This window comes from Megascapheus bottae, chromosome 4 (genome assembly GCF_031878675.1).
Source record: "Megascapheus bottae isolate mThoBot1 chromosome 4, mThoBot2.hap1, whole genome shotgun sequence".
Lineage (NCBI taxonomy): Eukaryota > Metazoa > Chordata > Mammalia > Rodentia > Geomyidae > Megascapheus > Megascapheus bottae.
The window spans coordinates 80,496,795-80,640,612 of record NC_143512.1 but is presented as its reverse complement, the minus strand read 5'-3'; the positions used below and the strand labels follow the sequence as shown (position 1 = coordinate 80,640,612).

General features: G+C 44.5%; 3 protein-coding genes and 2 pseudogenes across 4 annotated transcripts; 2 read left to right on the top strand and 3 right to left on the bottom strand.

Moving 5' to 3' along the window:
- Positions 1–5,639: 5,639 nt before the first annotated feature.
- Positions 5,640–5,939, top strand: LOC150064681 (thioredoxin pseudogene; annotated as a pseudogene).
- A 47,419-nt stretch (positions 5,940–53,358) lies between these two features.
- Positions 53,359–54,545, bottom strand: LOC150064680 (acyl-CoA:lysophosphatidylglycerol acyltransferase 1 pseudogene; annotated as a pseudogene).
- Positions 54,546–83,021: 28,476 nt separating this feature from the next.
- Atpsckmt (ATP synthase c subunit lysine N-methyltransferase) lies at positions 83,022–104,127 on the bottom strand. The gene is made up of 7 exons (XM_090331060.1): positions 104,112–104,127; positions 103,808–103,999; positions 103,573–103,659; positions 97,537–97,832; positions 95,350–95,487; positions 93,725–93,775; positions 83,022–85,827 (listed from the first exon to the last, which is right to left on the bottom strand). Exons 1-7 carry the CDS (start codon positions 104,125–104,127, stop codon positions 85,651–85,653), a joined length of 957 nt encoding a protein of 318 aa, XP_090187186.1. The 3' UTR covers positions 83,022–85,650.
- A 355-nt stretch (positions 104,128–104,482) lies between these two features.
- Cct5 (chaperonin containing TCP1 subunit 5) lies at positions 104,483–118,497 on the top strand. The gene is made up of 11 exons (XM_090332135.1): positions 104,483–104,654; positions 106,943–107,003; positions 107,460–107,624; positions 109,070–109,268; positions 111,382–111,574; positions 111,873–112,022; positions 113,882–114,001; positions 114,459–114,644; positions 115,232–115,369; positions 116,724–116,904; positions 118,176–118,497. The coding sequence occupies exons 1-11, from the start codon at positions 104,550–104,552 to the stop codon at positions 118,301–118,303; spliced, it is 1,626 nt and encodes a 541-aa protein (XP_090188261.1). The 5' UTR covers positions 104,483–104,549; the 3' UTR covers positions 118,304–118,497.
- Positions 118,498–122,036: 3,539 nt separating this feature from the next.
- Cmbl (carboxymethylenebutenolidase homolog) lies at positions 122,037–136,979 on the bottom strand. 2 transcript variants are annotated; one of them, XM_090332134.1, is made up of 7 exons: positions 136,912–136,979; positions 136,725–136,788; positions 133,093–133,326; positions 131,068–131,175; positions 130,270–130,412; positions 126,175–126,266; positions 122,037–123,574 (listed from the first exon to the last, which is right to left on the bottom strand). In XM_090332134.1, exons 3-7 carry the CDS (start codon positions 133,305–133,307, stop codon positions 123,395–123,397), a joined length of 738 nt encoding a protein of 245 aa, XP_090188260.1. In that variant the 5' UTR covers positions 133,308–133,326; positions 136,725–136,788; positions 136,912–136,979; the 3' UTR covers positions 122,037–123,394. The 2 variants fall into 2 exon arrangements, with proteins under 2 accessions (XP_090188260.1, XP_090188259.1); XM_090332133.1 differs by lacking the exons at positions 136,725–136,788; positions 136,912–136,979 and having other exon boundaries at positions 133,093–133,619.
- Between the last annotated feature and the right edge of the window lie 6,839 nt (positions 136,980–143,818).

The following is a 143,818-nucleotide window of genomic DNA, read 5'->3' as shown; positions in this document are numbered from 1 at the left end:
ATTTGAAGGTAAGCATTATCATCCACTACATCATGGAGTAGTTTCTTAATTATCTCAGTCTTACCTTTCTCAAATTTTAAAAATATTTTACCTTCCACCAGGCATGGTGGCCCACACCTGTAATTCTAGCTACTCAGGAGGCTAAGATCTAAGGATCAGGGTTCAAAGCCAGCCCAGGTACTAAAGTCCATGAGACTCTTATCTCCAATGAACCACTAGAAAACCAGAAGTGGCACTGTGGCTCTAGGGGTAGGGCAGTAGCCTTGAGCTGACGAGCTCAGGGACAGCGCCCAGGCCCAAAGTTCAAGGCCCAGGACTGAAAAAAAAATACATTTCTAACATTGTTTTGTGCTTGGATTTGATTCTGGTTAAAAAGTTAGTTTAGGGCTTGGAGTTTGGCCTAGTGGTAGAGTGCTTGCCTAGCATACATGAAGACCCAGGTTTGATTCCTTGGTACTACATACATAGAAAAGTGCCAGAAGTGGTGCTGTGGCTCAAGTGGTAGAGCTCTAGACTTGAGAAAAGTCCAAAGACAGTGCTCAGGCCCTGAGCTCAAGCCCAGGACTGGCAAAAAAAAAAATGTTAGTTTATTTGATTTTGTTTATTTTCTGGAGTTTGGCAAGAGATGGGGACTCAATACTTAAGTTCATGTATTCACTCAGAAAACATTGCTTAAGCACCACTCTCTGTGGCTGGGATGTGGTTTCCATGTGTTGGACCCTTCTTCCCTGTGTGGCACTGTGAGAGGTGGTGGTGCCTTTAAAAGGCAGAGCTTGGGAACAAGTGGTTAGGACACATGGAATATGCTCTTGAAAGAGATGAAGACTGTTCTTAGAGGGCATATGGGAATTCCCAAGAAAATATGCGGAACTGGACACCAGTAGCTCACACCTGTAATCCTAGCTAAAGTGGAGGCTGAGATCTGGGGATCATAGTTTGAAGCCAGCCCAGATGGGAAAGTCCATAGACTATTATCTCCAATTAACCATCAAAGAGCCAGAAGTGCACCTCTGACTCAAGTGGTGGATTATCAACCCGCAGTGAGCACAAAAACTCAAGGATAGCATCCAACCCCTGAGTTCAAGCACCAAACCACTAAAACAAAATAAAAGCTTACTAGGAAAGAATGAATCTGACGCGAAATCTCTCTGACCTCCTGTCTGGTCACATGATCATTCACACAAGCACCTGATCTTTTTCAAGATCACAAGGTCAACCTCCAAAACTGTGAATTAAATAACATCTTTCCCCTGGCTCCTGGCTGCTGGAATCTTAGCTAATCAGGAGGCTGAGATCTGAGGATTGCAATTCCATGAGACTCTTACCTCCAGTTAACCATTCAAAAATCGAGTTGCTAACCTTGAGCACAAAGAAGCACAGGGACAGGGTCCAGGCCATGAGTTCAAGCCCTACAGCTGACAAAAATAACATAAGAATAAAAATCAGGTACCCTCACAAGGTATTTAGTTATAGAAATGGAACAAGCAAATATAAGCACCTAGATGATGTTAGATAAGGATTCCCCTGGTTACATTTTTAGACAGGGTTTTCCTTATGTAGCCCAGGCTGGCCTCCATCTCATGATCCTCCAGCCTGGGCTTCTGAGTGCTGGAACTACAGGTATGTACCACCATACTTGATTGTCTCTTTGTTTTGTTGTTCTTGTTGTTGTTTTGTTTTTAACCATGTAGCTTTTCAAGAGTTGACAATTTAGTTATTTGCTCCAGACACCACGGGGCCCCGTGGTTCACAGGAGCTGTTAGTGCCTCTCGTTTGGTTTGAGAGGAAGGTAACTGACTCTCCACTGGCTACGTTGCTTCCCCAGCAAGCCAGGTCTTACTCAGTCCAGAGCCTGCTCTGCTCCCACCATAGACAGAAATCCCATTTGGTAAAAGTAGTAAGTACAATGTGCTGATGTCAGACCACAAGTCCTGTTCTTGCCCCTACCTCAGTAAGAACAGGAAGAATTGACGATGAGATCTCCTGGGCTCTTCTCCAGGAAGACAGACAACATCCAATGAGCACTGTGTGACCCTTTCCAGTTAGCTCTGATTTATCACACAAACCCCGGTCTCTACTTTCCCATGGTTTCATGAAACTCTCTATGGTCCTCTGGATCTACAAACCAATGAACAGGTATTACAGCTAGCCACAGGAATCTTCTGCTCATCTGTGGTGATCAGAACAGCCCAGAAGAGCTTTCTCCATTTAATATGCCATTTACATGCAGGAAGTGACTGCAGAGAGGAGCCGGCCCTTCGCGGGAGCTTAACTCTTGCTCAGAAGAACTGAGTTCTGTAGAAATCAAAGAAAGGTGACATTGTGTGTTCCAATCCACAACAAACCTGATAAACTAAAAGTTATCATCAGTTGTCAGGGATTTTAGTCCTCGGTCCCTCCCGGCCCGCAGGAGAAATGGAGAGAACACACCCTGACCAGGAAGAGCCGAGAAAGGAGAGGGCTGACTGACCGCCCTCCCTCACCGTAGGACAATCAGACGCGTCAGGGAGGCCCATCAAGGTAGGAATTCATTTATTGAGGGAGTCCATTCAGCTAATAGAGGGTGCAGGAGCCTATCAGCACAAAGGCGGGCAGGGCGGGGGAGGTCCACGTGTTTACTCTCACTACTCACTCTCACTACTCACTACTCACTCTCAACAGAGAGTGATAAAGCAATAACACATTTGTACCCATTGGTAATCAAGTCTCAGCAGAAAGTGATTCACAATACTGATGATATAGCTCAAAGTTAGGCATGGCATTCATACATGACAGCTCATTTCTTTGTGTGGTTATCTTACTCAGTGATGCAGATTCATGGGCCAGCCTGACCCTGCACTCGGCTCCCAACAATCAGTCATTGCAATTCTTGGAGCAGGAGGTTGTTGTTTTCCTTACTGCATGCATTTCTGTCACTTAAATAAATGGTACATCAGACCAGTGTGCAGATTTTCTTCATCAAGGTAAGAATTGTAGCCTGAAATAGCCTTGGTAAAGAATGCTGCCTAAGCAGAGTGCCACTGCAGTGGCATTTGGCAAATGGATACGAACTGGGCTTGCCCTCAGAACACCAGAGCCCAAAGTCCTTATCCACAGCCACGTGCAGTCTCCCCTCTGTGTCCCTGCAAACACCCCTGTTTCTGCATTATTTATCATAGCAAAGATATGGAACCAAACCAGATGCCTCTCAGTAGATGACTAGATCAAGAAGATGTGGTACTTAGAAACAATAGAATTCTATGCTACCATCAGAAAGAATGACATCACCCTATTTGTAAGGAAATGGAAAGACTTGGAAAAAAATCATATTAGTGAAATAAGCCAGACCCAAAGAAACAGACTCAACAGTTTCCCTCATTTGTAATAATTAGTACACATTTAGGACTCTCCTAGCATAGGATTACAATAACTCAAAGCCTAGGTACATAAGGTCGTATAGGATGAGGCTAAATGAAAGGATCTCTAGGATATGGAAACAAGAGCTTTATCTTGTGCGATTGTTGTTCTTAATGTACTATGTTTTTTCTCTTCTCTTTTGTTGCCCTTTGGTTAATTTCATATTGTTACTGTATCTGACTTTGTTAGCTGGTGTATTGTATATATGTTTATTTTTTTTTGAAATGGGAAAGGGATGGGGGGAAAACAAGGTGATTGGGAGGGGGTGGAGGGAAATGGGGACCAAGACCTGAGAAGGGGTATCAATGTGTGAGAAGTAATGCACTACTACGTGACAAATGTAACTGTAACCCCTCTATACATTATTCCAACAAAACAAAAAAATCACTCTTTCTACAGAGGCCACGAAGTGGGAAAGGCAGATGAGAAGGTCCACAGCAGTGCAATTTAAGCCAAGAAAATTACTGTGTCAATTTTTATAGAAAATAGAAAAGGCATTGGGCAAATCACCAAAGCTGAGGATTTTCAATGTGCAATAGGTTTTCCTATTTTTCCTCCTTGCAGTAAGTATGCCAAGAGGAAAATGCTCCTGAGAGCAATGGCTCCTCGCAAGTGAACACCTGTACCCTGTGGGTGGGAATGTAAATGGTGCAGCTGCTACAGAAAGCAGTTGGCAGTTGATCAAAAACTTAAGCATAAAATTACCATATGACCCAGCAATTGCATGCTTAGGTATATGTCCAAAAGAACTGAGAATTGTCAAACTGCGTGTATTTGTGTTTTCATACCAGTACTATTAACAATATCCAAAAGACGGGAGCAGCCAATATGTCCATCAAAGAGAAACAGACAAACTGTGGTATATCCATATGTGGAGTACCATTCAGCCATAAAAAAAGAATGGAGAAGTCAGACCCTGAGTTCAAGCCCCATGACCAACAACAAAAAGAATGAATATGCTAAGTGAACGAAGCCCAATGCAAGCCCAGGCAGGAAAAAACGGTAACTATCTTCTCGAGATTAACCACCAGAAAACCTGAAGTGGCACTGTAGCTCACCATAGTAGAGCACTAGCCTTGAGTGAAAGAGCCCATAGACAGCAGCCAGGCCAGGACTTCAAGCCCTGAACTGGCACAAATCAAAGAGAAAAAGAGGGGGGAGAAGAAGGGAGAGAGAAAGAGAGAGACAGAGACAGAGACAGAGACAGACAGACAGACAGAGACAGAGAGACAGAGAGAGATAAGACCTGTAGTCTGCTCACACTTCACAGCATCTCCTCATTGTGCATGCACTGCCACTGCAGTCTGATTTCTGCAAAATCACATCCTTTTGGAGGGAGGGTGGAGGGTTTAGTGCTAGAACTTAAACTCTAGGCTTTGTGCTTGCTAGGTAGGTGCTCTATCACTTGAACCACACCTCTGGCTCTTTGGCTCTGGTCTGGGGGGATTCTTTAGTCTGAGACCAGGACTTAAACTCAGCACCTAATGCTTTCATTCTACTAAGTGATGCATGCTTCCAACCGCTTGGCTCTGGTTATTTTTCAGTGAGGTCTCACAGTGTCACCAGAGCTGACCTGGACTGCGACCCTGTTTATGCATCCTACATCTGACTAGCTAATGGATATTGGAAATTGGTGCAGCTCAGGCTGAACAGGAAAGAACCTGCAGGGGGTGGGAGATGAGCAGTTATTACATCCACCAGAGGACATCGGCCTCACATCTAATGAAGAGCAGGCAGCAAGCATTGTTTCCTGTGGTAAACTCTGGAAAGGAGAAGGAAGTGGAGCATGGCACTCTGCTGAGGGAAGGTAGTGCCAGCCCAGCTCTACCTGCTTGGCTACCATTCCCATGCATTTGAAATTGCACAGGACTAAGGGTGGTTTGCTGCTTTGAGATGGGAAGCAAAGATCTTGGTGACTCCTTGGGCTAGGCATTGGTGGCTCATGCCTGTAATCCTGGTTATTCAGGAGGCTGAAATCTGAGGTTCTTGGTTCAAAGCCAACCAAGCAAGAAAATCTGTGAGATTCTTCTCTCCAAGGAACTACCCCCAAAACAAGAAATAGCACTATGTCTCAAAGTGGTGGAGCACTAGCCTTAAGGAAAAGAGCTCAGGGACAACACCCAAGCCCTAACTTCAAGCCCCATGACCTACAAAAAAAGGAAAGAAAGAAGAACTTGGTCCCACACCTTGGGTTCGCTTCCATTCCTCCTTACAGTCTTCCCAACTAATGCACCACAGCCAAAATGGTGAAGCAGATCGAGAGCAAGGATGCCTTCCAGGAAGCCCTGGACGCTGCAGGAGATAAGCCTGTCGTGGCTGACTTCTCAGCCATGTGGTGTGGGCCTTGCCAAATGATCAAGCCTTTCTTTCACGCCCTCTCTGAAAAGTATCCCAATGCGATGCTCCTCGAAGCCGATGTGGGCACAGACAGTGAAGTCAAATGCATGCCAACCTTCCAGGTTTTTAAAAAGGGTGAGAAGGTGGGAGAATTTCCTGGAGCTACTAAGGAAAAGCTCAAAGCCACCATTAATGGATTAGTGTAATCACATTTTCTGAAAAACATTACCAGTCAGCTGTTTGAAAACTTGCAATTTTTTTTAATTTACAAAAGTATGAAGTATAGAGACTATATATCCAACTGCTATCTGATTATAAATGACAATAAAATATTAATTCTACACTTTAAAAAAAAGAATGAATGAAAGAGAGACAGAGACAGAGAAAGACCTGTGTCAGAAAGGAAGGAAGGAAGGAACGAAGGAACGAAGGAACGAAGGAACGAAGGAAGGAAGGAAAGAAGGGAGGGAGGGAGGGAGGGAGGGAGAGAGGGAGGGAGGGAGGGAGGGAGGGAGGGAGGCAGGGAGGGAGAGAGGGAGGGAAAGGAAAAGAATTCAGCTCATAACGACTGGTCCCACTGTGCTTCCCTTCATGGTGGGACCTGGTGGAGTTTTATCACCTCATGGCAGTTGGGAAGAGATGCTGCCAGGTGAGTTTCCATTTTCCTCTTCCTGCAGGCTTCCGGCTAGCCAACCCTCGCTGCAGACAACCACCAAAACACTGCATCCAGCAACAGGCCAGAAGCCCAGAGGGCTTCTAGAGCCAGCCCCTGCAGACCTAGCCAACCTCTGCACTCAGCAAGGGCAGGCCATGGGACATGTCCCCCTACACCTGCACCCTGATCCTGCTGAGGGCAGGGAAGGGGGACACCAGGATGTGATCCTCAGGACACTCCAGTAGCTAGCAAATCTGCTCTTCCATGCTTGACAAGCCAGCCGAGTCTGCACACCAGCAAGTCCTCAGAACAAAAGGTAAACTAACAGCCACGTCAACAACGAGCTCCCTGCACAAACAGGCCTGGTGTCAACAGGTCTGTGCAAAACAGGCCAAGCCAAGAGACCCCTGGCCACCCAAGAAGACAGACAGGTTACCTGTCTCTTACGCCACCTAATATTTTCAGGTTTCTTTTCCTAGGGTGTTGCACACAAGTGAGTACTGACCACATCCCAGGGACTTCAAGTAAGGGGAACTTTTCCTCCCACAGTTCTGAGCACAGGCATCAGCAGGGCTGTGTTCCCAGGGGAGCAGAAATGGTCAGGTCCCCTCTCAGCTTGGCACGGTTGCCTCATGCCTTGGGGTTCCTTAACGAGTGTCCGCAGCACTCCAATCTCCACCTCCATGATTGCCTCGCCTCACCTCCAATTCCATCACCGGCCACTGGGTCAAAGCCCACCCCGCACCAGGAAGATAACCTCATCTTCAAGGTCACCTTCAGGGGCCTCACGTGGCCATGAAGTCTGGAGTAGGGAAAAAAAAAAGACGGGGTCAGGGTGAATAATGATTCCTTTTTCTGTAACCTCAATGCAATAAGCCCTCCCCCCTACCAAGGACCCCTCCCCCCCACATGTTCCCTCCCGGCCTGTGCACAATCTTTGCCTCCAGTCACCAGCTGCCTTCCCTCCAAATCCCTCAGCCCCTGCCTTCCTCAGCTAAGTGTTAAGTTTGCAATGAGAATATTAAATCTGATTTTCACCTGCATCATTACATTCTCATGATGTTGAACTACTGGGATTTCTAATTTGAAAGAAAGTATTGGATACAACAAAGCATGCAGGATAGGCCCCGCATGTACCCCACAGGGCCACCGGATGGCTCTGGAGATGCTAGAGAGCCACACCGGGCAGGCACTTCCCTTGAGGCCACTAGCTGACTTGCTAGATGACCTGAATGGAGAGGCAGTGATGGGCAAGAGTTTTAATCAAATTTCACTTTAAAAAAAAAAAGAAAGAAAGAAAAGCTCCAAGGGAAAGAGAGCCTTTTCCTGGAATCGTAGCTACTCGGGAGGCTGAGATCTGAGGATCATGGCTCAAAGCCAGACAAGAAAGGAACTTTTGTGGGACTCATCCCCAATTAACCACCACAAATCTAGAGCTAGAGTGGTCGCTCACACGATAGATAGAACACTCGCTTTGAGTGGCAAAGCTAAGAGACAAATTCCCAGGTCCTGAGTTTAGGCCTCCAGACTGACACAAAAGAAGAAGAGGTTATCCTAAGTTACCAACATGGGCTCCATCCATTGCAGACTTTCCTGGGCTAAGAGCAGGAGAGATGGTAAGACTGAAGGGAGCTCAGAAATGTGTACAACACTGAGAGACTTCATGCAGGCTCTTGCTGATTGTGAAAATGAAGAAAATCAGGAGTGACTTCTGGAACGTCGGAGCAAGCCCTTCCTGAAACCCAGCAAGCGAGGCCCTCAGTCCTTCACCTGAAAGAAACTCTTATCTTAGCACCAGATAATAAATGTCTGCTGTCTTAGCTGCCAAGGTTTGTAGTGAACTGTTATAAAAGAAAATGAATACCCAGAATGACACAATTTTCTCTCCATGTGTTCTTTCTTGAGAAAATTGCCTGAGGATGTACTCTTATCAAAAAAGAAAAAGAAAAAAATGTGTCATTCAAGAGGAGTGCGTGGGGAGTGGAGTGCTCGGAAAGGGTGTTAACCCCGGGGACAGTGCAGAGGTAAGGGCCCCGATGAGGCTCTGGGACACACCCAGAGAGCAGCAGGCAGGCCAGGCCAGGCCAGGCCAGGCAAGGGTGCACCCATTGGAGCTAGGAGGAAGGGGAGTGAAAGTGGCTGTGTGGGCAGACACACCAGTGATCCATCCATCTCCTGGTCAGTTTGGAATGGGCCAGAGGGTCCTCTGAAAAGGAGATGCCTTATTCAGCAGTCCTCAAATAGGCAGGAAGAGCCTTCCAGGAAGCAGACTTGTCTGCCTACAAGAGCTGACAGGGCTAAAGGCTCCTCCATTGTAAATCTCAGGGGGAGGGAGACTTGACATGGGACCTTAGGGGACGGGTTTGTTCATAACCATTCTGATCTTCCCTTTGAACCCAGGTAATAGACATCTGTGGGGAGGGAAAGGAATAAGAAAAGTGAAGGAGAAAGTGCTTTTCTGGTTCATCTTGAGGAATTGAATGTTTAAACACATTATTTAGTTACCCACTGAAAGTAGAACTATCCCTTCTTGAACACTTGTTTGTTAAAGATGTCATTTCAAATATGATGTAAAAATCAAAGTTAATAAATCCTTTAATAAAAAATGGAACTAAACAAGGGATGTGGCTGTGAGGAGGGGAGGGAGGAAGACCCTCATCTGCTTCAGCATGGAGCCAAGAGATGGACTTTAGCGTTGATAAATCAAGAGTGCTGACCCGCAGGCCCTGAACTAGATCCGTCAAAAGCAGCTTCTTGAACAAATGAGATAGTCTGAGGAAAATCAGGGAACGATGAAATATTTGATGTTATATTCCCTCTGTACTGCTTGCTGTTGTAATCCCAGCTCTGAAGTCCTTTCAATAATGATGTTTTCGTAAAAGAGGAGAGGAGAGGGAAGAGAGGGGAGAGATAGAGGAGAGGGGAGAGGAGAAAGGAAAGAGGAAGGAGGAAGAAGGGGGAGAGGAAGGGGAAGGGGGAGAAAAGGAATAGAGGGGAGGGGGGAACTAGGGGTGGGGATGGATTTACATTGCAGAATCCAAGGATGATTCCACAGGGGCCTGCAGCTGATCTCTAAATTCGGCAGTACCATCCTCGGCCACTGTGGGGCGCACTGCCACAGAGATCCAGGTGACCTGAGCCCACTCCAGAGAAGCAACAGAGGACCAGTGAGTCAGGAGGATGAGGCCTGGTGGACAGGAAGGACTGGGTGCCTACTCTGGAGACTTCATCATGTGGACGTAGACTCCATATGGACCAATGAGTCCAGGAACAAAGTCTGGGGAATAACACTCATGCGTCCCCTCTCCTCTCTGCAAAGTCTAAGAGGGGAAACATGAATTAAAGACCCTCTGGTCAAGCAATGGAGACTCTAAGGACAGGGGAAGAGCCAGTGAAGTTGGCCCAGCCATGTGAGAGCTGGAACATCTCAGAAAAAGGTCATAGTGAGGAAAGGAGCAAGGAGGGCCAGCTGTGGAGCAGGTGTGGAGGTCAGGAGGGTCCGCTGTGGAGCGGGTGTGGAGGTCAGGAGGGTCTGCTGTGGAGCGGGTGTGGAGGTCAGGAGGGTCTGCTGTGGAGCAGGTGTGGAGGTCAGGAGGGTCTGCTGTGGAGCAGGTGTGGAGGTCAGGAGGGTCTGCTGTGGAGCAGGTGTGGAGGTCAGGAGGGTCTGCTGTGGAGCAGGTGTGGAGGTCAGGAGGGTCTGCTGTGGAGCAGGTGTGGAGGTCAGGAGGGTGTGCTGTGGAGCAGGTGTGGAGGTCAGGAGGGTGTGCTGTGGAGCGGGTGTGGAGGTCAGGTGTTTCTGCTGTGGAGCCGGTGTGGAGGTCAGGAGGGTCTGCTGTGGAGCGGGTGTGGAGGTCAGGTGTTTCTGCTGTGGAGCGGGTGTGGAGGTCAGGAGGGTCCGCTGTGGAGCAGATGTGGAGGTCAGGAGGGTCTGCTGTGGAGCAGGTGTGGAGGTCAGGAGGGTCTGCTGTGGAGCAGGTGTGGAGGTCAGGAGGGTCTGCTGTGGAGCAGGTGTGGAGGTCAGGAGGGTGTGCTGTGGAGCAGGTGTGGAGGTCAGGAGGGTCTGCTGTGGAGCAGGTGTGGAGGTCAGGTGTTTCTGCTGTGGAGCAGGTGTGGAGGTCAGGAGGGTCTACTGCAGATCGGGTGTGGAGGTCAGGAGGGTCCGCTGTGGAGCAGGTGTGGAGGTCAGGAGGGCCAGCTGTGGAGCAGGTATGGAGATCAGAAGGGTCTGCTGTGGAGCGGGTGTGGAGGTCAGGAGGGTCTACTGTAGATCAGGTGTGGAGGTCAGAAGAGTCTGCTATGGAGCAGGTGTGGAGGTCAGGAGGGTCTACTGCAGATCGGGTGTGGAGGTCAGGAGGGTCTGCTGTGGAGCAGGTGTGGAGGTCAGGAGGGTCTACTGCAGATCGGGTGTGGAGGTCAGAAGAGTCTGCTATGGAGCAGGTGTGGAGGTCAGGAGGGTCTACTGTGGAGCAGGTATGGAGGTCAGGAGGGTCCGCTGTGGAGCAGGTGTGGAGGTCAGGAGGGTCTGCTGTGGAGCAGGTATGGAGGTCAGGAGGGTCCGCTGTGGAGCAGGTGTGGAGGTCAGGAGGGTCCGCTGTGGAGCAGGTGTGGAGGTCAGGAGGGTCCGCGGGGGGGTGGAGCAGGTATGGAGATCAGAAGGGTCTGCTGTGGAGCAGGTGTGGAGGTCAGGGGTGTCCACTGTGGAGCAGGTGCGGAGGTCAGGGGGGTCCGCTGTGGAGCAGGTGTGGAGGTCAGGAGTGTCTACTGTAGATCGGGTGTGGAGGTCAGGAGGGTCTGCTGTGGAGCGGGTGTGGAGGTCAGGTGTTTCTGCTGTGGAGCAGGTGTGGAGGTCAGGAGGGTCTACTGTAGATCGGGTGTGGAGGTCAGGAGGGTCTGCTGTGGAGCGGGTGTGGAGGTCAGGTGTTTCTGCTGTGGAGCGGGTGTGGAGGTCAGGAGGGTCCGCTGTGGAGCAGGTGTGGAGGTCAGGAGGGTCTGCTGTGGAGCAGGTGTGGAGGTCAGGAGGGTCTACTGTGGAGCAGGTATGGAGGTCAGGAGGGTCCGCTGTGGAGCAGGTGTGGAGGTCAGGAGGGTGTGCTGTGGAGCAGGTGTGGAGGTCAGGAGGGTCTGCTGTGGAGCAGGTGTGGAGGTCAGGTGTTTCTGCTGTGGAGCAGGTGTGGAGGTCAGGTGTTTCTGCTGTGGAGCCGGTGTGGAGGTCAGGAGGGTCTGCTGTGGAGCGGGTGTGGAGGTCAGGTGTTTCTGCTGTGGAGCGGGTGTGGAGGTCAGGAGGGTCCGCTGTGGAGCAGATGTGGAGGTCAGGAGGGTCTGCTGTGGAGCAGGTGTGGAGGTCAGGAGGGTCTGCTGTGGAGCAGGTGTGGAGGTCAGGAGGGTCTGCTGTGGAGCAGGTGTGGAGGTCAGGAGGGTGTGCTGTGGAGCAGGTGTGGAGGTCAGGAGGGTCTGCTGTGGAGCAGGTGTGGAGGTCAGGTGTTTCTGCTGTGGAGCAGGTGTGGAGGTCAGGAGGGTCTACTGCAGATCGGGTGTGGAGGTCAGGAGGGTCCGCTGTGGAGCAGGTGTGGAGGTCAGGAGGGCCAGCTGTGGAGCAGGTATGGAGATCAGAAGGGTCTGCTGTGGAGCGGGTGTGGAGGTCAGGAGGGTCTACTGTAGATCAGGTGTGGAGGTCAGAAGAGTCTGCTATGGAGCAGGTGTGGAGGTCAGGAGGGTCTACTGCAGATCGGGTGTGGAGGTCAGGAGGGTCTGCTGTGGAGCAGGTGTGGAGGTCAGGAGGGTCTACTGCAGATCGGGTGTGGAGGTCAGAAGAGTCTGCTATGGAGCAGGTGTGGAGGTCAGGAGGGTCTACTGTGGAGCAGGTATGGAGGTCAGGAGGGTCCGCTGTGGAGCAGGTGTGGAGGTCAGGAGGGTCTGCTGTGGAGCAGGTATGGAGGTCAGGAGGGTCCGCTGTGGAGCAGGTGTGGAGGTCAGGAGGGTCCGCTGTGGAGCAGGTGTGGAGGTCAGGAGGGTCCGCGGGGGGGTGGAGCAGGTATGGAGATCAGAAGGGTCTGCTGTGGAGCAGGTGTGGAGGTCAGGGGTGTCCACTGTGGAGCAGGTGCGGAGGTCAGGGGGGTCCGCTGTGGAGCAGGTGTGGAGGTCAGGAGTGTCTACTGTAGATCGGGTGTGGAGGTCAGGAGGGTCTGCTGTGGAGCGGGTGTGGAGGTCAGGTGTTTCTGCTGTGGAGCAGGTGTGGAGGTCAGGAGGGTCTACTGTAGATCGGGTGTGGAGGTCAGGAGGGTCTGCTGTGGAGCGGGTGTGGAGGTCAGGTGTTTCTGCTGTGGAGCGGGTGTGGAGGTCAGGAGGGTCCGCTGTGGAGCAGGTGTGGAGGTCAGGAGGGTCTGCTGTGGAGCAGGTGTGGAGGTCAGGAGGGTCTACTGTGGAGCAGGTATGGAGGTCAGGAGGGTCCGCTGTGGAGCAGGTGTGGAGGTCAGGAGGGTCTACTGTGGAGCAGGTATGGAGGTCAGGAGGGTCTGCTGTGGAGCAGGTATGGAGATCAGAAGGGTCTGCTATGGAGCAGGTGTGGAGGTCAGGGGGGTCTGCTGTGGAGCAGGTGTGGAGGTCAGGAGGGTCTACTGCAGATCGGGTGTGGAGGTCAGGAGGGTCTACTGTGGAGCAGGTATGGAGGTCAGGAGGGTCCGCTGTGGAGCAGGTGTGGAGGTCAGGAGGGTCTACTGTGGAGCAGGTATGGAGGTCAGGAGGGTCTGCTGTGGAGCAGGTGTGGAGGTCAGAAGGGTCTGCTGTGGAGCCGGTGTGGAGGTCAGGGGTGTCCACTGTGGAGCAGGTGCGGAGGTCAGGGGGGTCCGCTGTGGAGCAGGTGTGGAGGTCAGGAGTGTCTACTGTAGATCGGGTGTGGAGGTCAGGAGGGTCTGCTGTGGAGCGGGTGTGGAGGTCAGGTGTTTCTGCTGTGGAGCGGGTGTGGAGGTCAGGAGGGTCTACTGCAGATCGGGTGTGGAGGTCAGGAGGGTCTACTGTGGAGCAGGTGTGGAGGTCAGGAGGGTCTGCTGTGGAGCAGGTGTGGAGGTCAGGAGGGTCTGCTGTGGAGCAGGTGTGGAGGTCAGGTGTTTCTGCTGTGGAGCAGGTGTGGAGGTCAGGTGTTTCTGCTGTGGAGCAGGTGTGGAGGTCAGGAGGGTCTGCTGTGGAGCGGGTGTGGAGGTCAGGAGGGTCTGCTGTGGCGCAGGTGTGGAGGTCAGGTGTTTCTGCTGTGAAGCAGGTGTGGAGGTCAGGTGTTTCTGCTGTGAATCAGGTGTGGAGGTCAGGTGTTTCTGCTGCGAAGAAGGTGTGGAGGTCAGGTGTTTCTGCTGTGAAGCAGGTGTGGAGGTCAGGTGTTTCTGCTGTGAAGCAGGTGTGGAGGTCAGGTGTTTCTGCTGTGAAGCAGGATCTCCTTGGTCAACACTCGTGCTGGTTGTTTGGCGTGGGTTCTCACTGCACAGCCCTCTGCCCCCCACTCACCAGGCCCAGGGGAGCGAGCTGAAGTAGGTTGCTGTGGGCCCCAGCAGGATGTTGTCCTCATAGTGTTCAGAGCCCCATAGGGCCTGGGACAGGAAGCCCCTGCAAGCCTAATCTCTGCCAGTCCTGCTGCCATTCCCACAGCCTCCCTGTTCTGAGTGTGCTGTCTAGGCTCTAGTAGGTTAGGCTCCCCCAGAATTCCCTGTGCCACAGGAGCCATTTCCTCCTGCACCAGCATTCCTGGGCACTTGCTGTAGGCTTACAGCCTGGCAGGGACAGATGGAAAGGGAGGGCGGGATCTTAGTTGACCACTCAGGTCACTGAATCCAGAGGAGGAATTGGTCCTGGTGGTATTTGGGTGTCCTCTTTCAGTCACCCCAGGAGCTGGCGGCAGGGAGCAGGTCTGCCTCCCAAATCTCTATGCCATCTGTAAAGAATGGGGAAGTTACCCCAGACCGGGAAAAGCACCCAGGTCCATCCCAGCTGTCTGAGAACCTTGCTAGAGCCTCCTCCAGCTGTAACCCACTGTTTAAACCCTCCACAGATACATGCAAACATGGTTGAACACACTGAATGCTGGCTATGATCCCAAATGCGCCAAGAAAGGCTGGGGAAAGGAGCTGGCTTTGCCATGATGCAGTGCAGTCTCCTGGGGCTGGGTGACACAGCCTGCCCGGTGGCCCCCTTTCTGTAATGCATACATGAGCATGTACGTGGGAAACTCAACCTGCAGAGTGCTTACCTAGCATGCATAAAGACTAGAGTTCGATTCCACAAACATAGAAAAAGCTGGAAGTGGTGCTGTGGCTCAATTGGTAGAACACTAGCCTTGAGAAAGCCCAAGGGCAGTGCTCAGGCCCTGAGTTTAAGGCCCAGGAGTGGCAAAAAAAAAAAAGTTCAGTGCCAGTGCCTAGGCTCAGGGTTCAAATCCCAGGACAAGCAGAGAAAAAAAAAAGTTGTGTGTGGGTGTATGTACTTGCCCTCAGGCCGGAACCTGGACATGGGGTTTGAGTACTGCCCCTGAGCTCTTTTTGCTGAAAATTGGTGTTCTATCACTTGAGCTACACTTCTAGTTGTAGTTTATTTGATGACTATTTGGAGATGAGAGTCTCATAGACTTTCCTACCCAGGCTGGCTTCGAATTTTTACCCTTAGACCTGAGCCTACTGAGTAGCTAACATTACAGATATGAGCCACCAATGCCTGGCCAAAAAGAAAAATATCAATGCTTGCAAACTCTAGGGCCCAGAAATTCTGATCAGGCACACTAGCACCCACATCCTTGTTCCCCGCCGGGAGGACTTGAAAGCTGGTTTTATCTAACCACTCTACCTCTTAAACCACAGCCATACTTGTAACTTTTTGCTTGTGGATTGCAGATAGAAGTCTCAAACACTTTCCTGCACAAGCTGGCTTTGATCTGTGATCTTCACCTAGCTATCTTCAGACATCTTTGCTGATACATCTTGTGTTCTTAGCAGATTACTGTCTGAGGGCCTAGTAGGACTGTGGACCTAACACCTACACACACCTACACACACACACACACACACACACACACACACACACACACACATGCACACACATGCACACACACTGTCTCTGCATGTGAGCTCTACACATGGGTTCATCAGGGCTTCCTCACAACTTGACCATCAAATTCCAAGAAAGCACAGCTGTCATACATGGCAGAGTTACACCTAGCTTTGGAAGCCATAGAGGGGTACTTGGGACACTTGGTCACAGTTGACCAGCCAGAGTTCAAGGCTCCATCCCCCCTTAGAAGAACTTCTGAGATGGATGATATTGGAGAAGCTTCTACTATTACTGCTGAGCTCTCTTCATTACCCATCTCCTCTCTTCCATCTTCCTCCGTCTCTCAGACACCTCACACCCCACCTTCCTTAATTATACAAAACAATTCATCGCTCCTTTTCTCTCTCCTCGATATGCCCTAGAAACCGCCCCCCCGCTTCGTTTTTCTACATCCTCAGCACTATTAAGAGCACAGGTGCTCGCATCTAGGAATTACCATGAAATACCGAGCCAAAAGAGGATCTTCTCAAAGATGAATTAGGTGCCACTGAAGGCACGCGGGAATTGTTTCACCATGATTTATTGAAGCTACAGTCGCAAAGCTGTATTCATACTTTACCCGGAGTTGGGGGGCAAAAAAATATTTAGTGAGTGAATGGGTAAATAAATGAATGAATCAAATACAGACCATCAGCTGAGACATGGAAATAACCTCATTACTTTGAACTGAGTGTTTTAATGTTATTCATTAAAATAGATTCTATCTGTGTTTGTGATATATGTACCCTTAAAATTCATGGGGAAAATGAGCATTTTAATTACAAAATGCCGGGATCATTAATAATTTAAAGATCATTATTTGGCATCTCTTTTCTAAGTCACTGAGACTCCTCAGCCTTTATGGACATATCTGAATAAGCAAGGGCACAAAGGCAGGTCCAAGAGCAAAGAGGAGAGGAAGGAATGAGTCCAGGGCCAGCCTACAGAAGCATGAGTCCCTAGACCGGGTGGGGAGGGGAAGGGCAGTGGACCGAAGGCTCTCTGTGTGCTCAGTCTCTGCTGAGGGGCCATGCGCCCACTCCCTCCTGCCCTGTCAAGGCAGGCTTCCCCCCCACACCCCTACCCACACCCACCCTGGCAAGGCAGGCTTCTCCCCTCCCCACCCCTACCCACACCCACCCTGGCAAGGCAGGCCTCTCCCCCAACCCCACAACGCTGGAAACAATCTTGCATTCTCTCCCACTCATCCCTTCCACCAGCTAATCTCACCGCAGGCTTTGCCTCCTCCACAAGGAAGGCTTTTCTCCTTAATTTCCATCTATGAAATCAAACTCATGTATAGGAAGCCCTCAAATGTCATCTCCGCCCAGAACCAAAGGCTCCTGCACCCCCCGCTCCCCCATTCCATGTCCACCGTGAGCCCAGGCTCTCTGCGTCGCCTCCGTGGCTTCTCAGCATGTTCTCTGCATCTAGCAGGCCCACCATGCAGGGCTGGGTTGTATGCAGTTGCATGGCTCACTCAGTCCCTAGCTCAGGTCTGGCACGGAGTCATCTTCACGTCAGAGACCAAGGGCCAAGAGCTCAAGCCTTGCTTAGACCCCAGACCAGGGTCACCTGATGTTCAGAGGTCGCCTGGGGCACTAGGCCGGAGCCACACTGAAGAGACTATATGGACTTCTCATTTTTCGGCTCCCTTTCAAAGGTTCTGGTGCCAAGTTAGTTAGGGTGATGTGCAGATCACACTGCTTTAAAGAATAGAATGTGTGCTGGAATAAGGGGCCACAAATACCTTCACTCACCTTACAAAGACTCACCCTGAAGGCAAGTTGCTTACAATGTTACCAAACACCAGGAGGATAGTTATACTTTACTAGCACAGAAAATACAAGTTTTCCACCATGGCTTGATTCCACATGTAAAAAAATAAATAAATAGGGCCGGAAGTTTGGCCTAATGGTAGAGTGCTTGCCTAGCATGTACAAAGACCAGGGTTTGATTCCTTGGTGCCACATACATAGAAAAAAAGCTAGAAGTGGTGCTGTGGCTCAAGTGGTAGAGCTCTATCCTTGAGAAAGTCCAAGGACAGTGCTCAGGCCCTGAGCTCAAGCCCCACAGCTGGCCAAAAAAATAAGTAAATAAATAAATAAATAGCAAGTAACTATTCCACCATCATTACAAATATTTTTTAAGTAGACATACTCCATCTGTCCCCTCAGAGTCAAAGTAACATTAGTACACCAAAGGAGACTGATTTGCAGTTTCTGAAAAGAGACCAGGAAATGTTTACATTATTACATGACTTTCCTGCCCCTGAACAAGATACATTCTTTATTAAAAGACTCTCCTTACACTTAAAACTGAATTTTCTAATCCATTTACAAGATTGCCAAACGAATATTTCCAGAGGATTTTGAATTCCGTATGTTCAGAATTGCACGGCTGGTAGATGGGATTTTCAAAAATGAATTTCATGGCTTGGTAAACAGGACCATATGGACTTTCAGATATTTGTGAGATGCCCTCTGCTAAGACAGTATCAAAAACCATGTCAGAATAAGCTGCACTTTGAATCCAGACTTGAGATCACTAAGTCACAACACAGCAAACAAGATTTTTATTATGGTATCTTTGATTGTACTACTATTATTAAAATTTCTTAATAGTGAAACCACAAAGGAAATGGCATCGAAAATTTTTCTATGTTATTAGTAAAGGAATGGAAATACATTATTCTTAAATGTTGCATGCTTTAATCTTTATTTTACTCTGTGTGTGTGTGTGTGGTGTGTGTGTGTGTGTGTGTGTGTGTGTGTGTGCATGCGCACTGTTACTGAAGTTTTATCGAAAGAGCCTAGGAGCTGCCCCTGACCTTCTGCACTCAAGGGTTTTGCTCTACCACTTGAGCCACAGCAATTCGTTTTGTTTTGTTTTGTTTGAAAATGCCAAAAAAACAAAAAAACAAAAAAACCAGAGGGGATACAGTTATATAAGTCAAGCAAAGAGTTCATTTCCTCTTGGGCAATGTCAACCCTTCCTTCACTTGTGGCTTTTTGCTGGCTCATTGAGGAAAGAGTCTCGCAGGCCCTTCTGCCTGGGCTGGCTTCCAGACCCTTAATTCTCAGATCTCAATAACTAGGATTACAGTCGTGAGCCAACAGCACCTGGGTCTTTATCTCATGTTTAAATTCTATTTTCATACATGTGTTTTGTTAGTACCTTCCAGCCAGAGGCCACCAGAGGAGAGTCAAGGCAAGGCCATCTGCTCAACAGCGGTTGAGCAACTACAGCAGAGGAAGTCGGGTTCTCCGGCTGCCGTGGCCATCCTCTCCTGCCGCCTCTGCCTAAGGACTACAAAAAAAAAAAAAAAAAAGAAAGAAAAGCTGGAGGTGCCACCTCTTCTAGGAAGCCATCCCAAATCCATCTCTGCGTGAGCCACCCTTGCTGTGGCATCTTCTGCCCTGCTTTTGCCACCTTGTGTTTCAGAGCTCTGCAAGATCCCATGCTGGCTTCGCAGGCTCAGAACTCAAACCCACCACCCACTCTCCAAACTGAAGGCGAGGGTCAGGAGAAGCATCACCAGCGGTCCACTCCAAGGGAGGACAACCCCTCTCCCTCTGCCCTGCAGAGCCTCAGGCTCCACCCACAGCCCTGTGAAATGAAATGTATCTTCGGTGCCAGCCTTTTTCGTGTCTGTTGCTTGCCTATTTCCATCTGCCTTTGTCGCTTCAGCTTCCGTGACAAGGACTGACTCCTACACGCGCACACATACTCACACACAACACATGCTTGCACACACACATTGGAGACTTGCTTTGAGTGTTTTGATTCCGCTTTCAAAGAGTAAACTGGCCATTTTGTTTTAAACCAAAACTCATTGTAATCGGGGGTCATCTCTTAGGGAAATCAAAGCAAGTCTCTAGCCTGAAAGATGGCGTGGCACCGTGTTTCAGTCCACAGCAAACCCAGGAGAGACCCCAGGGTGCCAAGCCCATGCCCGCAGCTGAGTTGGGAAAGACAGAAGGCCATGGGTCCCCACTGCCACAAAGCTGCAGCATGGTTGTGAGCATCGTGGTGCTGGCTGTAAAGAACCTGCAGACTCACTTTAAATCGGAGACCAAGGCATAGTAGTCAGGGGAGTCTGACTGGGCCTTCGCAGGACATCAGATCCGAATGCTCGGACCTGTGACTGAGACCTCACTTGGAAACAAGGTCTTTACCTGCTCAAGCTTAGATGAAGTCATCTGCGTGGATAAGGACTGTGTCCGTCTCAGAAGAGGAAATTGAGACAGGCACAGATGTCCCCAGGAGAAAGATGATAAAGCCAGATATGGGATGATGAAGACAGAGCCAGGAAAGATACAGGTAGAAGCCAGGGAAAGCCCCAGGGAGCACAGCCTCCAGCAGAAGAGACGAGAGATACAAGGATGGAATCTGTCCAGGCTCAGGGGGAATGCAGCCCTGCAATATCTCGACTTCAGACTACCAACATCCAGGACTGGTGACCGTAGAATTCTGCTGTTTTAGGCACCTACTATGTGGTGAGAGCCAAGCAAGCTCATACCCCCTGCCTGAAAGGACAAGAACAACATGCACCTCTCTAAGCACAGTGTTGGTTTGCTTGGCTCAATACTTCTAGACATCAAGGAGACTTTTCTAAGCGTAAGGGGAGATGGATGACGATGTCAATGAACTAAGGAAGAAAAAACTAGGCCAGAAAATTCTCAGCAGTGTCACCCAGATAATGTCACGAAGAGTGTCCAGCAGCTCTAGAGCTGGACTAGGCAGTTGAGGATAGAGTCTCCAAGAAGGACATTCGAGCTGAGACGAACAGGGATAATGGCTGCTCAAGAGGCCCTACCTTGGGCATTTTAGGGGCCAGCCTCAGGAGAAGGCAAGCCCTCCACAGAGCAGAAGGGACAAGCTTACACTCCACTGAGGCGAGCTACAATGGTGTACACCAGTATGCATGAAAGAGCCCAGGGCTGGGGACGTGGCTCAAGTGGTAGAGATCCTGTCTAGCAAGCATAAACCATGAGACCCTGAGTTCAAACTCCTGTCCTACCAAATAAGTGGGTACTAGAAAGGGGTGGAGTGAGGTCAAGGGGAAAGGAGTAGACAAATGAAGAGAAGAAGGGGAGAATGCAGTCAAGAATTCAATGTGTTGTGGTTCATGCCTGTAATTCTAGCTACTCAGGAGGTGGAGACCTGAGCATCGAGGTTCAAATCCAGCCCGGGTACAAAAGAAGCTGAGACTCTTATCTCTAACTAACCTCTAGAAAACAGGAAGTGGGGCTTGACTCAAGGCTGAAGAGCTCAGGGACAGTGCCCAGGCTGAGTTCAAGCCCCATGACCCACAAAAAAGAAAAAGAAAAAGAATTCAATGCATACCTATAAAATTAAGAAGATTAAGAAACAGGATTGGGAGGGGAAGGACGGGGTACATTAATCGAGATATATTGTGCTTATAAACTGCTTTGCTAAATGACAACTCCTTTGTACAATTACATAAAGCTAATTTTAAAATAAAATAAATAAATCCTGCAGGCAAGGCTATGTCTCAACATGATCCGTACAACTTTTCTGTGGATGGCCTAAAAGGACAGAAAGTTATTCCCTCTGTGATTGGGAGAGGTGTCAGCAGGATCTATCCCTTGTGAGGCTCTGGGGGACAATTCCATGCCCCTTGTCTGGCCTCCAGAGCTACAGGCAGCTGCCATGCTCTTTGGCTCACACACAATCTCACACCTTTCTAAGTGGCATCTTCTCTCCCTTCGTCTGTGTCCAGATTTCCTTCTGAGAGGAACCCCATCCTGTGATGAAAGACCAGCCTGTGTACCACCGAATCCCCTTGGTCACATCTCCACACACTGTCACACTTGCAGCTTCCTGAGTTTAAGACTTCAACATCGCTTTCTGAGAGACATCTCCGCAGGGCTCTGCCTGCTCTGGGGAATGGGGGCAACGACACAGCCCCCAAGTGCCTGAAATATAGTGCTGATGGGCCCAGAATGTCCACTACATAAAGACAGCTCGTGTGGGTGCAGGAGGGTGTCACGGGGCCTCGTGGGGCAGGAAGCAGAGAGCAGTAGAAACCCACTGCCTCCATGCATCCCGGAGAGATGACAATGGCTAAGAAATGTCTTTGCTCAAGCAGACACGGATACAATAGCACTTTGACACAATGCCACAGTCCCAGGAAGGAGATGTTGAGCCATCTGACATCACTTAGCAGCAGCAGGCAGAATGTGCCCTGAAGAGACTACAGGGCTACAGCAAATGGAGCTGGCCCCTCCATGATCACTCCGTGCCTTGTGCAGAGGGCCTGGCACATGCCCTGCTGCAATCAGGTGTGCCCAGCATAGGGGGAACCTGGTGTGGGGTCCGGCCTCAGGGATAGCCCAGGTTTGGAGCCTCAGAGAGTAGGCCAGGAGGAAGACAGAAGCCCAGACCTGGAGCCTCAGGAAGGCAAGAGAGCCAGATAGTGCTGGACTCCCAGAGGAAAACCAGCACTGTGGAGTCAAAATTTCCGGGTCCTGCTGCTTCTGGGGCTCCTCCTTCATAAATGTTTAGAAAGTGAAACACAATCGCACTTGCCTGGCTGAAGAGCGGACCACTGCCAACCCCCCCTCCTTTTTCCAGAAGTAGCTGAAATTGGAGCAGTCTTTCAGATGTGTTTCCTACCTTCACTTACATATAAATATCCATAGGAAGTATATAATGCCATCGAGCGTATTTGTGACATAAGCTGCTTGACAGATCATTCTTTAACTTGCTCATTTTCATGCAAAGTATTCCTGAGAGTCTATCAATGGCAGAATATTGATTCTGCAGGTACCATTAGCTGTTGAGTAATATTCCAGTGTGTGAATACATTGCATGCAAGTGTTTGACTATTAGTGGGTAGTTATTTTCAGTTTTCTGCTACAACAATCAAAAGGTCAACGTGTATTTCTTCTTATACATGAGGTTCTTTTTCTTTTTTTGCTTATCCATTCACTTACTAAGGACATCGTGAAAGTTGTGATGAAAAATGCTGCTCTGAACATCTATATGCAGGTTCTTATCTGCATAGAGTTCTTCAGCAGTTTGTTTGGGGGTTTGTTTCATTGATGTTGTTTGTTCCAGTACCTCTAGACAAATACTCTACCACTTGAACTATCCCTCCATCTGTTTTGGCTTTTTGTTTTGGTTTTGTTTTTCCCAGATGAGCCTTGGATGGAGATTCTCCTACTCCTCCTTCCTGAGGAGCTGGGATTACAGGTGTGCGTTATTATCACACTTAGCCCCTGAACAGGGATTTTCAACTTATTTAGGTAAAAATAAAGAGCACCGTGGCTGGGTTATACGGTGAGAGAATGTTGAATTGTACAGAAACTTTGAGCCTGTCCGCCGTTCCACATTCCTAACAGCCCACCCCTCCCCAGATCACGCTCTGTGCTTCGCACACGGGAACACCTGTACAGAGCCTCTCACTACGTTTTTCACACACCAAGCTCTTCTCCCCTTTTCTTTTCCTCCATCCTCTGTTCCCTCTCCTGCTGCCCAACAACTCCAAGCAAGATACGCAAGGTCAGAGACTCGCTGATCTGAGAAGGGAGTACCTTCTGTCTTGCATGTACAGAGACTTTTCATAAAGAAGCTATAGTAAGGGGCTTATCCTCCTGGTGACTTGTCTGTGTTCTAGGCAGGAAGACGGTGAAAGAGCCAGAATCTACCTGCTCTCAGGCGCTACCTCAACCGATGAGAAACGCTGCCAGGAGGACCTGCCTTTCACAGAGCTCACTTCATTTCATGACCAAGGATTCTGGGAGGGCACGCACTTAGTATGCTGTCAACCCAAACAAATGTTGAGCTGTTATTTAGTAAAGAAGGAAGAGGATAACTAGACCCTTGGCCTGACTGGCACACATCTAATTCAGGTAACTGATAGTTTCTTGCTGTAATACGTAGGGTCCTTTTTTGTTGTTTTTTGTTGTTTTTTGTTTGTTTCTTTGCAATGCTTGGTAGCAGAAGTATCTTTACAAGTTCAATTTACATTCTGCACTCCTGCTAAACTAGTTTATGCGAGCTAATCCTCTGCTAAGTGACTCTTTAGCTTTTTCAAATTGAACAATTAGTCTGAGTACTTCAGGGAACAAAATGTCTGAAAATAATGACAATTATTCTTCCATTCCAATTTTATTTCTCTCCAATTATATTTTCCTTACCAATTTTTTTTTCTCTTCTAGGATTTTGACAGTAACATATAATGTAGGAAAACTGAGCTGGCTATAATTTTATTGCAGTGTTAACTACATGGTTCCTGTAGTTTTTCTGGTTTCTACTCTATCATTCCAGGAAGGCCCCTTCTATTCAGTTTTCTAGGTGCTTCTTTCAAGAATAAACGTGTATCCAAGGAAAAAACAGAGGAACATCTACTGTGAAAATGGCCTGGTTTTCTCTGTCTAATCTTCTAAGGATATAGGTCATATTCTATCAGCTATTTTGGCTCCAGACATATACCCTATCAGTAAGGTATGGGATTTGATTTATCAATATTTTCTTTTACATCCAGAAGCCTATTAAGCCTTTTGTCCTCTCTCGTGTCTCCTTGTCAGGTTTTTGCACACTTAGTAAAATGTACTGGCTAGCTTTTCCTCTTTTCCAGAAGTCAGAACAGCTCTGCCAATTGTTCCCTCTGGGTTATGCTCCCCATGAATATTTTCTAGAACTCCTCCATGAAACCCTAAGGACTCGTTACTTCTTAGGTAACGATCTGTGATCTCTTCCGTTCATCTGATGATTACATCTGAATTTAGGGACCTATATGGATGAATCTTGATCATTTATGTTTTCCACAACAGCTACCATCAGTGTATTATAATAAAGATCTTTCATTCTGTCACCAGTTGATGGTCAGTTATATTTACAGATCCTTTTGTTGTTTCCTTATGGCATTTGTTTGTGCCTTGTTTCTCTTTTATTAATTATACCTGCCAAAAAATAAACTATCTATTTTATTAATGATTTTATACAATTTTCTTCAGGTTTGGTTAATTAACTTTTCTAAATTTGGGGGGGTATTTTATTCATTTTTGTGTTTATCTTTATTATTTCCTTCATCATACTTACCCTGGATTTGTGTTCATCTTTTTACTAGTTTGCTAGGCTGAAAGCTGAGCTAATTTCTTAAAAATTCTTCCTGTTTTCTAATAACTGTGTTCCATCTCTAAGTATCCCTCAGAGTACTTCTTTGGCCTTATCCCATAAACATTTTATATGTTGGACTTTTACAGTCATTTGGTTTTAAGTACTGTAGCTTCCATTTTGATTTTTCTCTTTGAGACATAAATTACTGAGAAGGGATGGTAAACCTGGCCTTGAATATGGAAGGCACTTTTGTTGGTTACTGTTTTTAATGGCCTTGGCCCATTAGAATGGACAGGCAACCTCAGCCTTGAGAATCACAGGACTTCTGTGTGGTCTCCTGAACGCTGAATTTTTCATGAATTTCCCTCTGTAATGAAAATGAATGAGTACACTCAGATACCGAGTTAAGTTCTTCGAGTCCTTTATAGTCTTCAACTCCTAAGTCAGCTTTTGAGACGCATGTTCATTTCCTGTAGCGGCTATTACAGAAAACCACTTACTTGGTAGCTTAAAACAATTTTTAAAAGTTCAATAAAACTCTGTTTAACCTCCAAAAAAACTCATCTTCTCACAATTCTGGAGGCTAGAAATTCAAAATCAAGGCATCGGCAAGGTCATACCCCTGCTACAGATTCTGGGAAAATCCACTCCACATCTCCTCTAGTTTTGGTGGCTACCTTCTGTGGCATTCTGTGGTTCTGGGTCACATTACTAAAATCTCCACCCCCATTTCTATGTGGCCTCAGCTCTTCCCTGCCCTGCTATTACCAGGATGCTGCTCGTGGGATGGGAATCCAACAGGATCACCCCCCATGGCCTCATCTCAATTCTTAATCCAATGGCATTTGCAATGACTTTTATTCAAAATAAGAGAATATGAGGTTCCAGAAAGTGTGATGTGGAGCTGTCTCTAAGGCCATCAAGCATCCTGCTACATGAAGGTGTAAAACCGCTCTGGGATGGCAACAGCCCCTTGTAATTCAGGGAAACAGCTACAGGTACTTCTCTGAGGTGCTACCAGATCCACAGGGGTCAGCTCTCTTCTACTGTCTACTGTCTAAGTGCGTTTTCCTTCATTCATGTGATCTTTCTCTCTCTCCTGCTCTCTCTCTCTCCCTTCATGCCCTTCTTAATCCTTTGCCTCTTGAGTTATAATTTATCTAAGTGCATAAATGTTGCTACATTCTTTTTGTTTATTTTTTAAATTTTTCTCTTTCTTTCATTTCTGGGCCTGATGTTTTCTGTTTTCTTTTCTTTTCTTTTTTTTTTTTGATTATGTTATGCCAGTGGTGGGACTTGAACTGGAGGTTGTCCTTAAGCTTTTTTGTATGCAACATTAGTGTTCTATCACTTTTGCCACAGCTCTCCTTCCAGTTTTTGATGGTTAACTGGAGGCAAGAGTTTCACAGTCTTTCCTGCCCAGACTGGCTTTCAGCTATGATCCTCAGATCTCAGCCTCCTGAGCAGCTGGGATGACATGCAACTGGTTTCTTATTTCATTTCACGTTGTCATGGCAGTATAATTGGGATTATTTCTACCACTGCATGTTTTCCCTCTTGACCCTGCTGCTGGGTGTTTCTATTCCTCTCTGTCTTTCACTGATTTCTCCACACAGCTAAGGCTGAGGCCTAAGGTGTCTTCAGTCTCAATCACTGTTTCCAGGAGAGGTTGAGCTTATGTGAAGAATGAAGTCACTCTCCCCAAAGTGCATGTTAGCATGCCTTCTGATAGACACAAGATCTGAAGAGAAGACAGCACCTGTCACCTGGCCCCATGTGCCAAAGCCACCATTATCCCCACAACCTCAAAGCAACCCCTTCACTCCACAGGTTTCACACGCAAACACACTAAAAATGCATCTTGTGGGTCTGGCAGCATGGCCTAGTGGTAGAGTGCTTGCCTGGCATGCACAGAGCCCTAGGTTTGATTCCTCAGTAACACATAACACACACACACACACACACACACACACACACACACACACACACACAAAGTGGAAGTGGCACTGTGGCTCATGTGGTAGCATAATGGCCTTGAGAAAGCCCAAGGACAATTCCCAGGCCAAGTTCAAGCCCCAGGACTGGCCAAAAAAATACATCTTGTCACTCTGTTTCTTTGTCAAAAAATGGGCCAGGAGTTTGGCCTAGTGGTAGAGTGCTTGCCTAGCATGCACCAAGACGCAGGTTCGATTCCTCAGTATCACATAGAAAAAAGCTGGAAGTGGTACTGAGGCTCAAGTGGTAGAGCTCTAGCCTTGAGAAAGTCCAAGAACAGTGCTCAGGCCCTGAAGTCAGGACCAGGACTGGTAAAAATAAATAAATAAATAAAATTTTTTAAAACAGAAGAAGGAGGAGGAAGAAGAGGAAGAACGAAGGAAGAGGAGGAGGAAGGAGGAGGAGGAGGAGGTGGCAGCAGAATCAGATAATAGTAAGGCTTTAAAGTATTCCATAGATGTAGCTTTTAGCTACAAGCTAGGGTAAAAGCTACAAAAGGTGTTGAGCTCCATAAACAGTAAATGACAGCCAAATGGAGCCTTGTCATCTGAAATTGTCATCACTGGCTTTTCTGAACCAAGCTGTGGCAGGGAAGTGGTGAAAGGGGCAGAATTATATAAGGGGACCAGTGTGCTCTGAGAAGGCCGGACCCTGGAGTGGGAAAAAGCAGCCCAGCCTGCATTTTTGGCCACCCGGAGCAAGTTTTCTTGGCTGGCTGCAAGTGCAGCTGCTGAGTTAGTAAAATCCAAGAAAAGAAGGTGCTAGTGAATAAAGAAGACAGAAATGAAAGAAGAGAGCACAGCCAAGAGAGTCTCCAGATAAGGCTGAGGCATTAGGGAGAAAAGGAATTTATAACTCAGAGAATACACTTAGCTGGGCTTTTCTCACATTTCCACTATCGCAGTGGAAATTATCTGGGTTGGAATAAAAGAATGCTCTGTCCTGGGCGTTATTCATGTTTCTCTTAAAGGCACAAATTCAAGCATAGGCAATTTCTGTGGGAACGGAACTATTTATTTACTGGAGTCTTGCTTATATGGCCAGTGCATGAGGCAAGCAGAAATCCTTCTGCAGAAATGGACCAGCTTCTTGTGGGGGTATGGATGCAGAGTGGTGAGCCTTGCCTGACCCAGCGCCAGTGCTGTGATAAAATGTGGCAAGGCCAAGGGCAGAGGCAGGAGGGAAGCCATAAACCAGATGAAAGACTTCCTGGATCTGCACTCTTCTGGAACTTACTCCTTGCCAGGGGTTTAAATCACTGTGAATGCCGGGCTTGAAGGCTCACGCCTGTCATCCTAGCTACTCAGGAGGCTGAGAGCTAAGGATCCGGTTCAAAGCCAGCCCAGCACAAAAGGACCTGAGACTCTTATCTCCAATTAACCACTAGAAAACCACCAGTGGCACTGTGGTTCCAGGGGTAGGGCGGTAGCCTTGAGCTGAAGAGCTCAAGGACAGTGCCCAGGCCCAGAGTTCAAGCCCCACGACCACCAACAACAACAATAAATCATTGTATTCCCCAGTCCCCACAATTCTGGATGGGTGACCCTGGCATCCACAGTCGCAGAGGTGCACCTCATAAGGTGGGTGATGAGACTTCCTGGCACAAGGGTGGTGAAGAAGCACCCACAGATGTCTCCTCCCCAGGGGTGTGCCACCCCTCACTGTGGGGCTTCTGAGTTCTCTGGTGCGGGAGGGGTTGGACAAATGGAGGTGAAAAGAGGAGAGGACCCTAGAGGGAAAAGAGGGGGAGGCTCTGGTCCCCACCTGTCACCCGGGTGACCATGCCCTCCTGGATGTGGGGCCGAGGCTTCTCACTGCTCATTGGACCCCAGCCATGCTTCTCCAGGATCAGCAGAGCTGGACAAGAGCCCCCTGCTGGGGTTCCTCAAGGGGCAACAAGCTTCAGAGGATGTGACTCCCTGACTGCTCGGCACCTGAGTGTGTGCCCAGTCCTCCTGGCACTCCCCCACCATCCGTCACTGCCACAGAGAAGCCAAATCTCCATGGCCCGCTACTTCTACTGTGCTCCTCCCCCTCCTCCTCCTCCTCCCCCTCCTCCTCCTCCTCCCTAGCCATCGGCCAGGAAATCAGGTCTCGGTGTGGTCCCCAGCTGCTCTGGGTCCCCTTGGTGCTTTCTCCACAGCCCTGGCAGCTGGGGAAGGCCATCATCCCTCACCCCGCTAGGCCTCACCCCAGGACTCTGTATTGATTTAGTTTCGCTCTGCTTTATGCTGGCACTGTGGCTTGAACTCTATGCTCAGGCCCTTGTCCCTTAGCATTTTTTTGGCTCAAGGCTGGCGCTCTACACCTTGAGCCACAGCGCCTCTTTAGCTTTCTGCTGGTTAATGGGAAATAAGAGTCTTGTGGCCTTTCCTGCCCCAGCTGGCTTCAACTCACCATCGTCAGACCTCAGCTTCCTGAGTAGCTAGGAGTAAGGCATGAGCCATGAGCACGTGGCTCGTGTGGGGAATTTGTAACCTACACTTGGCCAGCCAGGCATCCTCATTCATCCTAGCAGACCCTGGGCCCTCTTCCAAGGAGATGCTATGCTGTCTTTGTCCTTTAGGTTTCTTGTTTGTTTGCTTGCTTGTTTGTTTTGGTTACTTGTGGAACCTGAAGTCAGTCTGAGCACTATAGCTGAGCTTCTTTGTCAACACTGGCACTAAGAGTCTCCGGTCCTTTTGTGCCCAGGCTGGCTTTGAACCTTGATCCTCAGATCTCAGCCTCCTGAGTAGCTAGGATGACAGGCGTGAGCCACCACTCACGGCTGTCTTTACTGTTTATCTGAACATAGGAACTCAGCTCTGCCACCTCAGTCCTCCACTGTGGCCCCCAGGATCCAGCCTGGCACTCTGGACTACCAGCAAGTCCTCACTGCGGCCTATCTTAGTTGGTTTTCTGTTACAATAATGAACTACCACAGGCTGAGTAACCCAGAAAGGAAAGAAGTCCAGGGTGGGAGTGGTGGTACATGCTTGCACTCCCAGTGACTTGGGGAGGGGATGTAGGAGGATCCCAGTCTGAGACTAGCCCAGACTAAAGATGCTATATGGGGGGCAACCAAAATAAAGTGTACTCGGGGCATGGTTCAATTGGTAGAGTATTCCTTGAGTTCAGCTCCCTGTACTATCAACAAAAAGGAGAAAGACCAACAGGAGGTGGGGGGAAGAAGGAGGAGGAGGAGGAGGAGGAGGAGGAGGAGGAGGAGGAGGAGGAGGAGAAGAAGAAGAGAAGGAGTCCATACATTTGAGGAGCCCATATTTATTAAGTCCTCATAAATAAGAAAGGAAGGAATTGAACCCCCTAAAACTAGTTTCACCTAAAAGGAAGAAAAGGAGGCAAAAGGCATAAAAAGGAAAGGAAATATACTTTGGCTCCCAGTTCTAAAGACTGAACTCTAAGAACATGACACTGCCATCCTCTGGTTGCAACATAAATGGCAGAAGGCATTGTGGGAGAAACCAAATTTACTCTTAGAACAACCTTCTCCTATACTAACGGCTCCATCTCTGTGCAGATCAAAACATCTCATACTATATGGTGGACAAAGACCAGGGTTTGACTTCTTTTTTTTTTTTGCCAGTCCTAGGCTTGGGCTCAGGGCCTGAGCACTGTCCTTGGACTTTCTCAAGGCTAGAGCTCTATCACTTGAGCCTCAGCACCACTTCCAACTTTTTTCTATGTATGTGGTACTGAGGAATCAAACCCGGGTCTTCGTGCATGCTAGGCAAGCACTCTACCACTAGGCCAAACTCCCGGCCCCAGGGTTTGACTTCTAATATGCCACAGAGTAACTTTTTTGAAAAACTAATAATAAATTCCTGGAATAATTTTTTAAAGCATACAAAGCAGGCTCCTAGATACTTTATCATTAGCTTTGGCAGCTGTAAAATCACCTTACCAAAAGGTTGTCAATGGCTCTAATCATTCTCCGAGATAACTTATCAATATCTACCACAGTGCAGGAAGTAACAAACATCTCTGGAAAGTTTGACCTAAAGCAAGGGTCAACACGTGACTGTTAATGACAGGCCACATCCTTCACAGCATGTGTAAGTGGCATCCCTGGGCTGTTTGGGTGGTGCAGCAACAGAATGGAGTTGTTGAGGCAATTATTCACTAACTGATCTCTCTCTCTCTCTCTCTCTCTCTCTCTCTCTCTCTCTCTCTCTCTCTCTCTCTCTCTCACACACACACACACACACACACACACACACACACACACACACACACACACGGGACACACAACCTGCTTGTGGATAGCAGGTATAAGGACGCGCATGCACACTGCCAGGAGCAAAAGTCATGCACCAGACAGCAGAACTGCGCACAGGAAGCCCCTTGTCCCGGTGCCATCCACAGCTCTTCCCTGAAGCTTCCCTGGGAGACTTCCCCCTAGCCAGATTGCCACTCTGTCCTCAGCTAATTGCTAATGTGGACAGGACCCACCCAACCCAGGATTGGCCCTGGGAAGGGCCATATAACCTCTTTCAGATGGGGAAAAGGAAAGGAAATCAATGGACACAAACGTGAAAGCTAGAAGAAGGCAAGATGCACATTAGAAGGGAAAGGAGAGGAAGAGAAATAAGAAAATTAAACATAAATGACCAGGCAGGAGCAGGTGGCTCATACTTGTAATCCTAACTATTCAGGAGGCTGAGATCTGAGGATCACAGTTCAAAGCCAGCCCAGGCAGGAAATTCTGTGAGACTCTTATCTCCAATTAACCACCAGAAAACCAGAAGCGATGCTGTGGCTCAAAGTGGTAGAGTGCTAGCATGGAACAGGATAACTCAGCTACAGTGCCCAGGCTCTGAGTTGAAGCTCAACGGAAAAAAATAAAATAATAATAATAAACTGATGGAGCTGGGTATTTATGTCTCACAAGTATAAACCCAGCTGCTCAGAAGGCTGAGATCTGAGGATCAGAGTTCAGAGTCTGACAGGGAAGATAGCTTCATGAAAATCTTATCTTCAATTAACTAGCAACAGCTACAACTAGAAGTGTGGCTCATGTAATAGAGTGGAGGCACTGCATTCAAGACCCAGTGCTGGCACATGCATCAATGCACGAATAAACTCACAGGCATACACAAGAATTCACAGTATATCTTAATTGGGGTGGGGGGTGGGGAGTTGTGCCTGTCTTATGCTAGGGCTTGAACACAAGGATTAGGCTCTGTCCCTGAGCTTTTTTGCTCAAGCCTAGAGCTTCACCACTTGAGCCACAGCTCCACTTCCAGCTTTTTGCTGGTTCACTAGAGATAAGAACCATATGGACTTCCCTGCATGTGCTGATATCCAACTACAATCCTCAGATCCTCCTGAGTAGCTAAGAGTATAGATGTGAGCCACCAGTGCCCTGCTCTGTCTTCAATTCAAGAAGAGTTAAGTTGGTTCTGTGTCATCTACATGTGTTAGACAGGAGAGAAGGAACTCTGCCCTGCCCTTTGCCAGGAAATAAATACATTGAGATCTAGAAAGTTTATATGTGGCTCAGACATTTTCTTTCCCCACAGTATTCCGTGAACACAGCCAAATAACCAACAGAGACATTAATATAGGTTTAAACAAGTGTATCTCCTAAGCAGATCCTTAAATTCCTTTAATTTTACATTAGGATATAAAATTGCTCATTTTAATGGGTGACTAAATGCATAGTCCTTCAAAAACCCCATTGATGAAAACACGGTCTAGGCAGAGGGAAATATACTGTTATTTCTGCACTGGCTGTATTTCCATTTCTTAATAACAATAATGAACTTGAAGCATCGTATTTGCATACAGATAGGTCTAGATTCCCGTTCGGCTGCAGCTATACAGTTAAGCATGTCACTGATGTGCACTTCCCAGCCTCAAAACACAATTTAAAGATCACTTTATGGAGTGTCGAATTACAGCAATGTGTTTTAGCATTAGGGCTGTGGCTTTTCTAAAAATGGTTGGCAACATGACCAAGTTCTATGGCCCATAAAAGCCTATCGCAAAGTTCTGAGCTGCTATAGCTCATTGGCTGTGTCTGTTCTTTCCATTGCTTCATGATATTGCCCCCAGGGCATTGCCACCCACTCCATTTCCCACTGCTCCTTCCTTCCTTGCTGATCCAGTCCCAAATCACTGCGGTGGGCCTGGCACAGAGCTGGTCACCGTGCAGGCCTAATTGTGCACAAATGCCAGCCACCCTCAACTTGGTGTGCCTGGTTTCAGCTGGAAACATAACACAGTGCAAGGTGGACATAAGAGAGTCACCATGAACACTGAAGAAGCTGCAGTTCACCATTTGAACTCCTCAGTTCTTGAACATAGGTTCACAAGCCAACAACACAATGAAAAGATGAGCTAGAGGTGACATCCTCCCCAGCTATCCAATCACAGCAGTGCATGGAGAATAGAGATGTACAAGGTCCTTGGAGACAGAGCCTGGGAAAGCAGGTGTGTGGACAAACTCTTAACACAGAGGACTGGCAAGGCCAGATGACCATCCTTTAATACCAAGCCTACCTGTTCATCTGACAGGCAGAAGGCACAAGGAGCATCAAGAGGTCTTACAGAGCTAGGTGCCAGTGACTCATGCCTTTACGCCTAGCTACTCAGGAGACTGAGATCTGAGGATCACAATTCAAAGCCAGCTGGGGCAGGAAAGTTCATGAGATTCTTATGTCCAACTAACCAGATTTTAAAAAGCCATCCAATTGTTACTGTCATTAAGCAACTCACTTTTTTGAAGCTATTTTGCTTTAGAGTAGCAGCATGCAGAACGATGGACATCGTGGAGTAAGGGAGAGAACAAAAGCAAGGAGATTAACTTGCTCAGATACAAACCCTAGATTCTGCCTGAAGGCAAGAGCAGGGAGGATGGAGTTTAGAGCCTGCCTCTGAGGTACAAGTGAGAGGTTGATATACCAGGAGCTTGGTATCTATATGGATATAAAGAGCAAAACATTGGAAATGGCCACAAGGCTTCTCCCTTAAGTATATGCACAAAAGTTAAAGCCATTTTCTAAATTCACAAACGTTACACACACACACACACACACACACACACAACTTAGGGGCCAGGATAACTCAGATTTTGAGCATGAGTCTCCCCCATCCATGTGGGTGTCACCCTCGTCTGCAGGGGGAGCATCTGTCTGGGTCTCAGAGAAGGAGGAAGTGGGGTCACATAACTCAGGAGCACTTGCTGAAGATGCCAATGCTGAGACCTAAGGGTAGAGGCTGAGTTGAGATCTTATGAAGGAATACTAGGAGGCAAATCCAAACCTCACTGAAATGGTCGTGAGCTGTAGAGTTCAACAGAGCTGGCCCTTCCCAGAAACAGATAAGGTCAAGGTCACAGGGGAAGAGACAAAGCTCAATGGCCTGTCACACATGGTCATGACTTTATCACATTGGGTGGGACTCAATAAATTCAACTGGAAAAACACCAGCAAGATGGGCTACTGAAGGACAAATGGAGTGTGAGTCTGGAGTCAGAGGAAAACTGGGGGAGGGGACAATCATATCTGTCTCCATGGTAACATGTCAAAAATATATGTTGTATGCAACAGGTATCACCAGGGAAGGGCCAATGTGGTCACCAGAAAAGCCACTATGATGCTATTTACTTTGGTGAATTCTTTGGCTGACCACTCGGAGGAGTGGAGAGATAGCTGAGGAACTGCATCACCGATGCAGAGCTCTAATGAGAGACCCAGATTTAACCAATCAACAATGAGAACTACAATACCAGCTGGCCCTGGCTCAGCACAGCCATGGCATTCGCCCTGTATGAATAAAGTGGGTGGAGAATAGATGCGCTGGTATCCCACCTAGGAAGTGGGACTCTAGCCCCCGACCTGTGAGCTCTCCTCATGGGAAGAGCCCATGGACTCCATTCTTCCTTCTCACCCAGGCAGGAACGTGCTAGCTCCTGTCCTGTTGTTCCACATCTGCATGACATGTCCCAGCACTTCCTTCTCAAGAATCCCCAGAGCCTGGAACAAAGCCCAGAGGACTTCACAAAGCTACCTGCTCAGCTCAGCTCAACGGTACCCACAGTGCCTCACTGGAGCAGATGGTTGCTATGTTCGTCTCCACCCAGTAGCCCTCAGCCCTCGTTTCTGTGAGAGCATCATGATGGTGTGCCCTGATTATACACTCCTGTGTGCCAGACAAAGTGGACTGTCTCAGTATCTGTCAGCGCATCTGATTCTCCTCTCCCAGTCCCAGGAAGGTTTAGGGTATCACAAAGCCCATGTGACAGGGGAGCAGTCAGAAGAGTAAAGAACTGGCTCTAGGCCACCCAGGGGAAGTGGAGTTAAAGCCACACATAACCACCACCTGAAAGCATGCATGTGTGGATCACACTGGGCTGTGTTTGCTTGATCGGTGCATGAAGCCTCTGTACCTACTTCATGGCAAGTGTGCATGATGGAACTGGGAAAATGAAGGGATCAGGATGGGGGGGGAGAATGACGGCTATGTCAAGAGGCACGCTACACAAAAATGACATGCTGAATTAAAGCCCTCTGTACAAATATTTAAATATGATTTTTAAATATAGATTCAAATAAAAGATGTCGTATCTCTTTTCTCCAAGTAACCACCAGAAAACTAGAAGTGGTGCTGCAGTTCAAAGTGGCAGAGCACTAGTCTTGAGCAAAAGAGCCCAGGGACAATGCCTAGGCCCCAAGTTCAAGTCCCATGACCACCAACAACAATAAAAAACAAGAGATGTCTTATTATTTAGAAAAGCAGATATTTGGACTAAGAATGTCACTCAGTGCTTGCCTTGTTCTGGCTTCCATTCCCAGCAAACCACACACACACACACACACACACACACACACACACACACACACACACACATACACACTTGTTTGAACAAACAGTAAGCTAGATTCTCAAGACTCTTTCTTAGATTTAAAAGCCCCATTTAATTTATTCCACACACATCTCCTAGGAGGTGGAGAATTGCATTTCTTGTCAAGCGCGCTGACTGCTCCTCCCTCAAGCCCCCAAGTTAGTCAGATTGATGAGGTTTTCCTACCCAGTGGCCCTCAGCTGTCAAGCAGCACAGAGTAAGAGCCTAATGTCCCAAATACTGAGTGTGCCTCTTGGGTGGGAAAACTGGCTCTGCTGGGAAACTTCTGGGTAACCTTGGGCCAGTCCATTAACCTCTCATCCACATCCCTTTAACTATCAAATGGGAGTGATGGTCACAGCCCATCTATCTTTCGGGGTGACAGACACAGATAACCTGAGGGAGGGACTGGCACAAATTAGACACTAAGAATTACCATGTGATCCCACACTGTGTCTGAAAAACACTGTTGGGATATTTTATTTGAATTTTTAAGTGGGATATAAGGCTGTCTTTGCTCAATTCCATTCAAGAAACTCCTGGGAAATGGTAAATACAAATGATAATGAAATCTCATGCTTACTCTGAACGGATGGCCCGTCTTATTTGTTTTCTCCTCTGTGGCTCCACAGGAAGAGGCAGCCATCACACGCCTGAGCCACACCAGCAGACACTAAATGCATGGCTAAAAAAGAAGAAAGCTCAAGACATTAAATCCTGACTCCTTCAAACAATCCTACCACTCTCGCAACAGTGTGCCGACATCATGAAATACTTTAAAATCAATGGAAACACATTTGGCAGCAGACGGCAATTATTCATACATTATCTGCAAACAATAAAGTAAAATATACCTTCCATTCAATTCCCAGGCCCATCTATACTACAGGTGAGCATTTATTTTTGGCTGACTTTCTCCTTTTCCCTCTTTTGGCTCTAGTGGTTACTTTGCGAGGGTCAGAGAGAGTTCAGTTGAATAGAGAAAGTACTAACCACTGAATGGCTCTGTCAGGCTCCTGTATTTAAGGAGACAGAATCGCATATTACAAGAAAATGATTGTTCAGCTACCTTTTCATTAACAATTTGTCTGAAAGGAGACAGACTTAACTGCCTCTATTGAAGTTGGGAAGCTACAAATTGAATGTGTTCCATAAGGGTTATGTCATACTTCAGACATATGGTGCACTACAAACACCAAGATAGCTCGCTTAGAAATAGTGGTGGAATCACTATGTTGTTTGGTGGCTGTTTAATTGAACAGCTATAAATACTACTTAAAAAAAGGAATGAAGGAGGAAACTGTCATTATCAGCACAATCTCCGATGAAATATTGTGATCATATTCTTCTACATATATTTTTGGTACCTGGCACATTAAAGAAAAAATTTCTTTGCAGGTCCCAGACTGAAGGTTGTTATGGAAACATTAGCTATAAAATGCATGAGTTTCCATGTTGGAGTTCAGAGAAGGCAGTCAAAAATTAGGATAGGGAAAAATCCTGAATAACCTCGGGGCTCATGTACACAGGTTTTAACAATGCCCCCCCCCCAAAAAAAACTAAATAGTCCACTGGGCTTGCTTCTGCATCTGTCTATGCAGCACATGTAGTTTTTCCACATTTCCATATAATGTTCTAAACTAAACGTTCTGCGTTGTTAACACACCAAGTGACAACATTGACTTTAGCACTTTTAGAAAGCGCTGTGTAATTGTGGCTGTCACAGCTTCTAAGACCAAATCTGGTCTTTTGCCTAAAAGGTTCTGGAACCCGAATCATAGCTCAAGGAGTCTAGGTTTATTCTATTGTCTCTGAGACATGTATTCATAAGGAATGCTGTTCTTCCACAGTCGTAAAATATTTCCAGTTAATGCTCATTGGATATAAAGTTCCTGTGCTCGATGCCAAAGCACGCATTCTGTTGTCTTACTGAAAGAGGCCCCCACTGCAAGTTCAGAGGGAAGAAGAATCTAATTCCATGCAGAACAAAGGATACCCCTGGGGCCTGACTAGCAAAGTTGGCCCCAACTGTCAGCTATGGGAGAAAAACAGGCATCTCTGGAGAAGAAGGAAGCAAAGATCATTTCTAACAAATTACAAAAAAAAAATAGTATTTTGACATGACATGTTGTTAAAACTATAAAGAAACATTAGAGCAGTTGTTCTCAGCACTTTTAAATGCCCTATTTATAACAAATATTTTGTTGTATGTCTTGAAATACAGCTTGTGTGAAATATAATGGTAGCGTCTATCAAAAAATACAGAAAATAAGTGTTGGCAGGACTGTGGACAGATTGAAACCATTTGCCACTGTTGGTAGGAATGAGAACTAATGCAGCCACCATAGAAAAAAGTATGATAGTCTGCAGAAAATGTCAATGTCAATGTATTCCAATAATCAAGTTTGTGGATTTATATCCAAAGAACTTAGAGCAAAATTTCAAATGGATAATTACATACTGTTAATAGAAGCACAGATTACAATAGCCAAGAGAGAGTCCCAAATGTTCATTGAGAAATAAATGGGTAAATATATATATAAATGGAATATATATAAATGAGGACTATAATTTGAAACCAGCTCAGGTGAGAAAGTCTGAAAGTGGAACTATTGCTCAAAGTGGTAGAATACTAGGCTCTGAGTTCAAGCCCCATAAATATGTGTGTGAGTGCATGTGTGTATATTATACATATGTATGTAGTATACATACGTATATTGTGCATATATATATATATATAATATATAATCTAGACTTTAAAAATGGAAACCTAGGGCCTGGAGTTTGGCCTAGTGGTAGAGTTCTTGCCTAGCATGCACAAAGACCCAGGTTCGATTCCTCGGTACCACATACATAGAAAAAGCCAGAAGTGGTGCTGTGACTCAAGTGGCAGAGTGCTAGCTTTGAGGAAAAAGCTCAAGGACAGTGCTCAGGCCCTGAGTTTAAGCCTCAGGACTGGCACCAAAAAAATGGAAACCCATACTTCAAAGTATACTACAGAACTATAGTAACAAAACATGTTGAAACTAGCAGGAAAACAACTCCAAAGACCAACAAAACAAATAAAAGACCCAGAAATACATTCACACACCTTCAGCTACCTTTTTGAAAAATAGCAAAAAAAAAACCCACCAGGTGCTGGTGTTTCACACCTGTAAACCTAGCTACTCAGGAGGCTGAGATCTGAGGGTCACAGTTCAAAGCCATCACAGGCACAAAAGTCTGTGAGACTCTTATCTCCAATGAACCACCAGAAACCTACAAGTGGTGCTGTGGCTCAAGGGGTAGAGCACTAGGATTGAGCTGAAGAGATCAGGGACAGCATCCAGGCCCAGAGTTCAAGTTCAATGACAACAAAAGAAAGAAAAAAGAATCCACAACCCCAATTAATAAATGGGCTAATGACTTAAAGAGAGACTTCTCAGACGAAGTAAGAATAACAAATAGACATAGGAAGAAATGCTCAGCATCTGTGGGCATAAAGGAAATGCAAATCAAAACAAATCTAACCAAAGGAGGATACTCTTAGGGGAGGAACCCAGAAGTGCAATGCCTGGGATCATATAAAATAATCTTTATCAAAATGAATTTCAGGACGTGGGAAAAAACCCACGATTCCACTTCACCCCAGACAGAAGGACCACTATCAAGAAAACCTACAGTAAGTGCTGGCAAGGATGTAACCAACACAGTTAGTGGGAATGTACACTTGATCCATCATTCTGGAAAATAGAATGGAAGTTTCTCAACAAATTAAACATAAAGCTACTCTATGACTTAGCAATTACACTCCTGGGCATTTATCCAATAGAATACAATTTTTTTTTAGAAAGACTAAGTCAAAGCCCAACAAAATACACACCAGGAAAAGGGCACATGCAAGAGTGTGGGCCCAAGTGAGAGGAAGTGAAGAATGAAGGGATGAAGGGGGGGAGCATGCAGTCGATAATCTATTGTGTATGTCACAAAATTAAGGAAAGTAAAAGAAGGGGCAGGTGGAGGGGGTGAGATTGCTGACGGAGGACACTGTATTCATAAACTGCTTCGTTAAATAGCACCTCCTTTGTACAGCTATTCAATTTTTAAAAGTTAAGGAATATGAGTAGCAGCAAATACTGGCCAGGATGCAAGGTAGAAGACACCCTAATATGCTGTTGGTGGGGAATGTAAACACTATGGAAGGCAGTATGGATATTTATCAAGTAACTAAAAAGAGAACTGTGATGGAGAAGTATCACTTTTGAGCATTTATCTGAAATTACAAGTCATACTAGTGTGAATTGTAGTACTATTCACAATAGCCAAGTTATGGAAAGAGTCTGTAACTGTTCCCTAGAGCTATGTCTTACAACGGACCAAAGGATCAAAAAATATGAAGTGAGCACTCACAATAGAGACTTACTCATCTAGCAGTAATGACGAAAGCTGACGAACTGATGTGCTATGTAACTTTTAAGAAAGCTTTGCTTGGTGACCCCTCAAAGTAATTCTGAGCCTATAGCCATTTGTCCTGGCCACTCCTGGCCTGTGCACCTGGTGAAAGGGAATGTCCATGTATTGTCACTTTGCGATTGTCATCAGCTGCTGTTCTGCCTGACTCTGCTGATGTCTGGGAGCAGATCAGAACTGTCACAGCGGCAGCAGCTGGCGCAGCCATCCGGATGTCCACAGTGTGTACTTAGAGTGCTCTGAGACGAGGGGCCTGATGAGAACATAAAGCTGACCACATCCCCTGTACGTAAAGAAAAGGGTGCTGCGCCTCCTTGCAGGGCTAAGGCCACAGAAGAAGAATGCTTTAGAAATCTTTATGCCCGGCAGCTCTCCCTGTACCACGCACTACATATTCATTTATTTGTAGCTGATGTGTACTGGTAGGAATGCTAAAGATTTCTTACAAATAAGATAGTCAGTGCCTGCATTCACTCAGTTTCAATGGAGTGTGCTGACTACTGTCACAAAGGCAAATAGGACATCTTCAAGATCGTACAGCCGGGGATGATGGAAAGAGTTGGCAATTGACAGTGCAAATATCCAACACACAAAATGCGGGAGAGCATGAGATGAGAGGGCAAAGGGTTTCTGTGCCTGAGTGACAAAGAACATGAAAGACTGGAAGCAAGTTTTGTGTGGAGACAGAGCCAAGCCAAGGAATTATTGTTTGATATGCAATTTTCTACTTAGCAGAGCAGGTACACAGAATTCAATTTGGGAGTGATCTGAATTCTATTCCGCTTCCACCATAGCATTCAGATGGAGGCAGGGATGGGGGAATTTATCTTCCTGCAAATTCACTCCCTCCGGGTTCACTGGCTCACCAGCAGGTTTCAGCGCTAGCTAGGTGGGAGGCAGCCCAGACGACGACGAGGAATTACAACCACAAATGGCCCCGTGGGAGCCCCTCGCTGGACCTGCCAGCTTCTGCCTGCTCCTACACACTTCTGTAATAGCAGATCCTAAGCCGCTGCCAGAGGGGGAAAAATCACCTGCCTGCAGAAGGGAGATGCTCCTCCTGCTCCCCAGGAAGCTGGCCTTGCTCTCCTCTGGAGCAGTGAATCTTTCCTAGCAACAGCTCCTTGAGCTAAAACATCTCACCTTCCCAGCCATTTTTATCATTTGTACATTGGGGAGAGGGTGTGTTTTGTAGTCAATAGCATATTTTAGGTGGCAGTATTTCTTTTCCTCCCTGCCCTTCATACCGTCATTAAATGGGTAATGTGTTTTACAATTAGTAACATTTTAGGATCAAGGAACTCAATAATGGCCATGATTTAAAATGCATCTTCATAGCAACGCTAAGAGCCAAACTGTGGCTTCCCTTGCACATTCATGCCATCAGGTAACCTCTGTCACTCCTTGGGGAGATTGGCCCTCCCATTTGGTTTGCCAGGCAAGTCTGACCAGGCTAATCCAGGCAGGAGGAAGCTGCCTCTGCCCATCCAAGGAGAGACTCCAAGGCTCAGACACAAATCCCAGCCACACCCCCTCTGACTTCTGCCTCTGCTGCAGCCATTGGGACAGGACTAGCACCTGCAAGGGTGAGTGAGATCCCAGCAGTTCACGGGTAAGCTGGAGAATGCTCAGGAGCTGCCAGATTCCATGCATGTTCAGGACAATGGAGTACATCTTGGAAGCAAGTGGCTGAGAACTCTGGTCTAAAAGGAGAATAGGAAGCTAACACTTGAGAGTCTAAACATGTAGGGTTTCTCTGCTATTTCTTTCAAACTAAAAATATGTATACTGAGGAACCAAAAAGCCTAACTTCAAGTTGTAAAAACATTGCATTACTGTAAATGGCACAACGTACTACTGCAACATAAAATTATAAAAACAAGGCAAGCACATCTATAGCCCAGGACAGAAACCTGTGGGTCTGTGGAAGGAGGAGGAGGCATTGGTTTGGGCTGAAGCCAATGGGAGACCTAGAGCTAAGGCTCTAGGTCTCATGAACTTAAGAGACAAAGGCCACTCACTAGCTAGGAACACTCCAACTGGACTGTGAACAAGAGACAAATGTCTGTGTGTTGATCTCTGAAACTGAGAGGCTTACTTGTTACAGCACACACATGACCTTCACATCCAGCTCTGAGCCTTGGAGCATGCAGTACAAAGTCAGCTCCCAGCTGAACCTTGTCTCTTCTTCATTCCAAAATCCCATCCATTTCTATGAATACATCAGGCCATAGACACCCATTTTTTTCATATTCACATTTCTATATTGCCTTGAAACTGTAATGGATGTCCAATCTTTTCTTTGAATGCAGGTCCTAGGGCTTGAACTCAGGACCTGGACCCTGTCCCTGTCCCTGACCTTTTATGCTCAAGGCTAGCCTTCTACCACTTGAGCCACAACTCCACTTCTGGCTTTTTGGTGGTTAATTGGAGATAAGAGTCTCATGGACTTTACTGACTGAACCATGATCTTCAGATCCCAGCCTAGGATAAGCTAGGATTACAGGCCTGACTCACTGGCTCCCAGCCCAAGTCCAATCTTAATGAAGTCTCTACATTCTCATCTAGAAATGAAACAGGCATGCCACTGCACCACCATCAGACTGTCCATCCAGGCTCCAATTCAGCAATAATAAACACAGGGTTATAACTAAATTTGCTTTGGTTTTGGTTTCTTGCCACCCAGCCAGTGAGCAAGATGGGGTGGGGTGAGGTAGAGTGGGGGTAGGGGAGGTATATGATAAGGATACAGAGATATCAAGAGTACACACACACACACACACACACACACACACAGCCTCACAGTTTTTCATAAAGATGAGCCCAGTGTTACCACCAGCATAGAGTGAGCAGTGCCTGAAAGCAGGAGTTCAGAGCTTGGGCTCACTTGTTCTGTGTGGTGAGGTCAGGCCTCAGTCCCCATCAGGGGCCTACTTGCCACTGTGTGAGCAGCTCTGGCCCTAGCATCGTGTTCTCAGGGAGGCCCCACTCTCCTCCTGCAGGTCTGTACAGTCTTCTCCCATGCACACACAGCCATAGCTAGGACTTATTAGTGCTACGTGCACACCAATATTAACACACCTAGTCATTACGACCGTCACTACCCTTCTCATTGTTTTCCCCATGGAGACAGAAAGGTGAAGGCAGTGCCTGTCCCAGCATCTTAGAAGAGCAGGAACAGAGGGTGCCCCACTTTCCACCTGATTTGGGCACCACAACAAAAGCTTCTTGCAGAAATCTCCAGATTGAAAGACAGAGTTTCTGCCTGACTGGTTAGAAACTTGCCCAACTTCAGGAAGCTCCTCTGTGCTTTATTATCTGGCTCAGAAGAAGAGCGCTGTCCTCCACTGCCCTCCCTCTGAGGAAGGCAAAGCCTGCTTCTCTTTGGCTCCTGCTCACACACCCCTGCCCTAGCAAGAAAGAGCCACCATCTGCTGTCTCTGATTTTCTCCACGTCTTCATCGTCCCCACCACAGTCACCCCAAAGCCCACCCGGTGGAGATGGGTAGGAGACAATGACAAGGCTGTTGGAAGCCTCAAATGACTGTCACGGGTTAAGTGATGCACTGAGCATGGTCACAGCAAGGACAGGGGAGAGCATCCCAGCCGTGCAGGCAGGGAGGTAGGAGGTATGGAGAGCTCTCCAAGGGCCTGCCAGCAAGCCCACCCTTGGGTGCACTCCACAGATAAAAAGTGAAATCTCACATCCCCAATCTGGGCTTCAGAGCCTTTAATTTTTCTAAGGATAGGAAGTAAGACATGCTCATTATGATTATTTTAAATTAAATTATAAAGAGAGCAAAATAAAAAGCCACTAAAATCAATTCATTTTTGTCAAAAAAAAGTAAATCCCTCAAAAAAAGCCTCGAGAGATGCAGTGTAAGTTCTAGAGGTTTCTGTAGCTCAGTGTGTGTGCACATGTGAGTGCATGTGCATAGGTGGGCGCACGTGATTTTCCTAATCAATCTCCTGACCAAGTCTTCGTGGTCTTAACCTTCCAGCAGTAATACTACGTCCAACACACTGGACATGCAAATTAATTATTATATGTATTGAAGGCTCGCTGAGGCTGTTTTGATCATGCTCTCTGCCTTCTGATGTTCTCTCATCGTTTTGTTCTTCTGCCTCCAAACTGAGCAAAACTCTCTGCTGTGGGGCATAGTGGGGCACACCTGTAATCCCAGAAGGCTGAAGCAAGAGGATTGTCAGTTCCGTTCCAGCCTGAGCTACATAGTGAAGCCCTGTCACAAACGCTGTTTAAAGAACAGGCATGGGTACCCTGGCTCCCTGGGAGTCTAAGAATGGGAGTGTTGTGGTTCAAGATCAGCCTCAGCAGATCTTGCCGGAAGCAGGGTCTAGTGGTAGAGTGCTTACAGAGCATAAACAAAGTGCTGGGTTCAATTCCTCGGTACCACATGCACAGAAAAAGCCAGAAGTGGTGTTGTGGCTAAAGTGGCAGAGCACTGGTCTTGAGCAAGCACAAGGATGGTGCTCAGGCCCTGGGTTCAAGTCCCAGGATTGGCAGAAGAAAAAAAAAGAACCTTTCTCAATTAATAACCAGGCACATTGGCATATTCCTGCCATCCCCTGATTCATGGGAATCTGAGACGAGGAGGTTAGATAATGGTGCCAGACTAGCCTTGGCAGAGAGGTCTGAGAGACTCTGACTCTGTGGAAGGAGGCAGAATGCAGTAGTGTGCGCCTGTATGATTATCCCAGTGACAAGAGCCCGCAAGAGGCAGATCATGCCTGGGCAGAAAGCAAGACCCTATCACAAAAACCAACCAGCGAGGAATGACTCTGTACCTCACCAGCCAAGCAAGTGCAAGTCCCTGAGTTCAACTGCCGAGTAGAACAAAAAATAAGTAAATAAAATCAGAACTCTCCCCCTGCTCCCACAGCTCATATACGATGATCAGGTGATTGATTCAGGCCAGCTAAGCCAGGAAGACTCAGTCTGTTTTGCTCGTGAGAGTGCTCACCCACCTTTTGCCTTTCTCAGCGGCAGTCCTGCTATCCACCCGCTCAAGACCGGTGACGAGTGCTTGCCGTGCAGGGGAGCAGGTGAAGCTGGCAAGGGCTCAGTGAGGGCCCCAGAATGCAGGAGGTCCCCCAAAAGTTTCTTCTTCTTCTATCAAAAGTCACAGAGTGGCCAGCACCTGTGGCTCGAAATCCTAGCTACACAAGAGGTCTTCAGATCTGAGGACTGAGATTCAGAGCCAGCCGAATCACACTAAGCCACAAGACTCCTGCTTCCAATTAACCAGCCAAAAAATGCCAGAACAGGAGACATGGCTCAGTGGTAGAAAACCAGCTGTGAGCAATGGGTTAACTCGCCACACGTAGAACCCACTGCCGCCTTGACCCTGGACATCGTAGCCTCTGGATGCCAGCCATTCTACTTGTCCAGCCCAGCACTGGACAGAAGGCCTGTGCTTCCATTACAGAGTGGACAGTGGTGCATCTGCTTCCCTCAGTTTCCCGCCTTCCCTGGCTCAAGTGTGTGATGGGAAATCTGGAGGATTAGGAGGCACCAGGTGAAGCAAGCTGTTCTCATTAGGAGAGCACTCCGCCTGCCTTGCACCCCAGCAAGGTGTGCCACGGCTACCTGGTACCGTTTATTTTCCTGTCACAGAGAGCTTACCTGTATGTATTTGCCTTTTCATTCCATGTAAGCATATAAAAGAAGTTTTAGCCCCCAGCATCTGAGGTGTTTGAGACTTTGGCATAACTCTATTAGCCATCATCTTCCCTGGTTGAATCTTTTCCATCGTGATAAATCTCAAGAAAAAAATAAATAAAAGTAAATGATGGATATATGATATCATTTCTGATTCTAATATTACTGTGAGCCTAATACATGCCTTTTATGTCTTTGTTAACATTTTCATCTACCTTTGTGCAAATAGATGGAAAAAATGTAACATTGTACAAAAAGATAACTATAAAATGAAAGCTCTAGGCAAAAACCATAAGCAGAAATAATCAGCGACCAAAAAAATGCCTCTTGAGTTGAATAAAAGTTGAAGTTCCAGCTAAGTATCCAGCTTGGATACAGCATGGTACTGTAGTTAGCAAATCAACCAAAATGGACATTTTCTTGTCCCACTTTTCAAATTACAGCATGGTCCTGTCAGTAATGAAGAGCGAGTGCTGTAGAAGTGAAAATCACAACGTGAGCGAGCAATGTAATGAACACACCTCCCCGGAACACGTGCGGGCATCAAGTGGGGCCATCTTTGCTAGCATGGAACAAGTAACCACCCCTCAGCTCTTAAAATCCAAGAAACTGGGTCTCAAAGGGAAGTAGAGGGGTTAGACCTAGAAGAATAGATACTGAAGAGAAAACTATAAACCATGGTTGTCAAAATGAAAATGAATCTTGGTAGAGCTGATGCTGTAGCTCAGTTTTAAAGTTTTAATGTGTTTACCTAGCATGCATGAGACCCTGGGTATGACCTTCAGCACGGTACACCTGTGTACACACATACACACACACACACACACACACACACACCAGTGTGTTGTCTGGGAGTCCTGCTTAGTGGCAGAGCATTCACCTAACATGTGCCAGGCCCTGGGTTCCATCCTCAGCATCACCAGAAACACACAAGTCTTAACTGATGAGAATTATGAATAGAAAAATGACAACCGAGGCTCAGAATAATCTGCACGTCTCAAGAAGTGATTAAATATTCAATTCATTAAACTCATTAAATCGGTTACTAACTTAAAGTTGATAAACTTCCGATGCAGATGGAGGGGTCAATGGTGATAGGTGAGGGGGGGGAGAGAGAGAGAGAGAGAGAGAGGGGGAGAGATCAAATGGAATATGTATGTGTGAGACACCATGGTGAAGCCTTTTTAACAATTAATGTGCACTTTAACAAAAAAAAAATGTAGGAAGTGGAAACATCCTATCTGGAATGCAGGCACTAGTAGGAGGAGAGCAGGCAAACATCGGGGTGAAGGAGGGAGGGTGTGGTGAAAACACGCTGTGAAGCTCCAGGAGATGGGGCCAAGAAGGCCTGTGTGGTGAGGGAGGGTGACAGGAAGATAAGTACAGGAAGGATAGCTCAGACAGCAGGAAAACAGAGCTGCACCCTCCGGAAGTCTGGAAATGAACAGATTTGTCCAATAACAGTGCTGTAGAAGTTATTTCTCCACGGGGAACAAGAGTCAGAAGCCAATTCCTACACCCTGCCCTACACAATAATAACTTCCAAGTGGATTATATATCTAATTTTAAAAAGCAATACTTTGAAGTTGTTTGAAGAAAATATAGGCAAATAGTACCTTGGGGTAGGAAAAATTCTACAAAATTGACAAATAATAAAGAAAGTAATTGATTCCTTAAATTTCTGCACAATGTAATATGCCATTAAAAGGTGATAGGAAAAATCATAGACTAGCAATAGCTATGAACATCAAATCAAATGATTAATTCCCAGAATATAAAGAACTCCTACAGATCAATAGGAAACATACAAAAAAGAGCAAAACGTGCTTTTCACAGAAACACTAAAGGCCAAGAAACTCACTCCTATTCAGTAACATTTTAAATGTTTCCATTTAACACCACAGTTAACTAAGTGTCAGTGACTCAAAGAGTCAAAATTCCAGAGGATCACAATTCCAGACCTGGTAGTAAGTTTGCAGAGCAGAGCACAGTTATGCATACCTGCTGACCCAGCTAAAGTACGAAGTACAAACAGGGGATCTCTGTCCAGGCCAGCCATGCAGAAAGCTAAACGCTATCTTTTAAAAAATAACAAAAAAATGAACTCTAGGTTAGTGAAACAAGAGGTTTATCTTTGTGATTGCTGTTCTTAATGTACTATGTGAAGTTATTTCTTTTCTCTTTTTTTCCACTTATGGTTAATCTCATGAGGTTTCTATACCTGAATTTGTATACTGGTATACTGTATATACACTTACTTGTTTATTTGAAATAAGGAAGGAAAGGGGGAAAACAAGGAGGGGAGGGGTGTGGGGAAGGGCGACAAAAACATGAGAAGGAGTATCAAGGTTCAAGAAGTAATGTACCTACTACCTGATGAATATAACTGTAACCCCTCTATACATTATCCCAACAATAAAATACAATAAAAAGTAACCAAAGTGGGCTGGGAATGTGGCTTTGTGGTACAGTGCTTGCCTAGTCATGCATGAAGCTCTGGGTTCAATTCTTCAGTGCCACATAAGACCCAGAAGTAGTGTTGTGGCTCAAGTAGTAGTGTGCTAACCTTGAACACAAAAAAGCTTAGGAACCGTGCGCAGGCCCTGAGTTCAAGCCCCAGGACTGGCAAAAAAAAAAGAGCAAAAAGAAATGGAGATGTAGCTCAAGCGGTAGAACACATGCCTAGCAAATGTGAGGGCAAATTCGAGCCCCAGTATGGTAAAAATATGACTTATTTACCTCATTAGGAGAACAATGTTAAAATAACATTGATGGAGATTATATCTCCCAGTCCATCCGTTTTGCTTCTGAGACTACACTTAGAAAATATGATAAGAATAGACTTCCAGCTTTGTTAGAAACAAGAAAAGGACACAACATAAATTTTCATGAACAGAATAGATTTCTTTACCTGTAGTGTCTTTGCATTCGAATACCTACAACAGATAAAAATGAACAAACTAAAAACCTAAGTGCTATACTAAAAATCTGAAAAGAAGGCTGTTGTAGACTCTGACCAGTTAAAATTTACAAACATAAAACAGCATCCTATAACATCTATGATTATTTACACAGAGTGAACCCATCCAAGCACGTGAGAGGGAGCCCTGCTCATGGGAGGAGGAGATTGCAACATAGCAGAAGAAAGGTGGGCATGCTATGTGCCCACCTGCAGAGGTATGGGGAGTGGTAGAATCCACAGACACATGGTCTAAGGGGTTCCCAGGAGCTACAGGGAGTGGAGACCCATAGTTCATGTTTAGTTCCAGATGTAAAGGCTGGTGACAGCCACACAACGATGTGAATATCTAATGGCATTGACTTTTCTAGTTAAAGATGATTAAAATCCTGGCGCCGGTGGCTCACGCCTGTAATCCTAGCTACTCAGGAGGCCGAGATCTGAAGATCGAAGTTCAAAGCCAGCCCAGGCAGGAAAGTCTGTGAGACTCATCTCCAGTTAACCACCACAAAACCAGAAGTGGTGCTGTGGCTCAAGTGGTAAAGTGCCGAAGAGCCCAGGCCCAGAGTACAAGCCCCACAACCGCCAAAAAAAAAGAAGATGGTTAAAATGGTCAACTTCATGTTGCATGTGTTTTACCACAATTTAAAAGTAATTAATTATTTTAAATACTTTATTATACCATCAATGGATGAGACAAGCAGAGGACAATGTCACGCATGGACACAAAGCAGAAAGTATTGACAGCAGGGTTCCATTACCACCCCCTCTCATGTCAGTGGACAAGCGCCCCAGAGAGGACAAGATGCCAAGAGCCCCAAAGAGATAGACTCAGACTCTCAGAAGAGCCATGATCTGGGCCAGAAGTCCTCACTGGGGGCGCGGTTCTGCCATTCCTCTTACTAATGGCTCCGCTGCCCTCGTTATGTGCTGTGGATGGTTGCGCCCACGAGAAGCAGAGGGTGCCACTGCTCCAGTGGAAAGCTGGGGGTGGCAGCCTGTGGTTGTGGATCCACACCTGGCCCTGGGATGGAACCTAAGGCATTTTGCCCATGCTGAAGACATGGGCATGTCTACAATGTGTCCGTGCCCAAATTTTCACAGGAGCTCTCTATGCATTGTTTCAGGTGGGATCAGAGGCAAAATGCACAGGCCCAAACCCAGTGTAAAACCAAAGTGGTTCCTTGTTTAAAAACAAAACAACAACAAAAAAAAAATTATGAGCAGTGACTGCAGAGCCAGAGGCCCAGGCTGAGCTGAGCCTGGGGCAGGCAGCATGCCCCCAAAGCCAGTCCTGATTTGCAGATGAAGAGGAGGCTATGGGGTTCCATGCAGGCTTCCTGCTGGCATCCAAGAAAGTGCTCACAGCCTTACACACACACAGGGGTGATCCTGCAACTTCAATTCTTCATCAAATAATACCATTAAAATAGCAAGGACATATGAGGGATAAGCGTTGCACATACTGCTCACGCACTCACACATGTGCACGTGCACACACACACACACACACACACACACACACAAACAAACAATAAAACACTTTTCTCCTCCGATTTTCAGAAGAAAAGATTAATTGTATCTCCCCTTCAGATACCCTATTGAGAACACGTAGGGAAAGAAGAAAAGCAGTACGTGTGTTTGGTTTTCAACCTCATCTCTCAGAAAGCCTTTATCTCTTTTAGAAGAACTCCCTGGTATCTGTGGAAAGTGTGGGGTGATATTTGGGAAGAGGGCATTTCCTCCAAGAACTCCCAAAAATCCTTCTCCACATGCTGTTACCTGCCCACGCCAGAATGTGGGTCACTGTTTTAAAGATCCCTTTTTTTTGAGGGGGGGCTATTGGGGCTTGAACTTCTGCTTGGTTTTTTCACTTGAGTGAGCCACAATGTCTCAGCTGGTTAACTGGAGATAAGAGTCTCTCAGATTTGCTTACCTGAGCTGGCTTAGAACCTTAAATCCTCAGATCTCAGGCTCCTGATTAGCTAGAGTTACAGCCATGAGCCATCAGGGCCCAGCCTCCCTCCTTTTATTCCAACATAAGGTTTGGTCCTAAGTTTTTTGCTCTTGCAACAAAGAATCTCCGCACCTCTTGTAGGCATACATTCAAGTTCAGTATCCGTCAACAGGGTCTTCACAGATCCCATCAAGCCCGGTCCACCAAGCCTTGTGCCCTGGTGAAGGGAGAAGGGCTGCAGATACAGATAGATGGAGGGAAAAGCTGATGTGAACGAGCCCAGGAAGAGTGCCATATCAGGACAGAGGCTCGCCGCAGGCCCCTTTCTGTGTCTCTAGGCCCCATTCCCCTATACCTCTGCTTCTTTCTTCTCTCACACCAAAAATCCTCCAGAGAGGCAAAACCACTCTGTCAGCAAGATTAAGCTCTGTTGGTTACAATCTCTGCCACTAAGCAGAGATGAAGGTTGATTCTCCAGACCTTGAGTCCAAATGCCCAGGGAAGGATGCAACTTGGGACCAGAGTACTTTTGTGCCAATCACTCATAACAAGGAGAAGCAGGGTCACAGTGCAAAATGGTTTCTCAAGAGGCAGAAGACATCTTCCAGAAATTTCTGTCAAAAAGGAAAGGGAGCAAACTGACTCAAACACATGCAGATGTGTCTCTCACCCTTCCACCACATGCAATTCTTCCAAGAGTCTTCTCTTCAAGATCCTTTTGTCCCCTCTCCTCTCCTTTTCCTTCTCTCATGCACATGAACACCCACAGAGACACACTTGAGGTTTTCTGCTTTCTGAAGTATTATTAGAACAAACAGGCAACTGGGGGAGAAGGAAAATGAGTGAGAGTGACAGATGGCACGAGTCTGATCAGAGTACCTTGAATGCATATGAGGACATGTCTACATGAAACTCATTTATACAAATAATTGATGCTGATTTTTAAAAACGAGTCTGAGGCCAGGCTTGGTTCTCATCAGTGACTATGCACAGCCCTCTCCTTGCGGGAGGCAGCTGAGCAAAGAAGCATGGGTGGTTTAAAGAGAATCCATCACCACTACTGACAAACTGACTCAAGACATGGTCTTCTGACAGTGACTCAATAGTGTCACCTTTGAATACAAAGCGTAGGTCAATGATCAATGACATCTTCTCACGTCAGCTCTACTTCTTTAATTAATGAAGGACTAACTGCAATGCATTGAATTAATTGGTTACATTATACAATGAAAGTGTTGAGAGTTTTGGAGATTTTTCCCTATCCTTCTTATGGATTAGGTCAGTCAAGATAGACTTATTTATACAACAATAACAAACAATTCCCACACCCCAATAACTTTAAATATGTCATCTTACCTATATCCCTGACTATGGAAGATGGCTGGGACTGTTTCACATCATCAGGCTGACAGACACTCACCAGGGTGAGTGCACGGATAAAGGTGACAGGGAGGGGAGCATAGCAAGTCGTCCCTTCCACTTTCAAGAGATTTGGCCTAGAAGAAACATCTGTCACTTGTGCTCACATTGCATTGCGAAGTGAGCCATGTGGCTATGCCTATATTCAAGGCAGACACACAAGTACAATCCTGCCTTGCCAGGATACTGGTAAAGAATCATGATGGTGCCGGGCGGTGGCTCACGCCTGTAATCCTAGCTACTCAGGAAGCCGAGATCTGAGGATTAAGGCTCAAAGCCAGCCCGGGCACAAAAGGAACTGACTCTCTTATCTCCAATTAACCTCTAGAAAATGGGAAGTGGGGCTTGGCTCAAGTGGTAGAGCTCTAACCTTGAGAAAGTCCAAGGACAGTGCTCAGGCCCTGAGCTCAAGCCCAGGACTGGAAAAAAAAAAAAAAAAAAAAAGAAAAGAAAAATAGTAGTCCTATTGGATGAGACACACACACACACACACACACACACACACACACACACACACACACACACACATTTACCCCCAATTACCCCTTTAAAAAGGCATTCTCCAAATATAATGACACTGGAGATGAAGGGTTCTACATAGAAATTTTGAGGACTACAATTCAAGCCATCCAGGAAGAGACCCCTGGTATTCTAGAGACAATGGACTGAAAAGACAAGTTACCCACACCTACAGTTTCCAAAGGTCACACTGAGTAGGATGAACTCCCAACAAGCACACCTGTGTGAGAAGGGAAACAGAGATGGCCAGCAGACACAGCGACGCTGAACTCCCCTGGGAAAATGCCATGAGTCCACTCTTGGGTAGGACCATCATCCCATAAATGTGCTGAGTGTGAGAGTCTCATTCACCACAGCCCCCATGGCTCTGGCTTCCATTCTCCTTGTGGTACCTGGTGCATCTGAAGCAGGCATCAGAGAACCCACTCTGCGTGTGGCTGCACAGGTGTCTCACTCTACTTCTTGCCCCAAAGGCTTGAGCTCCCCGAGGCCATTGTGTTTAATCCTTGCAAAGGTTTTTAGTTCCATTTCAGGATTCCATTGAATGGAATTGTTGTTTTTGTTGTATTCTGTGCATGCTTGGGCTTGAACTCAGGCTCGAGCACTGCCCCTGAGCATTTTTGCTCAAGGCTGGCACTCTACCTCTTGGTCCATAGTTCTATGTCCAGCTTTTTAGTGATTCATTAGAACTAAATGATTCAAGGATGTTCTTGCCTGGCCTGACTTAGAAACACAATCCTCGGATCTCAGCTTCCTGAGAAGCTAGGATTACAGGTGTGAGCCATCGCACCTGGCTAATGCTAGTTTGGTTTGTTGTCATTGTAGCTGGTTTTCTTCTTGGAATACTTTGATTTGCATATGGAAAATAATGCATACTTATGAACTTGAATAGTGAAAGGTGCCCTTAAAAAATCCAAGTCAATTCCTAAAACAGGCAATAGTTAGAAACACAGAATGACGTTGTGCCAGGCAGAGCAGCTCTGTGAGACATATCTCAGTGAGACATCAGTTTCCTGATGGCCCTGGAGGTAAAAGCTCCTGTTTCATGAAAATGTGGAAAGAGATCTTTTTCGACAAACCACTACTAGAGCCAGTTGGAAAGGTCCTCTGTCTCTGGGAACATTTCCTTCACTGGAAACACCCTGTGGTGTACATGTGTGAATGTTGGTTTGCTGTGCCCAAGGATACATATCTGTCAGCTCAGATTTGGAATATGCTGTGGTTGTATCCATTATCTTCTGACTTGCTCTCCAATTGCTCAGCATCTCCTCATGCTGGATTTGCATTTTCCTCAAAATAAGTGTGCTGCCCCCAAACCTTGCCAAAGTGACATATGTAAGAAATGACAAGTTATTTTTCTGAGCAAATGCATGACTCGTTTTTGTTGTTGTTTGTTGTTGTTACTTCCTGAGGAAGTCTCCTTCTGGAAACAAAACAATCCATTCTATATAACGTGTAACTACATTTTAGATGCTTCTGGAAATGATGCATCACAATACTTCTGCTTACCGTGACGAGACCTTCCCTGTCTTATAAAGAAGTCTATGAATTTAGAAAATAATTCCGATGTTTGTGCGGTTAAAAATATGACCCATGAGCCATACCACTGGAGAACAACCCGTCCCGTGCTGTGTGCAAACATCTCGTGCAGCCAGTCCACCAACATCACTGCTTCCTCTTTGGAAACTGTTACAACATCTTCTTCCCACATCTGTTACTGTCTAGCACCCCATCCTCAGGAAGCCACCCTTCCTAAAAGCCACTCGTACGTGATTCCGTCTCTGTCCCAGAACAACCTCGCCTCCAGCACTCACGGGCTACTGTCACCACACAGCACAAGTTGGAAGAAGAGCAACCAGGATGTTGGGAGCCACAAAGGCAAATCTCATCAGGGCTTGTACTCACATTCAGCCCCTCCGTGGAACTTCTGGTGCAATCACAGCCATTCTCCTCATTGGATAGAAGGTCTTTCTCCAGTGCTCATTCCCAGGCTGACCAGGACCCAGCCCACATTGTGGAAACCAGGGAAGTAGGAAGAATTCATGGTTGCTGGAAGAAGGAAGTGTTTCTGGCAGTTATAATATCTTCAATTACCTAAGGGCTCATCCAATTTTATCTCCTGTTTGGAATCAAAAATTGGTTAGCCTTCGCAATACCAAATACCTCACATTTCCCATCCATTTCTGCTTATAATCCTGCAAACTCTTTTGTGATCTCATCTCATAATACATTGTCAAATTCAACCAACAGAAACCAGTCCACAATACTAATATGGTTCTTTCCCTAGAGCTGCAAACTCATCAGGTGTATATTCTGCCTTCCAAGGCACTGTGGGCAGAGTTTAACCAACTCTTAATTCCTGTATAATTTGTCATCTCCACAGGTTTCATAAACTTCTTTACCGTTTGCAGTTTGTCTTTCAAATTCATGACAATACTTTTCCAACTATGGTAGCATCCTTCCCCTGATAGAAATCTCTGTATTAGAATAAAACTAAGCTACAGAAAATAGTTGGAAATGTAAATAATTATTTTTCCTCAAATTATACATCCATTATACAGTAGCGGGTGGGGGTCCAGGAGCCATGCTGCTGCATCAGCAAGGGCGGCAATCTGATGACTGAAGCTCTGATGGACAGAAGTGAATGCCAAGGCCAGATGCTGATAGCTCAGTCCTATTATCCTAGCTACTCAGGAAGCTGACATTCGAGGATCACAGTTCAAATCTAGCTCATGAAAGAAAGTCTTTGAGACTCTATCTCCAAATAACCATCAAAAAGCCAGAAGTGGAAGTGTGGTTCAAGGGACAGAATGCTAGCATTGAGTGTAAAAAGCAAAGTAACAGCCAGGCACCAGCTGCTCACGCCTATAATCCTAGCTGCTCAGGAGGCTGAGATCTGAGGATCGAGGTTCAAAGTCAGCATTAAAGTCCATGAGACTCTTGCCTCTAATTAACCACCAGAAAACTGAAGAGGTTCTGTGGCTAAAGAGGTAGAGCTCTAGCTTTGAGCTGAAGAGTTCAGGGACAGTGCGCAGGCCCAGAGTTCAAGCCCCACAATTGACCAAAAAAAAAAAAAAAAAGCTAAGTAACAGACAGGTCCTGAGTTCAAGCCCCAGGATGGACATACATATGGTTTAAAAAAAAAAACAATGTAATTGGTGTGCTAGCTCATAAAGATACTCGCCTATGTTTTGTCAGTTAAATCCCATCTTATAGCCACATCTGATTTCAAGGAGATTGAGATGTACCATCATTCAGAAAATACAGCATCAGTAGAGGAATGAAGAGCCCTTTTTTAAACAGAGGTGCTTAATAATAAACTCCAAAAACCTTCCCACACAAGTCATTTAAAACTAATGGTCATCTATGTTTCTGCCTGCATTGAATGGCCTTTAAAACGTAAATTCTACTTAATTTTAAGGGATAGTACAGGGTATAAAATTAACCCTCAAAAATCAACTGCCTTGGGGCCGGGAGTTTGGCCTAGTGGTTAAAGTGCTTGCCTAGCATGCATGAAGACCCGGGTTCGATTCCTCAGCACCACATGCATAGAAAAAAGCCAGAAATGGTGCTGAGGCTCAAGTGGTAGAGCTCTAGCCTTGAGAAAGTCCAAGGACAGTGCTCAGGCCCTGAGCTCAAGCCCAGGACTGGAAAAAAAAATCAACTGCCTTCTTATATGTCAACAATGAGAGGAACCGAGGCAACAATCAGGAAAGCAACTCCTTCTGCAATAGCCTCAAAGAAAATAAAGTACCTAGGAATTAACTTAATTAAGAATGTAAAGGACCTTTTTGATGAAAATTTTAAAACTATGAAAAAGGAAATTAAAGCAGAACTAAGGAAATGGAAAAACCTCTCATACTCCTGGATTGGAAGAATTAACATCGTGAAAATGACAATCTTGCCAACGGCTATCTACAAATTCAATGCAATACCCATCAATATCCCAATGTCATTCTTTAAAGAAATAGAAAAGGCAATCCAAAATTTCATATGGAATAATAAAAGACCCCATATAGCAAAAATACTTCTTAGCAGAAAGAACAGCGCAGGCGGAATTTCAATACCAAACTTTAGACTCTATTACAGAGCTATAGTGACCAAAACAGCTTGGTACTGGCACAAGAACATGCCTGAAGACCAATAGAATAGAACTGAGGACCCAGATATTAACCCACAGACCTATGGCCACGTAATCTTTGACAAGGGAGCCAAAAAAATAGAATGGAAGAAAGACAACCTATTCAACAAGTGGTGCTGGCAGAACTGGTTAAGCACCTGCAGAAAACTAAAGTTGGATGCTTCTTTGTCACCTTGCACCAGGATTAACTCCAAGTGGATCAAAGACCTGAAGGTAAAAGCAGATACATTGAAAACTTTACAAGAAGGAATAGGAGATACACTAGGTCTCCTTGGCACAGGTCAAAAATTTCTTAATAAGGACCAAGAAACACAACAAATCAGAGAAAGGGTGGATAAGTGGGACTGCATTAAACTGCAGAGCTTCTGTATGGCAAAGGACATAGCTAGCAAATTAATTAGAAAGCCTACAGAGTAGGAGAAGATCTTCAGTAACCATACAACAGACAAAGGCCTGATATCTAAAATATATCAACAACTCAAAAAATTGAATCACTCCAAAACTAATCTCCAAAGAAACAACCATCCCATTAAAAGATGGGCCAAAGACTTAAAGAGAGTCTTCTCTGAAGAAGAAACAAAAATGGCCTATAGACACATGAAGAAATGCTCAACATCTCTGGCCATAAAAGAAATGCAAATCAAAACAACTCTAAGATTCCACCTCACTCCAGTTAGAATGGCCAGGATCAAGAAATCTAATAACAACAGATGCTGGCAGGGATGTGGCCAGGAGGGATCACTGCTACACTGTTAGTGGGAGTGCAAACTCGTTCAAACACTATGGAAAGCAGTGTGGCAGTTCCTCAAAAGACTAAATATAGAGCTCCCCTATGATCCAGCAATTCCACTACTTGGCATTTACCCAAACATTCAGAAATAAGGACATACTAAATCCACTAGCACAACAATGTTCACTGCAGCACTATTTTACCATAGCAAAGATATGGAACCAACCCAGATGCCCCTCAGTGGATGAGTAGATTGACAAGATGTGATACTTATACACAATGGAATTCTATGCTGCTGTCAGAAAGAATGATATTGCCCCATTTGTAAGGAAATGGAAAGACTTAGAAAAAATCGTATTAAGTGAAGTAAGCCAGACTCAAAGGAACATAGGCTCAATGGTTTCCCTCATTTGTCATAATCAGTAGAAACCTCGGGCTCTCCTAGCAGAGATTTGCAATAGAGCAAAATCTTGATACATAAGGCCATATAGTATGAAGCTAATTGAAAGGACCTCCAGGATATTGAAACAAAAGCCATGTAACGAATGATTGTTGTCCTTAATGTACTATGTGATCTCTCATCTCTTTTGCTGTCCCTTGGTTATCTCATATTGTTACAGTATTTCACCTTGTTATCTGATAGATTGTATATATGTTTATTTGGTATTTGAAGTAGGATAGGGGAAAGGGGAAAACAAGATGAGGGGTGGGGATGGAGGGAGGGAAGTGGGAACCAAGACATGAGAAAGGATATCAAAGTTTGTAAAGTAATGTACCTTCTATCTGGTGAATATAATGTAACCCTTCTATTAATTAGAATAAAAAATATATGGAAAAGAAAGAAAGAAATATACACTTTCATCTCTGAAAATATATATAGAAATATATAGGTTTGGGCTGGGAGTTTGGCCTAGTGGTAGAGTGCCTGCCTAGCATGCACGAAGACCCGGGTTCAATTCCTCAGTACCACATACATAGAAAAGCCAGAAGTAGTGCTGCAGCTCAAGTGGTAGAGCACTAGCCTTGAGGAAAGCCAAAGTACAGTGCTCAGTCCCTGAGTTCAGTCCCCAGGACTGGCAAAAGAAAAAAAAGAAATATATAGGTCGAAGAATTACTGGCACCAATATAGCCAGGAAGATGGTGCCGAGACAATAGGGACGCTGCCTAGCTCTCTCCCACAAAAAGAGAGAACTAGGGAGTCCCATGAGCCAACTACCTTAAGAAATCCACAACAACAAAGTCAAGAAGCAATGGAGAAGGAGTCAAACCGGAAAAGAAATCCAGATAAAGCGCACATTCAACTTTCTCAAAGAATTTGGAATGCGAGGACCCCTCCCCCCCCCTCGCCTCCGGCTCCCTGTGGGGGGGGAGGGGCAGCAGAGGGCGCCGGGCCGGCCACCGCCGCAGCAGAAGCCAGATGCAGGAAACAGCGCAGACCAAAACAGCAAACAGCAAGCAGTGGAACCCAGACGCGGACCACAGGCGGCGGCAGAGATCCGAGGGGAGTGAACGATTCTCCAACACCGGGGAACAGCCCACAGCCAAATGCAGAGGCGTGAGTAGCGCAGCGGGTCCCCAAACCCATCGGGAAAGCAGAGCTGGTGCCAAGCTATAGAACTTAACTCAGACCCCTCCACCCCACCCAAGAAAGACTGGCAAGGGCAGGGGGGCAAGGAGTTTAGAATCCTGTCCCTTCCCTCAATAGCCCCCTCCCCCAGGCCATTGACTGGCCTGACTCCCTTGGCGGGCGGACCCTAAGATCCAGCACCCCACCAAGGGAGGCGGAGGTGTCCCAGCCCCCATCCGCCCAACAGGTTCCTCTCCCAGGCCTCTGACTGGAGTCCACAGGCGGGCTACGCACGCTAAGACCCAGCACCCCACCAAGGGAGGCGGAGCTGTCCCAGCTCCCACCAGCCCAACAGGCTCCTCTCCCAGGCCTCGGACTGGAGGACTGGAGACTGACAGGCAGGCAGGCACTAAAACCCAGCACCCCACCAGGGGAGATGGAGGTGTCCCAGCTTCCACCCTCCCAACAGGTTCCTCTCCCAGGCCACTGGGTCTGGAGAGTGGGGTGCGCTGAGACCCTGCCATCCAACAGCGGGTGGGGTGCGCTGGAGTCTGGGAACCAGCATCTGTCGCCCTCAAATCTTGAGCCGGCCACCCTCCAGCTGAGAATCCCCAGCAAGACTGCACCAAGGGGCCCCCCACAGTCACAGACTCTTGGCCAAAGCGGTGGAAACAAAGCAGGAAACTGAAGGGCCAACCAGCAGCCAAGCTCGCCTTCTGAGAACCAGAAAGGCACAGCTCCGCCCTTGGAGCCCATGTTCTCGGCTGGGCCCCGCCCCTGGGAACAGAGCGGACACCAGCTGGCCTACCTGAGAGTCCCTGGAAACTCCCAAACTCCAGACCCTTGGCCAGGAGCCCGCCCCTGGAAGCAGCACAGGAAAACCAACCATCCGCCCAGCGTGCTGAGACTGAAGCTCGCAGACCCGTCCCATGGCCCACTGTGAGGCCACTGGTTGGGCTGAGAGCTAGTCGTGCAGCGGCACACAGCCTCTGAGAACAGGCCGAACATCTGCAAACACTGCAAACTCTGACCTAGTCAGCAGCGGAATCAATTTGGCTGAGAACCACCAATCCCAATCCAAGTAAAGACTGCCACCTACTGACCACAGAGCGAACTACAACAACAGTTCTCAATGCCTAGGAGGGCGCAAAGACGAATTACGACATACATAAATAATCAAAGTCCCACACAAAGCCCAAAGGGAAACAAGAGCAAAGGGACGAGAGAGATGTCACCATCCCAAGAAATGACACCTGAAGAGACACGAAATATGACTGAAATCAAGGAGCTGATTTTGGAAAGGAAGGCTGAATTCCAAAAACAAAAGCAAGAAATTTCCAAGGAACTCTTCGAATTCAAAAGAGAAGTGGAAGAAAAGTTCAATACCTTCTCAGCAGACATGATCAGCTCAGTGTCCACACTTCAAGCAAAAACGGAGGCATTAACTAGCAGATTGACTGAGATGGAGAATAGAACATCAGGAACGGAAGATAAAACACAAAAGCTGGAACAGAGAATCGCCACCTTGGAAAAATCAGTCAGAATCTACCAGAGAGAACTCCAGGAACTGGCAGATGCAGCAAAGAAGTCTAATCTTCGTATAATAGGGATTGAGGAGGACGCAGAATTTCAGGACAAAGGAATGCAACCCCTATTCACCAAAATCATAGCAGAGAACTTCCCCAACCTCAAAAGGGAAAATACTCACATTATTGAAGGTTTCAGGACTCCAAACAGGCAAGATCCTAGAAAGAACTCATCTAGACATATCATAGTAAAGACATTAGACCCGAATACCAAGAAATTGATCTTAAATGCTGCAAAAACAAAGAAAGAGCTATACTACAATGGGAAAAAAAATTCAAATCACAGCAGATCTTTCCACGCAAACTCTAAATGCAAGAAAAGCTTGGAAAAACATCACTGATGTCCTGAAGACCAACAACTGCCAACCCAGACTGATATATCCAGCAAAACTAGCATTTACATTTGAGAGAGAAACAAGAATATTTCATTCCAAAGAGAAGCTTTATGAATACGTGCACACTAAACCAGCGTTACAAAAAATATTAATTAATCGAAAACAAATTGTAGAACATCAAGAACCCCCATCAAAAAGCAAAGATCTATAATTCACTAAAAACAAAAGGGGGGAAAAGAGAGAAAGAAACTTAGAAGTAAAAATAAATAATAACAATGGACACTGACCACTTCTCTATAATTTCCCTAAATGTGAATGGGCTGAACAATCCAATCAAAAGACACAGAGAAGCAGACTGGATTAAGAAACACCACCCAGGGCCGGGAGTTTGGCCTAGTGGTAGAGTGCTTGCCTAGCATGCACGAAGACCCGGGTTCGATTCCTCGATACCACATACATAGAAAAAAGCCAGAAGTGGTGCTGAGGCTCAAGTGGTAGAGCTCTAGCCTTGAGAAAGTCCAAGGACAGTGCTCAGGCCCTGAGCTCAAGCCCAGGACTGGTTAAAAAAAAAAAAAGAAAAGAAACACCACCCATCCAAGACACCCACCTCATGGCCAAAGACAGAAACAAATTCCAAGTGAAAGGATGGAAACGAATTTTCCACTCCAATGCACCAAGCAAAAAAGCAGGAGTAGCAATCTTAATCTCCGACAAAATTAACTTCTCAGTAAAATCAGTACATAAAGATAGAGACAGCCATTACATATTAGTAAAGGGTACAATCCATGCCCATAATATTACAGTTATAAACATTTACTCCCCCAACACGGGAGCACCCAAATTCGTCTTAGAATTACAGAGCAAGATAGACTCAAACACACTCATAGTGGGAGACCTCAATACACCACTCTCAAAAAATGACAGGTCAACTCAACAAAAGTGAAGCAAAGACACCATCAACTTAAACGATACCGTAGCCCAGCTGGGCTTAACAGATATACACAGAGTCTTCCAATCAACAGTGAAACTTCTTACATTTTTCTCAGCAGCAAATGGAACACACTCCAAAATAGATCATATAATAGTTCATACAGAAAACTTAAGCAGATACAAGAGGACTGATATAATCCCATGCATTCTATCAGACCACAGTGGAGTCAGACTAATTCTAAACAATGCAGTCAAAGTTAAAAAACATTCAATCACTTGGAAACTGAATAACACACTTCTGAATAATCCCTGGGTAACAGATCAGATCAGAAATGAAATTGAAAACTTCCTTGAATGTAATGACAATCAAGAAACATCACAAAGGAACTTAGGGGACACAGCAAAGGCAGTTCTAAGAGGCAAATTTATCGCACTAGGAGCCCATATTAAAAAGACAGAAGAGGAGCACGTAAATAACCTTAAAAAAAACTGAAACACCTAGAGGAGCAAGAAAAAGTTAACTCTAAAACAACTAGAAGGACAGAAATAACAAAAATAAAATCAGAAATATCAGAGATTGAAATAAGATCTACTATACAAAAAATTGATAAATCAAAAAGTTGGTTCTTTGAGTCAACAAAATAGATGGACCCCTGGCAAGATTAATCAAAAAAAGGAAAGGGGAGACTCAAATAAACAAGATTAGAGACCCCACAGAAACAATTACAACTGATTCCCAAGAAATTCAGTCCATAACAAATTTGTACTACCAGGACCTATATTCAAAGAAACAAGAAAATCTAGTAGAAATGGATGATTTCTTAAATAAATATAGGCTACCCACACTGAACAATGAGGAGGTAAACAAATTGAACAAATCAATCTCTTACAACGAAATTGTGGAAGCAATCAGGGAAATGCCAACCAAAAAGAGCCCAGGTCCAGATGGATTCACTGCGGAATTCTACAAGACATTTAAAGATGAAATAACACCTATACTCTTGAAACTCTTCCGAGAAACAGAAACAGAAGGAGCAATACCAAACTCATTTTATGAAGCTAATATTACTCTCATCCCCAAACCAGGGAAAGACCCAACAAAAAAAGAAAACTACAGACCTATCTCTCTAATGAACACAGACACAAAACTCCTCAATAAAATATTAGCCAACAGAATCCAGAAACAAATTTAAAAAATCATACACTATGATCAAGTAGGCTTCATCCCACAGATGCAAAGCTGGTTTAACATTCGCAAATCAATCAATGTAATACATCACATCAATAGAGCTAAGGATAAGAATCATATGATAATTTCTCTGGATGCAGAGAAGGCATTTGACAAAATACAACATCCATTCATGTTGAAAGCAATAGAAAAAATAGGAATAAGAGGTACATTCCTCAAAATAGTGAAAGCCATATATGAAAAACCTACAGCCAGTATTATACTAAATGGTGAACGACTGGAACCATTCACCTTAAAATCAGGAATTAGACAGGGATGCCCACTCTCTCCACTTCTCTTCAATATAGTGCTGGAACCCTTAGCCAGATAATAAGGCAAGGAAAGGACATCAAAGGGATCCACATAGGGAAAGAAGAAATTAAACTATCCCTATTCGCAGATGACATGATCCTCTACTTGAGTGACCCAACAAACTCCACTCCCAAACTTCTAGAATTAATAAACCACTTTAGCAAAGTAGCAGGATACAAAATTGACCTTCAGAAGTCAGTAGCCTTCTTGTACACCAACAATACACAAACAGACGGCCAAATCAAGAAAATGATCCCATTCGCAATAGCCCCCAAGAGAATAAAATACTTAGGAATATACTTAACCAAAGATGTAAAGGAATTATTCAATGAAAACTATAAAAGCCTAATGAAAGAAATTAAAGAGGACACTAGGAAATGGAAAGACATCCCATGCTCATGGCTAGGGAGAACCAACATAGTAAAAATGGCTATACTGCCAGAATTGATATACAAATTCAATGCAATCCCCATCAAAATCCCAAAGACATTCTTTACAGAAATAGAAGACATACTCCAAAGATTCATATGGAACAAGAAAAGACCTAGAATAGCCAAAACAACTCTAGGCAAAAAGAGCAATGCTGGTGGTATTACAATACCAGGCTTCAAACTGTACTATAGAGACATAATAACAAAAACTGCTTGATATTGGCACAAAAACACACCAGAAGATCAGTGGAACAGAATAGAAGACCCAGAAGTAGAACCACATACCTACAGTCAACTTGTATTTGACAAAGGAGCCAAAGATATACAGTGGAACAAACACAGGGGCAGCCACATGCAGAAAACTAAAAATTGACCTAGCCTTTTGCCATGCACAAGCATTAACTCAAAGTGGATCAAAGACCTCAACGTCAGACCGGAAACCGTGAAACTGCTACATGATAAAGTAGGAGAGACACTGGAACTCGTAGGCATAGGCAAAAGATTCCTGAACAGAATCCCATGGTCACAACAGATTGGAGAGAGACTCGATAAATGGGACTACCTAAAAATAAAAAGTTTCTGTACAGATAAAAACATAGTTGCAAAAGTAGAGAGACAGCCAACCGACTGGGAAAAGATATTCACCAACAATACATCTGACAAATGCTTAATATCCAGTATCTACAGGGAACTCAAGAAACTAATCCCCCCAAAACCCAATAAACCATTCATTAAATGGGCAAGGGAACTAAAGAGAGACTTATCAGAAGAAAAGATGAAAATGGCAGAAAAGCATATGAGAAAATGTTCATCGTCCATGGTCATAAAGGAAATGCAAATAAAAACAATAGCCAGGCCATGGAAACAATGCAGATGCCCTACTGCAGATGAATGGATACAGAAAATGTGGTATATATACACAATGGAATTCTACATAGCCAACAGACAAGATAAAATAATGGCATTCGCAGGGAAGTGGATGAATCTAGAGCGAATCATGTTGAGTGAGACAAGTCAAGACCTAAGGAACAAAAGGCACATGGTATCCTTAATATGTGGCTATTAAATCCAAAGAGTACAAGAGCGAGGACTCAATAACTGCATACCCAAAGCTATGGACATAACTATATAGACATAAAAACCTATGACTCTATAGACATAATGTTTTATTTCTTAAATTAATATGTTTCTATGACATACAAACCCTTAGCCTAATTTTGATTAAGTTCTAAATACTAAGTCCCAGTGATTGTAAATAGAGATTCCCTCCTTGAACACTTGTTTGTTAAACTTGTCATTTAAAATATGATGTAAAAATCAACATTAATAAATTCTTTTTTTAAAAAGGCCATATAGTATGACGCTAAATGAAAGGATCTCTAGGATATAGAAAAATAAGCCATATAATGAGTGATTGTTGTCCTTAATGTACTATGTTATCTCTCATCCTTTTGCTGTCCCTTGGTTATCTCATATTGTTACAGTATCTCACTTTGTTACCTGATATATCAGATATATTTGTATTTGGTTATTTGAAATTGGATAGGGAAGGGGGGAAAACAAGATGAGGGGTGGGGGGGGGAGGGAAATGGGGACCAAGACATGTGAAAGGGTATCAATGTATGGGAATTAATGCACCATCTATCTGGCAAATATCATGTAACCCTTCTATTAATTACAATAATAAATATATGAAAAAAAAGAATTACTGGTATCTAGTAAAGGCATCCCTTACTGTGGTGTCAGAGCTGCATGTGTGCTTCGGATGTGGGGAAGGATCTGCCAGCTGGTAGGAAAAGAACCAGTGTTTCCCGGTAGAATCCATGTTTCTCCCTCCCCAGATTCTCTTTGCTCTCCCCTTCTGATCATCAATCAGGTAAAAGTGTGAAGCTGGACCTTTCTCTAATTCTCTAATGCCCACCTTGTCCTTGCAGAAGTTCTTTTTTTGGGGGAGGGGGCAGTCCTGGGCTTGAGCTCAGGGCCTGAGCACTGTCCTTGGACTTTCAAGGCTAGGGCTCTACTACTTGAGCCTCAGCACCACTTCTAGCTTGTTTCTATGTATGTGGTACCAGGAATCAAACCTAGGTCTTTGTGCATGCTGGCAAGTACTCTACAACTAGGCCAAACTCCCGGCCCCAGGAGTTCTTATTCTATAAATACTACCATACGATCATATTACTGTATTTTCACTCATTGACCAATAGAGAAAAACTACACCTATATTCTGTAGGCTCCATGATTCTGACCCAAACACGCTTGTGCAGCCTCACTGGTGCTAAGCTGGTACTGTGACATATTCCTCCTGACAGCCCTAGTGATTGGCCAAGGACAGAGAGGACATGTGACATTTCTCCCTAGTCAACACGGTGTTCCTGACTTTGGAAATGCAGCACTGACTTCTCTCATTACTAAACTATACCCTCAATGGCTTCATGTTTGTTATACCAGGGAGCCTCAGTTTTCTCCTTTTCTGTTCTCCTGTCACATGGTTGTGACTTCCTTGGGAGCTGCAGACAAGACCAAGCCAGTCTGCTGAGCATCCGCATATGGGGATTCCAGTGCAAGCAGACAGAAGCTTCTCTGCTCAATGAACAAAATCAACTGCAGCCGCTAGCTTGGTTCTGGTGCAGACCAGAACTAGGAACTTGTCCCATCTCCAAAGGCTGGTTAAAGTTCTGATTCATGCACAAACCACCGAGGCCATATGGGTTAGGCAATGCAGGGCTGCAACTTTCTTTTCAAACTTTATCAAGGCCAGGAAAATAGTGCCTCCCATACCAATCCAGTTCCATTTTCTGGTGATGGCTGAAACAAAATTGTTTAAGGCCATATACTTTTCATCTCTGAAAATACAATCTGGCTTTCTCATAGAAAAGAAAATGTGGTGTTCTTCCAACCAAAATACCACCTCCATCTCTTTAGACAAAGGCATTTGGCCCTGGCAGTCCCCTGGCACACCCTCAGAAGCACGGTCTTCATATGCAGTGTGGTTAGTATCCAGAAGGGAATCCAGAAAACACTTTCAAACACGGTAAGATTCTTTTTAAAATGTAACTTGTGGCCAGGTGCTGGTGGGTCACACCTATTGAGCTACTCAGAGGCTGAAACCTGAAGACAGAAGTTCAAAATCTACTTGGCTCCAAGTGGTAGAGCACTAACCTTGAACGAAAGAGTTTAGGAACAGCACCCAGGCCCTGAGTGGGCACGGTGATTCATGCCACTCAGGAGGCTGAGATCTGAAGCCAGCCTGGGCACTAAAGTCCATATAATTCTTATCTCCAATTAACCACCAGAAAGCCAGAAGTGGCACTGTGGCTCCAGGTGTAAGGCGGTAGCCTTGAGCTGAAGAGCTCGGGGACAGAGCCCAGGCCAGAGCCCAATCCCCACAACCCACACACACACAAAAAAAAGAACCACAACTGACCCCCCCCACAAAAAAAAGTAAATTTTGTGTTCTATTTTATGGCTACAATTTTAATAAAATAACCAATACTGATTGCAGTACTTCTCTCACTCAGGGTCTTGTCAAGAAATAGAAACTATGCCTATAACTTGAACAGAAAATGTAGTATCAAAAGTTGATAGAGTACCAGTAGCTCATGCCTATAATCCTAGCTACTCAGAAGGCTGAGATCTGAAGACTGCAGTTCAAAGCCAGCCAAGGTAGAAAGGTCTGTAATTCTTATCTCCAAAAAGCTACAAGTGGAATAATAGCTCAAGTGCTAGAACACCAGCCTTGAACAAAAAAGCGAACAGACAGAGCCCAGACCCTGAGTTTAAGCCCCAGTGCACACGTATGCACACACATGCACACACACACACACACAGAGTTGTATAATCAAGCATTGATGGGCATAAGATGCAGAAAGCAGCTAGTACACCAGAGATAAAAAATGGTTTTGGGGGCCGGGAGTTTGGCCTAGTGGTTAAAGTGCTTGCCTAGCATGCACGAAGACCTGGGTTCGATTCCTTGGTACCACATACATAGAAAAAAAAGCCGGAAGTAGTGCTGAGGCTCAAGTGGTAGAGCTCTAGCCTTGAGAAAGTCCAAGGGCAGTGCTCAGGCCCTGAGCTCAAGCCCAGGACTGGCAAAAAAAAAAAATCGTTTGGGCTTATGCAATCCTAGAGGCAGAAAGGCCCCCACCCCAGGCCTGGGCCAAGGGTCTCTGAGGAGGGGACAGCATGTATGAGTGGATGTTTGTGAGGGGAATGAGGAGGCAGTTTCTGTGGAAAAACCTGCAATGTGGAAGCAAGCATGACTATCAAAACTTCTGGTTCTTACCACCTGATACAGAACTGTCACTAGGCTATAACTGGAAATGAGAAAGGGGGAGAAATAGACCCCTCACTTTGCCCACCTTGCAGCAGCTCTTGGAAGAACCTCCAGAAGAGTTGGAAACAGAAATGTGTTGGCAAAGTCTCAACCTGGCAACCTCCAGCCAAACAGGGAAGGCTAGGAGTGGGGTGGAGAGCAATAAAAGCCAGCAGAGGATCGGCCTGTTTTCTGTTCGTGGTTCTAGAGTGATGCTCCAAGATGTGCCACACTGACCTGTCCTCTGGCTGTGTGTGCCTCTGCCAGGTATGGTGGAGGTAGGACAGTGACCTCTCATTGCCACAGCCATCTGGTATGAACTAACGGGGGACACTGGGCAGTCCTGGAGCTCCAGTACCCCACTAAAGGAATGACTTCTCATGACCTAGGGCACAAAAGGCCACTTTCTGTTTCCCCTTACAGAGCAGGAGGAGATTGACTCTCATTTTCTTGAAGTCTACTCCAGTTTTATAATTCCTAGAGCAAATCACAAGAAATTCTTTACAAGTACCATTTTATTGTGTGTATAGAGAACCTCAAAATTCACTTTTTTTTGCCAGTCCTGGACTTGAACTCAGGGCCTGAGCACTGTCCTTGGACTTTCTCAAGGCTAGAGCTCTACCACTTGAGCCTCAGCACCACTTCTGGCTTTTTTCTATGTATGTGGTACCGAGGAATCGAACCTGGGTCTTTGTGCATGCTAGGCAAGCACACTACCACTAGGCCAAACTCCCGGCCCCTAAATTGACATTTCTAAGAGTAATGGGATCCAGAAGAAATGAAGTCAAGGTACCGGAGAAAGGACGCAAAAGAGGAGAAAACAAAAACCAGACTAAAAGGTGGTGAGGAGAAGTGCATCAGCACATGAAGGAGGTGATGTGCCGGACAGGACGAGTGCCTGGCAACGAGGCAATGCTGACTGCCCATGCAGGCTCTTCTTGGGACTACTACCACTTGCAAAATGGAGGGGTTTACAATCCTGTACAGACTCAAGATCGAACAGGTGCCAACCCCTGCCAAGAAAAGGCAGGCTTCTTTCCTCCTCCTCCTCTCTCTCTTTCTTCTCTTCTCCTCTTCCACCTTTCTCCTCCTTCTCCTCTTGTTCTTCTTCCTCTTCCTGTTCCCTGTCAGAAACAAATTAGTGACCTAGTATTGAGTCTCTTTCCCCCCGCAGGCAGTGTCACCTGCCACAAAACAGCTGGAGACATCTATGCCCCATTCTATAGATTCAGTACAGCACACATGACTCACTCCTTTGCTGGGGGATAAATCACTTCTCACTGGATCACAGAAATGGCAGGTGCCATCGTCTACCAAATGACAATGATTCCAGATATCCTGTCTAATTTGCTGAGGACCAGCCCCACCGTAATAGATTGCTCATCTAAGCTGACAGTGTTTCATCCCTTTGTTTCATTGTCAAAGATTTTTTATTACTCTAAGATATTTGGTAATATTCTTTATTAGGCTGATAAGTTTTGAATTGCTTTTCATTTTATTAGCACATTAGTTCCTTCTTAATGGTTTTACTAGAACTCAGAAGTCTCTCCAGTTTTAATAACCTCTTTTTTTTCAGTACTTATACAGTCATGGAATTAATTGTATAAAATCATGATCCTTCACTGAATATGTCACTGGGCCAAAAGAAGAAAATTCAATAAGAAGAATTGGACCTCAAAGAGTGATTAACGATTCATCTTGCTACTGATTTTTCACTTCAGGGTTTTCACTTGCTTTGCAGTAGCATGAGTTCACTTTTTTCTACCTCTAAGAATATTCTGAAGACAAGGATACTTTGCAATTGTCTGAAGTAAAGGACAATAAGATTAAACTTTTTAAGACATTGGCTGAGTTTATGAAATATATATATATAAAGGCTCCTTTGAATTCACCTAAGAATAATGTTTGTATTTGGCTTTGTTTAAAGAATATACAATAATAAGACAAATTAAAGGAAATTAACAAAGTATCAAATGTTCTTAGAATTTTATTTTCCTTTCTCAGTGGTGATATATTCTCCCAAGAATAAAAATCTATCAAAGTACTGAGGTTAAATCTTTTTCAAATCATAATTTAATGCATTTTAGTTAATATTAAAAGGACAAAATGTCAGCTAGAAAAAGCTGTGAAAGAATTTTTTTTGCCAGTCCTGGGCTTGAGCTCAGGGCCTGAGCACTGTCCTTGGACTTTCTCAAGGTTAGAGCTCTACCACTTGAGCCTCAGTATCACTTATGGCTTTTTTCTATGTATGTGGTACTGAGGAATCAAACCTGGGTCGTCGTGCATGCTAGGCAAGCACTCTTCAACTAGGCCAATCTCCAGGCCCCAAGAACAATCATTTTTAATGATCCTTTATCTTGATATTGTCAAACATTGAGATTATCAAGTGGAAATCATCAAGTTTTCAAGAAGGAACAAATAATTAAACATCCAATTATAGGAATCAGAGTTGAACAAATTAAAATCATAGTTACCATAAAATAACTCTCAAATGACAATTATTTGAGGTGGTCAGAAATTTGCACCTTCCCTAGTGTACAACTGGGATACCACTATCATCTTGCAACAGCAAATCCAAGTATTATCCTCATGTCAGAATTTCTATTCTAAATCTGTCACAGAGCAGATGAGCAAAAAATGTCCACTAAATGAATGGGTTTGTTCAATTAATGGTTTTAATCAGATAAAAGAAAATAGAGCCCATCAAACACAACTCCTGTCCTGACCAAGCTCTAAATCACACAAGTAGGAGTTAATCATTGATGGATTTGATCTGTGGAGATCTAAGTTATTTTTTTTTGCCAGTCCTGGGGCTTAAACTCAGGGCCTGAGCACTGTCCTTGGGCTTTCTCAAGGCTAGAGTTATACCACTTGAGCCACAGCACCACTTTTGGCTTTTTCTACGTATGTGGTACCAAAGAATTGAACCTAGGTCTTCATGCATGCTAGGCAAGCACTCTACCACTAGACCAAACTCCAGACCCTTACATGGCATTCTGACAAAACTATAAGAACAGAAAAATGAATCCATGGGCAAGGAAGGAGTCAGAGTCAGCTGGCTTCATGGGAATTTTATGAATAATGTAATCTTTCTATGTATTTGTTGGGATGATAGCCATGTAAGTGTATGAAGTGTCAAAACTCACAGTACTGGAAATTCAAAACAGTGAATTTGTCTTCCATTTTTTTGGTTGAGTTTTGAGACTTGAACTTGGGGCCTGGGCATTATCCCTGAACTCATTTTTTTATTTTGTTTTGTTTTTTGTGGTTTTTTTCTTAGATTTTTGTATATCTTCTTATTATTTCATCTTTTTTTAAGTACTTACAGATATTACAAGAATGCATTTCTTTTTAATTCTACACTTTTTTCTTTTTTCTTATATTTTATTGTCTGGGTGATATATAGATGGGTTAGAATTACATTTGTCAGGTAGTGGGTACATTAATTCTTGAACATTGATACCCCTTTCCCATGTTTTTCACCCAGTTTCCCTCCCTCCCAATCATCTTGTTTTTCCCCTTCCTTTTCCTATTTCAAATAAACAAATATATGTATATACAGTATACCAGGTACCAAAGAGTAACAGCATGGGATAAACCATAAGAGGAAAAAAAAGAGAAAAGAAATAACTTAATGCTCAAGGTTAGTGCACTACAATTTTGAGCCACAGCGCTACTTCGGGTTTTCTAGAACTGAATTGGAGATGAGTCTCCAATTCCTGCCTGGGCTGGCTTTGGACTGCAATCCTTAAATCTCAGCCTCCTGAGTAGTGAGGATCGTAGGCCTGAGCACAAACATGCAGCAGACAATCAAAACATGTCTATGCCAATATTATATATGTTGTCATTATCAGTCTATACAAAGAAGAGATTCATAATTCCTAAGGATACACTACTGGATTTTCTGGACAAAGAACTGAAAACTGAAAGAAAAATACTCTCCAGCCTATTTTGAAGTTTCCTTCTGCTGTGGGAAAATGTATTTGTAAATTATAGATCACAGTCCATCATCCCTCTTGACATACAAACAGAGCAATTAAAACCTTCATTTTAATTCCATGAACAGTTCGTTTGCTTCTGGATGAGAATTGATCATGACCAAGATGAATTCTTTTCATGACTTCTAGCAGTCTGCAGGATTTGACCAATAGTCACATGGATAATTTGAGATATGTTTGTTGATATTAATTTAAACATAAGGCACCGGGTTGGAAAGCAAAGAAACTCTTTATGCCTATAAAAACCAGAACCATCTGTTTTCATGGAAATTCTACTTTATATAGGATCAAAATTTCATATCTTAAATGGCATCGAATAAAAACCAACCTGAGGAAATGATCACCAACTGACTGAAGATAAAGAATGCTTCCATGTGAGCTGCACTGTGAAACAGAGTGAAATACAGACCTGCCTCATGCCATCTCATCCGGGATACCTGCTAAAGTACTCCAGCACTCTTCCTTGTTTTTGCCTGAGCACTAAAGAGAGGAAATGTTTTCCTCTCATTTACTGAAAACAAAAGTCATGCTATATCAGCAGATAGCTTAGCCATAAAACACATCAGAAACCGAGATGAAGCCTAGTTGAACGCAAACAAAACAAAAGGCAAAGAAGCTTCATTAGGGTGAATTTTGCAACTAAAAGTCACATCCAGAAAAGGCTAAATTGTGGATATACAAGGTATAAGATCCCAACAAGAACCTAAAAAGCAACAATATACACTAGACCTCAAAGGGCCCATGATACCTTAGGGGAGGGGAAGGAAAGAGAGAAGACAGCTGCACAACTACTAAGTGGAAAAAAACTGTTCTGTAGGATAGAATTAGTTGTAAATAAAAACAGACACATGGTAAGGTGAAATCCATGTATCTCATCTTAGAATCAACCACCCCCAAATACATAGTTTAATTAACATATGAAAACGGGAAAATTGTTATATAGGAAAATGTTCCCCAATTAGTCATTATGCTGAGAAAACTTTCTCAATCCACATTTGGATCCATTTACTGACAGAAATCATACTGCTACTGATTAACGGTCCAGGGAAAACTATACACGCCAGGAAAGTTCCAAAGGAGTCACCTCTGCCTATCCTTCCAAAAGCTGAAACTTTACCTAAGGCTGAGAGGTTGACAAGAAAGAGTTCTTAGGCATGATGACCTGAGGCCCATGCCTGCCTCCTTTCCACCTGGACAGAAACCTGCCCTCATGCAGAAACCCAGTTCTTCCTCTCCTTGCTGAAACTTAGATTGCAATGTTTGAGCCAAGCAATGTAGCCTACGCGCTGACTCTACTAAACTCCTAGGTAAAGATTATCTATCAGACAGGAAATACTTCAAAACAGGATGGTTCTTAATATCTAAACCACAACCCCAGGGCATAGGATGAGAACTAAATGCTAACTGGACACTGGTGATTTACTCCTGTAATTTTAGCTACTCAGGAGGCTGAGATCTGAAGATAGTGATTCCAAGCTAGCCCAAAGCAGGAAAATCTTGGCTACAATTAGCCAACCCAGAACAAAAGGTGTGGCTCAAACAGGTAGAGTGCCAGCCTTGAGCACAAAAGTCAGTCAAGAGCACAAAGGCCTGAGTTCAAGCACCAATAACAAAAGAAAAATCAACTAATGTCTGCATTACTACAAAATATTCTGTCAATAAAGCTATGTAGGCCCAAAGCAATGTAATGCCTGATTCTGCTATGAACTTGGAGCCCCTTGTCCTCTTTGACCTCTGGACTCATATTGTGAAGGCAAACGATAGCTTCCTTTACTGTTTTCATGCCTACAACCATGGGGAGAAGTTACAGGGAGATCTTACTCTGTTGTTGTATTTCCTGCTATGTCTCACTGGTCCAAACCAGTGTTTCCACAGCATGGCTCCTACTTAAATACAACTATTAATAGTTTTCTTCTACAGGGGGCCCTGGATCACCCAATGAGATGATCTTAGCTGTTCCCATCAATAGAACAGCAGGACAAAACTCCACGACCCTGAACGGTCTCAGCATCTCATGTACTTGAGCAGGGAATGACAGGTACCAGTGAGCCAGACACAATGACTCCTATCCCCTAGTCACACACATACATCTATGTGCCTTTATAGTCAAGACACAGAAACGTGAGATGTAAGGAGCATCACAGAGTCAGTTGTGAACTAAATAATCTCCAACGAGTGCCACTAATAAAGAAAACCAGATGTGGTTTATCTGATAGGAGATCTGCGATTCAGATCTCAGGAATCCGAATACAGCCCTGACTCATTCAAACACCCAAACAGCATAGATGAGAACACTTGATGACAAGGTTATTAAAGTTGTATATGACATAGAAGGGTACAGGGAAAACCAGATGACTGAGTGATCAAATTAGCATCCAAAAAGCCCTTTAAAACCAACAGCAGTGGGCATTTCTCACATGATAAAAATTTTAGAAGTAGCTACTGAAGCTTTTTTGTTTGCCTCAAAATCCACTTGGGTCAGAAAATGACTCCACTTATGTGGTTTGTATAGAAATGTTATGTGGTAAATACATCCTGATTCGTAAGCAAAATCCGGTTGAGTCAGGAGTGTAAGTCCTGTTCTTATACTGAAGACAAGTTCAAGATGAGAATGTGTCAAACCAGTCCTGTCTGGGGTATCAGCATCACCCCTCCACAACCTCCCATGGGAGCCCAAGACCCCCAAATACACAGAACGTTGAAAAGCCAAACCATATCCACCACATCTACACACATGTGATTTATAAGTGCAAAAATTATTTTAAATTATACAGCAAAGGGCTTTTTCTAGCCAGGCACCATTAGCTCAGGCCTGTAATCCTAGCTACTTCGGAGCATAAAAATCTGATAATTATAGTTCAAAGCCAGCACAGGCTGGCTTTTATCTTCGATTAACCACCAAAAAAGCCATGTTTCAAGTGGCAGAGCTCTATCCTGGAGCATAAAAGCTCAAAGACAGCTTCTAGGCCCTGAGTCCAAGCCCTATGACAACCACAAAAAAATTAATCCAAGCCATAAATGCCATATATACATATATAATTTAAAAGTGCAGAAATTATTTTAAATGACACAACAAAGGATTCTTCCTCTTTTCACAGGTTCCAGTCTACATTCACTTTTTCCAGAAGCAAAAGATATCACCTAGTTCCTGTTTATCCATAGATTATTTCTGGCAAGATAGACACATGTGTGTGTCCACTTGAACATATATGCTCATGTGTACCTACACATGTGAACATGTGAATGCCCTACTTCACATAAGTGGCACACTGTTCTGCCTGGGTTTTCTGCATTTGACAGCAGTCTGCTCTGCTAGGACACCTGTTGCTGTGACTCCAATTATCCACACAGCCTGGTGAGAGAACGATGTCAGAATCACCTGAAAGCTGATTAACCCATATCTGATTTTTCCTGGGGAGGGAGGGAGCTGGAAATTAAGACAGAATTAGAACGCTTGGCAAGCAAAGGAACAGCTCTCAACGTGGAGATGTGGATGCTGTATTTTAAGAAAATGTGGAGTTCTTGGACCTCTCAACGGGAGATCCCACCTCATGTGGTCCTAAGTGTGCAATGAGGTATTAAGTTCTGCAGCACTCCTCCACGTCACTTATGCTCCTCCGTGCTGTGGGGCCCCATGCTGTCCTTATTATCTTCCCTTTGGGGCAATCTCAGTACCGCTGAGAAGCTGTGTGGACTTTCCAAGTTCTCTCCAGGTACAACACTTGTTTGTTAAAGTTCTCATCTCAAAGTTGCAGCAATTTTGAATGGCCTCCCAGCAACACCGCTTCCCCACAGGCCAGTCATGCTCTGCCCTGCTGTGTGGCAGCTGAGAAATCACACATGGTACACATCACTCTGCAACAGCCTTTCTCACAGGACATACCAAGCACATCCCATGCATCTCCAACTGCTGACATCAGGCTCTGTTCAGTGACTAATTTTTTTTTTGCCAGTCCTAGGGCTTGAACTCAGGGCCTGAGCACTGTCCTTGGGCTTTTTCTTCAAGGCTAGCACTCTACCACTTGAGCCCACAGCACCATTTCTGGCTTTTTCTGTGTATGTGGTACCAAGGAATCGAACCTGGGTCTTTGTGCATGCTAGGCAAGCACTCTGCCACTAGGCCAAACTCCCAGCCCCAGTGACTGATTATTAAAAAAAAAAAAAAAAGCACTGTAAGCCAGGCACTGGTGACTTAAGCCTGTAATCCTAACTACTCAGGAGGCTAAGATCTGAGGATCGTAGTTTGAAGCCAGCGCAGGCTGGAAACTCGAAGACTATTATCTCCCATTAACCACCAAGAACTAGACGTGAAGCTGTGGCTGAAATGGTAGAGTGCTAACCTTGAAAGAAAAAAAAAAAACTTAGAAACAGAATTTAAGCCCTAGAACTAGCACAAATAATAATATTCTGTAGCTAAGTGACATGTTGTTATAGACGGAATTGTGTCTTTCACCCTACCTAATGCATGTATTGAAGTCTTACCCTCCAGTACCTCAGGGTGTGACTGTTTCGAGGGTCTCCAATGGAGTGATTAGGTTAAAATAGGGTCATTATGGTGAGTCCTAATCCAGTCCTGAGTAGTGTCCTTATTGGAAGAGGAGACTTAGATGCACAAACCCCAGGGGTAGAAGTGCAGAGAGCGACCACATGAGGACACAGTGAGCACAAGCCACCTGCAAACCAACATCAGTAGCCTCAGAGCAACCAACTCTGCCAGCACCTTGGCCTTAGACTTCCAGCCTCAAGAACTGGAAGGAAAGGAATTCTTGTTTTTCTTTTAATTATACGTCTAGTATCTTTACGTAGTTGTACAAAGGAGTTATTGTTCAATTCAGTTTATAAGTACACCGCACCTCTCATTATTCTCTCCAATCCCTGTCAACCCAGCCCCTCCCCTCCATTTTCCTAGTCTCACTGCCTTGACTATCATGACTGCATTCTCCCCCTCCTTCCGCTCTTCACTTTTCTTTCCCCTTCCTCTTCAACTCCTCCCACACTTTTCAAGTGCCAGTTTCCTGGTATTCACTTTGCTGAAAAGTTGGTTTTCTAAGGAATTATACCGTTGGAATTCTCCTCTGCATATTGGAATTCTCCTCTGCATATACCATACTTCAGTTAATATATTTGTACATACTTGCATGCAACTCCATACATTTACATGTACATTATAAATTAGTTCTAGTTTCCACACATAAGAAAAAACAGGTGTTCCCTTGTCTCTCTGGGCCTGACCATTTTTTTCAGGTCTATGCATTTCTTTGCAAATGATATAGTATCATGCCTTCTAATGAACAAGTAAAATTCCATTGTGTGTGTGTGTATATATATATATATATATATATATATATATGTATATACATACATACATATGCCACATTTTCTGGTTTAAGGCCCCAGTCTAGCATTTTCTCATGGCAGTTGAAGCATGGATCCTTACAGTCATCAATTTTCTAATATAGGTGATGTATTTCCACTGACTGCATTTAGGTAAATGAGATCTGAAAAGTTGTGAGTTAACCTCTTAGAAGATACTGGCCCTAGTGACATACGTGCAAGTGGACAGAAGATCTCAGTCTTATCTGTGCCTTTGTTCTTCCCTCAGGCTTGTTTCTGATCAAAGACCACTCTGGGCCTACTGAAAAGGGAATAGGGTTGCTTGTGATCCAAAGAAACATGGAGCCCGAGCTTTGGAGTCACACAAATATTGTTAATATCAGAGCTCGCTGAGTACCTGGAATAGACCCATGGTAGAGGAGATTTTTCCAATCCCAAGATGGTGCAATAGAGGAAAACATGCAAGCTTTAGTATCAGGCAGGCCAATTTCTCCTTAGTACTTATGCATGTGCCTTGAGTATATCCAACTTATCCAACTGAGAAATGGCACACCATTGCAGAGTGGGTATGCAATGGCATACCATTGCAGAGTCACCATGAGAATAGTATATTTTTGTTTTGGGTTTTTTTGGGTGCCAGCTACTGGGGTATGAACTCAGAGCTTGGGGTGACATCCCTAGCTTTTTCACTCAAGTCTCACAATCTACCATATGAACCAAAGCTTCACTTAGAACTCTGTTGTTGTTGTTAATGATGATGAGGAGGAGGAGGAAGAAGAGGAGGAGGAGGAAGAGGAGGAGGAGGAGGAGGAGGAGGAGGAGGAGGAGGAAGAGGAGGAGGAGGAGGAGGAGGAATTGGAGAAAGAATCTCAGACTTTCTGAGATTCTGGGCTGGCTTTGAACCATGAGCCTCAGGTCTGTCTCCTGAGTAGGTAGGATTATATGCATGAGCCACCAGTGCCTCGCAAATATCTTTAATTATTTATAAAACCTACAGGATGGTGGGCAGTTCAGAGAGCTATCCTTATCACAGTCCCAATCTATAAATTTCTATACATCCCTAACATTTCTAACATTTCCAAATCAAAGCATACTTATAGTGACCTATTTACCTTTCTGAGATACCAGGATTGTGCTGATGGGGGAGGTTGGGATGAGGTAAGGGCCAGAAAGGAAGCAAGGATACAGACATTCTTCCAGTACAGATTGAGTTCTTCTAGTCTTACTAAAGCTAAATTGATATGTGAGAGTTTATTAACAAATTTCACATATCCTGAGAATAGCAGTATGTAAACTAACACTTCAATTAGTAAATACATGAACAAAAGCCATGTGATAAAACCATCAGCTAAGTGGCAGGGCCAAAGTATAAAGGAAGAGAAAGGGATGGTCACTGGCAACCCCCAACTTTTACTGCGAGGCAGTTTTGCCAGATACTAGCTACATATTACCAGGATGCAGCCTAACACATTCTGCCCCATTATCTCTCCTTGAACTCACATTCCACAGGAAAAACACTTCAAAGCTCTACACAGGGAAAACTCTATCAGACCTCACCACCAGTATCTACTCACCAAGTTTTGGAGATACATATTTTTTTTCTGACATTTGGATTTTTTTTGTCAGTTGTGGGGCTTGAATGCTGGGCCTGGACACTCTCCCTGAGCTCTCCAGATCAAGGCTATTGCCCTAGCCCTTGAGCCACAGCACCACTTCCGGGTTTCTGGTAGTTAACTGGAGATAGGAGTCTCACAGACCTTAGTGCCCGTGTTGGCTTTGAATCATGATCCTCAGATCCTAGCTCCCTGAATAGCTAGGATTACAGGTGTGAGCCACCAGGCCCAGCCTGACATTTGGATTTTTATCAAACCTAATTCTGCTGTTCAATTGTTCAGCCTGCAATGTGACAGAGAAGAAAACTAACCTGATTCTTCCCTTACATCCTTGGATTAAACCTGGTGATCAATGAGCCATTGTTTTATCAATCCTTCCTGGATAATGTTCATACTGTAATATTAAATTAGAAAAATAAGATATCTAATTTCCCTCACCTATAAAAGTTATATGATCCTTTGTTCATGTTCAATTTGCCTCAGTTCATTGAATCCCAAGTGTGCCAATTCCAATAGAGTCACAATCATAATGTGTCATTATTACAGAGCACCTCAGTCTAAAGAAATAAGGCATTCTGCCTAAGAGGATTCAAAGATCACTAAAAATTTCTATTTGATCTGAGAAACTTCATTGTGTTATTTGGGTGCAGCTATCTTACATTTACATAAATAATCATTTTTCTGCCTAAATATATAACCCTTACTGTTCCTTTTGCTTAATACCTGCAATGAAAGAGGTGTTTTCATTGTTCATAAAATTACCTACGTTATAAGCAACGTTCCTCAAGTGACAGATCTCTGAGCAGATCAGGAGAGCAACGAAGGCAAGATAAATCTCAGCACCAGCTCAGCAGCTTCTGCTCTGTGGACTCAGCCAGTGAAGGCAGATGACCTTGGCTGAGCCAGCCCCTCAGGGACATGGCCTACTCAGAAAAGCCTGCTACTGCCTCATCTTTCTCATGACTGTTGCAATTCCTCTGTTCTCAACTTTGGGCCTTCAACTTTAACTTCTCTGTCACCTAATTTAAATCCTTGGTGTGACATCTGAGTACCCATTTCAGGTTTTTGTCAGCCACTTCATTTTGGCCAGCTAACAGACCACCTGGGCTCAGATGCCCAATCCTGCTTCCATCTACTGGAAGTCTGGGTAGCGTTTGGTCCTGTGACAATGTGTTGCAGTGTCACTAAAGCAACAGGAGTTAACAGTATTGACATACACCTACTCTTGGTTTCAAATTCTGTTGTCGCTAAACCTCTGGAATTCCCAAGTCGAGCTCTTCTTTCTGAGGACTCTTTTCATGGCTGTTGTTCTGACAAAAATTCTCTTCATTCATCAGCTTACCAATATTTTGACTACTTCCTAATATCAGAGTAAAAAGCAGCCATATCTGCCTGCTTGTAGCTGTGTAGTTTTGTGGAGCTGTCTGAAACACCTGTCTCTGAAGGTTGCCTCAAGGCTCCGCTGAGGTCTGCTCAATGGATACTGGCAGACTTTGGGTCCTCATAGGACTCCATCAGTGCTGTGATGATCCCTTCTACAACTTCTCCACCAAGTGGCAGCCAGCCTCTGCACTGCATCTCCAGGGTCAGGGATATGCTAATCTATAGGCACTAATTTTAAATGAGTTTTCTAAGAGTGTACTTCATATTGAATTTAAACCTCTTGTCCCTTTAGCAACCATCTAAAACCCTGGCTTGCTTCTCAAAGCCAGTCCAAACAGTCCAATTTCAAAAAAGCAGTTTAGATGGATTAAAATCTATGTTTGTATTTACACTAGGGCTTGGTAGAGTCATGGAGTGTTTATTTGGATTTAAGTGATAGAATACCCATCTGATAAGCCTGAAGCCCTGAGTTCAATCTCTGGTACCACAAAAAAAAGAAAGAGAAGTGGTGTGGGGAGAAGGAAAGGAAAAGGGAGGAGGAAAGGAAAGAGGGCAAAAGGGAGGAAAGATGGGGGAAGAGAAATAGAAAGGAAAAGAAAAAGAAATGTCAAATGCCAGTAGCTTATACCTATAATCCTACCTACTCAGGAAGGTGAGATCTGAAGATTAAGGTTCAAAGACAATTTGGGCAGGAAAATCAATGAGATTCTCATCTCTAATTAACCACCAACACATGCACACACAGCATTCGAAAAGCTCCCACAATACTTCCCTTGACTCAGGCCCACTGATCAAGAATTGCCCCGATTAAGAATTTCTATTGATTGGGCCTGGAGTTTGGCCTAGTGGTAAGAGTGCTTGCTTAGCATGCACGAAGACCTGGGTTCAATTCCTTGGTACCACATATGTAGAAAAAGTCTGGAAATGGTGCTGTGGCTCCAGTGGTAGAGTGCTAGCCTTGAGAAAGCCCAAGGAGAGTGCGCAGGCCCTGAGTTCAAGGCCCAGGGCTGGCCAAAAAAAAAAAAGAATTTCTACTGATTAACAAATCTACTTTTATCCCATCCATAAAAGCCCCACCAGCAATCAGACCCAGTGCAACCTCTTTGGTCCCAATCAGGGGGTTCGCCCAGTAGCATACCCCAATAAACTTTCCTCTAGTTGCAAAAAATTATACACACACACACACACACACACACATATATATTTCTCTCAATTCTCATTATCAGGAGCTGGTCACATGTCCACTACTCACCAACCTCCAACACCATTTCCCCTGGAAACAGTGACTTTAACACATAAAGAACTGAGAGATTGATGCCTCTACCTACCCACCAGCAATATATCTAGAGAACTGCTGATTACCTCCACAGTTCTATAGACCCCTGTAATTAGCCTACTACAACATCCTCATGGCAGAGAACAATGGATCATACCCAAAACACACCCCCAAAATTATGAAACTGGCTACGGCCAGGTACTGGTAACTCATGCTGCAATCCTAGCTACTCAAGAGGCTGAGATCTGGGGACTGCAGTTCAAAGACAGCCCAGTCAAGAAGGTCCATGAGACTCTCATCTCCAATTAAGTACCAAAAAAGCCAGAGTGCTAGCCTTGACCAAAAGAGCTCAGAGACAGCACTTAGGTCCTGAATTCAAGCCCCAGGAGAGAGAGAGAGACAAGACAGGGAGGGGGGAGAGAAAAGAAGGGGAGGAAGAGAGAAAGAGGGAAGGAGAGGGGGAGAGAGACAGAGACAGAGACGGAGAGACAGAGACAGAGACTCACTACAGTGGAGAGTAATATAAGAGATAAACACTAAGAACTGCTATCCCACCCCAGCTCAGAGAATTCATGCTTTAAGAGGAAATTAGGGGAAAAGGAGATACAGTGGAACCAACAACACGACTTAGTATCTTCTCAGCCAAATACACATAGTTTTTCTACATCACACAGCTTCTCAGAGAATTTTACACACATCCACACCGCCCCCATTCACACACGCACAAATTTGTTTACTTGTCTCCTGCTTCCAAAAACAGAAATCCCATGAATCCATGGGCCTTGTACACCTTTTAATCTGGACCAACAGAGCTATTTACAGAGTAAAAAAGCATACATAAATTATTGAATAAATGAACATATCCCAGACAGTTATCATCTATATGAAAATTATCAAATTTATAGTCAGGCACCGAGGCTCACATCTGCTCAAGGAAGCTGAGATCTAAGGATCAAGGTTCAAAGCCAGCCCAGGCACAAAAGGACCTAAGACTCTTTTCACCAATTAACATCTAAAAATTGTGAAATGGGGTTTGGCTCAAGGGTAAGGAAGTAGCCTTGAGCTGAAGAGCTCAGGGACAACACCCAGGCTGAGTTCAAGCCCTACAACCCACAAAAAGAAAGAAAGAAAGAAAGAAAGAGAGAGAGAGAGAGAGAGAGAGAGAGAGAGAGAGAGAGAGAGAGAGGGAGGGAGGGAGGGAGGGAGGGAGGGAGGGAGGGAGGGAGGGAGGGAGAGAGGGAGGGAGAGAGAGAGAGAGAGAAGAAAAAGAAAGGAAAATATCAAATTGATTATATTTTTCAGAAGCAATCATTTTTTAAAGAAAATCATTTTTTATTGAATTTACATTAAGACAGTTTGGTACTTACGTTACAGGTATATTACTGATTTCAATTCTTCTCTGTGATAAGTACAGATTAACTGATCCATCCTTCAATATTCATTTTTTTCTTTCTTTCTTCCTTCCTTCCTTCCTTCCTTTCTTTCTTTCTTTTTTGCCAGTCCTGGGGCTTGAACTCAGAACCTGGGCACTGTCCTTGGGCTTTCTCAAGGCTGGTACTCTACCAATTGAGCCACAGCACCACTTCCGGCTTTTCTGCGAATGTAATACTGAGGACTTTATGAACCCAGGGCTTTGTGCATGCTAGGTAAGCACTCTACCACTAGACCAAGCTTCTAGGACTCAATATTCATTTTCTAGATATTAAATAAGTGGCTGCTCTTATAAAATCAAAAGGCAACTAGCAGAAGTAATATGCAAGTCAGGCACTAATGGCTCATGCCTATAATCTAGCTAATCAAAAGGCTGAGATCTGAGGATCACAGTTGAAAAATAGTCCACTGTGAAAGCCAGACCAAACAAAATCTTCAAAACTCTATCTCTGAAATTAATCACCAAATAATCAGAAGTTGAGCTGTATTTCAAGCCTTCCGCTAAAAAGCTAAGGGACAGGGTCTCAGATTCAAGGCCCAGAACCAATACAAAAAAAGAAAGAGAAAGAAAGGAAGAGAGAGAGAGAGAAAGAAATCTGCATCGTCTATGAATAAGCTTATTGAACCAAAGCTTTACAAATTTGTGCATCATTATCCCTAGTGGCAGAAATATGTGGAAAACCAAGGCTCAGAGGCAATGATTTCATGTGCAAGGCCTCCTGCTGAGGACAGAGCAGAGATCTGAACCTAGGTCAGGCTCCCAATGAAGTTTATTTATTGTTTTATTATTAAACCTTTCCCAATTATTCCATGATGTTGGGAATCTTTTCCACAACCCAAATTTTAGTAAATTTAAGATGCTACCAATTGCTACATCAAGAGGCACAATACTGCCAGTTAAAGCTGTAACACATCTTCCATTGGAAGGCACATCAATTTCAGAAACATTAAAATGGGTGTATGTGGGTTGGGAATGTGGCTTGGTGTTAGAGTACTTGCCTAGCATGCATGAAGCCCTGGGTTCAATTCCTCAGTATCACATAAACAGAAAAGGTCAGATGTAGCACTGTGGCTCAAGTAAGTGGTAGAGTGCTAACCCTGAGCAAAAGAAGCTCAGGGACACTGCCCAGGGCCTGAGTTCAAGCCCCAGAACTAGCAAAGAAAAGTTAAAATTTAAATTAAAAAAAATAGACACACTCATTCACACATATGTACTTGTATATATGTACGTACCTTCAATTAAACAGTAATCTAGTCCTGGAGCAAATTATTCCTTATAAATATTACAAAATATAAATAGCTCTGAGTCCTTTAAAAAAATTAATTTTGTGTGGTGGCTCATGCCTGTAATCCTAGCTACTCAGGAGACGGAGATCTGAGAATCCTGGTTCAAAGCCAGCCAGAGCACTAAAGACCTTGAGACTATTATCTGCAATTAACCACCAGAAAATTGGAAGTGGTGCTGTGGCTCCAGGGGTAGGGTGGTAGTCTTGAGCTGAAGAGCTCAGGGACAAGGCCACGCCCAGAGTTCAAGCCCCATAACCCACCAAAAAAAAAGTAAAATTAATTTTGCCATAAGTATAGAAAAGAGATAAATCTTATGTATGAAGTTACAGGGAACAGCAAACCTTTGCTAAAAGATACTCTAAAAATTATTTGTTCTCCAAGATAAAATAATGGCATTTGCAAGGAAGTGGATGAATCTAGAGCAAATCATGTTGAGTGAGACAAATCAAGACCAAAGGAACAAAAGGCACATGGTATCCTTGATATGTGGCTATTAGATCCAAACAGTACAAGAGCGAGGACTCAAAAGTTGCAATCCAATGCTATGGACATGGTATTGGAAATATAAACACAACTACATAGACATAAAAACTTATGACTCTATATAGATATAATGTTTTGTTACACAGATTATTATGTACCTATGACATACAAACCCTCAGCCTAATTTTGATTATGTTCTAAAATCTAAGTGCCAGTGATTGTACATAGATTCCCTTCTTGAATACCTGTTTGTTAAACATGTCATTTGAAATATGATATAAAAATCAATGTTAATAAATTCTTTAATTAAAAAAATTATTTGTCCTCATCTGTAGTATTAAGCCATATTGTTTATAATATAAAAAGCTGTTGACATTTTCTGATCCATAAACAGGACTTGCATTTGTTTACAATTTCATGCAATCCAGTATATGATAAGACAGCATATTTATTAGGTTATTCCAATAAAAATAAGCCTACTTGTTTTCTTAACTTCTTTTCCTCTAAAAGCTATAGAAATAAGAGTGATCTGCATGCTATATCAAAGAAAACTATGCTCACTTACAGCTATGTGTTTAGCTTACAGCTGTAAGCAAGCATCTTTACCTAAAGACATAGCTGTAAGTGTCTAGGAACTCTTTCCTCAGAAAGACTTTGAGGGCCTGGGAGTGTCGCCTAGTGGTAAAGTGTTCACCCAGCATACACAGAGCCCTGGGTTCGATTCCTAAGTACCACATACACAGAAAAACTCGGAAGTGCGTCTGTGGCTCAAGTGGTAGAGCACTAGCCTTGTACAAAAAGTGTTCAAGAACAGTGACCAGGCCCTGAGTGGAAGCCCCAGGACTAGCAAAAAAAAAAAAAAAAAAAAAAAAAAAAAAAAAAAAAACTTTGAATGACCAACTGGAGGTATCAGTTTTCAGTATTCTTTTCCCTTCCTCTAAAAGTGCTCACATCATAGGCCCACACAGTGTCTGTCCCCTCTCCAATGATGTGGTCTGGTGTCCAGTGAGGGAAAGGAAACCGGCAAGCAATGACTCTTGCATCATCCTCAAGTTCAAGTTCAAGTTTCTTCTCCAACTGCAGCATCTGAGCAGAATAATAACAGAATAATAGTTCAGTGAATGATGAGAGAAATGATTCCATTTTGCCCTTTTATATTTACTGAGAATCTTTAAAATACTTTGAAAAAGTATCACTTAAGGCACAAATACATTATCAAACAAATTATTAACAAAAAGACACAACAGCAGTTGTAAGAACATCACCAATTATCCATTATAACAGGTGCTATTTTTAGCAGTGTCAATCATGATTTCAAGTTTTCTGATGCAACAATAGATTTATTCACCAAGCATTTTTTTTTTTTTTTTGCCAGTCGTGGGCTTGAGCTCAGGGCCTGAGCACTGACCTTGGACTTTCTCAAGGTTAGAGCTCTATCACTTGAGCCACAGCACCATTTCTGGCTTTTTTCTATGTATGTGGTACCGAGGAATCCAACCCGGGTCTTGGTGCATGCTAGGCAAGCACTCTACCACTAGGCCAAACTCCCGGCCCTCACCAAGTATTTTAACATACCTTCTGTCATGTAATTTAGACAATTTCCAACATGTTTAGTATCTCTAATACTGGGATACACTATACAATTTGTATTATTTTAGAATTGTAACTATTATTTTCCTCAATAGCAATGGTATATTTTAATGTCAACAACATATATAGTCAATAAAATGTGACTTAGGTAGCCCATAAAAATATATACATACTGTATCAATATGTATAGCTATTATGAAATAGTTCATAAGTTTTTAGATATGTCATAAAATACTGATGAGTTAAAAAAAGACTTCATACATGTTAAGTACCTCTTTACCACTAAGCTCAACCTCAATAATGGACAATCTAACATATCTCTTACATATCATTTTATTAACAATCTACCAAGGAGGCAATTTTAATGTTTGTTAGAAATATTGACATTTTCATTAACAACTGTTTTAATTTTTGTCTGCAATTCCTAATACTACATTAACACCTTCATATTCTAAAAATTTTTTTTTTGTGGGTTGTGGAATTTGAACTCTGGGCCCATGCATTGTCCCTGAGCTCTTCAGATCAAGGCTACCACCGTACCCCTTGAGCCACAACACCACTTCCAATTTCCTGGTGGTTAACTGGCAATAAGAGTCTCACGGACTTTTGTGCCTAGGCTGGCTTTGAGTAGCGATCCTCAGATCTCAGCTGCCTGAGTATCTAGGATTACAGATGTGAGCCACTGCACCTGGCCACTAAAAATACTTCTAAAATTATATTTTCTTAGTTTAAGATGACAAGTTTATAAGCAGGTTGCAAAGAACTCCTGTACATCTTTACCCATGTTCACTAATTTCTAACATTTTTTCACATTTCATTATTTGTTCTCTTCCTGTCTCGCTGAATCCTTTTTTCTAAACCATTTGGTAAGTAGTTGCATGTAACATCCTTGTTTATCTCCATAATGCTTCCATGTGTATTTTCTTTTTTTTTTTTTTTTTTTTTTTTTGCCAGTCGTGGGCTTGAGCTCAGGGCCTAAGCACTGTCCTTGGACTTTCTCAAGGCTAGAGCCCTTGAGCCTCAGCACCATTTCTGGCTTTTTTCTATGTATGTGGTACCGAGGAATCGAACCCGGGTCTTCATGCATGCTAGGCAAGCACTTTAACCACTAGGCCAAACTCCCAGCCTCCATGTGTATTTTCTAAGAAACAGAAATAATCTCAGCATAGTGTTCATATTCAGGAAACTTAACACTGTATTCCAACAATAATTCTAATTATATTCTAATTAATTTTAATACCAAAATAGTGTCCTATAGAATTTCCTTCAGGGTAGAATCCAGTCCAGGATCACTTTTTGCAGTTAGTAGTAGTAGCATTCCATTAGTCTTATTTGATCTGAAACAATTTCTATCTTTCTTTGTGCTTCCTGACAAAGGATCAAATGGACCATATTTTAGAATCCACTGATATTTGCCCCTAATGTGCTAAGGGCATTTGTGACTCTGGCAATGCTGCAGCTATGTATCTGTGAACTTACTAAGACTCCAGAAGCCCAGGAGATCTTTCTGCTCCTGGTGGTGATATTAACCTTGTGATCAATACATTTACCCCACAAGGCAGTGATTATGCCAACTTGTGGGAGGAAATTTGGAGATGACTTAAACACTATTACTTATCAGACCATCCATGCACTAGAAGTAGCCTTCCTGTGATTCTGACTGGAAGCTACTTTTACTATAGCAACTATAAAGTGACAATTTTCTAATTCCATTATTTCTTCTAGATATATAGCTATCATCGTACTATAATAAAGAGCTTTCCTTTCTCCTTTCTCCCTCAGACTACATATCGATAAATACCTGGTATAAGCACTCACATTATTTCACATTCAGTGTGTTATAATCCACTAATGTCCTTGCTTATTCTAATGCCCAAATTGTGCTAAATTGGCCACTGAAAACCTCCTCCAACTGGCTTCTCAATCCTTCAGACATTCCTAATAAAATACTCTGGGTACTTCTTTATATTCTGGTTCAACAAAATGTTCTAGATGTTTATATCTTCCTTTCTTTTGCCCTAGATCTGTAGTTCCTCAAGGATTCTTAGTTCCTCTTAGTAAAAAAGGGTGGTTGGAAACCAAGATCTAGGCAAAAACTACTCCCTCTCCCTTTAAAAGTAACCAACTTGCTGGGCACTGGAGGCTCAAGCCTATAATCTTAGCTACCTAGGAAGCTGAGATTTGAGGAAAGTCTCTAAGACTCTTATCTCCAATTAACCACCAAAAGAGACTGTGGCTCTAAGGGTAGAGTTCCAGCCTTCTAAAGCAACTAAAGCAAGAGAAATAAGTCAATAATGCTCTTTTAGAGATTTTGCTCTTAACCTGTCTTAGAAATTTGGCTAGGACATATAATGAGTGATTGTGGTCCTTAATATACTATGTTATCTGTCATCTCTTTTGCTGTCCCTTGGTTATCTCATATTGTTACAGAATTTTAGCTTGTTATCTGATAGACTGTTTGTATGTGCATTTGGTTATTTGAAATAGGATAGGGAAGGGGGGAAAACAAGATGAGGGGCGGGGATGGGGGGAGGGAAATGGGGACCAAGACATGAGAAAGGGTATCAATGTTTGTGAAGTAGTGCACCTTTTATCTGGTGAATATAATGTATCCCCTCTATTAATTACAATTACAAATATATGGAAAAAAATGAAATTTAGCTAGGAAAAATTCTACCATGTGACTACTGCTGGAGTGGGCCAAAATTCTCACTCATCTCTAGAATCAATACCAAGATAACAAAAATAAATTCCATTAAAGATGGGAAGTTTCTATTTTTCGAACATCCAGCAAAGTTTTTTTTTAAGTTTTATTCTTTGAAGGAAAATCAAATAAGCAAATAATGAGATAAATGTGCTTCTCCAAAATATCAGAGGTTTCTTATGGAAATTTGGTTCATAAAAAGAATAATTGTAAGCGCATTTTCATTACTATTATTCTTTTCTCTTTTATTGTTTCTTTTATTTCAAAATGACTGTCACATGTTAAGTCAAGATAAACCTAAAAATGAAAGGAGCTATTTCAATCATGAGAAATGAATTGACTAAATTACATATAAATATGCAACGAGTCTGGTTCTTGATATCATACACAAAGAGAAGCAGTGATGTGTCATGCCTATCTAATACAATTCAGATTTATTCATATAATTATAGGCTTCAAAGTGACACAAACTCATCGAATTCTAATTGTGTCTTTAGAAGTATAAACACAAGATGGAATCAGCTTGAAGCCATGAAGTAACTCAAGGTTGACAATGATCAACACTGGCCTATAACCTCACATACTTCCTTTGGCCATCAGAGTAGCTCTGCCACTAGGTGCCTCTCTTGGGTCCTTGGCTGGCCACCCCCAATTTCCCATACCTCAAATGCTGGCATAGAGCCAGCATTGGCTTGGGTGACTCCTCCTCAGACCCTTGCTCATTCAGGTGAGCTTTCCTGGGCTTCTTTGTTATCTATGCACTGATGGCTAACCTGCTCATATCTCCCACCACCTTCTCTCTAGACTCCTTACCCGGTTTTCCAAGCCTACATACACTCAGATTGCACTTCCTCCATCAACTTTCCCTGTGCCTCTCCCAGCCTAGGTCCTGGCAACTCAAATGTCAGGAGTTCAGCCAGATACCATGGGCTATCCTAACTCCTCTCTCACACTGGATCTGCCCATTAAATTTTCTCATCTATCTTCACAATGCAACCACAGTTTGAGCACTTCTTAACAGCCAATCTATCTCAGTCTAAATCTCAATACCTGTCGCCTGCACACTTACAAGAACCCCTCCCTCCTGACTTCCACCCATTTTCCCTAAGCAGTAATCTGTGAGCCTTTTCAGCTCTAGAGAGTTCTCTGCCCAGTCCTCAACAGCTCCTGTCCTTACAAGAGCAAGTGTCCATCCTTCAGGTCTCACTCTCTCATCACTCATGCTGCCCTGCCTTATTGATGCCCCATCTGCTTGCTGCTCCCCAAGCCTACCAGTCACACATGCCCCTCAGCCCTTTCACAACTGCTGTCCTTTACCGACCATTTTTGCATGCATAGCTCCCTCCCTCCCTATTTTCTGGACACTATCCCTACCCCATTTCTCCTTTTCCTGTGCTTTCAACTACTCTGCGGGACTTATTTTGACTGTATGAAACATACTGCATTTGGTACTTTTTTATACCTCCTCTCCCCACCACTAAACGTACTTCTAGGTAAGAGTATTTTCTGTTATTCACTAAGATATAAATATTGTGGTTCAAAGCCAGCCCAAACAGACATATCTGAGATTCTTTCCTTCAATTAAACAGGGGGAAAAAAGTTAGAACTGGAGGTATGGCTCAAATGGTAGAGTATCAGCTATAACTAGCAAGAGCCAAGGTAAACATCAAAGTACTTAATTCAGTACTGCCGTCAAAAAAAAAAACAGTGATTATATAAATTCCCTTCTTGAATACTTATTTGTTAAACATGACATTTGAAATATGATGTAAAAATCAATGTTAATAAATTCTTTCATGGGGCCAGGAGTTTGGCCTAGTGGTTAAAGTGCTTGCCTAGCATGCATGAAGACCCGGTTCAATTCCTCGGTACCACATACATACAAAAAAGCCAGAAGTGGTGCTGAGGCTCAAGTGGTAGAGCTCTAGCTTGAGAAAGTCCAAGGACAGTGCTCAGGCCCTGAGCTCAAGCCCAGGACTGGCAAAAATAAATAAATAAATAAATAAATAAATAAATAAATTCTTTCATAAAAAAAAAAGAGGGAAAAATAGTACTCACTGAGTGATTATTAATTATTCTGTGCCCAGTGATCCCATGCTAGAGGTCAAACAGTACAGTTGACCATCAAATTCTTGAGCTTTTAAGTGCACAGTACAGGGACAGGGCAAAGCCTGGTGAAGCCAACAGGCAAATCAGTGCAGATTACCACACCTGAGGATGGGAAACCTCGTCCCTAAAAGCAGCAAAAAAATCACATAAGGGATCTAAACAGGAGTAATGACTGATGTGTTCTGCATTCTGAAAAGAGGGGTAGGATACTTGTCATCCTAGTGACGGATTGACCAGATTCAGATGGGTTCCTCAAGCCATTTTGATACATGAGTGTCAGCTACAACTCCACAGAGCTGTTAGACCTAATCAGTAAGGCAAAAGAAGCAAGGCTGAGGACTTCAACAGCAGGGTGTCCTGCTCTGTACTTCCTGAAGGCTCCAGCAGTCACCTGCCTGCCTCAGACATGATGGGAACTGCTTCACAGATGCTGGCTGTGCTGAGCCACCCAGTCACCACTGGAATGCTGAGCAGCACCCAAAGAATGGGAATACAATTTGACAGCTGCATGACACAGTCAGGCCCAGACAGGTAGAAAGCACTTTTCCAGGGTCACCCAACTCTTAAAGGGCAGACCTGACCTGCAACTTCCCAGCCAGCATGTTCTCCTTCCCCACCCCCACTGCCTCCTCTTAGGCAACGACTCATGAGTATTAAAAGCAGGGCCCACTAGACCAACAGAAGTCAGCTGTGCTCTCTGCATGTTGATGAACCCACCAACATGGAAAACAGGTTGGCTGTCTTTCTTACTACAAAAAATGTAAGTGCTTGTGTATATTTCAGCTGCTCCCTGCTCTCTCTAGGGATAGTGAGGTACTTTAAGTTCCTTGCTTATGAGGTCTCTGCAATAATTTCACAAGCATGTATTAAAATAACCACACTCTGACCACCCCGAAGTAAGCAGCACCAAACCTTGTGTGCAAGGAGCAGAGTGGCCATGACAAGTTAGGTATCCATGGCATTACCAAAGGCAACTGCTGCCCCCAACTGGCACAAGGTAAGTGTGGTTTCAGAATCCATGCCATTAAACATCCTGCCTCTCCAGAGAACATCGAAATTGTTAACTCTTTAAGAAAGAATTGCTTTCAAAATATTAATTACTCCCTTTTAAAATGAAAACTCATATTCTAATACAGTAAATTACTATCAAAATTCTGTATCTATTGGGCTCTCCTAGCAGAGATTCAAGACAGAACAAAATCTAGATACATAAGACCATATAGTATGACACTAAATGTAAGGACCTCCAGGATATAGAAACAAAAGCCATATAATGAGTGATGTACTATGTTATCTCTCATGTCTTTTATTGTCCCTTGGTTATCTCATATTGTTACAATACTTCACCTTGTTATCTGGTATATTTTATATATGCTTAATTGGTTGTTGGAAATAGGAGAGGAAAGGGGGGAAATCAAGTTGTGAGGGGGATGGGGGGAGGGAAATGGGAAATAGGACATGAGAAAGGGTATCGATGTTTGTGAAGTAATGCACCTTCTATCTGATGAATACAATGTAACCCTTCTATCAATTACAATAAAATATATATGAAAAAAAAAGAAAAGAAAAACTGGAAAAAAATTCTGTAGCTATTCTATGTACACAAAAGCTTTTTTTTCAAATGACCAGGGACCACCATGCTTCCAGCCTGTCTTTACTTCTAAAATGAAAAGTCTAGATATCCAAGTTTGATCTTTATCTCAGACCTAATATCAATCACAAACATATAGAATTCTGTGACTTTCAAGACATTTCCAAATAGTTCTTAAATTTAAAGAACATGATATTACATTAAAATTTCTCCTAGTAACAATACATTTCTTAAGCACTGAAACATCTTCCATAAAAATTAAGGTATAAATAAGAAAGCAAAACAAACAAAACACCTTTTTAAAACTTAAAACCATATCAGTTATATAGTGCCATTTCAGCAAACATCCAATTCTGCCAAGATTATTATGGCTACCATTACAGACTTTGAAGAGTAAAAAGGGATTTATTCTCTGGTCTATAAGCCAGCAATTACAGTCAAAGCATCCCACCCTGACCATCTTTCTAAAGGCTATGGAGGGCCATTTTCACTACAATACTGTGGCAATTTCACTTTTGAAAGTATATAATCAAAGTTCAATATTCAGTTCTTTGGCAAATCAGTCAATTGAGGCAAATTGAAACTAGTCAATGCTCATCCACCCTGAAAATTATCTTCCAGCAAAATAGAAGAAATGATCAATTCAAAGGGAACATCCCATTAACTTCCCTGAGTGATTCTGCTGGGTGTAAGTGAGCAGCCATGAAAATCACGAACTACATTCAACACTGGGACCCCATGAAACAGTTTTCAAACTGGAACTTTTAAGGATTATGAGGATTATGAGATTTTTATCTGAAACAAAAGTTTGAAAATATGACTGAGTCATTTAGGACTGAAGTTTTAAGGATCTGAAGTATTTCATTAAACCAATGACCTGAGACCCCAGGTTCCCTCAGAGTCTTTGGGAAGCCAAGGGGTGACGTGCTGGTACTGAGGGAGCCTGTGACACCACCTGCCCCAAGCAGAGAACCAGAGAACATACTCACCATCTGGGGCACGCCAAAAATAACCACGTTTGAGTACTGGGAAAAGGTAACCTAAAAGTATGATGGGAAACAATGAGTAGATTAGTCCTGAAAAGCCAAAAAGCGAGGTCAACTTCTTCTGAAGTGAATTTCCCATTCTGCCAAACAGTGGGCTTTTACAAACCTCTAAAAAGAATGTTCTCCCAGCCGGGAGTTTGGCCTAGTGGTAGAGTGCTTACCTAGCATGCATGAAGACCCAGGTTTGATTCCTCAGTACCACATACATAGAAAAAAGCCGGAAGTGGTGCTGAGGCTCAAGTGGTAGAGCTCTAGCCTTGAGAAAACCCAAGGACAGTGCTCAGGCCCTGAGTTCAAGCCTCACGACTAGCCAAAAAAAAAAAAAAAAGAATGTCCTCCTCAAGATGGCACAAAGAAAAAAACAGCCGATCCCCATTTTCACTTTGTCATAAGGACAGCGGGTCAGGCATACCTCGGGGTCCTGGGTGAGAATGGCCACCGACTCCCAGTGACCAGCTCCTGGCCATACGGTACTGGGCAGATGGTCCTTTGCCACTCCACCAAGGCAACTCACAAGAACTCCACAGAGTTCAAAGCCACCGGTTTTGTGTTCAACTACTGTCCTTAGAATTCTAATCCTTTCTTTTTTCTAAAGCACTACATAAAAAGTGCAGTAAAATGTTCCTTCAACAGTTGACAAACTGGGGGTAAAAGTGCTTTGACAGTCAAAATTCTTATTGCCCAATAAAAGGCTTACTTACTCTACAGAGACTGATATAAAAAACAATGCACGTAAAACACAAGTGGATTTTTATAAGCAACTGATGGCAATATTACAATGGAAAGTTCTTATTTAAGAGAAAGCATTTTATGGAGTTTTCCTAAAGCAAAATTACAGAGTTTTAGAGTGCAGATAAATTTGGAAGTATCGCATCCTCTATGAGGACAAAAAGTAACCAGAAGAGGTTGCTAAGTAGATTATTTTCTCAGTTACATATCTGTCTCACATACCTGGAAGGGTTAAATAAGTATCCAAAACAATTTATAGGAGTTCAACATGAGATTCAGAATATCATTATTTTATCTCACAACAAACAAAATAAGAACATTCTAATTTAGTCAATAAATTTCTGGAATTCATATGATATATCAAAACTTTAAGCTTCAACTCTAAGGTAGAGTCTATCTGTAAAAAATCTATCCATTTGCCAGGTACTAGTGGCTCACATCTATAATCATAGCTACTCAGGAGGCTGAGATCTGAATTCACAGTTCAAAGCCAGCCCGGGCATGAAAGTCCATGAGACTTTTACTTCCAATTAACCACCAGAAAACAGGAAGTGGTACTGTGGCTCAAAATGGTAGAGTGCAAAAAAAAAAAAAAAAAAAAAAATGGTAGAGTGCTAGCCTTGAGCAGAAGAGCTCAGGGACAGGACCCAGGCCCAAAGTTCAAGCCCCATGACTGATCCCCCTGCCCCCCCCCAAAAAAAAAACTATCCATTTAAAATGTGTATTTCATTATTTCAAAATACCCATTTGGATTTCAATTTTTAATCCATTGATCAGTCATTAGTCATACTAATTATGAATTCAGAAGATGTCCTAGGATCATTATCTGCCTTACATACCTTCCATAGGTCTGAAACATAAAACTTGGCAGAGCCATGCACACCTTCTCGCCAGGCACGGTATCTGGAGTACCAAACTAACCAGGGATTTAATTCATAACCAACAGCTGTGAAGCCTTCCTTTGCTGCCGCTATCACCTGGAAAGAGGGCAGGATTGATCCAAAAGAAGAAAAAGTCACTTTACATGGACAAATAACCTGATTTATAATCCTAAAACATCCTGTCAAAAAGCACTGCCTTGTTGAAGACACAATTTAAAAAATATTTCTTAACTACTTCAGAGGTTGAGATGGTTGAGATCCTTGCTTGAGGCCAGACAGACAGAAAAATCATCAGACACCTTCTCAGTGAAAAACTGTACATGATAGTATGAATCTATTATTTAAAAAAAAAACCTAATAGAGGGCTGGGAATTTGGCCTAGTGGTAGAGTACTTGCCTTGCATGCATGAAAACTTGGGTTTGATTCTTCAGTACCATATACATAGAAAAAGCCAGAAGTCATGCTGTGGCTCAAGCGGTAGAGTTCTAACCTTGAGAAAGCTCAAGTACAGAGCTCAGACCCTGAGTTCAAGCCCCAGGACTGGCAAAACAAAACAAAACAAAAAAGTCCTAGAGAAGCCTGGTACCAGTGGCTCACACCTAGGATTATAATCCTAACTGCTCAGGAGGCTGAGATATGAAGATCAAGGTTCAAAGCCAGCCCAGGCAGGAAGCTCTGTGGGACTTTTATGTCTAATAAACTACTCAAACAAAAGTCAGAAGTGGAACTGGAACAACAACAACAAAAAAAGCCACCTGAGCAAAAAAAAAAGCACATGAGACTTATCTCCAATTAACCCACAAAAAGCTGGAAATTGAAGTGTGTCTCAGTGCTAAAGCATCAGCTCTGAGTGAAAAACTTGGAGAAACAGTATCCTAATCCTAGGTTCAAGCCCCATACCTGTTTTCTATTCCTCTCCCCCTCCCTTTTCCCCGCCCCCCCAATCCTCTCTCTCCACAGTTTCGTAGCTTGTGAACAAAGCAAGCTTTAAAGTCAAGTTTTCTCATTTTTGTCAAAGAGTTCATATTTTTTATTGGGAAGAACTGCTCTATTTTCAAAGACTTCACTTTTAGTATTGAGGCTGTTTTGGATAACAGTGCACTTCATTCTGGTTTAGCCAACTACTGAGCAGGTCTAACAAACTACTTCTGAAATCTGCTACATCTTTCCATCAGTAAGCTTGTAGAGCAAAAGGTAAAATCAATATACCTGGAAGTATGGTTTTGTGAGCATGTGATGGTAATAAAAATAGTAAAGTATCAGGCCAGGAGTTTAGCCTAGTTGTTCGATTCCTTGGCACCACATGCACAGGAAAAACCAGAAGTGGTGCTATGGCTCAATTGGTAGGGTTCTAGCCCTGAAAAAAATATCCAATGACAGTGCTCAAGCCTTGAGTTCAAGCCCCAGGACCAGCAAAAATAAATAAATAATAGTAAAGTATCAAGAATCTGAAATTACTTATGTATTTCCTTAAGTGTTTCACAATGTTCACTCTACATTAAAAATAAGTAAAAACAACCATAACAACAACAAAAAAAGTAAACTGGGATGACTTCAAATAAAGTCAACTGTGGCATCCCACTAAAATCCCAAGAAAGGGATGGTGGTCAGCACAACACCTATCAGCCCATTCTGTCTTGTGCCCATTCTGTCTTATCCCCACTCTTGAAGGGACCACCCTTCTGAGCCACCCTGCCCAGACAACTCCCAAGTTACACAATGCAACAAGGAAACCATCTTCTTAGAAACTCAAATCCTTCCAACCACGTAATAGTGGCACATATCTATCATCCCTCCATTCCTAAACTGGGGGCTGCCTGAACTACACAGCAAGACCTTGTCTCAAGAAAATAAAAAAACTTCCTTCTGATTAAAATGTGTATTTCCCAATATCTTAAATATAAACACCAGTGGTTGCCACCAAAGGGAAAGAAGGGAAAAAGGAATTGCTTTTTAATAAATTTAATTTCTGTTTTGAAGATGAAAAAACTGGTGGTAGTGCTGGTTAAACAGTGTGAATGCGTCTAATGAACTCAATACCTAAAAATGGCTATGATAGCAAAGTTCGGTACATAAAAGCAAACACGGAATTGACACTGTATCGATTCCGATTCCAAACCTGACAATACTTGGGCGTAACTCACAATGCGTCCATCGCCACTGCCAATGTCTACCAGGGAGCCTCTTCTGTGTCCCAGCATCCTCACAACATTTTTGATCTGCTTCGACGTTGCAGGTACAAAAGGCAAACAAACTTTTCGGAGGGCTGGTGTGATAAATGGTGTAGCTACAGCATACACAGCCACTAGAGCCCCACCAATGACCCCAGTAAACAAAATGCCCCAGTTTCTTCTCTTTAAATGGTGGTCTTCCACTTCCAAGCTAGTAGGAGAAAGTCTCAGCAGTCCTTCTTCTGGGGGCGTTTCTGGGGTAGCTGTACCTATGTTGAAAGCACAGAGAATTGCATGTAGTCCAAACCAAGGCTGTATTTTTTTTCCTACTTTTTCCCCACTGTGGTGCTGGGGATCAAATTCAATGCCTTGGACATGTAGGTTAAGTGTCCTATGCCTGAGCTAATCTACAACCCCTTTTCCAACACTTCTTACTAACAAATTCTTACCTTTAAAGTACAGTTTAGCTGAATAAAACCAAAATTACAAGTATAAGATTCTTCATGAGTTGTAAATTTCACTTACAAAATTAAAGTGATTTGTAAACATTATTCAGTACTAAGAGAAGACTTTCCAATTATTGATTTTATTTGTGTCCAGGAATTATCCTGAAGATATAATAAGGGTATTGGAATCCATCTAGTAATTTATCATTTCAGTAGCCACTATTGCATATTTTAACTATAAACCAGTTTTGTGTTCTGAATGAAGAATAAAGACAAACTATTTCATTATAATCTAAAGTGAAATGAAAGAGTTCCACACTAAAATTTTTCTGTCATCTGTAACTTAGCTGCCCAAATACAATTTTGGAAAACAGAAGATTTTTTTCTAAGCAGTTTTAGGGAAGGATGGGTGAGAATGATGAAAGGGGTGACACTGGTCAAGATGCATTATATTCATAAACTGCTTATGCAACTCTTTTGTACAACTACGTAAGGCAGGTCCTTCCAAACTCAATACGTGTGGCCATGGTCTTTAAAACAGATGCAAAACAAAAAAGAAATTCAAGAAATTGTTGGGGTTGGGAGCATAGCCTAGCATGAAGCTCTGGGTTCGATTCCTCGGTACCACATACACAGAGAAAGCTAGAAGTGGTGCTGTGGCTCAAGTGACAGAGCTCTAGCCTTGAGCAAAAAAATGTCAAGGGACAGTGTCCAGGCCCTGAGTTCAAGCTCCAGGACTGACAAAAAAAAGAAAGAAAGAAAGAAGGACGGAAATTGTTACAAAGCTATCACAAGCACAGAATAAATCAAATGAACTCTAATCACTGATTTCAGAGAAATGAATGTCACCTTACATAGTCTCCTCTTGAGTTCTGTCCTCCAAAATGCATTCCTAATGGGATATTAAAATTATGTTATCGCATTATATTAGAACTGATTATGACAGCACTGCATAGAATCCTAGTGAGCCAGCCTAGGCTATGATGCCACCTCTGCTCCTTTAGTAAGAGTGTGACCCTGAATCCCCTTCATCTTGTTCAACCTGTCTACAATGTGGGATCCCGGGGATGTTGTGAAAACAGAACAAGTGAATGTAGGTCCAGACACAAGGGAAGTAAAGTTTGTCATCTCATGTTCTGAACAAGAAAAGCCTTCACACTGTCTGTCTGCTATCATGTACACACTGCTGCAGCCATGCTGAGCCTTAAAGGAAACCAGAGCACCTCAGTCCTGAAGCAGCAGTGCACCAAGCAACATGAATCCATAGCCAACAGGAGAAGGGGAGGGGATGGTGATGCTCACAGCTTATCAGTAAATCATGAATACTGGATGTATTCTTTTTTTTTTTGGCCAGTCCTGGGGCTTGAACTAAGGCCTGAGGACTTTTTCAAGGCTAGAGCTCTACCACTTGAGCCCCAGCACCACTTTCAGCTTTTTTTCTATGTATGTGGTACCAAGGAATCAAACCCAGGTCTTCGTGCATGCTAGGCAACCACTCTACCACTAGGCCAAACTCCCGGCCCAGCTGTATTTGTTTTTATGAACTGCTAAAAGAAATTGCCACTCGGTTCTGGGTTTAAAACCCCACCCATTTATTTCCACACAGTGCTATCGGGCAGATTCTATATGGGTTTGGCAGGGCTGATTTCCTAGGCTCTAGTTGCCTCTACATTCTTGGCTCAGGACCAACTATCACTTAAACCTCAGGTCCGTCTTGGTACCTATGTGTGCCTATGCACCAGAACTGACGCTTGAACTTAGGGCCTGGCGCTCTTGCCTAGCTTTTTCATGCCCCACAACACCACCACCAACAACAAAATGTAGACCTCTTTGGAGGGGCTATAACTACATACTGCACTCATGAACTATGACTATTTACTCTGGCATGATACAAATTTTAATACAAGTCACACCAAAAGCTGCCAGAGAATAGTAAGTCACACTCCAGGACACCTGGCCAATTACCAGCTCACTTGGCACAGCGTGTTTTTAACCTGCTGGACTCCTGGGGCCCCTAAAGTGAGTTTTATCACTGGTTTCTCAGGGGAAAACCAAAAGGTCTGTGATGCTTGTTAGCAAGGTTTAAAAAAGGAAGGTGATTGCGTTTGTCAGAAAACAGAAGCTTTAAATAATTTCCATCATATTTCTGTATGGAGGAACATACATGCTGTAGAAAGTGTGCATCTGTTCAAGGGAAGTCATGGCACATTTGCCCTTCAGCATTCTAACTAGCTCTCTAACAAAAGTGAAGTTGTTACCAAAACATCATTTGCTCACCAGTTAAGATTTAGAACTTACTTTTAGAACTTTATAGATCTTGTTATTTTTTGCATGTAAATACTAGAATTGTTAAGTAATTATATGAAGCATCTGAAGTCTAGAGTAAAGTGATAACTCTTAACCGCTTCTCTTATTCTCAAGATTATCATTTGGGGAGTGGGGACTCAATTTTTAACAGCTTCTCTGAGACACAATTCACTTTTATACAGTTCATCCACTGAGTGTCAGTGATTTTTTTCATATATTCATAGATAGGTGGAACCACTGCCAGTAAATTATTGGGGGGGGTGCAGTATTGGGATTTGAACTCAGGGCCTTGACCTTACTAGACTAGCTAGATACCACTGAGCCACCCCTCTAACCCTGCTTTTTGCTGGCTCTGATTTCCCACTTAGCCTGCACCTGAGCCCTATCCACCTACTTTCAGGCTTCCTGTCAGCGCCGGGATCATAGTTCCCTTCACAGAGACCTCACCAAGTCTTTTCTGCAGAGCCTGGCACTGATATCCTCCCAGTCTCAGCCTCCCACATACTTGGGGATGACAGGCATGCTGCAGAACCTAGCTAGGGTAAGAAGGGAATTCATGAATTTCTTCTCCCTGGAGAATTATCTTCCAGTTCTCAGACACAAAAGTAGCTAGGATTGTAGAAATGAGCCACAATTTCCCAGATTGTACGAGTCAATTTTACAACATTTTCATTTTCTCCTCAAGAAACTTGCTAGCCTTCAGGCATCATCCCCATATCAACACTCTGCCCCCAGCCCTAAGCAACCCTTACTGTCTCTAAACATCTAGTCCAGACTTACAGGAGTGGAATCACTTTGTGTGTGGTCTTCTGAGATCAACTTCTTTTTTTGGTCAGTTATTAGGCTTGAACTCAGGACTTGGGCACTATCCTTAGCTTTTCTGTACAAGATTTGCATTCTACCACTGAGCCACTTCAAGTTTTCTGGTAGTTAACTGCAGCTAAGTCTCACAGGCATTCCTGTTCCAGAGGGCTTCAATCGGTAAGCCTCAGATCAAAGACTCTTGAGAAAATAGGATTATATACATGAGCCAGCAGGGCATGGGAACAACTTCTTTTACTTCCTGTAATGGCTACAAGATTCATCTACACTGTACGTGTATCAATACTTCATTGCTTTTTGTGGTTGAATATTCCATTGTATGGATATTCAACACGTCTCACTGATTTGTGTACTGAGTTTATTAAATATACACAAGTTGAATGTCTCAAATTCTTCCTCTCTCATGCGCACACAAACCTTTCATAAAACCAGCAAACTGCATAAAGACCTGCCTTCTAGCCCCCTGTATAAGTGGTAAAGTCCAATGGAGGCTATACCATACACAAACACATTGGAAATATGGAGAGAAATAAAAGGAAAATGAATCCAAATAATGGAACCAGTAAGGTATTGGCAAAAAAGCCATAACTGGGGCTAGGACCAATGAACAGTGGTAAAAGGCAGACATGTGCATTTCACTTTGTAAGCACTAGAACTGAACTTTTTATGCAATGCCACTGCAATATCTGTGAAGAAGAACAATGTCAGAGACAAATACTGGTGGCTCATGCCTGTAATACTACCTACTCAGAAGTCTATCAACTGAAATATCATCATTTGAGGACAGAGCCTGGGCTGTGAGGCCCTAAGTTCAAACCCTACCATACAAAAGTAAAAATAAAAAGGCAACACCAACAGCCTTGACAAAAACCACTGAATTTCACATTTTTATGCCCATATAGTTTTTTTGACTCTTTTTTTTTCTTTTTTGCCAGTCCTGGGCTTGAGCTCAGGGCCTGAGCACTATCCTTGGACTTTCTCAAGGTTAGAGCTCTACCACTTGAGCCTCAGCACCACTTCCAGATTTTTTCTATGTATGTGGTACCGAGGAATCGAACCCGGGTCTTCGTGCATGCTAGGCAAGCACTCTACCACTAGGCCAAACTCCCGGCCCCTCCCATATGGTTTTTAAATGCATAAATTTGTAGAGAAAACAAAACCTATACCCACTACCTGAGTTTTTGAGGACTAGGTAAATCCAATGTCAACCATAAGCTCTATTTCATAAAAGATGTAGTGATCTTATCAATGAAAATTAGTACCTGAACATTCAAAATTAAAGTCAAGACAATTCTATTAAAAAGTCCTGGAGCTTAAACTCCGGGCCTAGCCTGAGTGCTGTTCCTAAGATTTTTTTGCTCAACGCTGGCACTCTACCACTTGAGCCACAGCTCCACTTGCTTTTTTATTTACTTTTTTTTTTTTTGGTGGTTAACTGGAGAGGAGTCTTTCAGGCTTTCCTGCTGCTGGCTGGCTTTGAACCAGGATTCTCAGACCTCAGCCTCCTGAGTAGCTAGGATTGCAGGCGTGAGCCATCAGCATCCAGCTCTACCGCTGTTTTGTTGGCCCTTGCTTAGTCAGAATATTTACTGTAATATACATAAATGGTAAGAAACTTGTCTTTGAAACACCAAAGCATGAAATAAGAGCTGTAGTTTTCATTGAGCATTTAGCAGCCCATATGTGAAAGTCAAAGACAGTACAAGGTTAACTAATTCATAGTCTCCAGATCTGCTTCTTGTCGAAAAAAATGGAAAGAACAATTTTCAAGGAAAAAGAAGCTGAAGCTAAAAACAGTGACTGCAACGCTTAAAAAAATAAATAAATAAATGAAATGAAGTCAAGACTCATCTCCATTTAACCAAAAAGCCAGAAGTGGAGCTGTGGCTCAAGTGACCCAACACTAGCTTTGAATGAGAAAACAAAGGACAGCGTCTAGGTCTTCAGCTCAGGACCCAGTCCATGACAGCGAGACTCCACCTTCAGCTAGGTTGGCTAGTCGGGTTCAATATCAGATTCATGGTTTGCCGGACCAGGAAATGACCAATCATCTGTGTGTTCGTCTCTACATTTTTGATCCCCTAATAAAAAAATAAAAAGGGGCTGGGAGTTTGGCCTAGTGGTAGAGTTCTTGCCTAGCATGCACAAAGACCCGGGTTCGATTCCTTGGTACTCCATACATAGAAAAAAGCTGGAAGTGGTGCTGAGGCTCAAGTGGTAGAGCTCTAGCCTTGAGAAAGTCCAAAGACAGTGCTCAGGCCCTGAGCTCAGGCCCTGAGCTCAAGCCCTGAGCTCAAGCCCAGGACTGGTAAAAAAAATAAATTAAAAATAAATTAAAAAAACGGAAAATACAGCCGAGGTTAAGTACTGGTCCCCTGGCAGTGGAGCCTGAAAAGGCTTGGAAAACCACACAGGGAAGTCTAAGCCTACTTACACGGTAGGTAGAAATTCAGGGGTTGTAGGAGAAGACGTTCCTGAAGCAGCACACACTGCGCACACTCAACTGTGGGATCCTGCGTCCCTTATTATGTGCCATACCCCTGGGCAGGTTAGTGGATGCTGTGTACCACGTGGGGATTTCTTCACCAAACCCCTCAGCACGGCCTGGGTGAGGCGGACCCCCGACTGTGCTAGGAAAACCCATCAGGAAGAGAGGGAAACTGAGGCACGGCTCGAGAACTCCTCCAAAGTCACCGCCAGGGACAGGCGGGCTGGGTCCGGGCCCGGGGGTGGGGAGAGGACGCGGCCCGGCTCTCCGGAGAGGCCCAGCCCCACACCTCCCGCCCCGAGGCCCGACAGCACGGCCTGGAGGAGGGGACGCACAGCCAGCCAGCGTGCGAACCGCAGCAGCCGCCGGCCCGCTGCACCCCGACACCACAGCCTCGGGGACTTCGGCCGTGGCAGCCCCGCTGCCGCCGCGCCCGCCCCACGCACTCCCCGCCGCCTCCCATGGCCAGACCAGCCAGGCCTCACCTCTTCTTCCTTCCATCGCGAGATTTCCGAGGCCGGAAGCGGAAGTGGACTCTACCATCCTCTCGAAGCTGGGGGGGTGGGAATACGAGAGAGAAAGGGTTTTCAAGTCAGGGAGTTCCTCGACGAGATCTACTAAACATCAGCTCCAGATTACATTGTTGTAGTCCACGACTCCACTCGTGGGATTTCGAAGTCCTGGTCCGCGCCCTCGAATTCCTCCCCCCCTACAGCTTCTTGACCGATGGAAGTTTCCAAAGGCCCGGCGCTTCCAGAAGGTACTGTCCAGCGTGAAATTAATCTCGGTTGAAAAATAAGTCTCGCGGGCGCTGCACTGCGCACGCGCGCGCTGGGGAGCCTCTCTCGCGAGAAGGCGGCGCGCCGCTCGCGGTTCCGGGAGTGGTCTCTTACCGGGCCAGAAGTAACTCCGGCTGCGGCACCATGACGTCCGTGGGGACCCTCGCCTTCGACGAATATGGACGGCCTTTCCTCATCATCAAGGACCAGGACCGCAAGTCTCGTCTGATGGGACTTGAGGCCCTCAAGGTAACGGTCCGGGGATGAAGGTAGACGGCCGGAGGAGCGGCGGGTGGTGCGCCTGCGCGAGCCGGGAGCGGCTGTGCCATGTGCGGCCCAGGTGGAAAGGCCGAGAAATGCCGCCGTCCCGGAGCCCTCGGCACCCGGTCGGCGCCCCGCTTCCAGACCCGGTGTGGGCTCAGCGTGCGCCCGGGTCCCTGGCCGGGCCCTGCCCTCATCTTCATTTGCTGCGCTCTCTCAGAGGAGCAGCTCGTTTTTCTTTGTCTCCTTCGAGTGCATTTGTGAAGGGCGCATCCCTAGATCCGGCCCTCCCCACCCAGAATGCGCCCGGCCCCGTCGAGGAAGAAGCCGCCTGCGAGGGAGGTGCAAGAGGAGGAAGCTGGGACGTGCGAGAGCTAGCGCCTCCAGGGAGGGAGCCACTGGGGAGGAAAACGCGGGCGGCCAGTGGAGGAACTGTGTGGTTCCCGGGCTCAGGCGGAAGCTCACGAGGAACCCACCGGGAAGGGGCCCGGGCGTGTGGCCTAGTGGTAGAGTGCTGGCCTCGCATGCACGACACCACAGAAAAAAGCCAGGAGTGGTGCTGAGGCTCTAGCCTTGAGAAAGTCCAAGGACAGGGCTCAGGCCCTGAGCTCAAACCCAGACTGGCAAAAATTAAAAAAAAGAAAAATCATTGGGAAGGAGGGCATCCACTGAAGGGGTTTTAAGTAGAGGAAATCAACATTTGATACAAACTGGGCGGGGGTGGGGATAAGGAAGCAACAAGAAATTGAACCGGTGCAGGGCTAGAGAAGAAAAGGAGAGCTGGCTCAATCATCCAAACACATGTGCACCAGGTCTAAAGAATCCTGCTTTACTTAGTGTCTTGTAATTTACTTAAACTCATGTAGAAATCATACAGCTCCATGGAGCGGGGCATTCGGCTTAGTGATAAGAGTGCTTGCCTAGCATGCTCCAAGACCCAGGTTGGATTCCTCCGTACCCCAAACATTAAAAAAAAAAAATAAGCCGGAAGTGGTGCTGTGGCCCAAGTGGTAGAGCTCTAGCCTTGAGGTAATACAGGTCTTCAGTCTTAAGACAAATTGCATAGCTCATCTGATGGCCCTCACTGGCTTACCACTGGAGATATTTGTCCCATCACACTGAAGACTGATAGCTATTCAGTAGGATCACTTGAAGAATTGGCCATACTGTGCTTGAGTCTTGGTAGATGTTCAGTATCTATTGCGTTCAATTCCATTTTTCACCTAAACAGACTCCCTATACACACACAGCAAATTAGCAGTATAATTGAAGTTACAGATGGGAGCTGGTGGCTCACACCTGTAATCCTAGCCACTTAGGAGGGTGAGACCTGAGGATCGTCTTTCAAAACCAGCCCAGCCAGAAAAATCTGAGAGACTCTTATTGCAGCTGCCATTTTGTGGTGATCATATGAGTTTACAGAATCAACCTCTTGGAACCAGGGTAGTTGAAAACTTACAGCTGTTAAAGAGCAGAGTGGTGATATAAGCCCACTTCTGAGTCAGAGGCAGAAATCTAGAGCAGTGTTGTTAGACTGCACATCACTGCATTGGTAGCCAGTGTCCATGCATTGTCCTGACAGAATGGCAGAAGACAAAAAATTGACCCCACCTCAAGAAATATCTGCCTCTGATTATTATCCTCTGTGGTGGTGGGTGATGGTCATGAATGATGATGCTGTTGGTGATGATTATTTTGCTAGCGCTGGGACTTGAACTCTGGGCCTAGGCACTGTCCTTGAGGCTTTCTCAAGGCTAGCCCTCTACGACTTGAGCCATAGCACCACCCACTTTTGGCTTTTTCTGTGTATGTAATACTAAGGAATGGAACCCAGGGCTTCATGGATGCTAGGTGAGCACTCTACCACTAGCCCATGCTCCAACAATCTGGGTGGGGCAGTAGCCTTGAGCTGAAGAGCTCAGGGAGAGCACCTAGCCCAAGATGAAGCCCCATGACCCACCAAAAAAAAAAATTCTACCTGATGTATACCGTCACAGAATCATTGTTGACTGTTGGGCTACTATTCAAGACTACTTCGGCAGGCAAAGTTGGCTCTGTGGACATTATGTTGGCCCAGGAATCTGTTTTGTACACTGGGCCTCACAGTCAAGGTTCACAGTGCTACATGATGTTTACAGTTAGTCTCTGCAAGCACTATGAGTTGATGTGTCTGTTCTCTGCTGTCAAATGGGTTGTTATTTTTAAAATAAGCTATGTGTTTCTACCTTTTGAAATTGTTTGTAACTGAGCATTTGCCTTTTCTGTGTTTCGTGTAGTCTCACATCATGGCTGCAAAGGCTGTAGCAAATACAATGAGAACATCACTAGGACCAAATGGTAAGAGCCTTACCATTGTGTTTAGAGTTTAACATCAGAGTGGTCAATACAGCTTCTAGAAAAGTAGAGAGAATGGAGGGAGGTTTGGGCTTTGGTTCAGTTGTGAACTGCTTTTCTACCATCATGAGGCTGTAGGTTTAATCCCCCAGCACTATAAAGGAAAATACCTATTAGAATCATGCAGGGAGGAAATATGCCACTACTCTGACCCAGGCATGGTATTTAGTGTATTCCAGGCTTGTTAAAAGTTACAATGAGCTGTCAGCTTTTTTGTCCTCTCTGGTGTAGCCATTTAGCCTGTTTCCAGTATGATGGTTTTGGTTAGCCATTCTAAAACCATTATGCTGTTGAATCGTTAGTTTCTAATATATAGCAAAAATGATGACTGATGGAGGGGTATACCTCACTGCTTCTTGAATTGGCTGCTCAGAGACCTAAACATTGTTGTCTTCTTAGGGCTGGATAAGATGATGGTGGACAAGGACGGGGATGTGACTGTAACTAATGATGGCGCCACCATTCTAAGCATGATGGATGTTGATCATCAGATTGCCAAGCTGATGGTTGAGCTGTCCAAATCCCAGGATGACGAAATTGGAGATGGAACCACGGGGGTGGTTGGTAAGAAGATAAAATACCCTTTCTAAATTTAAGAACTGTTGTTTATGTGTTGGTGCTTTTAAAGTTTTAATTTTACACAGACTGCTTGTTCATCTGCCTTCACTCAAGTTTTATTATCCAACAGTAACTGAGCAGGTCAGTGGGATATAAGAACAGCTATTTAAAATCAATCACAGGGTAGTAGATTCTCTGAATCAGATTATGAGGAAATGGTTGGACAAGTTCAAAGCAAGTGGAGTTCTAGGCCTCAAAGCTTAGGTATCAGGAAAGAATGAAAAGGAGGTTGTTAAGCAATAAGATGGGACAGCCAGTTGTGATGTGTAGTGTTTTAGTTGGGGCTAATCAGTTGGTTAAATTATAAAGAAACGATTCATTGTGGTGAGACAGACAAATAATTCCATTCCTCTGCTGTTTGTTTATCTTGCTTGTTTTCATTTATTTGTGCCAGTCCTGAGGGTTGGGCCTCAGAGCCTGGATGCTACCCTTAAGCTCTTTTTGCTCAAGGTTAATACTCTGCCACTTGAGCCATAGCTCTTATTTCTGGGTTTTGGGTGTTTCATTGGATCTAAGGCTCCCACAGACTTCCCTGCCTGGCCTGGCTTCAGAGCATATATTTAATCCTAGCTATTCAGGAGGCTGGATATTAGTTTGAAATTGAATTTTTGGTGGAGAAAGCCCTGGTTCTGAGGCTACAGGCTAAAGTATAGAATGCTAACTTTCTGCAACAAATTCCCAAATGATTAACCAAGAAATATAATAAGATAGGACTTGGTGGCAGTCTGAAGGTAACACTGGGCAAAAGCATGAGATAAGCCAAAAGGGCTGCAAGTGAGGCATGACTGATAGGATACTTGCCTAGAAAGCATGAAGCCCTGAGTTCAGAGCACCAGGACTGCTCCCTCTCCTTCCCCAGTCATCTGTACCCTGGCATATGGTACATGCCTGCAGTCCCGTCTATCCGGAGGTTTAGGGTTGAGGGTTTGAGACCAGTGTTGACAAAGTTTATCCTGGCCCTACCTCAAAAACAAAATAAAAACACATGGACACCAGATGGTACAGTACCTCACATGTATGATGTTTCCCCCCACCGCCATATCATAACCAAAAAAATACATGTGTGTGTGACAGGCATTGAAATGGAGGAAGGAGAAGTAAATATGACATAGATTTGAAAGTCCTCTCAGTCCCTAGTCCGGGAATATATATTCTTCTAGGATTATATTTTCTAGTTAACATTTTCGTGTAACTCAGGAAGAAGTGAACGTTTATCTATAAGGGAAGACACCGATTAGACCTTTACCAGAACCAAAAGTAAGGATAGAGTCCCTTTCAGAATAGTCTGGACTTCAAAACACTGCTGGGTTTATTTCCCAGGTAGCTTCCAGCTTGTAATGATAGTCTATTCTGAACGCTTGAGTTTTTACTAAACTGGTGATCTGTTGCAGTGCTGGCTGGTGCTTTGCTGGAAGAAGCTGAGCAGTTGCTGGACCGTGGCATTCACCCGATCAGAATTGCAGACGGCTATGAACAGGCGGCCCGCATTGCTATTGAACATCTGGATGAGATCAGTGACAGTGTCCTTGTTGACATGGTGAACACAGAACCCCTGATTCAGACAGCCAAAACCACACTGGGCTCCAAAGTGTGAGTCTCATGTTGATAGTTTTAAGTTTCTGTGATTTTGATTTTCCTTGTTTTTAATGTCAATGTAGGTAATACACATCGTGTGTTTTCATTGGAAGCTGGCTTTCCCTTTGGGTTATAAATCATCTTGACAATATTTTCATACTAAATAGTCCTTCAGACTGATTTGACCTATTTGGTGATTCTACCAGTGACACTTTCTCGTGTCATTTCTTTGCTAGGAAGTCATGGGCAAAGGGATTGCACAGTTTATTCACAAATTTAATCTCCAATGTTGTAGTTTACATAAAGGGGAGGTTTGGGGAGGAGGGGGTGCCAGTCCTAGGGACTTGAACTCAGGGCCTGAGCACTGTCTTTGTGCTTTTTCAAGGCTAGAGCTCTACCACTTGAGCCACAAGACCACTTCCAGGTTTTTTTCCCTATGTGTATGGTGCCGAGGAATTGAACCCAGGTCTTTGTGCATGCTAGGCAAGCACTCTACCACTAGGCCCAAACTCCTGGCAATAGGGGAGTTTCATTTTGTCATTTTCATACATACATTCCGTTTACCTCTACCAACCTCACCTCTTTCCCTTCTCCCTTAAAATAGTTTCAGCAAGACTCATTGCTTTATTTTTATATATACATATATAAAGTACTCACACCGGTCCTTGTTCATCCTCCCCACCCCGCTTATATGTGTACCTACCCAGCATGGCCTGTGTGGGTGGGTGTGCCAAGTAGTTTCCCCATGTATATGGTGGCACACGTGCATATGTTTTGATGAGACTAACCCCTTTTTCTCTTTCCCCAGCCCATGATCTCCTATCATTCAATGAGATTACTTATGCCATCTTTACACATACATGTAGTGTAGCTCAGTATTATGACCAGGTAATTTCAGTGCTTGCCTAATTCCTTCTATTTGCTGGGATTCCCTAGTGTCACCAAGATACAAAATCAAAATTTACACAAAATTGCATAAAGTACCATAAAAATTGGTTGCAAGAAGCTTTATTTCACTTTCGCAATGTTAGATGTTTGGTGTATTTTCAGTTTTTTATTGTTATTGAGGTGATGTAAAGAGGGGTTACCAGGCCGGGAGTTTGTCCTAATGGTAGAGTGCTTACCTGGCATGCACAAAGACCTGGGTTCCACTCCTCGATACCACATATATAGAAAAAAACCGGAAGTGGTGCTGAGGCTCAAGTGGTAGAGCTCTAGCCTTGAGAAAGTCCAAGGACAGGGCTCAGGCCCTGAGTTCAAGTCCAGGACTGGCAAAAAAAAAAGTGAATTTTGAGGTTCTCTATAGAAAATGCTCAGGTTCTCTTGATAATGGCCAAATGAATACCATCATAGAGAAAAAAACACTGTATGCTACTTTCTTTGGTTGTTAACGTTGTGTTTACAAGATCAGATTTATTACTTTTACTGGATTATTTGTCTTTTTGGTGTAGTGACACTTGAACTCTGAGCCCCTGAGCTCTTTGGCTCAGGGTTACTACCCTACCCCTTGATGCTCTGTGCCGCTTCTAGTTTTCTGCTGGTGAATTGGAGATAAGAGTCTCTTGGACTTTAGTGCTCCGGCTGGCTTTGAGCCTCAGATCTCAGCCTCCTGAGTAGCTAGGATTAAAGACATGAGCCACAGTACCTGGCTTATCTTTACTATTTTATTTGAACTTAGAAAACTATTCTTAAAATGTTGTTGCCTTTAAAATATTTTGGCCTTTTGTGTACTTTAACATAAGGAAATGGTAAATTTCATGTGATAAAAATGGAAATTAACTTTTTTCTCCTCTCACTTTATGGTCCCCTCTGGGGTCCATGGATGTATGTTGATAGTCCCTGCCCACAAATTGTTGAAAATGTAGATTGTAGCCAGGTCAGTGGCTCATATCTGTAATCCTAGCTACTCAAGCTAAGATCTGAGGATCACAGTTCAAAGCCAGCCCGAGCACTAAAGACCATGAGACTCTTAATTAAAAGAAAGAAAATGTAGGTTGTGATCTCCCTTCATAGAAAAATGGACCATGTTAGATTTACAGAGTACTGTGAACTCCATTCCATAATGGGTTTTGCTTTGGTTGCAGTAGTTGTGAAATGTGTGTGAGAAGTTCTATGGTGTTTTTATCAGAGTTAATAGCTGTCACCGACAAATGGCTGAGATTGCTGTGAACGCAGTCCTCACTGTGGCTGATATGGAGCGGAGAGATGTTGACTTTGAGCTCATCAAAGTGGAAGGCAAAGTGGGCGGGAGGCTGGAGGACACCAAACTGATCAAGGGCGTAATTGTGGATAAAGATTTCAGTCACCCACAGATGCCAAAAGTAAGTCACTGCCTTTCTTTGCTTCATTCTGTATTCCCTCTCAAATCCACTTGTTAGGAGCTGGCTCACACCTATAATCCCAGCTGCTCAGGAGACAGGTCTAAAGATCTATCCATGCAGACAGATCTTCAGATAACCAGCAAAAGGCTGGAACTATGGCATATTTTCAGTGGTAGAGCATCAGCTGTGAGCCAAAAAAAAAAAAACTAAGCAAAAGCACAAGGCCCTGAGTTTAAGCCCCGTTACCAGCACCAAGAAAACTCCCGCTTTGTTGAATTGTTCTGCTTTTTCTCCATAGAAAGTGGAAAATGCTAAGATTGCAATTCTTACATGTCCATTTGAGCCGCCTAAACCAAAGACAAAGCACAAGCTGGATGTGACCTCTGTGGATGACTACAAAGCCCTTCAGAAGTATGAGAAGGAGAAGTTTGAAGAGATGATTAAGCAAGTAAGTAGCAGTCCTTAGTGAACACTGAACTCCCAGACGAAGGGATTGCATAGGTGAGTGTGGTTAATGTGGCACTAACCTGAATTGCTGTCTTGATGCTTCCCTTTTTGGGCTGCCGATAAAATGATAAAAGGATAAATATGAAGGCTGAGAGTCTGGCCTACTGGTAGAGTGCTTGCCTACCATGCACCAAGTCCTGGGTTCGATTCCTCCATACCACATACTCAGAAAAGGCCCAGAGAGGTACTGTGGCACAAGTGGCAGAACACTAGCCTTGAGCAAAAAGTGTCCAAGAACAGTGCCCAGACCCTGAGTTCAAGTCCCAGGACTGACAAATAATCATGAGTCAAGTGGCATACAAGGGCAGTGGCCTGCTCTTTGGCATTGCAGTTCCTTTAGGGAATTTAAAACAGTTAATCTTAGGGAACATGAAAGAAGATGATAGTTGGAACATTATTTATCATAGGAAACAAATTAGAAGGTTTCTCAGTGTTTCAGAGAATTATTAGATTCACTCTTCTGCATGCTGCCTTTTATTGTAGGCACTGGTGTACAGCTGAACCAAGTTCTTGTTACAGATAGGCTTAGAAAAGGCCTCTAGGGAAAGGAAAGTACAGTCTGGGTGAGCATTCCAGGCTGAGGCAGAAGTGTAGGAATAGCCAGTGATTGGTTGAAGCCTACTGGCAACCTCTGGCTAAACACTAAAGGAGAAAAATGACGGCTTTGAAGTTGAAAGTTTTGGGTAGCTCAAGTTGGGCATTTGCAGGTGACTAAGAAGGAACTGCCGCATACTGAACACTGCTGATAGCCTGCATTTGAAGAGGCCAGAAGCCTGGGAAGAGGGGGAAGCCCGTGGTAATTGGTCCTGCAGTGCTTTGGGGAGTGGTCCCGTAACCTCAAGTGTTCTCCACAGGAAGAATGACCATCTGTCACATGGCCTTCTTGGGAAAAGGCATTTGTGGGCCTTTATTTGCACAGTGGATATGTGCTTCTTACCAGAAGCAGAATTGCTAACCACAGCATTTAAGAAGGAGAGATAATTGGGGCTGGGACTTTGGTCTAGTGGTAGAGTGCTTGCCTAGCATGCACAAAGACCCAGGTTTGATTCCTCAGTACCACATATACATAGAGCTCTAGCCTTGTGAAAGTCCAAGGACAGTGCTCAGACCCTGAGTTCAAGGCCAGGATTGGCCAGAGGGAGAGAGAGAGAGATCATAAGTTCAAAGCCAGCCTTAGCTACGGATTGAGGCTTGATTAAGCAGGATTGCTTGTCTTTGGATCCATGAACAATTCCGTCTTGGTCTTCAAAGTACTGTTACATTCCAGTGAGATGAGCAAGGTGTAGAAAAGCATGTCATAACTTGATTTTATTTTAAGCACACACGTGCTTAGGGTAGGGCAGAGCTGATAAACATGCAGGGCAGGCATTGGCCTTCTTGACATGCCTTTTGTCTTGCTTCATAATAGTGGCTTTGGCTTGAATTACTGGCTGTGGCTAAAGTTGGAACCAACAGAAAAATAAACATTTGTCTGTTTCCTTCTTGCTCTTTTCTCTGCTTCACCTACCCCCTGACCCCAGGTCCTAGGACTTGCACTCTAGGCCTTTTTGCTCGATGCTAGGGTTCTACCACCACTGTGAGCCATAGCGCCACTTCTTGTGTATTCTGTGATTAAGTGAGAATAAAGAGCCTCTCTATCTTGAGCCTTCTGCCCAGGCTAGTTTCACTTCAGTCTTTAGATCTCAGCCTCTTGAGTGGCTAGGATTACAGCCACCGGCACCCATCTTTTTTTTTTTCCCCAAACTCTGTAACATGTAATGCTTCTTGTTATTAATATGATTATTCCATTTTCTTTCCCAGATCAAAGAAACTGGTGCTAACCTAGCTATTTGCCAGTGGGGCTTTGACGATGAAGCCAATCATTTACTTCTTCAGAACAATCTGCCTGCGGTTCGCTGGGTTGGAGGACCTGAGATCGAGGTAGGAAGCCCCCCAGGAGCGCCTCCCTGGGCGTGTGGCTGAACTTTGGGTGCATATGGGATTCTGAAGGAAACAGCCTCATCCTACCAGGCTCCAGTTAGACAAGGAGCAGGAGCTAGAGAGCAAGGAAGTGCTAGAAGCATGGCATTTTGTTCAGCTTTCCATAGTCCTCTCCCTTGGCCTTGTTGCTTTTTGCTGCCGCTAAGAACTAACAGCCCTCGTGTGTGGAGGAGATGAGCTGGGGGTGGGGGAGGGCTGTTCAGGTGAGAGCTGGGCAGCGCTTCACAACCTGTTCACCTAACAAAGTACTTTGCCATGCACAGGAAATTTTCCCCCATAATAGAGTAATTCCGCTCACAAGGGAGCCGTAGGTTGGGGTTAGCTCATTTGTGACCCAGTTTTGAAAGATCACCAGTGTTCACCATTACTTGCCTTCATCCTTTTTTCTGCCAATTAGCTGATTGCCATTGCTACCGGCGGGCGGATTGTTCCTCGCTTCTCAGAGCTCACAGCTGAGAAGCTGGGCTTTGCTGGTCTTGTACAGGAGATCTCCTTTGGGACAACTAAAGACAAGATGCTGGTCATTGAGCAGTGTAAAAACTCCAGGGCTGTAACCATTTTCATTAGAGGAGGAAATAAGATGGTAAGACTCTAGTTCTTTGTCCTGGTTTTAGGACATTTTTGGCTTTTTGGCACATAATGAATTTGGCTAAGATAAAGTTACTGTTTTAAAGAAAATCATTTTTCTCAAAGAAACAATGATGGGTATCATGCAGAAGACTAGCTGGGCATGGTGATAAATGCCCATAAAGAGTTAAGGCCGCCCTGGGCCATAGTGAGACCCTGCCTCAGAAGCCAGGAAGTTGAGGTTGTGTGGCAGTGGTGGGGCAGTACAGTGACTGGTCCAGCTTGCACAGGCCCTGCACAGAAGAAATTAGTAAGTACCACAGAATGCCAATTTGCTTTCCATTGAAATAAGTGTTGATGAGATTTTTAGCACTATGATAGATACAGATTATTGTGGGAGTCTGTTTCTAATTACCTTATCAGAAGGTAGAGATTGAGTATTACAGCATTCCCTTTCTGCTTATTCTTAACCAAGATGGTTACAAAGATGAGCCTTAGGAATATTGCCAGGGCTTGGCCAGCACTTGGTCTCAACCAAATATACCAACTCAGCTCTATGCAAATAGCCGTGACCACATTAACTTACATAGAATTTCTTCCCAGATCATTGAAGAAGCAAAACGGTCTCTGCACGATGCGTTGTGTGTCATCCGGAACCTCATCCGTGATAATCGTGTGGTGTATGGGGGAGGTGCTGCAGAAATCTCCTGTGCTTTGGCGGTCAGTGAAGAAGCAGACAAGGTAAAAGACTTAGGGACTTCTGGCTTGAATAGTACCTAGCTGTGGAATTCAATAGCTCTAACTCTGAATGAACAAAAGCCTGAGTCATGTGTTTAGGTCTTAACCTAAATTTATTCTCATACTGTACCATATTCAGGTCACTGTAAATGGGTGTTCCTCTGCCACTTTCAACCATTCTTGATTACTGGAATGATTTAAAAATTAAGCAGTGGAGGGGAGAGTGCTTGTCTAACATGCTCAAAGACCCGGGTTCAATTCCTCAGTACCACATATATCACCACGTACATAGACAAAAGCCAAAAGTGGTGCTGTGGCTCAAGTGGTAGAGCTTTGGCCTTGAGAAAGCCCAGGACTAGGGGGGAGGGGAAAGAAAGGCAGCAGGAACTACTTTTAGGATCTCTCAAACACGTATTTATGTCTTCTGCATCCTTGTTCAGTAGCGAATGATAGCTTGATGTTCTGAAGCCTTAAAAATACTCAAGCCAGGGCTGAGAGTTTGGCCTAGGGGTAGAGTGCTCGCCTAGCCAAGTTTAATTCCTTAGTACCAAATACATAGAAAAAGCCAGAAATGGTGCTGTGACTCAAGTGGTAGAGCTCTATCCTTGAGAAAGCCCCAGGACTAGCCAAAAAAAAAAAAAAGGTGAGGAAAAAAAAAAATACTCAAGCCAGCCAGGCGCAGTGGCTCCTAGCTATAATCCTAACTACTCAGAAGGCTGAGGTCTAAGGATCGAAGTTTAAGGCCAGCCTAGGCAGGAAAGTCTGTAAGACTCAATCTCCAATTAACTACTAAAATGCTGAAAGTAGAGTTGTAGTTTAAAGTGGTAGACACTAGCCTTGTTCACCAAAGCTTAAGAGTACCCAGGCCCTGATCTCAAGCCAGACATAAAGCAAGCATGGGTAAAAACTGAGACTGCATCTCTAGTTAACCAGTGAAGTGTCTGACTGGTGGTATGGCTTATTTACACTACCAGCTATGAGCAAAAAAAGCCAAGCAAGAACAAGCAGCCTGCAAGGTGCTGGTGGTTCACACCTGTGATCCTAGCTACTCAGGAGGCTGAGATCTGAGGGTTGCAGTTCAGAACCAGCCCAGGCAAAAAAGTGTCCATGAGACTGTTATCTCCAGATAACTACTCAAAAACCAGAAGTGGCACTGTGGCTCAGTGGTAGATTTCTAGCCTTGAGTAAGAGAGCTGAGAAACAATGCCCATCCCTAAGTTCAAGCTCCACAACAAGAGGCCTAAAGATCGAACTTCTTAAGTTCTTTATGCATTCTTCACATTGTGTAGTGTGGTTAGGCTTGTTCTCTTTGGGTTTGGTTTTGCTGCATGTGCTTACCAGCCCTGTGCCCTTCCAGTGCCCGACCTTGGAGCAGTACGCCATGAGAGCTTTCGCCGATGCACTGGAAGTCATCCCCATGGCCCTTTCCGAAAACAGTGGCATGAATCCCATCCAGACCATGACTGAAGTTCGAGCCAAGCAGGTGAAGGAAAGGAACCCTGCGCTTGGGATTGACTGTTTACACAAGGGGACAAACGGTGAGGAGTGTCCTGCTGATAGTGTGGCATGATATGTGTGTTTATATTTCGTGTTTGTATACTATGCGGCTATGCAGCATAATACACGCACTTTGGGAGTCGGGTCCTGGGACTGGAATGTTTAAGTTGATTATATCTTGGGAATGGGTCAGTCCTCACAACATCAAACTCAGGCTGATAGAAACATAACTTCAGTACATCCATAGTAATTGTATGACGCTCTTAAACAATTAAAAAGTGGTTTTCAAAAACATTTTCTAAGCTGGGCGCCTGTGGCTCACGCCCGTAGTCCTAGCTACTTGGGAGGCTGAGATCTGAGGGTCACACACATTTGGAAACGAGCCCAGGTATGAAAGTCTCTGAGACTGTTATCTCCAGTTAACCACCAGAAAACCAGAAGTGGCACTGTAGCCTTGAGCTGAAGAGCTCAGGGACCAGGCCCAGAGTTCAAGCCCCACAACGGACAAGAAAAAGAAATAAATGCTTTCTGTCATTTGAACACAGCCCTCTATCAAAGTGGTTCTAGTGTCATAGAAATTCTGAGTTGGACTGTTGGGTTTCTGTGTGCCCAAAGATGATGGCTGGCACTGACATCTGGCTGTTGTCACTGGCCTGAAAGGTAGAAGGGGGGTGGGCTTGTAGTTTTCTTGAAAGTGTGACCCTAGGACTCCGGTGTTGATGAGGACATTCTGCTCTTCCCTATCAAGCATAGGGTTTGACCATTTGTTCTTGCACGGAGATTGGGGTATGTTCTGACCTCATGCTCAGAGCCCAAGGACTGTAATGATAAAACACATCAGGCTGCATTTAGTGTCTCTGAATTGAACGCCTCTGGGACTCAATATTTCTAGGGAATATTTTGTATCTCAGAGCCTTCAGAGGTTGGGAGGTGAGAGTTCAGAGGAAAGTCCTGTCACTGGCACTTTGTCTGCAGCTAGCTGAGCCAACAAGAAGAGTCCTCCCCAGCAGCTCCCATAGCCACGTCCACATTCTACACTGTCCCTGGAGCTGTGAGATTTCACTCATTCAAAAATGAAGGGTGGCTAATAGCCGTAGCCTCCAGTTTGGTTTGGTATTAGGGACAATCTCCCAGACTGGGCTGATGGCCTAGAGTAAAGTCATCCTGTTACCTCAGCGTCCCTTGTGACTGGGGCTGCAGGCCTGTGCTGCCATGACCAGCTGTACTTAATTTACGTGAGTCTTTAAGTTAAAGCTGCTTGGTGATACTAAGCATGTGTGCTAAGAGGAACTGGTTTGCTTGTGTTTTTCAGATATGAGACAGCAGCATGTCATAGAAACCTTAATTGGCAAAAAGCAACAGATATCTCTTGCAACACAAATGGTCAGAATGATTTTGAAGATTGATGACATTCGCAAGCCCGGAGAATCTGAAGAGTAAACAAAACGTGTAGATGTGCAGTCATAAACAGGTCTCCTGCGGTGCCTCCGCAGTTATTTATCACGTCCTCTCGGGTGCCGGCGAGGGTGTCCTAACACGACGGCTCCATGACCGTGGTCCTCGTGTTGAGAGCTGTGTAGTGCAAATGTACTACCCCGGATTTTGTATTCATTAAAGAGATCTGTTGAAACAACCTTGATCTTCAAGTTTGAGAAACATTTATTGTAAGATTAATTAAATGCTGCCTTAACTGAAGGGTTTGAGTACATTTTTTTCAGTGTAAAGTAGGTGTTCTTTCAGCATAGGGAGGAATGTGAACTTGGTTCTTGTCTCACTGCTCCCATGCAGAATTTGGCCTGAATGGGCAAAGCCACGGCCCCAGCATGAGCTCAGGGCAGTTCCGACACAGTTGTTTTAAGGGGGAGTCCCGGGAGCATGGCCTAGTGGTAGCATGCTCACCTAGCATGCATGAAGCCCTGGGCTTGATTCCTTGATACCACATACACAGAAAGAAGCTGGAAGTGGTGCTGTGCCTCCAGTGATAGTATGCTATCCTCGAGAAAGCTCAAAGACAGGGCCAAGGCCCAAAATTCAACCCAAGGGCTGGCAAAAAAAATTGGGGGAGATATATCTATATAGACATATAGGTCTATACAGGATATGTATTATATAGACATTTATTTATTTATTGCCAGTCATGGGCTTGAGCTCAGGGCCTGAGCACTGTCCTTGGACTTTCTCAAGGTTAGAGCTCTACCACTTGAGCCTCAGGACTATTTCTGGCTTTTTTCTATGTATGTGGTACCGAGGAATTGAACCTGGGTCTTCGTGCATGCGAGGCAAGCACTCTACCACTAGGCCAAACTCCAGGCCCCAATATATGTAGACATTTATACATAGATACGTATCTGTGACATACAAAGATTCGGCTTAATTTCAGTTATGTTCTTAAAATTATGTGCCAGTGATTGCCTGTAGAGATTTTTCTTGAATACTTGTTGTAGAATAGGACATTTGAAGTATGGTGTAAAAACTCAGTTTTAATTTAAAAAAAGGGAGAACTTCAGAACTGGTAAGAAGTGTCGTGGACAGGTGGACTGGTGTTACTGCTTCCTACAGTAATACCAGCCATGGTAGTTCTAGATCCCCACCAGAACCCAAACCTGGGCTCAGTGAGGACCATTTAGTCTGAGTGCACACAAGACATTTGATCATTTGCTGGCATCCCTGGCTCGTAAGTTGTAGAACAAGTTTGTTCTGAGCATTCTAGCAGTGTTTTGGGGTTGTTGTTTTTTTCTGTATTCTGCCCCCCACATGCTATATGTGGTTCTTCCAGAAAAACATGGTGGCAAAGGCAGAGGAGAGAATTACAGGCCAGTCAGATCCTTGGAATTAGGAAACCACAACTCAATAAATTGGTTTAAGTGATATTTGACTGTGAGGCAGTACACAGCCACACAACTGCTATATCCTTGTGTTCTCTGTGTGCATTGTGTCATTGAGCACTTTGCTAAATCCTGTGGGTTTAGGAACAGCCTCGTCAGTTTTCTTCCTAAATGGGGCTTGTTCATAAAAGCATTTAGAAGAACACTGTACCTCTACATGCTGGCACACAAATGCTGCCGCTGCAAGTCAAGTTTGTAGTCAGACCTGCCTTCTCAGCCCTCCTGCCTTGGTTTCACACACCCCCAGGCACAGATGCCTGCCTGCCTGCCTGCCTGCCTGCTTCAGGTAGTAGGGCAGGAAGGGTCTGAGTTTGCAATGGGCCTGGCTGGCACGAGAACCCACATTGAGTATTCCCGGAGCAGCCTGGTGCTTGGCCCCTCGTTCTCATCTCCACTTGGTAGAGGATCAGGAAAGTGTCCCCTCAGTCGGCTCTGAAGCCAGGTTTCTGCAGAAGCCATGCTTAGTCACCCTTGACTAATTCAGGACCAATTCAGCAAGATTGGCCTCTCAGTGAGGCCTATCACATGGCCCCACACACCGCATGCCTGCGTGGGCTAGGTCCACTGTCACTACATGACTCAGCGAAGGCTTTGGCCCCATGTGCTTTGCTTGAAAACCCCACCTCTTGTTCATCATGTCCTGGGTGCTCCCCACTTCCACTTGACTCTGTGAGGTGTGGTGCCCCCAAGTTGACCTATAAGGGGTACACAACTGGAACCGGGCAGGCAGTGGCTCACACCTGTAATCCTAGCTACTCAGGAGGCCAAGATGTGAGCATCAAGGTTCAAAGCTAGCCCAGGCACAAAAGGACCTGAGACTTATCTCCAATTAACCTCTAGAAAATGAGAAGTAGGGCTTGGCTTACGGGTACGGCCATAATCTTGAGCTGAAGAGCTCAGGGACAGTGCCCAGGCGGAGTTCAAGCCCCACAAAAAAAACTATACTACTGGAAGATGGGAGTTTGGCCTAGTGGTAGAGTGCTTGCCTAGTATGCATGAAGACCCAGTTCGATTCCTCAGTACCACATACATAGGAAAAAGCCAGAAATGGTGGTGGCTCAAGTGGTAGAGCTCTATCCTTGAGAAATTCCAAGGACAGTGCTCAGGCCCTGAGCCCAAGTCCAGGACTGGCAAAAAAAAAAAAAAAAAAAAAATTCAATGCAGCCATCAGAAAGAATGGCATCACCCCATTTATAAGGAAACGAAGACTTGGAAAACATCAAATTAAGTGAAGTAAGCCAGACCCAAAGGAACATAGGCTCAATGGTTTCCCTCATTTGCAATAATTAGTACACATCTAGGACTCACCTAGCAGAGGATTACAATAGCTCAAAACCTAGATACATAAGGTCATATAGGATGAGACTAAATGAAAGCAACTCTAGGATATGGAAACAAGAGCTTAATCTTGTGCGATTGTCGATCTTAATGTACTATATTATTTCTCTTCTCTTTTTATGCCCTATGGTTAATCTCATACTGTTACTGTATCTAACTTTGTTAGCTGGTGTATTGTATATATGTTTGTTTATTTGAAATAGGACAGAGTACAGGGGAAAACAAGATGATTGGGAGGGGGTGGAGGAAGGGAAATGGGAACAAAAACATGAGAAGGGGTATCAATGTGTGAGAAGTAATGTACTACTACCTGACAAATGTAACTGTAACTCCTCTAATACAATACCCTGACAATAAAAAGAAAGAAAGAAATATACTGCTGCTGTTACATCAGGTGTTCAGTTGAGTTGCATGCTAATTGGAGTGGCCTAAAGGGAAAGCCACCAGAGTGGTCATCTTGGTGAGAATAAACTAGATACTGGTCATCCAAGAGCCCCACATCTGCCAGCAGAAGCAAGTCTTCTATGAGAAGACCCCATCTTGGCCACACCTGTCCAGCAAGGTGAAGTACCTCGTGTGCTGAGAGCAGTCGTGTGTGCCTGTAGCTTCAGCTACTTGGAAATCTAAGGCAGGAGGATCGCTGGAAGCCAAGAGGTCAAAGCCAGCCTAGGGAAACAGAGAGCCTCTACTTCAACGAAGCATCGCGTGAAAGCCAGAGGAGAATCCATGGCCAAATCCAAAGCCCCATTTGGGGAGGGCTGGAGTTTATAGCCACCATTATGGGAAACCACAGGCCCAAATGAAAAAGGACCCACACCACTTGTCCCCAAGGCCACAGGAGGCACCAACCCAGACCAGCCCCATCCCCCACCCATCGTGCTGACCCCTAGGACCCAAAACGTCAGACATTCAAAAGCCCTGGAGAGCTTAAGGAAAAAGCTACAAATGAAAAAGGTCCAAACACAGTTTATTAGCTTGAAACAAGTAAGTGAATAGAAACTCAGTTGTATTTAACTTTTCAGCATTACAACATATAAAGGTGAACATTTCAGGTCTCTTAGTACAAAGATCAATGTCTACATAGTAAGATTTTAATCTACCCTAGTTTACACTTCCTGTCTTCTGCAGCTTCACAACATCAGTCACTTGATGCTATTTTGGTATTGGTATCCATACAGAAGCTTGAATTCGGGGCCGTGGCACTCCTTTGGCTTTTTTTACTCAAGGTTTGTTCTACCACCTCTCCCAATTGAGCCATCCCTCCACTTCTCGTTTTTTGCTGGTGAACTGAAAAGTTACATGGACTTTCCTACCCCGCTGACCTCAAAATGTGATCCTCGAATCTCAGGCGCCTGTGTAGCTAGGGTTCCATGCAGGAGCCTCGGGCACCCAGCTCACAGTAGTCATGTAAAGGTATGCAATTAAAGACCGGAAATGCCACACCCGAGCTTCTGGCTGGCCACTGAAGACCCCACGTTATTCCCTAGGGATGAGAATCGAATCTATCAAATCTTCAGGTAGTGATCAACTTTGATTTTTTTAATGTGATACAATAAATTACTTTCAACATGAATTAAATTCATTAAGTTATATTTGAAAGTGATAGTTTCTAATTGTGAAAACTTGATTGATAAAGGACTTTAGCAACAATATTTCTACTGTTATTTCCTTCAATGTTGGGAATTCTTTGTAAGTACCTAAGAAGACAGGTGGAGGGAGACTACATTTCTGAGCATTCTTGGAGCCCCTAGTTTTAGGTATGATACTCATTACATTGTATACTTTCTTCAATCTAATCTTATCTAGGCAATTTACGTTTCTCTTTCTGTCTTGAAGGGTTTCTAAGAACAGATTTTTCTTTATCTCCATCTTTTTTTTTTTTTTTTTTTTTTTTTGCAGTCCTAGGGCTTGAACTTAGTGCCTGAGCTCTGTCCTTGAGTTTTCTCAAGGCTAGCACTCTACCACTTGAGCCATAACACCACATCCACCTGTTTCTGTGTATATGTAACAGGGAATCAAAGCCAGGGGGCTTTGTGCATGCTAGGAGGGCACTCTACTACTAGGCCAGGCTCCCTGCCCTCCATCTTTTTCTTTATATGTTGAATTGTTTGCTAAATTAATGTTTACAGATATGCCAAACAATTATTGTTCTATCTTAACATTTTCTACTGAATATGTGCTTCAGATGAAATTAATTTCAGAATTCTAAAACTTTATAGAAAGTAAAAGAAAAATAATCTAAAAGAATATATGTCAATTTTTTTAAGGTACCAGCTTTACACAAGTTGTGCTTGATCACCTGTCACTGCTAAACGTATTTGTTCAGCCACTCGATTAAATTCCTCCGGGCCTCATCAATGTAAGGTTTGTCAGCAGGTGAACACTCTTCTTTCTTCCGATGGACAAAGCCATGAGTTTGCCCAGAAAATGTTTTAATCTGATATTCAACTTTGCAATGTTCTTTTAACTTCTGGGTCAGCAAAGAGACCTGTTATACAAAAGAATAGCATGTTAAACCTTTCAGAATAGTTCCATTCTCTAATTCTTCGGTGACTATTCATAAAAGAAATATAAGATCAATGCTTCCCATTATAAACAAGCTCCACAGCACATTGAATTCACAATTAACACAGTCCTTACCGGTGACAAAAGAAGTGTGTATAAAGTAGTTTTACAAGCATGGTGTGGATGTGTGTTACCCAAGCTACACGGGGAACCGAGTTCAGGAGGATCATGGGCCCAGGCCCGTCCAGGCAGACAGGGTGAGACCTCACCTCCGTGGACAGGCTAGGAGACCTCACCTCCGTGGACAGGCTAGGAGACCTCACCTCCGTGGACAGGCTAGGAGACCTCACCTCCGTGGACAGGCTACGAGACCTCACCTCCGTGGACAGGCTACGAGACCTCACCTCCGTGGACAGGCTAGGAGACCTCACCTCTGTGGACAGGCTACGAGACCTCACCTCCGTGGATGAAGCTGAGTGTGATGATGTTCTCCTGTTATCCCAGTAATAGGTGATAAGCAAAACAACCAGGACAATTATGGTGCAGGCATGTGACTGGACAGAAGCATGACTCCATCTCAAAACTAACAAACACAATAAAGTGCTGGAGGAAAGGTTCGGCAGTAGAATGCCTATCTGCCTAGCAAACACAAAGCCTTGAATTCAAACCCTAGTATTGCCAAATATGTGTGTGTGTGTGTGTGTGTGTGTGTGTGTGTGTGTGTAACAGCAATTACAGCTGCTCCTTATGATGGGGTCCAGGAGTGGTGGCTCACGCCTGAAATCCTAGCTACTCAGGAGGCTAAAACCTGAGGATCGCAGTTCAAAGCCAACTTGGACTCTTATCTCCAATTAACCACCAGAAAACTGAAAGTGGCTCTGTGGCTCCAGGGGTAGGGCAATAGCCTTGAGCTGAAGAGCTCAGGGACAGCGCCTAGGCCCAGAGTTCAAGTCCTACAACCGACCAAAAAGCAAAAAAACCTCAATAAATCCCTCACGAACTGAAAATCTTACAAGATCAAAAATGCATTTGTATATTATATATCCATTTATTTGTTTATTTGAAATAGGAAAGGAAAGGGGAAAACACAATATTGAGAGAGGTGGGGAAGGAAAATGGGGACAAAACCATGAGAACATGTTCTCGAACATGTTCGAGAAGTAATGTACCCACTACCTGATAAATGTAATTGTAACCCCTCTATACATTACCCTGACAATAAAATACAATTTAAAAAAAATACATTTGTAGTCAGGCGCTGGTGGCTCACGCCTGTAATCCTAGCTGCTCAGGAGGCCGAGATCGGAGGATTGCGGTCCAAAGCCAGCCCGGGCAGGAAAGTCTGTGCGATGCTTATCTCCAATCAGCCAACAGAAAACCAAAAGTGGAACTACGGCTCAAAGCTTAGAGACAATGTCCGGGCTCTGAGGAGTTCATGCCCCACAACTAACAACAAAACAAAACAAACACCAGGAGGGGAGAGGGTGTGACTCAAGTGCTAGACACCTGCCTAGAAGCGCAAGTCCCCGAGTTCAGTTCTACAAAAAGACACAAAAGTACCTTGTGCAGTAAGAAGGGCGCAGTGGCAGAGCGCTCACTTAACTCACTCGGCACATGTGAGGTTTACGTTCAACCATCAACACCATCAAAAAATCCTTTAAGGCCTAGTGGTAGAGTGCTTGCCTCGCATGCACAAAGTCCTGGGTTCCATTCCTCAGTACCACGTACACAGAAAAAGCCAGAAGTGGCACTGTGGCTCAAGTTGTAGAATGCTAACCTTAAGCAAAAGAAGTTTAGAGACAGTGCCCAGATCGTGAGTTCAAACCGCAGGACTGGCAAAAATAGATGAAAAAGAAAAAGAGGAACTGGGAGCATGGTCTAGTGGTAGAATGCTTGCCTAGCATGCATGAAGCCCTGGGTTAGATTCCTTGGTACCACATAGATAGAAAAAGCTAGAAATGGTGCTGTGGCTCAAGTGGTAGAGTGTTAGTAGCCTTGAGGAAAGCTCAAGGACAGTGCTCAGGCCCTGAGTTCAAGCCCCAGGACTGGCAAATAAATAGATAAATACCTATCTACCTACGTACTTACACAGATACACATATACATAGATTCCATTGAATATGCCTGAGCTGGCCACCCAGGCTTAGCAATCGCACAGAACAGGTACTGCTGTTTCCCGTCCCAATGGCCAGTCCAGTCCTTCAGATCTCATGCTAACTCGGCATGTTTTAGGAGTCAGAATTCCACTCAAAATCCTATTTTTTTTTTTTTTTTTGGCCAGTCCTGGGCTTGAGCTCAGGGCCTGAGCACTGTCCTTGGACTTTCTCAAGGCGAGAGCTCTACCACTTGAGCCTCAGCCCCACTTCTGGCTTTTTTCTATGTATGTGGTACCGAGGAATCGAACCCGGGTCTTCATGCATGCTAGGCAAGCACTTTAACCACTAGGCCAAACTCCCGGCCCTCAAAATCCTATTTTTAAAATGTCAACACTGGAAAGCAGTAAGTGAATTCTTTCAGACTCCCCACCCCAGTGGTAAGCTATGACGTTCATGCACAGTGGAGAAAAGGGAAGATGCAACTTACTTGTGTTAGTGGAATCACAGAGTCATTTTCTGCAAAGATAAACAGCGTGGGGTTCTTTAAGTTGTAAACGTCTTCCGAATCTCTGACAATTCCTGAAAATGTGCGTTCAAGGGTGAGTATGTGTGATTTTTCTCTGTCAAGCCACAAAAAACTGACTGGATTTGGTTAAGTTTCTCTAAAGATGTACTTTGAGGACCTTTCCTTTTTATTTCTTTTTCTTTTTTTTTTTTTTTTTTGCCGGTCGTGGGGCTTGACCTCAGGGCCTGAGCACTGTTCTTGGGCTTTTTTCAAGACTAGAGCTCTACCACTTGAGCCACAACACCATTTCCAGCTTTTTCTGTGTGTGTGGCACAAAGGAATCGAACCCGGGTCTTCATGCATTCTAGACAAACACTCTATCACTAGGCCAAACTCCCAGCCCCCTTTTCTTTTCTTTTAATAATTTCTCAGCCTCCTGAGAAGCTAAGATTACAAGTGTGAGCCACACATACCTGGCTTCTTTTAATAATTTTATTAGCGGCCTGGCCTATGAAATTAACGTAGAAGAGCAATAAACACTGGGCGTCGTGGCTCATACCTGTAATTCCAGCAACTCAAGAGGCTGAAATCCAGAAGATCATGGTTCAAAGCCAGCCTGGGCAGAAAAGTCTAAAAAATTCCATCTCCAATGAACTATCTAGGTGCAAGACTGAAACATAGCTCAAGTGGTAGAATACCAGCCAAGTAAGGTTAAGGCTCTGAGTTCAAATCCTGGAGACTCACTGACTTAGCTCTTCCCACTGTTCACCTCCTTCCCTGGCCATCAGGCCATTAAGTAACTAGGGTGGGACACTGCAGGCTTCTTGATCTGTAAAGGCCTGGGGGCACCCGAATAACCTTGTTGAAATGCACCTTCAAAGCTGGGGACTGGTGGATCACGCCGGTAATTCTAGCTACTCAGGAAGCTGAGATGTGAGGATCTAAGTTCAAAGACAGCCTTGACAGGAAAGTCCGTGAGACTCTTACCTACAACCAACCACCAGAAAACTGGAAGTGGCGCTGTGAATCAAAGGGACAGAGTGCTAGCCTGGAGCAAAAGAGCTCAGGGACAGCGCCCAGACCCTGACTTCAAGCCCTACAACCAACAACAACAACAACAACAAAAAAGCTGTTGGAACAAGGATCTAAGATCAGAAAAGATAAGCGTGCAGTTGCTTGATGGAGGGGGGCATTTTGCAAAAAATAGCATTGGTTCATTATCTTGGATTTTTGGTGTTGTTGTTGTTGTTGTGGGACTTGAACTCTGGGACTGAGTGTTATCCTTGGGCTCTTCAGCTCAAGGCTACTGCCCTACCCCTTGAGCTACAGTGCCACTTCTGGTTTTCTGGTGGTTACAGGCGTGAGCCACCGCATGTGGCTTTATCTTGGAATTTTAAAGCTTAGCAAAAAGCATGCCCTGCCCAACACAGGGGTTCTAAACAACCTGAAGATGTCTACTCGTCAGAGAAAATAATTAAATATATTGTAATAAGCTACTATTTTCAAATAATTAGAAAAAAAATAACTTCTTTGCTAGGTGCTGAAGGCTCATGCATGCAATCCTAGCTTCTTAAGAGACTAAAATTTGAGGATCATGGTTCAAGGCCAGCCTGGGCAGGAAAAGTCCATTAGAGTCTTATTTCCAATTAACTACAAAAAGCCATAAACGAAAGTATGGCTCAAGTGGACAGTGCTAGCTTTGAGTGAAAAAGCTCAAGGACAGTGCCAGGCCCAGAGGTCAAGCCCTAGGATCAGCAAAAATAAAATAAGGTAAAGTTTGAAAAAGAAAGAGGAAAAAGAAAGAAAGGAAGGATGGGAGGGAAGGAGGGAGGAAGGAATAACTTCATTTTCCCACTTCCAGCCACTACTCAGAGAAGTTAAGCAAATTAAGGGTTGCTAGGGTCTCCTCTTTAGGAGACAGAGAGAGAAAGAAGGAAAGAAAGAAAGAAGGAAAGAAAGAGAGAGAGAGAGAGAGGGAGGGAGAGAGAGAGAGAGAGGAAGGAAGGAAGGAAGGAAGGAAGGAAGGAAGGAAGGAAGGAAGGAAGGAAGGAAGGAAGGAAGGAAGGTCATAGTCCCTGCTTCACTCCTGTAAAGAATGAAGGAAAAGGTGGGGGTGAGAAATGGGGACCAAAACAATGGAAAGGTTGTCAATGTTTGTGAAGTAATGCATCTTCTATCTGGTGAATATAATGTAATCCTTCTATTAATTACAATAAAAGGATATGTAAAAAAAAGAATGAAAAAAAAGTCACGGACAGTAGGTGGACATCCGTGGGCTTCAGCTCTGCAAGGCCAGTAGGCACCACCAGATGGCAACAGTGAGCCAGCCACCTGCTCTGAATCGCTGGTAAATTCACATAAAGCCGACTTTGGTCTAGGAAGACACTGGCCCATAGCAACTATCTACTGAATTTGTTTCTTTTTGTGTGAGTAAATATTTAGAGGCTTTCTTTTATGCTAAAAGTAAATGAAAATAACACCATCAGGAATTAAGCCAAATAAGAACCATAACAAATGCAGAACTTCTGCATGGGTTTCTGTGAACACACTCACATTCCTGTTTCACTGCTTAACTGGTTTGTTTTTCTTAACGCCATGAATGTGTTCACAAATGCACACGTGCATACAAGCAAGTAGTTGAGAGAAATTTGTATCTTCAAAAACTGTTTTCTCCTTTTTTATGTTGCTCACAAAAATATTGCTTGAGTTTGGTGCTGGTGGCTCACACCCATAGTCTTAGCTGCTCAGGTGGCTAGGATCTGAGGATCAAGGTTCAAAACCCGCCTAGGCAAGAAATGACATGAGATTCTGATCTCCTGTTAGCCTCTCAAACCCAGAAGTGGAGCTGTGGCTCTACTCCAGTGGTAGGGCACCAGCACTGAGCAAAGAAAGTTAAGAGAAAGTGCACAGGCCCCAAGTTCAAGCCCCAGTACTTGCACACACACACAAAAATGGTATTAATTGTTCTCACAGGAAGAAATACTGTCTCCTTTGTCTGAACTAAAGACAAGAAGACCTCAGGGTGGGTAACCTGACCACAGTCACTACCGGAACCCAGGCCCTCCCACTGATGTCCTCCAGTGCCGTCCCCCACTGATGTCCTCCAGTGACCTCATGATACTAACACCCACCTCTTTGTGGTCTTTTTTTAAAGTTTTTGGCCAGTGCTGGGGCTTGAACTCAGGGACTGGGCACTGTCCCTGCGTGTCTTTTGCTCAAGGGTAGTCTCTACCACTTGAGCCACAGCACCACTTCCGGCTTTTTCTGTATAAGTAGTACGGAGGGCTACAACCCAGAGTGGTGCGTTGTGCTTACAAGGCAAGCATTCTACCATTGGCCGCACTCCTGGCCCCACTATGGTCTTTTCTTTTTTCTTTTATTTTTTTTGCCAGTCCCTGGGACTTGAACTCAGGGCCTGGGCACTGCTCTTGGACACTTTTTACTCAAGGCTAGTGCTCTGCCACTTGAGCTTTTTTCCACTTCCAGCTTTTTTCTGAGTGTGTGGTACTGAGGAATCAAGCCCAGGGCTTTCTGCATGCTAGGCAAGCACTCTACCACTAGGCTCTGCTCTCAGCCCTGCTGTGGTCTTTTTTTGAACTATTCCTTTAGGAACCCAGGACCCTGAACCCTGGAACCCAGGGCCCTGAGCATGCCAGGCAAGTACTCTACCACACGGTTGCACACCACTGCCTGTGTTTGCAGATTCTAAGAGCCAGGTTCCTTAAGCTGTCCTGTCCGCCTTCTCACAGTGGGGATTGTGTGGCACTGGGTGGAAAAGGCCCAGACTTCCTTTCATTGCACCTCCCCAGGGTTTCTTTGAGTGAAAATGTAAACATGCGGTTGGGCGCAGTGGCTCATGCCTGTAATCCTAGCTGAGATCAAAGCCAGCTCGGGCACTAAAGTCCATTATACTTTTATCTTCAATTAACCACTAGAAAACCAGAAGTAGTGTGTGGCTCAAGCGGTAGGGTGGTACCCTTGAGCTGAAGAGCTCAGGACAATGCCCAGACCCAGAGTTTCAGCCCCAGGACCGACAACAACAACAACAAAAAGTAAACATGCACCCCACTGGTTTACCATAGAGTGACACCCCTGCCCTGACTTCTGTGTATGTCGTCATGATGTGGTGCACAGCAATTCCACCCCAGCAGAACCCCACCACGCCGATCTTCTGGGCATGACATTGTTCTTTCAGATACTTCAAGACAGCATCAAACTCTCTAGAACAGAAAGAAAAGGTGTTCAAGAATCCAGGGTCAGCTAGGCACGCTGGCTCACGCCTGTAATCCTAACTACTCAGGAGGCTGAGATCTGAGGATCATAGTTCAAAGCCAGCCTGGGCACTAAAGTCCATGAGACTCTTATCTCCAATTAACCAGCCAGAAAACTAGAAGTGGTGCTGTGGCTCAAGGGGTAGGGCAGTAGCCTTGAGCTGAAGAGCTCAGGGACAGCACCCAGGCCTAGAGTTCAAGGCCCAAGACCAATGTGTGGTGGTACACATCTGTCAACCCACCACTCCAGAGGTAAGAGATCAACCTGGACTTCACAGCAAGTCTGTCTCAAAGAAATAAACTACACTCATACATGTATAGTTTATATAGAAAGATTATATAGAAATTTTATATATATAATCTGTCACATATATATATATAATCTGTCACATATATATATATATAATCTGTCACAAGACTCCAGAGCCTTGTCCTCTTGTCCAGTGCTGTATCACCCCACAGTGCCCAGCCAGTCCCACCCTCCTCCCACCTCGAGGAAGAGCTGCAGCGCTGTTCCCTTCTAAAACCCAGATCTGAGCAGCAGCCCCCAGCCTCTTCTCACCTTGGGCTGAGCTACCCACAGCCAGGTCCACGGAGGGCTTACCTGTTGATCTTCCTGGCATTTTTCGTTTTCAGCCACTCAGGGAATGTGGACCAGTCATCAGAGGGGCTCCAGGGCTTCTGACCCACAAAGAAGTCTGGAACGATGGTTCTGTGGAAAGCAGACCCTCCATGATATGTGGGCACACCACCTGCTATGGCAGCTCTGCCAGGGAGACAGAGCAAGGGTCATGCAGACCAACTCTGACCCCAGCACAGGGATGACTGGTTGGTGCCAGGCAGGTTTGTTGGATTTCACAACAGCAGTACAGCCCAGACCTGGGGGAGGGACGAGGCTCCCCAGCAGAAGTGGGGAACCTGGATACCCATGGGGGGAGGGGAGGGTAGCCTGAGTGCTCTCCTATCCCCTCAGACTGCACCTGCTAGGGAGTGGAGACCCCACCCTGTCTCAGGAGCTCAGGCTCCAGGACACACTGGGAGAGAACCACCAGCCCGGATCAAGCCAGGATCAAGCCATTATCCCAAGTCCTGACTCCGGCTGCCAAAGGCAGCTTCCAGCCCAGAGGGCACGGCCCACAGAAGATTCTCGAAGAGTCCACAAAGCCAGGCCAGAGTCCACAGCATTCTCCTATGAGTCAACCTAGCAGGTATGAAGGCAAAAATTGCTGCTGTCTGTGGTTAGAAGAGCCTGGTTTCGCCTACAGAGGCAGACAGGATGCCAAAACTCACTCCAAAAATCCAAGTTCAAGTCTCAGCACCACCTTGTACTACAAGATAATCTTTTTTTTTTTTTAACTTTTTGGTTGTTGTTATAAAAGTGATGTACATAGGAGTTGCAGTTGTATAAGCCAGGTGAAGAGCACATTTCTTTTTGGACAATGTCAGCCCATCCCTCACTGTCTCCCAGTTTTTCCTTCCCATCCCCATTGCACACATCATTCAATGGCTACCAGCTTCTCTTTCTTTCTTGCTTGCTTGCTTGCTTGCCTTGAGCTCAGGGCCTGAGCACTGTCCTTGGGTTTTTTCCCCAAGGCTAGAACCCTATCCCTTGAGCCATAGCACTACTTCCAGCTTTTTCTATGTGTGCGATACCAAGGAATCAAACCCGGGTCTTCGTACATGCTAGGCAAGCACTGGACCACTAGGCCACACTCCCGGCCCCAGCCTCACTTTCTTGGCCTGACAAACAGTTTTGCTGGGCACAGATGCCCCCCATCCTGCCATGGTGATACCCACTACCAATGCGCCCTGAGGTAACAGGAGTCAGGTCCCACAACAGTGGCGCTCACAGCTGATGTCTTGCCCACCTCTGGCTTCCTGTCCTGGGTTCCTCTTGCTCAGGGACAACAGCATGAAGCCCTGGGTTCCATTTTTCAGCACCACATAAACAGAAAAAGAAAACGGAAGTGGCACTGTGGCTCAAGTGGTAAAGTGCTAGTCTTGAGCAGAAGAAACTCAGGGACAGTGGCCAAGCCCTTAGTTCAAGCCCCAGGACTGGCAAAAAGAAAAGAAAAGAAAAGAAAAGAGATGGATACTGGTAGCTCACGCTGTAATCATAGCTACCGAAAAGGCTGAAATTTGAGAATTGCTGTTCAAAGCCAACCCCAGGCAGGAAAGCCATGAGACCCTTATCTCCAATCAACCAACAAAAAGCTAGAAATGGAACTCTGACTCCAAGTGGTAGAGCACCAGCCTTGAGCAAAAAACAGCACAGGGACAGTGCCCAGGTCCTGAGTTCAAGCCCCATCACACACACACACACACACACACACACACACACTAATTAAAAGGCCAGTCACCAGTGAATCACGCCTGTCATCCTAGCTACTCAGGAAGCTGAGATCTGAGGATCACAGTTCAAAGCCAGCCCAGGCACTAAAGTCTCTGAGACTCTTATCTTCAATTAACTACTAGAAAACCGGAAGTGGCTCTGTGGCTCAAGGGGTAGGATGGTAGCCTTGAGCTGAAGAGCTTAGGGACAGTGCCCAGGCCCAGAGTTTAAGCCCCATGACTGACAAAAAAAAAAAAAAAAACCTCATGGATTTAAGGAAAGGAATTCCATACATACGTGTATCCGTTTCCAGCGATCATGTCAGCCATGTATCTGGTGTTGGGCAACTTCCAGCCAAATATATCTTGAATGATAATCACAGCTTTGCCTGCATCGACAGGGGACCTGGTGACATAGGCCTGGATGTGCTCCACCTGTACTTCGTGGCCCATGCCCCCGTACTCCATCCTGTGGCCAATGTCACAGGGACAGGGATGAGCCTCGTTCGCCATTGTCAGTCCTGATGGTGGGCCACAAAGAGAAAAACACATTCGTTTCCTTTTTTTTTTTCTTTTTTCATGTGGGGTTTTTTTTGTGGGGGAAGTTGGTTTTGTTTTTGTTTTTGTTTTTGTGGTTTTCTTTTTTCTCATCAACAAGTTTATGAGGCTTTTCAGGAAGCTACATGGGATATGTACAGTTATTTTTAACTGAAGCAGATCTCTTCTTAGCACTTGGCTAAATACTGAGGATAAAATAAGCATGACCACAGTTCTGCTGTCCAGGGGCTAACCCTCCAGAGACAGGACTGAATACAAGAGCAGCACAAATCTGATCATTTAACAAAACATCGTCAAAGAGGTAAAGAAGCAAGATGAGAGTGCTTTTGGTTTGTTTCATCTTTTTGGTGTCAGTACTAGGGCTTGAACTCAGGGCCTGGGAACTGTCCCTGAGATTTTTTGCTCAGGGGTAGCACTCTAGCACTAGAGCTACAACTCCACTTCCAGCTTTTTGGTAGTTTATTGAAAATAAGAGTCTCATGGACTTTCCTGCCTGGGTTGGCTTCAAGAGATAATCCTGAGCAGCCTCCTGAGATTTCACACATGAGCAATGGCTACCTGGCAATAGCAGTACGTCTTATTCGACATTGCTCAGCCATTTGCTAAGAACCAATCTCAGTGACTGATTTCTTTCTTTTCTGAGCTCTACTGTAAGGACTTCGGTCCTGCTGAGAATACTGGACATTCCAAAGCAAGCTTTCATATGTCATGGGAGCCAAGATTATTCTCCCGTAGAAAGAGGTTGTGGCCAGCAGAGGCCGGGGAATGTTCCATGTGAAAGGCTGGACTCCTGCCCAGACAATTCACGCAGGCCTAGCTGCTAAGCCAAGCTTGTATTTGAGGACCAAGTTCACTGTGGGAAAGGTGGGTGGCACTCCTATCAACCAGCCTGCCTTGGGGCCACAAGGATTAGAGAACTAATCTTTTGACCCTTGACTAACTAACTACACAATAAGTACATCTAGTACTTGGAGATTTTTGCTTTTTCCCATGACACACCTCCTATAAGATTATTTTCACAAGGGAAAAAGAAGTGAAGCCTAAAAATGACTGCACACTAAGCACTGTGTTTTAATAGGATGATAGGAGAGAACAAGGCAGACATACTAACTAGTTAGAAAGAAAAGTCACAAGAGCACAAATTCATATGCTGCAGAGGAATGTGGAATGAAATGCAAATAGAGACAAAGTATTCCTCCAGGAGAGGAGAGGATTCTAGAGATGTGGCAGAATTTACAATTGTATCACTCTACCAGCTATCCATATCTTACAAAGACTTTCAAAGACATAAGGAAAGGGGCTAGAAACAGACAGCCCAGAGGGTGAGTTATGGCTGAGGGATACTTTTCCACTTTTTGAAGCATGTATTTCTTCCATAAGTCACAGGAGTTTTGTCCTGTGCCAGACAGGACATGTACCCTGGAAGTCACATGGTTTCCCCATAAATCGTGTGGCTCATCATGCAAGAAGGCACATACGTGTGCATGATCACAGAGTGCTCTCCTGCAGTGACTCAGCAGCCCTTCCAGGTCTGACTCCCCTGGGAATGAGTCCCTCTGGAAAATTACAAGTCCCAGTCTCTGGGGTTCCCTGCTGAGGGAGTGACCTATGACCTGCAGGTGTCAAGGGACTCTCTGTATTTCACCATGTCCTGTGTGTACCTGCCCAGGGCATTCCTTCATGGCTTATGAAGATGTACTTACTTGGCTTTTTTTTTTCAAGTGTTGGGGCTTGGACTCAGGGCCTGAGCACATGTTCTGCTCAAGGCTAGCACTCTACCACTTGAATCTCAGCACCAGTTCTGGCTTTTTCTGTTATATGGTACTGAGGAATCAAACCCAGGGCTTCATGCATGCTAGGTAAGCACTCAAGCACTAAGCCATATTCCCAGCCTTAATGACTTCTTCTCCGCCCCCCCTCTTCTTTGCCAGTCCTGAGGCTTGAACTCGGAGCCTGGGCACTGTCCTTGAGCTTTCTCAAGGCTAGTGCTTTACCACTTGAGTTTTAACACCACTTCCGGCTTTTTCCCAGGGCTTCATGCATGCTAGACAAGTACTCTACCATTAGGCCACACTCCCAGCCCCTTATTGACTTCTTTATCAAATAACTAAAACAAAATCTACACACTTGCTTTTCTATCGGTACAACTGGGACAATTTTACCTTTTGCTGAAAATTACCTTTCATGAATATAAGCAAATTTTACCTTCTCACCCCGACTAGAAGTCAGAAGTCAGAATGGATGGTGAGGTAGTGTCAGGCGTAGTTTTTCCTGATTTCAGACCCCAAGGATTTGAATATGTCAGAAGCCAAAGCTCCCCACATAGGAGAATTTGCCAACAGAAACAGGAAAAAAAAAACAGGGGGGGGGGGGACAGGAGCGTGGCTTAATGGTAGAGTGTTTGCCTGGCATTCACAAAGCCCTGGGTTCAATTCCCTGGTACCACATACACAGAAAAAATGGAAAGTGGTGCTGTGGTTCAAGTGGTAGTCAAGAAAGCACAAGGCCCAGGCCCTGAGTTTAAGCCCCAGGACTGGCAAAAAAAAAAAAAAGACCAACAAGGAGCTGATACAAACTGAATTGTAACAAGCAAAGAAATACAGGAATAACGTCCTGGAGGTTTTAGAGAATGAACAAGGAAAAATCATGTAACAACAACAACAGGGGTTCAAGGGCACTGTAGATTGAAAGGACCTGGGTGTTCTCAGGCTACTGAAGAAACTTTGTAGGAAGTTGCTCTTGTTTTTCACTCGTGCCAGGGAAGAGGCAAGACCAATACTGATCCTAAATTTGTCTTACCACTAACATCTCCTCCCACCCTCGTGTTTAATTTTGCATGGGGAATTAATTAGAAGTCAAATAGGTTTGACACCAAGCGGCCTGCCTCCTTTAAGATGCTAATCACGGTGCCTCTCTGGCATGTTCCAGTTACACACGGAGCTCGTTTCTGACCACCTTATTTGACATGGGCTCTGAAAACAACAGGTGTCATTTTCTATCAGCAAGAGAACAGAAACTGCAGTGCTCGTGTTGGCAAGGCCCCTGGGCTATGAAGAGAGTACTGTCTTTTTTGGCAAGATTCAGCCTGCATCTAGGATATCAGACTCGGAATATCCCAGCGCCTTCTCACTGAGTGCGCCCCAGGAAATACTACCAAATGTCCATAGTGATTTCCACACCATTTCTTTCTTCCTAGTTTTATACTTATCAGAAACACACAAACAACATGTCCAACAGTAGGGAAATCGTTACAAACAGTATTTGGCAAGATGGAGAGGGGCTACCTGATGCAGGACTAAGCGCAAAGAAGGATCACAGTTTTGTAGGCGATGATTTCAAGCACGTTTTAAAGGCACATAGCTAAACACTTACAGGAAGACAGATCTTCGCGTGCAGAGCCGGCTGGCTGGGACAGGTACGTTAGGGCTGCGCTTTTCTGCAAGAACAAAGCATGCAATACTTTTAAGGGGCAAAGCCCTCGAATCATACCCACGGGGGGGGGGGGGTGTCCGGGAATGCAGATCCCTAGGCTGCGTGGTCCCCAGGGACGTGCGCCTACCTTGTGGCACGGCCTGCGGCTCCGGCTCTGCACCCAGGGACGCTGCAGGAAGCCTGTCTGGCAGGGGAGGAGCCTGGCGCAGGGGAAGTGGACTGGGTGACCCGTCCAGGAACCGAGGGGCGGGATTTTGGGACTGGGAGTGGGAAGGACGAAGGGGAGGAGCAGGAGGAGGGTGTGCAGGACTGGGGTGGGGGGGGGGGAAGCGGGCTGGGCGAGGAGGCAGGTGTCAGTGAGGAGAGGAACAAGTGTCCGGGAGGAAGGGGAGGGCTGGGGGTACCCCCTGGGGGTAGTGCGCTGGGGGGAGAGGCAGGACACTACCACCAGCCTGCTGTGACATCTACAGGAAGACTTAGGCCCTGGGCGTGGAAGCACACCGTCAGGCTAATTTTAAGAAGCAACTGTTACATAGGATGCGCTTGACTCCTCCCTGTCTTTGTTTTTGAGGTCCTGGTCCTCTGCCCCCAGTCATGGTTACAGATTCTGTTGTTGTCGCTGGAAGAAAGCCAAGGAAGAAAACAATGAGAAAAGCATTATTCCTGTAATCCTAGCTGCTCGGAAGAGGGAGGTCTGGGGATCTCAGTGCAGAGCCAGCCCAGTCTTTTCCCTGAGGCTCTTTTTCTCCAGTTAACCACCCCAAAAGCCTGAAGTGGCACTGTGATTCAAGTGGCAGAAAAGCCAAGAGAACCATCCAGGCCCCAAGTTCAAACCTTAGGACTGGCATGCCCAAACACATACTTACACACAAAGTGAGAGAGAGAATGAGAGGGGAGAGATGGGCAGAGAGAGGAGGGAGAGGGAAACAGGTTCTTAACTTTTACCAAAAACCTGAAGGAGGTTAAGAGACTGAGAGGGTGAATCTGATCAAGCTTCAGTGTATATATGGACATGCAAGCATGTACGGACAAAAACCATGCTGCTGCCATCAGAAAGAACGACATCGTTCCATTTGTAAGGAAATGGAAAGACTTGGAAAAAATCCTATTAAGTGAAGTCAGCCAGACTCAAAGGAACATAGGCTCAATGGTTTCCCTCATTTGTCATAATCAGTAGAAACCTTGGACTCTCCTAGCAGAGGTTGATCACAAAGCAAAACCTAGATACATAAGGCCATAAAAGATGAGGCTAAATGTAAGGACCTCCAGGATATGAAAACAAGAGCCATATAATGTGTGATTGTTGTCCTTAATATACTGTTATTTCTCATCTCTTTTGTTGTCCCTTGGTTATCTCATATTGTTACAGTATCTTACCTTGTTATCTGGTATATTATATATCTGTTTATTTGAAATAGGATAGGGAAGGGGGAAAACAAGATGAGGGGAGGGTGTGGTTGGAGGGAAATGGGGACAAAAACTTGAGAAGGGGTATCAATGTTTGTGAAGTAATGCACCTTCTATCTTGTGAATATAATATAATCCTTCTATTAATTACAATTTTATATATATATGTATATATATATATATATCCATGCTGCTAACCCGGTGGCTCATGCCTATAATCTTACCTACTCAGGAGGCTGAGATCTGAAGACTGTGGTTCAAAGCCAGCCCAGGCATGATAGTCTGTGAGACTCTTGTCTCCAATTAACCACCAGAAAACTAGAAGTAGAAATGTGGTTCAAAGTAGTAGAGCAAAAAGTTGACAGACAGCACCCAAGCCCCACAACAGGAAAACAAAAAGCAAAAAGAGAACAACATGATCCTAAAAACAAACAACAACAAAAACAAGTAGTGATGGGCCGGGAGTTTGGCCTAGTGGTTAAAGTGCTTGCCTAGCATGCATGAAGACCCGGGTTTGATTCCTCGGTACCACATACGTAGAAAAAAGCCGGAAGTGGTGCAGAGGCTCAAGTGGTAGAGCTCTAGCCTTGAGAAAGTCCAAGAACAGTGCTCAGGCCTTGAGCTCAAGCCCAGGACTGGCAAAAAAAAAAAAAAAAAAAACAAGTAGTGATGTCTTAGGCTATAATTCTAGCTACTCAAGAGCTTGGGATCCAGAGAATCATAGTTCAAAGCCAGCCCATGCAGAACTTTTGTGAGCTTTTGTGAGCATCTGTGGAATCTGTAAGATTTCATTTCCAAAATAATCAGTAAAAAGCAAGCCTGGAGGCATGGCTCAAGCAGTATAATGTCAATGAGGCAAGAAGACTAAGAAAGCCCTGATTTCAAACTCAAATTCCTGGCTCCAGGGCCAGGAGTGTGGCCTAGTGGTAGCACACTGGCCTAGCATGCACGAAGCCCTGAGTTCAATTCCCCAGAACCACATACACGGAAAAAGCCAGAAATGACGCTGTGGCTTAAGTAGCCAAGTGTTAGCCTTGAGCAAAAAGTGTCCAAGGCCAGTGCCCAGGCCCTGAGCTCAAGCCTCAGGACTAGCAGAAAAAAAAAAAAATCAAACCCCAATACCCCGTACAGTCAAAAAAAAAAAGTTGGTAATGAAGCCTTATTAATTTAGCTGTGATAACTGAAAAAAGTGTGAAGCAGGCTGATCACCTGACCCTTAGGACGTCTTGTTTTTACATGGAGCACATTCAGGGCCATAATACAAGGAGACTACCAGGGTGAGTTGTAGGACAGTCAAATCAGACTGCTAACTGGTAATTTTAAGAGAAAGACCACCAGAACTGTTTCTCTACCTGTACTTGATAATTGCAGGAATTGTACAAGCCTGTCAGACACTGAAAGACCAGCACAGCAGGAGGGATCATCTAGACAAGCAGGGCTTTCCACTAAAGCAGTGCTTTTTCTATAAGACTGTTTTTAAGTGGTCTTTCAAGACTTTTAATGCTCCATTTACAAGGAAAGAATAGATGTGACTAATTGTATATCTATACTAGTTACATATCATTTTTCTCTATTTGCTAAATTTAGCTGCCTAAGCATCACTATGAACTTCTGATTTAATAACACTGTTATTAATAGAAGGGATTTTGTATTCACAACACTGCCTTGCCGCAGATTTCTGGCCTCCTATTAAATTCAGGAGTGCATTTCAGAAGGCCTGGCCTGCTTGAGAAAGACCTCAGTGACTCCAGTGGCCAGGGTGGCCCACAGAAGCTGTGACCTGGGCCTTTGGGCCAGGAATTTCCATACAGGTGTAACCTGAGCTTGAAAAATCAATGGATGCCTCTGGCTCACCACTCTGAATTAACCCAAACGTATGCCCCTTCTCTTTAGACTCAGTTTCCTTAACTGTAAAATGAGAGGACTAGACCCGATCTTGGTTTTCAATCTGGCATATGAATCCCTGGAGGGCTAAACTGAGGAACGCTGAGCCCTGAGCCCTAACCCCAGAACTTATCATTCAAGGGCGATGCAGGTAAACCCTAAGAAACTAAACCTCTGGGAAATGCAAGTACAAGCATTACACAGCAGTTGTCTTCCCTTAAGCAATAACAGGGGCTGGCGAGATGTAATCACATGCAAGGCTTTAGGCCAATTTCAGCTGGGTGTGGTAGATTACACCTATAAACCCAGTTACTTGTGAGTTAAGGTTGGAGGCCAGCTCTGGTGAAAACATAAGACTTTGTTAACAACAACAACAAACCTGAAAGCAAAAAGGGTTGGGTATGTGGAGGATGTGGTTCAAGTGGTAAAATACCTGCCTAGCAAGTGGAAAGCCCTGAATACAAATCCTTGACTGCAAATAAATAAAATAGGAAAATAATAAAATAAAATAAAATAGGACATATAGCTCAGTCTACACTAGGGGCATGTTACCAAGCCATGCCAGTAATGGTACTAGACAGCTGAGCCTTGGTGAGTGGGACTCATGTCCCTGGAGAAAAGCCTGGGAGCCAGAGCTGCTTTCTCCTCTGGGAACCGAAAAGAAAGAAAGCACCAGAGCCTGACCAGCTGCCATTCTGATCGCAGACACCCAAATGTCAGAAATGCTTGTGGTCTAAGCAGCTTTTGCTGCACCAGCTGGATAGGGTGAAGACTAGCCAACCCATTTTCAAACAAATGCCTGCCTATCCCAGTCAGACATGCCTGTGATTAGGGCTGGGAGTTTGGCCTAGTGGTAGAGTGCCTGCCTAGCATGCACGAAGACCCAGGTTCGATTCCTTGGTACCACATACATAGAAAAAAAACAGAAGTGGTGCGGTGACTCAGAGCTAGAACACTAGCCTTGAGGAAAGCCCAAGGACAGTGCTCAGGACCTGAGCTCAAGCCCACGACTGGCAAAAAAAAAAAAAAGAAAGAAATGTCTGTGATTGAATGGCTCACTACCTTGGGATTTCTCCAAACTATTAGGTAGGTTGTTGTTTTGGTTTGTTTTTTTAAGGCAAAACAAAACAAAACACCTGAATAATTAAAAGGAGTTACCCAGAATAAACTGAGATGCAACTTTAAACATAAACTCTTTCCATCTGAAAAATACAAAATAATCACCAACTATTTGCAACAATTAAAAGGACAGTTTTCAACTTCACCAAAGTTACTTTCAGACGTAAGTGAAAAACCCATCACTGAACTCATGGTTCCATACTTGGCATGCTCGATCTAGCCAGTGCTACCTTGGCCACATGCTAGATGACAGGGTACTGCATTCTGTACAACAATTTGCCTTCCCTTTGCTTCCTTTTTTTTTTAATTAATTTATTTTTTTGCCAGTCATGGGGCTTGAACTCAGGGCCTGAACATTGTCCTTGGGTTTTCTCAAGGCTAGAGCTCTACTACTTGAGCACAGCACCACTATCAACTTTTTCTGGGTATGTGGTATTGAGAAATCAAACCCAGGACTTTGTGCTAGGTAAGCGGTTTACTACTAGGCCAGGCTCCCAGCCCTGACTTGTTTTTTTGGGTTTTTTTTTGGGGGGGTGGGGGGTTACTGGGGTTTGAATTCAGAGCCTTGGTGCTTCCTTAATGGCCCACATTCCAAACCCCAGATCCATGCTAGTGCTCTACTGCTTGAGCCATGGCTCCACTTCCAGCTTTTTGGTTAGCTGCAGATAGAAATCTTCACAGGCGGTGGCTCACACCTGTCATCCTAGCTACTCAGGAGGCTGAGGATCAAGGTTCAAAGCCAGCCTGGGCACAAAAGAACCTGAGACTCTTATCTCCAATTAACCTCTAGAAAATGGGAGGTGGGGTTTGGCTCAAGGGTAGGGTGGTAGCCTACAGCTAAATAGCTCAGGGATAACACCCAATCCCAGGAATAGGGCGGTAGCCTTGAGTTGAAGAGCTCAGGGACCATGCCCAGACCAAGTTCAAGCCCCATGACCGACCCCCCCACACACACACAAAAAAAATCAGACGTTTTTACTTTGGTTGGCTTCAGTCTGAATAGCCATCAGGCCTTTTTTCCTTTTCTTTTCTTTTCTTTTTTTTTTTTTTTTTTTTTGCCAGTCCTGGGCTTGAGCTCAGGGCCTGAGCACTGTCCTTGGACTTTCTCAAGGCTAGAGCTCTACCACTTGAGCCTCAGCACCACTTCTGGCTTTTTTCTATGTATATGGTATCAAGGAATTGAACCCTGGTCTTTGTGCATGCTAGTCAAGCTCTCTACCACTAGGCCAAACTCTTGGCCCACATGATGGCTATCTTAACCCTAAGCTCTTTTTTTTTTTTCTTTTGTTGGCGATGAGGCTTGAACTCAGGGTCTGGACTCTATCCCTGAGGCTTTTTGCTCAAAGCTATTGCTCTACCACTTTGAGTCACAGCACTACTTCCAGCTTTCTAGTGGTTCTTTGGATATAAGAGTCTCCTGGATTTCCTTGACAGGGCTGGCTTTGAACTGCAATCCTCAGATCTCAGCCTCCTGAGGATTACAGACATGAGCCACTAGCATCCAGCAACTCTAAATTTTTTTTTTTTTTTTTTTGCCAGTCCTGGGCTTGAGCTCAGGGCCTGAGCACTGTCCTTGGATTCTTCTCAAGGCTAGAGCTCTACCACTTGAGCCTCAGCACCACTTCTGGCTTTTTCTAAGTATGTGGTACCAAGGAATCGAACCTGGGTCTTCGTGCATGCTAGGCAAGCACTCTACCACTAGGCCAAACTCCCGGCCCAACTCTAAACTTTTAAAGAAATAAAGGATACATTTCCTTTTATGCAATTCCTTCTAGATTAAAGAACAATGATTCAGCAGTTATGCCAGTTATTCTTGTTTGTTTTTTTTTAATTATTTTTTTCATTATGAAATAAGGAACTAAATTCCAGAGCTGAAATGAATCCAAGTAGAATTAACCAACTGGACAAGACCAAAGGTAAAACTGCTGACTCTTCTGCAGCCCCTGCAATTCACACTGACCTTGACTCAAGGTCAGGAAAAGGACTCCACGGAACTCCTCCTCCTCGGAAACTTGGGAACAAAATGAGAAGCACTTCTGTGTTTCAGAACATCTCCGAGGAGTACCTGAGGAGGAGAACACATTCCATCCAACCTGGTGCGGTTACCTGCCACATTGAGTCGGCCCTGGGTGCCTGCAGCTGGCAGAGTTAGTTGCATGCTGGCAGGCGAGGTCTGTGAAGACAGGGTGGTGCTGGGAAAAGAAAGCAGCTGGTTGCTAGGAGCTTGTGAACCCAGTCAACCATCTTGGTGTCCCTAGCCAGCCTAATTCAGTCTTTTATTTAACTTCTTATTATGAAATATGCCAATATCTGGACAAGTACATGGAAGGCAATAAGCTACTATAGTCCCATATATAGATACAGTTATGGTGAATATTTGACTAAATTTGCTTCCTTGATATTTTTTCCTGAACTATGAAAATTATTGGGATAAATATATTTAATTCCTTAGTAATTCTGTGGTAGAAAGCCTCAAGATGACCTGCCTCTCAGAATTCACACCAGAGTTGTCTCTTCTCATACTGTATCTCAGTGGGTCTGGGTAATCAGCAATGCAGAAGTAATGATGGTATGTCTCTTTCAGTTAGGTTATAAAGGATTGCAGTATCTCTCTCTCTCTCTTT

Excerpts from the sequence above, each read along its gene's own strand:
- Atpsckmt (XM_090331060.1), bottom strand. Across the intron at positions 97,833-103,572 it reads CCTGAATTTCTACCTACCGT|GTACAGCTACCCCAGAAACG; the intron begins GTAAGTAGGCTT and ends CTTTCAACATAG. Across the intron at positions 95,488-97,536 it reads GCAGTGGCGATGGACGCATT|GTGATAGCGGCAGCAAAGGA; the intron begins GTGAGTTACGCC and ends CCCTCTTTCCAG.
- Cct5 (XM_090332135.1), top strand. The coding sequence starts at position 104,550 with ATGACGTCCGTGGGGACCCTCGCCTTCGACGAATATGGACGGCCTTTC. Across the intron at positions 109,269-111,381 it reads ACCACACTGGGCTCCAAAGT|AGTTAATAGCTGTCACCGAC; the intron begins GTGAGTCTCATG and ends TGTTTTTATCAG. Across the intron at positions 116,905-118,175 it reads TTTACACAAGGGGACAAACG|ATATGAGACAGCAGCATGTC; the intron begins GTGAGGAGTGTC and ends TGTGTTTTTCAG.
- Cmbl (XM_090332133.1), bottom strand. The coding sequence starts at position 133,556 with ATGCTTATTTTATCCTCAGTATTTAGCCAAGTGCTAAGAAGAGATCTG. Across the intron at positions 131,176-133,092 it reads ATCGCTGGAAACGGATACAC|AACCATCGTTCCAGACTTCT; the intron begins GTATGTATGGAA and ends TGCTTTCCACAG. Across the intron at positions 123,575-126,174 it reads CTGTGATTCCACTAACACAA|GTCTCTTTGCTGACCCAGAA; the intron begins GTAAGTTGCATC and ends TTTGTATAACAG.